This window comes from Saccopteryx leptura, chromosome 1 (genome assembly GCF_036850995.1).
Source record: "Saccopteryx leptura isolate mSacLep1 chromosome 1, mSacLep1_pri_phased_curated, whole genome shotgun sequence".
In the NCBI taxonomy this organism is placed as follows: Eukaryota; Metazoa; Chordata; class Mammalia; order Chiroptera; family Emballonuridae; genus Saccopteryx; species Saccopteryx leptura.
The window spans coordinates 102,844,660-102,988,838 of NC_089503.1; the positions used below are offsets into that span (position 1 = coordinate 102,844,660).

Below are 144,179 nucleotides of genomic sequence, written 5' to 3' on the forward strand. Positions count from 1 at the left end.
GAGAAAGGAAGAAACTAATATAGAGGGATAAAAGAAAGAGAGAGAGAGAAATAAAGAGGGAACCACTAATAGAAGAAAAAAGAAAGGAGAGAGAGAGAGAGAGAGAGAGTTAAGGGTTTTGGAGTGCAACCCTCATAGAGAGAAAGGAAGAGAAGAGAAAAGATAATGGGAGATGTAACACTTATGGGTAGTGTAGTTCAAGGAGAGGAGAGAGTAAGATCGGCAGAGAGTTAATTGGCCAAATTGGAGGAGGAAAAAAAGTATCAAAAATGAAGATAAGAGAAACAAACGAACATATATAATAAAATGGGATAGGTTATAAAGTCTGCAGATTATTCTTGATCTTGAGAGGTTATCTTCTTGCTTTTTCTTTTCTCTCCCTCTTCCTGGTCGGTGACTCTGTACCCCGGGTTCTGCCCCTTTGGCACGCTCAGGTAGAGGTTTGCAGTTGATAAGTCTCTATGGCAATGTCATGTATTGTGCTTTAGTCTCGTTGGCAGTCGAGGCTCATTAGCATTTATAGGCTCCGACAGTGAGAGAGTCCGTGTTCCTGGAGCCTTTCTCCTAGTCTTTCCTTCCTCAATTAGTAGCCTGATAATCCAGCTATGGGGTTGCTGCTGCCTCTGCCTGGATAGTAAGAGGCTCAAAGAGCTGGCAACTCCCCACTCTATTTCCACTCAGCACAGGGCTCTGGGTAAGGCTCAGTCAGTCAGAGCTGCTAGCATAATCAGGCGGGCTTTCCGCCCACTCAAAGACCTCTGGCTCTGCCACTCTGTCCGGTAACACAGGCGGGCGCCCACTTCTGGGGCGCTTGGAGGAAACTCTCACTCACTGTCTGCGCGCGCAGACCAGGATATCCGGCCAGCAGTCTCACGCTCTGAGTGAAACCCCCAACCGCAGGGAAAAGTTGCAGCGTTGGAATTGAGTCTCGCTCCATCCCCGTGCGCGGCTTTTGCAAGGCGCTGGGGCGGCCCGAGATTCCGCTTTGGCCCACACAAAGGCCCCTGACTCTGCCCCTCTGTGCGATAACACGGGCACGCACTGCCGAGGCACTCGGAGGAATCTCTCATTCACTATCTGCGCGCGCAGACCAGGATATGAGGCCGGCCACGTTTCCCTCTGAGTGAAACCCCCTCCGGCACGGAAAATCTCCACCATTGGAATTAGTTCTCACTCCCTCCTGTGCGTGGCTTTCCCAGGGCACTGGGGCTGCCCAGAGACTCTGCCCTCGGCCCACAGAAAGGCCTCTGACCCTGCCTCTCCGTGGGGCAACACGGGCACCCACTCCCGGGGCCTAGGAAGAAATCTCTCGCCCACTAACTGCGCGCACACCGACCAGGAGACGGGTAAAATGGCCGCCCCGCTTGTCTTTCTTTGTTTGGGTTTGGCACGAGTGTTAGCTTTTATTGCCCGGGTTGCCACAGGATCAGTTTTTCCTCGGCTTGGATCTCCGTGCCACAGCCTAGTTCGGCCGTTTGTGCCTTGGCCTGGATCTATTCACCCCCTTTGCCCGCCTCAGTTTCTATATTCACAGTTACCAGAGAAAGCCACCCTGTTTAGGTTAGTGAGGAAGGTGGAGCATTTCTTACTCCTTATTTCCTTCGGGGTTTGGTTATATATTTAGCCAATTTTTCACTCGACCATACCTTTGGGTGTATTGCGAAGCATCTGGAGGCTCCAAGTATAGGTTTTTCTGTTTCTGGTTGAAGATCTTGTTGAGTTTTGGGGGAGATTTATCGGTATCGCTTCCTACCCCGCCATTACTCTGATGTCATCTCTTATTTTTCTTTAATATTTGACTTAATTATTATAACATTTCTCAGAAATTTGTATATAGTGTGCCTACAATTATTTGTAGGATTTTAAATGTGCCCCGACTTCAAAAAGTTTGAGAACCACTGGGTTAAGGTTTGAGGACCAAGGTTAAGGCAGGACAAGGGGATAAATAATGGATGGTTGGTTTTAATTTTGGCCCTTTTTCAATTGGAATTATTTAACTGTGAGTCTGAACAAAGGAAACCTTTGCTGGATAAATGAGAGCCTGAACGTGTTCAGCTCTGAAGATAAGAGACATTTTCTCCTTTCAGCCCAAATCTCGAGTATTCTTAGGTGACTAAGGATCTCTGTGGAAGTGTCAAGAGGGCATCCCTTGTTATGTGTAGGTCACCTGATAGAGACTTCCAAATTCAACTCTAATTTAAAATTGCTTCGTCTGGGGACATGCATCTAAAGGCTGGTTACCTAGGCTCCGAGTCCTCACGGCTGTATTAGGCAGCTAGGGAGAGAAACCAAGACATGTAAGAGGGTTTGAGATGACTTGGGAGGTAAAATTCCCTTGGAGCTCAACCCACAAGCAGCTCATTTGAACCCACTACACAATAGCCTTAGAAATTTGTTCAGACTCTGCAAATATACAAAGAAAACTAAAATTAACATGGGAAATCGTACCTTTAAGGCTGACAAGCCCCGAGGACACCAGCCCTCATTAATAATCCTGCAGGTAAACTTGCAAGTATCTACTGAAAAATTTCAGCTTGAAGTGGCCAAAAGTGGGGACCTTGTGATCCCTCCAAAGTGAGTTTTTTTCCTGCATGCTCAATTAGAAAATGCCAGCTCTAAAGTTAATATTAAATAAATGTAAAGCAGACATTGACTGGAAACAGAAACTTCTGGGAGAAGCACAGTAAATTCTTTGGGAAAAAAAAATATTAGAGACTGTCTCTGAAGTAATGGAGACCTTTGAAGTTAATGAATGCTAACTCCCATTCCTCTCAGTCTACAGTTTCTCCACTGTTTGCTATCTGAGATTCCTTGACCAGACTCCCCTCCTTCTTCCTTCTTCCTTTTTCTTCAATCTTTGCCACTTCTACTTCTACTATCACTCTCTACTGACCTAGGGGAAAATAAGAATAGGAATTCAAACAGGAATAATCCAGGAATTCTAGCAGTTCCCTTTGAAGAAAAGCTGGTGTCAGATAAAGAGGAACCAGCAATTGTGTATGTTACTTAGACTAGAATAGAATTAACCTGAATGAAAGATCTACCTGATTTTATCTAGGACCCTGATGCGTTCACAAAGAAATTGTTGGGGGTTTTTTGTTGTTGATTTTTTACAGAGACAGAGAGAGAGTCAGAGAGAGGGATAGATAGGGACAGACAGACAGGAACAGAGAGAGATGAGAAGCATCAATCATCAGTTTTTCGTAGCAACACCTTAGTTGTTCATTGATTGCTTTCTCATATGTGCCTTGACCGTGGGCCTTCAGCAGACCGAGTAACCCCTTGCTCAAGTGAGCGACCTTGGGTCCAAGCTTGTGAGCTTTTGCTCAAACCAGATGAGCCCACAGTCAAGCTGGCGACCTCGGGGTCTTGAACCTGGGTCCTCCGCATCCCAGTCCGATGCTCTATCCACTGTGCTACTGCCTGGTCAGGCAAGAAATTTAATATATTTACTGGTTTCTAGGAGCCAAACAACAGAATTTACTTAGCTCCAACTTCTGCAGCAATGATGACCGGGTCAAGCTGCTTTAACTATGAAGAGCCTAGACATATGGCTAAAGATTATAAAACACCCAAATAGAAGTATTTTTATTGTAAAAAGCCAAGTCACTTTAAAGTTATAAGAAACTGAAATGGAATTGAAAAAATATATATGTATGCATGATATTAAAAACAAAAGTAAGCATATAGTTGTCCCAAGGAGTATAGAAGAGCATTTCCCTTTCTCCTAGAAAAAATTTAAGTTACTATTACAAAGTGAAATTGCTAAGGCCCTTGTAAATACTGGGGACTACTTTTTCTGTTCTTAACCCTACCCAACTAAGTTACATCCTACTTCAAAATAAAGCTTATATACAAATGGTAGGAATATGTATCAACCAATAATTATTAAATCAAAATCTGTCCCTTTCCAACAAGGAAATATTGAGGGGCAATATATATTTTGTTAATCAAGTTTTCCCCAGTTAACTTAACAGGATAAAATTTTCTTAAAACCAAAAATTGCCCACATATCTCCCAAAAGGTTAAAATATATTTAAAAGTAAATCAAATCTTACACCAATTGGGAAAATAATAATTTTAAAGAAATTTCCATGAAAGGAAAATAACCTTGAGACTAAGTGTTTGTTGCAGGACATTCCAATACAACTTTAGGCCTTTCTCAGTACAGATCTTTTAAGATCTGATGCACTTGTAGCTGAAACTAAGACCATTATACTAGATTACTTAAAAAGGCATTTATAATTCTATGTACAAGTCCTTGTAATTTTAGCTTTCCAGTAAAATAGATTTATACAAAATCTCAAAGCCATAAATAAAATAATTATTCCCAGACATCCTGTGGTTCCAAATCCACATAATTTGTTACCAGCTATTCCTGTGAATTGCCAATATTTTTCAATAATAATAAAGTCATGTAATGCCTGTTTGAGCTTGTCTGTAAAATAAAAGGACAGGAATACCTCTTTGTTTTCACCTGGGAAGGTTACAACTTTAGTTACACAGTAATGCCCCAAGGATATATGGAGAGTTCCACCTATTGTCTTAGATACTAAAAGCTAATTTGAATAGTGCTGAATTTTTCAGAGATTTTACTTTTCCAATTCATAGATAAATACTTGATGCTCTATAACAAGCTCTGATTCTCTACGTTTAGTGAAATACTTGGGATATCCCACATTTAAAAATTTGCTTCTAATTAACCCTGAAAACTCAGAGGAATATCATCTTTCAAAAATAAAGAAGCTTAAAAGATTTCTAGGTTCAATTGGATATTGTCTTAGTTAGAGTCCAAGTTTTTATTACTAAAATAAAGTTAATATAAAATTTTAATTGAAGAGCGTGGAAATCATCATAGACCTATAAAATGTTATAGTCAGCAACTTGATTTCAGTAGCAAAGGGCTTCCTCCCTGAATAAGGGCTATCTCTACTATAGCCATGTAATGTAAACAAGCAAAAGAAATAGTTATGGACTCCTTTCTTTATTATATAGATTCCCATTCAGGCATAATCCATGCTACACCTGCTACCGGGGAAATACGTCATGCTATTTCTTGCCATGGACCAGCGCAGCTAGTAATTGTCCCGGTCCTGAGTAAGAACAGTGTAGAATGAAGAAATAGACTCAAAGAGAAAAAGGATGGGATCTGGAGGTCTCTGCATAGTGCATAGTTTGCAAGAGCCAAAGCAAAACCCCCAGTCTGCTTTATTATATAGTGCAGAGCCCTATGCAAATAAGGAAGTCTCTGATACAAAGTCACACATCTGAGGCATAAACGGGAATCCTCATAAGAGAGCACCCCACCCCCTCACCCCATGCAACAGTCAAGGGTGTGGGGAAGTCTTAGTCTTAAAAAGGTGTGGGGAACCTCATTTTTATGTCCCATCTATGTATGGATTTATATAGTTCTTAGTTTTTTCTGATTTACTTATTTCACTCCATATAATGTTATCAAGATCCATCCATGTTATTGTAAATGATCCGATGTCATCATTTCTTGTGGCTGAGTAGTATTCCATAGTATATATGTACCAAAGCTTTTTAATCCACTTGTCCACTGACGGACACTTGGGCTGTTTCCAGATCTTCGCTATTGTGAACAATGCTGCCATAAACATGGGGGTGATGGTAAGGGGGGGGGGCCGAGGAAAGAGGGGGGGGTGAGGGGAGGGGAGGGGCACAAAGAAAACCAGATAGAAGGTGATGGAAGACAATTTGACTTTGGGTGAGGGGTATGCAACATAATCAAATGTCAAAATAATCCGGAGATGTTTTCTCTGAACATATGTACCCTGATTTATCAATGTCACTGCATTGAAATTAATAATAAAAAATAAATAAAAACTGTTTGGTCAGATAAAAAAAAAGGTGTGGGGAAGAGTTTAGTCTTAAACTAAGCCCTACAAGTGGCCAGCAAACTCATTAGTCAACAGCGCCAAATATCAACAGTACAACGATTGAAATTTCTTTTGAGAGCCAAATTTTTTAAACTTCAACTATATAGGTGGGTACATTCTTTATCGAGGTAGCATCCCAATGTGGTATTTTGTGGAAGAGCCACACTCAAGGAAGAGTTTCAAAGATCTGCATGTGGCTCGCGAGCCACAGTTTGCCCACCAGGGCCCTAGGCTATTAGGACTTTGTCAGTTTACAGCCTGTCTCCCACAATTTCTCACCTCTTAGAATCCATCTCCTGAAATAATTAAAACAATGGCCCTTACTATTCTTCTAAGACATTCCAAATATAAATAGCTTTAGAAAACTGGAATATTAAAAATGTTACAGCTATCCCTTATAATTCAACAGGACAGTCCTGTATTAAATGTGCTCACCACACCTTAAAAACCTATCTTGGCCCTGGCCAGTTGGCTCAGTGGAAGAGCGTCGGCCTGGCATGCAGAAGTCCCGAGCCAGGGCACACAGGAGAAGCGCCCATCTGCTTCTCCACCCCTCCCCCTCTCCTTCCTCTCTGTCTCTCTCTTCCCCTCCCACAGCCAAGGCTCCATTGGAGCAAAGATGGCCTGGGCGCTGGGGATGGCTCCTTGGCCTCTGCCCCAGGCGCTAGAGTGGCTCTGGTCGCAACAGAGCAATGCCCCGGAGGGGCAGAGCATTGCCCCCTGGTGGGCAGAGCGTCACCCCTGGTGGACATGCCCGGTGGATCCTAGTCGGGCACATGCGGGAGTCTATCTGACTGTCTCTCCCCATTTCCAGCTTCAGAAAAAATACAAAAAAAAAACCCACCTATCTTAACAAAAGCAAAAGAGGGGGAGTCAGGAGGAGAGACTCACCCCACAAGAACAATTCTATAAGGCATTTTTGTTACTCCTAATTTTTTGAACATTTCCTCTGGGCTTACTGCAGCCGAGAGCCATTTCATAACAGCCAACAGGGGTCGTCAAACTTTTTTTTTTTTTTTTTCATTTTTCTAAAGCTGGAAACAGGGAGAGACAGTCAGACAGACTCCCGCATGCGCCCGACCGGGATCCACCCGGCACGCCCACCAGGGGCGACGCTCTGCCCACCAGGGGGCGATGCTCTGCCCATCCTGGGCGTCGCCATGTTGCGACCAGAGCCACTCCAGCGCCTGAGGCAGAGGCCACAGAGCCATCCCCAGCGCCCGGGCCATCTTTGCTCCAATGGAGCCTCGGCTGCGGGAGGGGAAGAGAGAGACAGGGAGGAAAGCGCGGCGGAGGGGTGGAGAAGCAAATGGGCGCTTCTCCTGTGTGCCCTGGCCGGGAATCGAACCCGGGTCCTCCGCACGCTAGGCCGACGCTCTACCGCTGAGCCAACCGGCCAGGGCGGGTCGTCAAACTTTTTATAAAAACCACCCACTTTTGCAGTGCTGGTCAACCTGGTCCCTACCGTGCACCAAACAGCGCCAGCAGTTGGCCCATCATGAAAGCTGGAAGGCCCACTAGTGGGTGGTAGGGACCAGGTCTACCAGCACTGCAAAAGTGGGCGGTTTTTATAAAAAGTTTGACGACCCCTGGAAGCCTTTCATGTTGTACCAGGATAGATTAACTGGCCCTGAGTGGCAGAATCCAATCAAATTACTAATTTGGGGGTGTGGGTATGTTCCAATTTTGTCATCAACAGGTACTCTTTGAATACCAGCAAGAAAAAAGAAACGTGAAGCTTTATCATGAATTGGCATCAGCCCCTAGAAAGCAACCTGGTTCCAGAGATCCAGATGCTGATAATGAATCCATCTCTGGAAATGAACCCAGAAAAAAGGACACCTAACTCACTCCCAAGCACTCAGTGAGCACCTGACATCACCTGGGACAGTCTGAAACATCTTACCATATGAACTAAAGAACTTTTACAAAATACAAACCTGCCTATAACCCCTGAAAACCTGTTTTTCTCTATGCTTGCTATTTACCTTCCACTATAACCACCAAACCATTTTCCTCTCTGTTAATCTTTACAAAAACAAAAAGGGGAACATGTAGAAGGATGGCTGGAGATTAGGATGCTGTCCTGACACAAGTCTTTGGTGCAGACTTTGAAATGCCAAGTCCTGCGGGGGCAGAACGCTGCCCCAACAAGCACTGAGAAGATTGTTCAATGGAAGCTTCTGAACCTGTTAGCCATTTCCTGCACACCTGCAAGGTTTTAGTTAATCATCCTTCTCTGTTACTGAGCCTATGCTCTGCTAACTTGCTTGCAGATTAAAGAAACAAATAAATACGATGAGGCTGCAGAGATCAGGGCTCAGTCCAAGAAGCTGGGATCCCCTGTACCCCATCTTTTCTTTATATGCGTCTTGTGTGTTTATTGTTAAGTCCTGCAGTACCTTCCTCTCGTGCACACCCATTGCAGAGCTGGTCTCTGCACCTATTTAGTCAGGGATAATGAACTCTTTTTCCTTAAATTGTCAAATTAAAATAATGAGAATATCCCACACAAAAATAGTAGTCTGGTGTGAATGGATCAAAATTATACCTACTTTTTTGGTCAGGTCAGCAAAAAATATATTTATCAGTGTGCCACAGAACTTTAGTAATTAGTTTATGTGTAATGTGAAATGAAAAAGGTTAAAAATCTCTGACCTAGAGGGTATTATGCAAAGTAAAATTAGTCAGACAGAGAAAGACAAATATCATATTATTTCACTAATATGTAAAATCTAAAGAGTACAATAAACAATGACAAAAAATCTAGAAAGAAACAATCTCGTAGATATAGACTCATAGATACAGAAATCAGGCTGATGGTTGCCAGAGGGTACTGAGTGAAAATGACAAAAGGATTAAGAAGTACAAATTGGTAGTTACAAAACAATCACAGCGATGAAAAGCCCAGCAAGAAAATAGAGTTGATAATATTGTAATAACTGTGAATGATGCCAGGTCAGTCTTTCAAATATCTGTAGAAACACTTTGTAAAGTACATGACTGTCTAACCACTATGCTGTACACCTGAAACTAATACAAAATAATATTAAATGTAAACTTATTTAAAAACTAAGTAACAAAAAAAAAAAAAAAAGAAATGGCTAAAAATATAAAATAAAAAAATAACACTTAGGCCATTTTGCATCTATCAAGATGGTAAAAAAATCCAAAGGTTTGAAAATATATAATATTGATGAGTATGTGGAGACTTAGATATTCTGAGACATTCCTGATGGGAATCCTAAATGCTATTATCCCCATGGAGGTAAATTTGACAATATTTAGAAAAATATTCATATGTACTTATTTTTGGACCCAGCATTCTCAAAGACACCAGCAAAACTTTGAGATGACTCTGCACAAGGTTATTCATTGAAGTCCTATTGATTCTCAATAGAGAATCAATAAAATCAATTATGATCCATTTTCTCAAGAAAATACAAAGCTTTAAAAAGGAATAGAAGGAGACCTCTGAACTGTGGTGCTGTGGTCTCCAGGGCATACTGTTAAAGGAGAAAAGCAAGGGGCATCATATAGTATAGAAGCCCTTAGGTAATAAACAGTGAAGGAGACATATTAATATATTGCTTATATTTGCAACAACTACAATAAAAAGAACCACTGAAATATAAATTTAGAAACTAATAATGTTATCCGCAAAGCCATGTAAAATTCAGAGTAGGAGCGGAAAGGATAGAAGACTTCTTTCAATATACTGTGTTACATAGTTTTGATTTTGGAACATACATGATTTACATATTAAAAAATTAAATAAAAAAAAGAAAGTAATTCCTAAAAATGAAAGAAAAAACACAAATAAACCTAACTATAAATCAAGTTGGTGACATAAAACAATGTTTTTCTCTCTGTGCTTCAGAGAGTTAAAACATGGCATTTTGACATAATTCCATGGTGTAATATATTCTAAGGATAGAGTGGAGGGAAAAAAATCTCAAGTTTCAAACCATCATCTTTTTATTAAAACTAATATTGGTATTATTTTGCAACTGTGTTTTACATTTTACCAGATGAGGCAAACGATTATATTAGTGATATTAGGAAATGAGATTTTTTAGTGGAAAAGATACAACTGAAAGAATTAGAGAAGTAGTAAACACTGTGCTTGTCTCCTCTCTTCCCACAACCACATAACAATTACAACTAAATTATAGATCAGGCACCCTTGAAAATTACCCAAAGGCCAGCTGAACAGAGCTCCTACAGCTCAGGCTATAACAGAAAGCCAAGTCAAAACAAGGTTGGAGGCTGAAGGTGCAAACAGGCTGGTCCCACTCAAGTTTGGCAGCAAAACATTGGGAGCAAGGTCTCAGCTGTGGAGGTTGCCCCCTCAGAGGAGAAGTGGGTCCCAGCTCCACAGTAGCACTGGGGAGAGGAGTGTCCACAACAGCCAGCTCTGAAAATCATTAGGGACTCAGTCTCGGTAACATGGAGGCCATTGTAGACCCAGGAGTCCTCTTAAAAGATCCCAGCACAGACTCACACCCTCACAAGCACTTGCCCTAAGCTCCAGAGAAAAGACAGCTATTTAAAAAGCATCAGGGACATATGAGGAAGACTTGAGTTGTCCGGCTCCAAAGCACAGACTGGAGGGGAAGCTCTCTTCAGGACTGAAGTCCCAGTGGGCGCCATTGCTCCTTTTTAAGCCCTCCCCACACAGAGCATGCAGGCACAAGCTGGCACCAAATCCGAGTATCCCTGAACCTGGCTAATGTTGTTATGACCCCACCCTGGTGATTCCCAGAAAGCCTGCCCACCCAATTCATATGCCCAGTCCCAAACCTTTTTCAGAGGCTCACACACACAAGTGGACAGCCTGAACCCATATTGTAAACATTCCTAAAACATCTCAAAGGTCCACAAACCCCAAACAAATAGAGCTGACCTCACCATGCCCACACCTCTTGCTAAGCGGACCAGACCAGCATGAATGGCAGCTGACCCCAGTTCCACAGTAGAACAACTCCCAGGTGCCTTGAAGCCCAGCAGAGGAAACTACCAACCCAGATCACTTTGTATTATAGATCCCATTGCATGGCCCCAAGTTGGACACAAGCCTGCATCAGAGCCCCTCCAAAGAAGCCCCAAATCCACATACCTTGTGGCCAGCTTCAGACCAAACCAGAGCACCACCCAGTTAGTGCCACAAAAGACACACCCAAAACATAGACTTAGCAGGACCAGAACCCCACTAAAGTGAATCAGCCACCACACAACAACTTTGTGGTCATAGTCAGTCCTCACAGCCAGTCAGTTTGAGGGTCAGTCCCATCCACTCAGGGGCCAACTGCAATCAAAGTTCAACTACAACAGGAGAGTACACACAACCCACACAAGGGACACCCCTGGAGCATGTGGCTCAGGAGAACAAGGAGACTGTTACACAGGGCCCAGTTACACAGACCTGATCTCAACCTTCATCAGAGCCTTGGCCAAGGGGGCTCAAAACCAACACAACCAGCTATAGGCTTCAAACCAGATGCAGAGTTAAAAATGATAGTTATAAGGGTGCTCAAGAACCTTAGGAAAAAAATGAATAATCTCAGTGATAACTTAAACAAAGAGATAGTAAGCATTAAAAAGGACATAGAGGCCTGACCTGTGGTGGCACAGTAGATAAAGCGTCGACCTGGAAATGCTGAGGTCACCGGTTCGAAACCCTGGGCTTGCCTGGTCAAGGCACATATGGGAGTTGATGCTTCCAGCTCCTCCCCCTTCTCTCTCTTTGTCTCTCCTCTCTCTTTCTCTCTCTCTCTCTCTCTCTCTCTCTCTCTCTCTCTCTCCCTGTCCTCACTAAAATGAATAAATAAATAAATAAATAAAGTGTCCTCCTACATGTCCTCCTTTTTAAAAAAAAAAAAAAGACATAGAAACCATAAAAAAGAACCAGACAAGAAGGAAGAATATATTATCTGAAATGAAGGATACACTAGAAGGAATCAACAGCAGGTTAGATGAAGCAGAGAATTGAATCAATGACTTAGAAGACAAGATAACAATGAGCAACCAAGCAGAGCATCAAAAAGAAAGAAAAATTTTAAAAATGAGGAAAGTCTAAGGGATCTCTGGGACAACATTAAGTGCATCAATATCTACATCATGGGGGTATCAGAAGGAGAAGAGAATAAGCAAGAAATAAAGAGCTTATTTGGAGAAATAATAGCTAAAAGACTCCCTAACCTGGTGAAGGAAAAAGTCACACAGATTCAGGAAGCACAGAAAGTTCCAATCAAGATAGACCCAAAGAGGCCCACACCAAAGCAGAGCATAATTAAAATGGCAAAATTTAAAGACAAAGAGACAATTTTAAAAGCAGCAAGGGAGAGACAGTTACTGACAAGGGAGCTCCAATAAGACTGTCAGCTGATTTCTCAACAGAAATTATTCAGGCCAGAAGGAATTAGCACAAAATATTCAAAGTAAATAAAAGCAATCACCTACAACCAAGATTTCTATTCATCAAGGCTATCATTGAGAATCAAAGGACAGATAAAGAGCTGATCAGACAAGAAAAAAAGAGGGGGAGGAGGATTTATCATCACTAAGCCAGTATTACAAGAAATGTTAAAAAGACTTATTTAAGAATAAGAAAAATAAAATTTAAAAATATAGACAAGAAGATAACTAACAAAGAAAAATAACTTTCGAAAACAAACACATAATAAGAACAGTAGAGCAACCAACACTGAAGCTAGTACAAAGGTTAAAAGGAATAGGAAGTCCGTGTGTAATCATAACAGTAATTAAGAGATGCACACACAAAAAAAGAAGTTAAAAATAATGACAAAAACATAAACACAAAGGGGGTGAGTAAAAACAGTAGTGATTCTAGAATGTGCTCAAACTTCAGCAATGTAAAATAGACGGCTATAAACACAGTTTAGTATGCATGAAGCACACGGTAACCACAAACAAGAAAATCTACAAGAGCTCTATGAGAAATAAAGAGAAAGAAATCCAAACGCAACTCGGCAGAAAGTCATCAGCATACAAGAGAAGAGTGCAAGAGAATAAGAAAGGAACAGAGAAGAATACAAAAACAATCAGAAAAACAATTAGTAAAATGAACTAAAAAGCCAAATAGAGACAGACTCATAGATAGAACGCAAGCAGACAAGCTGTCTGAGGGAGAGCTGGGACAGGGGGATAGAGTGATTGAGAAAAAAATGAAAAAAGACAGAAAAAACTCATGGACACAGACAACTGTGTGATTGCCAGGGAGAGGGGGCTAGGGGTGAATCGCAGAGGGTCAAAGGGGGGGTCAGTGGTGATGGACTGAGACTGGACTTGGGGTGGTGAACACACAGTACTATAAATATATACAGATGATGTGTTGTGGGCCTGTATAAGTTTATCAACCAGTGTCACCCCAGTAAATTCAATAAAAAGGAAAAAATTGCAAGCCAGAAAAAAAGCTAAAAAAATGGCAATAAATACCTAGCAATGATTACTTTAAATGTAAATAGATTAAACTCTCCCATCTAAAGCTGAATGGATAAATAAGATGTGATTACATGTATACAATGGAATATTAGCCAGCCATAAAAAAAAATGAAATCTTATCATTTGCAACAACATGGGTGAACCTAGAGGGTATGATGCTGTGTGAAATAAGTCAGACAGAGAAAGACAAGTACTGTATGATTTCACTTATATGTGAAGTCTTAAAAATCAAAACAAAACAGAAACAAATTCATAGATGCAAAGAACAGACTGATGGCTGCCAGATTGGAGGGGGTTAATAAGGTGAAAGGATTAAGAAGTTCAAGTTGACAGTTACAAAATAATCATAAGAAGGTAAAGTACAACTTAGGGTAGATAATAATATTGTAATAACTATAGATGGTGTCAGGTGGGTGCAGGATTTATTAGGGAATCATTTTACATAATATAACTATGTAAGTTATATAACTGTCTAATCATTATGCTGTACATTTGTGACTAATGTAATATTAAATGTCAGATGTTATTGCCTGGTGGTGGCACAGTGGATGGAGCATCGGACTGGATCCAGGTTCAAAACCTGAGGTCGCCATCTTGAGCGCAGGCTTATCTGATTTGAGCAAGGCTCACCAGCTTGAGCCCAAGGCCGCTGGCTTGAGCAAGGGGTCACTCAGTCTGCTGTAGCCTACCCGCCCCATCAAGGCACATATGAAAAAGCAATCAATGAACAACTAAGGTGCTGCAACGAAGAATTGATGCTTCTCATCTCTCTCCCTTTCTGTCTGTCTGTCCCTATCTGTCCCTCTTTCTGTCTCTCTCTGTCACACACACAAAAACAAATGTCAACTGTTATTTAAAATTTTTTAAATAGAAAAAGAAATAAAAGAAATGATACATTAGTATTCAAAAAGAAATATTTTTAAGTTCAAAAAATTTAAAATGAAACTACCTTTTGACCCAGCAATCCCATTTCTGGGAATATATCCAAAGAAACACAAAACACTGATTCAAAAGAATATATACTCTCCTATGTTCATTGCAGCATTATTTACATTACAAGATTTCAAAAACAATCCAAGTGCCCATTAGTAAATAAGTGAATAAAAACACTGTGGTACATTTACACAATAGAACACTACTTAGCCGTGAAAAAGAAGGAAATCTTACATTTTGCAACAGCATGGATGAACCTGGAGATTATAATGTTAAGTGAACTAAGACAGCCAGAGAAAGACAAGTACCATATGATCTCACTTATATGTGGAACCTAATGAACACAATAAACTGACAGAATAGAAACAGAGGCACAGACACATGGACAGACTGATAGCTGTCAGAGGGAGGGGTTTCGGAGGACTGGGTGAAAAAGGTGAAGGGATTAAGCAAAGATACACACACACACACACACACACACACACATACACACAGACACAGGACAGCAGCATGGTGAAAGCTGGAAGGAAAGGGGTTGCAGTTTAGGTGAAGGTGAGCAAAAGGGAGGAGAGTGAGGACAGAAAGAGACTCGCTTGGACCAATAGGTGCTGATGCGGTGCACAGATGATGTTATAATGAGTTGTAATAAATTCAGTACATTTTAAAAATAATAGTAAATAAAGAAATAAAATAAATCGGAGGCTCCCTGGCCAGGTAGCTCAGTTGGTTAGAATGTCTTCCCATTATGCAGATTCGATCCTCAGTCAGAGCACATGCAAGAATCAACCAATGAATGCATAAATAAGTGGAACAACAAGATGATCTCTCCTCACCCCCTCCCTCCTTCTCTAAAATCAACAAATAAAATTTTTAAATAAAAGTAAATTAGAGGCAGTACATTGAGCTCCATAGAGACAGCACAAAACAAGTATGAGCCAGACAAGAACTGGGCGACTCTGATCATTGAAGAAAATAATTAATCATGGGTATAGGAGCCCTTCAAGAAGCCATGAGGCACCTGACCTGTGGAGGCACTGTGGATAAAGTGTCAACCTGGAATACTGAGGTTGTGGGTTCAAAACCCTGGGCTTGCCCGTTCAAGGCATAGAAGAAGCAACAACTATGAGTTTATGCTTCCTGTTTCTCCCCTCTTTCTCTCTCTCTATTCTCTCTCTAAAAAAAAAAAGAAGAAAAAAAAAAAAAAGGAAGGCAAGAAGCAAAATGTCATCAAATGCTTTATTTGTGCAAACTAGTCGGGACAACCATTAAAAGAAGCACCCAGATGCTTCAATCAACTTTAAAAAAGAAGAGAAAAGAAATATCTATACAAATGTATGATTCTTTTTATTTTAAAATTTACATATTTCCCAGCCCTATCTATTGAAAAGACATAGAAACAATAATAACCCATTAGCAGTAATCACTCCTAGCACCCAGACTTTGGTCTCTAAGAACTCTTCCTCTCTGAAAGGAACCAAGGATGCTTGGAGAAAAGGCTGATTACAGGACTAGGGCAGGAGAGAGTTGTAATGAGCCTGGACATCTTGGTATGCCATCAATCAAGTTATCAATGACAAATAGAGTCATGTCACAGGACACAAGAACTAACACAAAAAACTCTCCTCATTGGCCATAGATGGTACCATTTCAGCATTGAAAAGAATAATGACTGCAGTTATTTGAAATACACAGAATATATAAAATCCATGTGTTCATAATAATACTAAAAAAAGACATGCAAAACAAAAACCTCATGAGTCATTAAATGAAGGTAACTAGGATCCTAACTCCTTTTTCTGGAACTGGGCAATTAAAGAGAAATATATAAATGTTTATCCTCTTTGCTGTTAAACTATATTTCATGGAAACAAATAACCTTAATAGATGAAAGAAAGTTCTTCTTTGAATGATAATTATATAGTTAATGAATGTAAAGGAATAATGAAATTAGAAAAATCACTATTTTAAATTTTTAATTATATAAATAATTAAGGCAGAGATCATCAGTGAATGAAAACTTGATTTGGAACTTTACTATGGATGTAGTAGGCTGTCACAGCTGAATCCACTGATAAAGCTAAGCTTTGCTAATAGCAGATCAGCCTGTCATTAGGCGCCACATGAGTGACACAATGTAAAGTGCACATCACCATTTATGATGCATTTTTGCAATACTCTTCCCCTAGATAATCTTAAACAATGACTCCCACATCTGTACTTCAGATCTCCAGCCTCATACCAGCTTATGACAGACATTTCCACTTAGACATGACAGACCTCAAATACAGTACATTAGAAAGTCAAAATAACACTTCTTCCAATTTTTTCCTTTTTCAGTATTCCATTTCTTGATCAGTGACAATAGCATCTGCACACTATCAAAGCTTAAAAAATGTATTTATATAAATATTTTGTTTAAATAAAGTTACTGAGCATCTACTCTGTGCCAGACACTATGTTAGCCAACTCTGATACAAATGAACAAGGTAAAGACTATATCCTCAGTCTAATGGAGAAGACCAAACAGGGAGGGTTAATGAAATGTAGTAAGAGGTATACTGGGAAGTGTGTGCAAGAAGTTATGAAAACAAAGAAAAGCTAACTCTGACTGCAGTAGAGAGATACTGTGAAAAGTTTCATAGAGGAAGTATTCCCTGGGCTCCCTTGCGGAGAATGACTAAGTCAGGTTGACAAGAAGGAAAGAGAAAGAGGAGGAACAGAACAAACTGGGTAAGAAGTCTCATTCAGGAAATAACAAGAATTGAAAACCTTTAGAGACAGGAAACACACAGAGTTGATGAGAGAACAGTAGGAAGGAAGGCAGAGCTTAAATGGCAAAAGGATTTATATGCCATGCTAAGAAATTTGAACTTTATCTTCAAAGCAACGGGCAGTGATTAAATACTGTAAGAGAAGATATGATTAGATCTGGCTTTTAGGAAGAGAAATGTGTCAAGGTACTTAGGAACCTTGGTCAATGTGATATATCAGAAATAGTGTGGAGATTGAAGTCAGACCACTTTGCAAAGTCTAGCTTCTTCATTTCCTAGCTCAGCGGATCTGAGGATTTAATTTCTGAACTTCAATTTCCTCAATGTTAAATTCAGAGCATGAAATGGGATGACATGTAGTTCTAGTGCACTATTACATTCAATAATTTCCCCCCGAGGCAGCTCAATTAGAAACTCGCAATGATACCTGTGAATTGAGCACTTATTAATATAACTGAAAGGAGAATCTTAAGGGCCTTGAAGAGAAGGAAGAAATTGGGGGAGAAAAGTGAGACAATGAATTCAGGTTATAATTGTAATGAGGTGGAAGTTCCTGTACAAATATCAATACGGAGGGATCCTGGAGATGGAGTAGGAGTTCGGAGTTCAGGAGTGAGGTCTGGAAAGAGTATGTTCACTTTGGAGGTCATTGGTTTATAGATGGTGGCAAAAGATGAGGGGACAGAATTTCCCCACACACGATTCAAATCCGTCACAGCCCTGCATGCCTCTGTGACTCTCTATGTGCTGTTCCCTTGAACTAGAAGGTGCTTCTGCCCCTCCTCCCAGATGTCAAACTCCTATTCACCATTCAAAACACAGTTTGTATTTCATTTTTTCTGTGACGCTTTCCCTGACTATCCTGGGAACAATGCTATTTTCATAGTATTTTTATATTTAATCTATAATAAAAACAAAAACATATATTTAAAAAACATCTACCACTTTTGATAGACTGCGAACATCTTGAGGAAAGAGACTAGTTTTTATTTGTTCGTTTGTTTCCAAGGAGAATTTATATTAAAACATTTATGGGTCAAAGTTTTACAGTCTCCTGGGAAAATTCTAGAATCTACTACCAGATTAAGTGAAAAACAGCTAAGAACCAAAGACAGGATAATATATGATGCTGAAATGTACTTTATACTAAATACTAATTCATCAGGCTCATTGAATTAACTGTTTCACTTGGGAAAAAGATTCTTTGTAAACTATTTTCATAAAACCATGTATACTTTGAAAAATAGGAATCAAATTTAGCATTTGTCATATAAAAGACTCATAAAATCTGTGTAGCTATGCTTGTCAAGGTTGTTAGATCGTTTCTGTCACCTTGTCTGTACCTTTGGTCACCTTACGCCTAGATGTCCTGGTTTCGTTCTTGAGGTCCTTGCTGACCGCACTGGTCTGACATGAGAAGGTGAGCTGAACACCATCTCTGTAGTCGGTACACATTCCATTACTAATAGAAGAGTGATTTATTCACATGCTAAATTAAAGACCATCACAGTGTATGAAATAATCATTTAGAACATAAATATTGAAAATTTCATAGTAACTTCAAGAAATTAATTCTAAAAGCCCTGGCGAGATAGCTCAGTTGGTTAGAGAATCGTCCGGAAGTGCAGAGTTACTGGTTTGATCCCCGGTCAGGGCACATACAGAAACAACTCGGTGTTCCTATCTCTCTATCTCTCTCCCTGGTTCTCTTGCTCTCTCTCGCTCTCAAAAAAAAATAGTTCTAGTTCTTTCACATTATTTCCAGTATTAGTGAAAATTAATATATTTGACCTATAGGGCTAAAGTAAGTAAATTTTCAAACACTGTTATAAGGTTTACTTTATCTTTATTCCCCAAAATATTCCCCTTAATTCCAGGCTTTCTCCTGGATGAGTCATTGATACAGAACAAAAGAGAAAATGGTATCTCAGAATAAGGGAAGAGTCTTCCTCGTCCTCAGTGTCTTTCTGTCCTTGTCTCTCTGTCTCTCTCTCTCTTCCAGGAATTAAGAATTTAATATCAAAATGTACCCATAAGATCTTCACAGAAAACATATAAAAATCCATTCACCAAAAAAAACCCCAACTTTTATGTGCAGTAAAAGCATCCCTTCTTTGTTGAGGCTGATTCTTCCCATCTTCATCTGAGGCTGGCAGCTGGCAGCATCTTCTTTAAAGATAGGAGTTTTCTTCATTGAAATAACCCATGTGGCTCTGTGGCTATCTAGGCATGTTTTACAGCCTAAATGTATAAAGCTTAGTGGAAGGGTTCCACTTTGGTCGGGCTGCATGTGCTGATCCAGTCCTGAAGTTTTCCATACCTGCACAGACCCTGCAGGGGCAAGGCTGATGCTATAGCATAGAGCCATTCTTGCCATTGCTCCTGGTCTCCAAGTCTCGGTGGGTTGATTGCAGCACCTGGTAAAGGAAGAGGTGCGAATGTGAAGAGGAACACCAAGTAGCTGAGAGCCACCTTCAACCCAAAGGTGTGAAACTGGAGTGTAGAAATGCCTGGGTTCCATCACCATGTATGAACAGAGTCTATTAGGCCTCACAGGAGGTCTAATGCATTACACCTTGTAAACCTTGCCCTTAATATTTCTAAGGATCACTCCCTACTCCACAGCCTGTGCCTCTTCCTGGCATCTATGTGGCTACAACAAAAAAGAGGACAAGCAGAGACAAGCTGCGGAAGTAGAGCCACCAGGCATGCAGCTGAGACTTCTGTCAAGGCTTGGTGCTCAAAGTCCCCTATGTGGCCCCGTATGCTGATTTGGTGCCAACTCCTTTTTTGTCCAAGACTACTTCTCCCCAGCCCTGGTTTCTCTGCTCTCCTCTTTCCCTCCATAGTGAAGTAGGTGTGCTTCACAGAGACACACAGCCATGACCCCAGCACCATCCTTGAAACCATCTTATCCATCCCTAGTTTCTTAAACAAGGCCAGGCAAACAGTAGCAGTCAACAAATATTTGCCAAATGAACAATGCTGCATCTCTATACATCCAGAACACGTCATAAAATTGAACAGAAGAGATAATGTACAGAGAAAAGGGACATAACACGTTTTAAAAATTAATCAACAAGTTAATAAATTTCTGTAAAGCCAAGAGGAGGAAGAAACAAGATAAACAGAGGAAGCACCATGAGCATCTATGAAGGAGAGGGTGATAGGGCAAAATTCTGTGTTTATAATGAGAGTAATTGCTGACACCTCTTTACATCTACTGCTTTTGGGATGGGGGGGGAGGCACGTGGAGCTGACTTCATAAGGCAAAGAATAGAGAAATAACATAAGAACGAGGAAGCCTAGGTCTTCCAAAATGTTTACATACCCCCACTGTCCCCTTGTTCTTTGATTTCACTCCTTTTCCATTATGGGAGTGATACATACTGAAAATCTCAAAGATCCTGCAGAAAAAATACTAAAGCAATCATAGAAAGAAGGAGGGCCCTGGCCAGTTGGCTCAGCGGTAGAGCGTCGGCCTGGCATGCGAGGGACCCGGGTTCGATTCCCAGCCAGGGCACATAGGAGAAGCGCCCATTTGCTTCTCCACCCCCCTCCCCTCCTTCCTCTCTGTCTCTCTCTTCCCCTCCCGCAGCCAAGGCTCCATTGGAGCAAAGATGGCCCGGGCGCTGGGGATGGCTCCTTGGCCTCTGCCCCAGGCACTAGAGTGGCTCTGGTGGCGGCAGAGTGACGCCCCGGAGGGGCAGAGCATCGCCCCTGGTGGGCGTGCCGGGTGGATCCTGGTCGGGCGCATGCGGGAGTCTGTCTGACTGTCTCTCCCCGTTTCCAGCTTCAGAAAAATACAAAAAAAAAAAGAAAGAAAGAAAGAAGGAGGTTCTGTTCCAAGATTGTTCACTCAGTGAGCACTTACTTACTCAACAGTTACAAAATGTCAGACCCTGAGATGAGGATACAATGTTAAACAAGGCAGCTGGGGTCCCTGTCCTCGAATAAGGAGTATTCTCTCTAGAATACCGGCAAGTGTCAGGCTACCGCAATACTGTCTGGTACCTGCTACAAAACAGCGCTGAGGGGAGACAGAGTTACACTCCTCAGGGTTGAGAGTTGGGAGAAAGCTTCCGGAAGGAAGTGATATATAGAAAGAGACTAGAAAAATGGCTAATATACAATGACATTAATGAGATACAATAAAACTGTTAAAAAAAAAAAAAAAAAAGGGAGAGGTACGGGGAGCAACCCAGAAGGAAAATGTTCCAGAAAGATGTGCAAAAGGGCTCACCTTTCACAACCTGGTATGCAGTCCCTTGCTTGTCTGCTTTCATTTTCAAATAAGTAGAAACTTATTTGAAACTGCAAGCATTTATGTCAGGGCTAAATGTATGGATCGGATCATTTTTATAATGGAAGAGTTCCACAAAGATTTGAGAGAAACCATTCAGTTTCTCCACTTATTCAATAAAACCCTTCTCAGGCCTGGCCTGTGGTGGCGCAGCAGATAGAGCGTCCACCTGGAAAGCTAAGGTCACCAGTTCAAAATCCTAGGCCTGCTTGGTTGAGGCACATGCGACACGCAATGAATGAATAACTAAAGTGAAGCAGCTATGAGTTGATACATCTCGCTTCCACATCTCCTCTCTCAGTAAAATCAACAAATAAAATCTTTTTTAAAAAGTACTAAATGAAGCCCTTCTCACAATTCAATGTATCCCAGGTAGACCAAGCATTAAATTGCCTGGTAATATACAGTAGGTGGGAAAGTTTTTCTAAATTGAGAAATATCTAATATTTCTTCGGTTTACCCATACACAGCCTGGTAACCTGAGAGACCAACGTAAATGAGAGAGTAGAGTGAAACCTACTTTACATTAACTTGTTTCCCCAACAAAATTTTAAATTTCTCTTGATTAGAGATCTTGCCTCAAAGGTCCCTTACAGCAGTGGTCCCCAACCTTTTTTGGGCCATGGACCGGTTTAATGTCAGAAAATATTTTCATGGACCGGCCTTTAGGGTGGGACAGATAAATGTATCACGTGACCGAGACAAGCGTCAAGAATGAGTCTTAGACGGATATAACAGAGGGAATCTGGTCATTTTTTAAAAATAAAACATCATTCAGACTTAAATATAAATAAAATGGAAATAATGTAAGTTATTTATTCTTTCTCTGCGGACCGGTACCAAATGGCCCAAGGACCGGTACCGGTCCATGGCCTGGAGGTTGGGGACTACTGCCTTACTGTGTCTAGTACAAGACAGATTCTAAAATGTTTGTTAAACAAATGGATAAATTATTCAGTACATTTTAAGAAAAATATATGGTTTCTGAAATGCCTAAGAGGTGTTTCTTTTTAATGTCAGTCTCCTCCCCTTGTGACCCAGCTCAGTCTTGGAGATGAGAGTGACTACAGAATGTGGAAGTTTCGTTCTAAATGATGTATTCAAAATAAACCAAGAGCTCTCTGAGCTGGCCCATAGTACAGCTCTAGTTGATGCCGCAAAACCTAGGAGCTTCATGCTCAGCTTTGATCTGCAGCCCTAGACTTGTATTCACATTAAACACCAGCCCCACCACATAATCACCTCATAATCACCGCGCATGCACATACACACAAACTTGGAGGTGGGGCTGCAGAATCAGAATCATTAGATCACAGTCTTGTGAGTCGGATTGCCTGGATCTGAATCTTTTTCCTTTTTTTTTTTTTGTGACAGAGACAGAGAGAGAGACAGAGCTGCCTTGACCAGGGGCTGCAGCAGAGGGACTGATCCCTTGCTCAAGCCAGCAACCTTGGGCTCAAGCCAGCAACCATGAGGTCATGTCTATGATCCTACACTCAAGCCAGTGACCCTGGGCTCAAGCTAGAGAGCCCACGCTCAAGCCAGATGAGCCCCAGCTCAAGCCAGTGACCTCAAGCTTTCAAACATGGGTCCTCTGTGTCCCACTCTGACACTCTATCCACTGCGTCACTGCCTGGTCAGGCTGGATCTGAATCTTAACTCTGGCAATTATGTATTAATGTTGTGGCCATATGCAACTTTTTTAACATCTTCCTGCTTCTTTTTTTTTTTTTTTTTTTTTTTTTACAGAGACAGAGAGAGAGTCAGAGAGAGGGATAGATAGGGACAGACAGACAGGAATGAAGAGAGATGAGAAGCATCAGTTATCAGTTTTTCGTTGTGGCACTTTACTTGTTCATTGATTGCTTTCTCATATGTACCTTGACCGTGGGGCTACAGCAGACCGAGTAACCCCTTGCTCAAGCCAGAGACCTTGAGTTCAAGCTGGTGAGCTTTGCTCAAACCAGATGAGCCTGCGCTCAAGCTGGCAACCTCGGGTCTCAAACCTGGGTCCTCTGCATCCCAGTCTGACGCTCTATCCACTGTGCCACCGCCTGGTCAGGCCATTTCTTTTTTTTTTTCTTTTATTTATTTATTTTCTTTCATTTTTTCTTTTCTTTTCTTTTATTTTTTTTGTATTTTTCTGAAGCTGGAAACTGGGAGAGACAGTCAGACAAACTCCCGCATGCGCCCAACCGGGATCCACCCTGCACGCCCACCAGGGGGCGACGCTCTGCCCACCAGGGGGCGAAGCTCTGCCCTTCCGGGGCGTCGCTCTGTGGCGACCAGAGCCACTCCAGCACCTGGGGCAGAGGCCAAGGAGCCATTCCCAGCGCCCGGGCCATCTTTGCTCCAATGGAGCCTTGCTGCGGGAGGGGAAGAGAGACAGAGAGGAAGGAAAGGGGGAGGGGTGGAGAAGCAGACGGGCGCTTCTCCTGTGTGCCCTGGCCGGGAATCGAACCCGGGACTTCCGCACACCAGGCCAACGCTCTACCACTGAGCCAACCGGCCAGGACATCAGGCCATTTCTTAATCTGTAAAACAAGTAGATTAGACCTACCTCATAGAGCTGATTGTTTCCCTGCATTCATTGAATAATTAAGTAGGTAAATCTTCATCTTCTCCCAAAATTCTTCCATTGCCCTGAAAGAATTTAGCTCCCATATTCACATGGATTCAAATTTCCAATCTGCTGGTGAGTTTTCTAAGTATCAGTGAGTTTCAGACCTAAGGTATTCTAACAACCCACTTTGAGGGCCATATCTTGAACCTTTTATCACCTAAGTGACATCTCACACTGTCTAACTGCAGCCTCTCTATCTTCTTATACCTCACTCTCATTGCACCACCCAGAAACCTTGATTTCCCTCACTAATTCAGGACATAAAAATGTCCGGAATGCCTTTTTTGTCCCAAACACTGTTTCCTTGATTCTTCCTTTTTCGTTCAATAATAGGACACCCTCCAGCCCCAGTTTCCTTTTATTTCTGTAGTTAATTACTTGAACTTTTTCCTCCCTATACCCTCAAAATCATGAAATGCATAATTTTTTAATGTTTGAAGTCTCTGTTTCCTCAAAGGAAAGAGAATATTAATTCTCATTTTGTCCTTAGACAGTTTCATCGTTCTGAAGGTTAAAGAAGTAATAAGCAAAATTGTTTTACTAGATATCATATATTACTGAAGGTTACAAGTTAATTTGTATTCTCATCTCATACCACATATCAAATAAACCTCTGAGTATTTATAGATTCAACCATTTAAAAACATATATCTAACTATTACAACAAACTCAGAGAATATAGTCCCAATGAGCCTTTCTTTTAAAAATGTAAAAGACCAACTTCAGCTAAACACAGATAAATAGTAAAAATTTTTAAGACAGAATGATGACTATTACTGGATGCACTTAGCTATATGAGAATTAGTAAGCACAGACCTGCCTTGACCAAGACCTGAAGTTTGTGTTTGTGTGTATGTGTATGTGTGTGTGACAGAGACAGAGAGAGACAGAGAGAGGGACAGATAGGAACAGATAAGAAGGGAGAGATGAGAAGCATCAATCCTTCTTTGCTGCACCTGAGTTGTTCATTGATTGCTTTCTTGTATTTCCTTGACCAGGAGGCTACAGCAGGCCAAGTAATCCCTTGCTCAAGCCAGAGAACTTGAGATCAAACTGGTGAACCTTGCTCAAATCTGATGAGCTCATGCCCAAGCTGGCGACCTCTGGGTTTGGAACCTGGGTCCTCTGCATCCCAGTCCGACACTCTATCCACTACGCCACTGCCTGGTCAGGGAAGACCTAAAGTTCTAATCTATGTTACCTGTTCAGTTCAGGAAAATCCAATTCAGTAACTAAAGAAATAAATAAGAAAGAAGCTGGGGGTGGAGGGCGGGGTGGGAGGCAACTCCCTGGGAGAATTTAACAGAAACAAATGCAAACCATTTCTGAATTCACACATTCTAACCAACTCACAGAGGATTCCCACAGATAAATCCACCAATTATAAAAGCACATCCCAGAATTACACAGAATATGAAAAACATCTAACATAAACAAGGATAAAAAATATTATGGAATTAGACCCCCAAGAACTTAGGAAGAGTTATCATTAAAAACTATAAGCATTTAAAATTATTAAAGGTATACAAAGTAGAATCAAAAACATGAAATGATATCTGATTAAAAAGATAACATAGGTTTGTAAAAGAACTAAACACTGTGTCCAGATATGAAAAGTATATTCATTAAAATTGAAAACTCTGTGAATGATTTAAACAGCAGATTAGACGGAATACATTCCAAGAACCCCTTGGAGACCTAAAACCACAGATAGCTTCCCTGTACATACATACCTATGATAGGCTCTGGCCAGTTGGCTCAGCGGTAGAGCGTTGGCTTGGCATGCGGGGGACCCGGGTTCGGTTCCCGGCCAGGGCACATAGGAGAAGCGCCCATTTGCTTCTCCACCCTCCCCCCTCCTTCCTCTCTGTCTCTATCTTCCCCTCCCGCAACCAAGGCTCCATTGGAGCAAAGATGGCCCGGGCGCTGGGGATGGCTCCTTGGCCTCTGCCCCAGGCGCTAGAGCGGCTCTGGTCGCGGCAGAGCGACGCCCCGGAGGGGCAGAACATCGCCCCCTGGTGGGCAGAGCGTCGCCCCTGGTGGGCGTGCCAGGAGGATCCCGGTCGGGCGCATGCGGGAGTCTGTCTGACTGTCTCTCCCCGTTTCCAGCTTCAGAAAAATAAAAAAAAATAAAAATAAAAAAAAATAGTAAATAGCAAATTAGACAGAATACATTCCAAGAACCCCTTGGAGACCTAAAACCACAGATAGCTTCCCTGTACATACATACCTATGATAAATTTTAATTTATAAATGGACAACAGTAAGAGATTAATGACATTAATTAAAAGAATAGAATTATTATACCTATACTATAATACAAGTTGTGTGAGTGTGGTCTTTCTCTCAAAGTATCTTACTGTACTGTACTCCCCCTTCTTTTTCTTGTGATGTGATAATAAAATACCTGATAAAGTCAAGAACTTGCACCATTTCCCTTAAAGGAAGCCCTTTATGGCTTCACTTAGGCATATCCCAATTGCCAACATCACCCCTTTTGAGTTCTGGGGCCATGAGTAAGTTAAATAAGGGTGACTTGAACACCAGCACTGCTGCTCCTCAAGTGATCTTTTAACTGAGACGGCTATTAAGGCGATGGCATAACACAGCACAGAGACACTGGGCAGAGGAACAATTCACATCCTGGGTGGGATGGGGCAGGGCTGCGGAAGATATCATGCTACTCAAAATAGTGTGCAATGAAAACATTATGAATTGTCTATTTTTAGAATTTTTCGTTTAATATTTTCGGACTGCAGTTGACCACAGGTAGCTGAAACAGCAGAAAGCAAGACCATCGATACAGATGGGGCTACTGAGGTAAAATGGAAGATAGATCTGAAGAAATTACACAGAACATAGTGCAAAGAGGGATAAATCTAAGGGTTAGATGTTTAGAGAAATGAAATCTATAATAAGAAAGTATGATATAAATCAGTGGTCCCCAACCCCCGGGCCGCGGATATTGGTCTGTGGGCCATTTGGTACTTGTTCACAGAGAAAGAATAAATAACTTACATTATTTCCATTTTATTTATATTTAAGTCTGAACGATGTTTTTTTAAAAAAAAAAATGACCAGATTCCCTCTGTTACATCCATCTAAGACCCACTCTTAATGCTTGTCTTGGTCACGTGATACATTTATCCGTCCTGCCCTAAAGGCCAATCTGTGAAAATATTTTCTGATATTAAACCTGTTCATGGCCCAAAAAAGGTTGGGGACACTGGTATAAATGGAGTTTTATAAGGGGAAGATTTTGAAAAGATAATGGCTAAGAATTTTCTAGAAAAAAATAAAAGATGAATGCTCAGATTAAGATGCCCAATGATTCCCAAGCTGTAGGAAAAAAACTAAATTTACACTTAGTACAGAGCACCACCAGCTCCCCTCCCCTCCCGCAACTATCGGCCTATTATCCAGATCTGTGAGTTTGTTTCTGTTTAACTTTTTTTTGTTCATTTGTTTGTTTGTTTAGATTCCACATATAAGTGAGCTCACATAGTATTTCTCTTTTCTGTCTGACTTATTTCACTTAGCATAATAATACTTTCTATGTCCATCTCTGTTGTCACAAATGGTAAGATTTCATTCTTTTTATGGCTGAGTAATATTCCATTGTATATGTTTGCCACATCTTCATCTGATCTATCCCGTATCGGACTACTCTAACAATGCTGCAATGATCAAAATTGGCCACGTAGCTTTTCGAATTACAGTACTGTTTTGTTTTCTTTAGACAAATACCAAAAGTTTTAGTTGTACAATAATTCTATTCTGTACTCCATTACTGTTTTCCATTGTGGCTGCACTAATTTATAATGCCACCAACCGTGCACCCAGTTTCCCTTTGCTCCATGGCAGCAGTGCTGTGGGCAGAAGTAACCTAGAGGGAGAGAACGGTTTTTCAGGGCAGGGTGGTCTCAGCCCCAGCTCGGTGTGCAAGCCCTCCCAGAGCAAGGGCCTGCGAGAAATGCTCCAGCAGCCTGCTTTCACCACTGGTAAACACCTTTTATATGAATTCACCACCTTTACACACACACACACACACACACACACACACACACACACACTTTTTTGAGAGAGAGAGAGGCAAGGAGAGAGACTGGAACCTTGAGCTGTTCCTATATGTGCTCTGACCACCTTTCAATCTGGCTGGTGATTGGTTCTATTGGAGAAATAAAATTGAAAACAGAATCTCCTGCCAACCTGGAAAATCTCTCCATAAGTGTAGAGGACGAAACAGTTTTATTACTGAATAAGCATTTAGTGAGAATGTGATGTGCCTCACAGGGAATCAGCTAAAGAGAATGTAAAGACAGAACGAAATCTCACCCTTTAATAGAACCAGGCAGCTACAACCCATTACATCCACGTTGTCAAGATTCTGGTCGTCAGGTAAGAGACAGCAGCATTTGTCTCACACGGTTCATCCTAGATGCACTTGGTAATTGGGGCGACCATCTGTGTTTGCTAATTACAATTATCTAGAAGAATAATAAAATTTTTCAAATATCCATGACAGGTTGATTGGAGCCAGATGCCCAAGTTAAACTCTCGTAGAGGCGGGAGAGAGGGGTGTTATCTTCCTTGATGTTTGCATTTTGGAGATGTCTCCTAGGTCTTAGGGAAAGACATTCCTGGGTTATAAAACTGACAGCAGGCTTATTTAGCTTTTTAAAATATTTACATACATCTCAAAAAGACAAAAATAGAATTCACAAGTGTCCGAGAGGAAATGCTCTAAGGAAAGGGATGTGTGTGGAGGAGGGTCTCTTTCCCCTTTTACACCAGAGAAAATTCAACCTTTTAAAATAGATTTGTATTTACCCTTATACTTGTTATGATGAAAGAAACCTTTCTGAATATAGTCCAAAGCTTATTTCTGTTCATTTGATCTCACTGGAGACAGAAGAGATGGTTATCAACCTCCAAAAAATTACTTTGATTTTGAAGATTACATTTTCTCCATAGGCTGCTAATTAATTACTTCAGTCATTGATATCTGAGCCCTCCTCCCTTATTTTGCCTTGAGATGTAACCATACTGTGGAGAAAGTCCTTTACTTTAAATTGTCTTTGATTCTGAATGGCGATGAATATCAGATAATGATGTTGTGCCCCGTTGTCCTGGGCACTAGGGATAAACAGGCTGGCATGGTGCTTCCCTTCTGGAGCTAAGGAAATGGACATTTAGCTCACAATAGCCAATGCCTCACAAGCATTCCTCACCGGGAGGAATAGAGGGTGCTTTGGGACAGCATCATGGATAAAGTGCCCTACCCTAGTCTGGGACCGCAAGAGGTCAGATTATGGAGGACCTGTAAACCACAGCGAGGATTAGGGATTAAAGATTCAGTGTCTTGAGTTTATCCCTAGAGGTTTTGGTGCAACTCAAGAGCCAAATATTTTAACAAGCTCCTCTATAGAACCCTGTGTAATTAGTCTCAACACATCCCTTCAGGACACTCGGGCTTTATAGTCTTTGAAGGTTTTAAAGGCCAAAATTGTTATAACTGGATTTGAAAGGGTTGGAGGAGAGAGTAGGCAAGAATTGTCAGAAAGTCATTAGGTTGCTATTGTAGTAGTTATGGAGAGAATTGATGGTAGCTTGGGCATATAGGGAAATGGACATTTTTGAGATATTTAGGAGAGAGAATAGGATTCTGTGATCATTTAAATGTGAAAGGATATGCTGAAGAAGAAGGAGATATTTATGGTTGACTCCCAGGTTTCAAACTTTAGTAACGAGTATATTGGGGTTGAGGGGTTTTTGGACACAGAGACAGCCATGTGGAGATGTTTCAGAGGCAGTGAGATGCAGCAGTTTGAGGCTTAGGAGCTCTGACCGGGTCTGTGCTGGAGATATGGATTTGAGAGCAGTCAGCTGATAGATGGTAATTGAATAGGAATGGATGAGATCACCCAGAGGAAGGCTGTCGATGAGGAGGGAAGGTCTGGAAAAAAATATGGGCAATGTGGGACTATATTTCGGTATGAAGAGGAGCCCGCAGTAAGTATTGAAGAGGAATGGCTAGAGAAATGGAAGGACACCTGAAAGCATGTGGTATCCATGGGCATGTCTGTGGACAGTGGCCCATGTGATTTTCTGTATTTTTTTTTCTTTTTTCCAAGGAGGAGAGATAGAATGACAGACTCTCACATGTGCCCTAACCAGGATCCATCTGGCAACCCCCATCAGGGGCCGATGCTCTGCCTATCTGGAGGCATCCTTAGTGCCTGAGGTGGAGGCTCCATGGAGCCATCCTCAGTGCCCGGGCCATACACTCAAGCCAATTGAGCCATGATTGCAGGAACAGAGAGAGAGAGAGAAAAGAGGAAGGGGGAGGGTGGAGAAGCAGATGGGTGCTTCGCCTGTGTGCCCTAACCGGTAATCAAAGCCAGGACTTCCACATGCCAGGCCTACGCTCTGCCACTGAGCCAACCAGTCAGGGCAATTTTCTGTATTTGTAATTTAGTAAAAACCAGTTAAAAACATTTCAATCTAATTTCCAATCTCATAATCTGGAGGGTGGCTGTTCTTAGCGTCGCATGCAATGAATGACTTTATCCAAGGCATCAATCACTCTCACATTGAGATCTTAAAACTTCTCCTTCAGGATAAGCCAGTTCATAGAGCCAGGAAAGACACTGAGTCTTCCTCCTTCCTTATGCACTTTGTGAGTGTTTTCGTCTCACCTCAATGTCTGGACTTCTCAAAAGCAGACATTTGTAGCTTTTGACACTGTGAATAAAAACACCGATAGGGAAGTTTCTGAAGTGCAGGCCAAGGGTGATGATGATGACTGCATTGTTCACTGCTACTGGGTCGTATATTGTCTCAGGTGATATATTTATCTTTTGCTGGGAAAGGCTTTGAAGTAAGAAATGGGAGTCCCTGCTCATCCCACTGAATGTGAATGCTTTTTCTGCATGTAGAAGTATATGTCCTTTTTCTTTTCTTTTCTTTTTTATAAGTCTGCTGGACCCAAAACTCTTGACAAGGGGTCAACAAATGCAGCCTGTCCCCTGCTTCTGTCCAGCCTGCTAGCCAGGAATGGTTTTTACATTTTTAAATAGTTGCATTTTAAGGGATTAAAGAAATTCCAACATAATCTTGGTTTTGCCTCTTGGCTCATAAAGCCTGTGATGTTTACTGTGTAGCCTTTTGTGGAAAAATTTTGCAATCCCTGCTCTAGGCTATTGCTCCTTAGCTACTTAAGACTGAAAAGAAATCTTTTAACTCAAATGGGAAATTCAGCCAGGACAGTGGTTGTCAGACTGTAGCATGGTCAGAATCACCCGGCAGGCTTGCTCCAGTGTATGTGGTGGACCCCTGTCCGTCTGCCAAGGGACCAGAGAAGTGGCATTTCTTTTTTTATAAATTTCTTTTGAGGTATATTTGACATAGAACTTGTGTCATCATATTACATTATTACAGGTGTACAATGTAGTGATTCAATATTTGTATATATTGTGAAATAATCACTACAATAATTCTAGTTAACATTTGTCCCCACACATAGTTACAAAATTTTTTTCTTATGATCAGGATTTTTAGGCTCTACTTTCTTAACGACTTTGAATCTGCAACATAGTATTGTAACTGTAGTCACCATGCATTACATCCCAATGACTTACTCATTTTATAATTGGAAGTTTGTACCTTTTGACCCCCTTCATTCATTCTACTGTGGTAAACAGCAATCTGTTCTCTGTATCTGTGACCTTTTTTTTTTGTTGTTCTGAATATAAATGATACCACATGGTATTTGTTTTTCTCTCTGTGACTATTTCACATAGCATAATGCCCTCAAGTTCCACCTCTGTTGTCACAAATGGCAAGATTTCACTCTTTTTTTATGGCTGAATAGTACTCCAGTGTGTGTGTGTGTGTGTGTGTGTGTGTGTGTGTGTGTGTGTCTCACATATTCTTTAACCACTCATCCACTGAAAGAAACTTAGGCTGTTTCCATATCCTGGCTATTTTAAATAATATGTTTTCCAGTCCTGTGCCCATTTTTTAATCAGGTGCTTGCTTTTTTGATATTGAGTTGTATGAGCACTTTATACAGATGCTTTTTCACATTAATCCCTCATTAGAACTATGTGTTTCTTAACACACTGCAGACCAGTAGTTTCATTGCTAGCTTTACCCAGTGGTCAGATAAGTTTCTATTGAACAAGTACAAAAAACTATTTACATAAATGTTAAAGGCATGCTTTAAAATTAAATACCCATTGGATTTTGAAGTTATTTATTACATGTTATTACAAACTAATATCTTTTTAAAGTATGATACTTTGTAAAACAAGCCTTAGAACCAAATCTGTAAATAATCCAGTTCTAGGACAATAAAAAAACAAATAAACCACAGAGCTGTTGCTTATGGTAAAAGTTTGACTGTAGTGGCCATATATCTGCTCAGTCTGTCCCTTTTAGGGAAACAGCCTCCTCTCATCCTACCAGGTGAAGTGTCAGGCTATCTGTCAGGACTGGTGGCCTGCCTCTTCACCACGAAGGTTTGTAAGTACACAACTCATTCCCCTCTGGGCCAAGTGACTGATTTAGGGATGGGCACATGGGCAACACAGATTACCTTTTGGGATGGGTACATGGATGTTAGGGGATTGTTTCACTGTTGTGGTTGCTGCGCTGGAAGGGTATGACTCCGGGTCCACAGGCCCTTTCCTGCTGCAGGGAGAGGGTTTCTCTGAAGAAGGCAGCCGTCCCACAGCAGAAGGTGAAGCTGAGAGACGGGAGATGAGCTGCAGCAACACTTCGTGAGTGGTGTGTCCAGCTCTCGTTCTGATCCCTGTATTTACCAGTTATATAATATTAACCCTTCTTACTTAAGTCGATTGGAGGTGGACTTTTCTCATTAGCAACGGAAGGAGTCCTAAGTAAGCCAGTGACTCGGTGGTTAAAGAATGCACTCTAATGTTCCAGGAGACAGTTATTAAACATCCTGGCCCTGGCCGGTTGGCTCAGCGGTAGAGCGTCGGCCTGGCGTGCGGAGGACCCGGGTTCGATTCCTGGCCAGGACACATAGGAGAAGTGTCCATTTGCTTCTCCACCCCCCCTTCTTCCTCTCTGTCTCTCTCTTCCCCTCCTGCAGCCAAGGCTCCATTGGAGCAAAGATGGCCCGGGCGCTGGGGATGGCTCCTTGGCCTCTGCCCCAGGGCTAGAGTGGCTCAGGTCGCGGCAGAGCGATGCCCCGGAGGGGCAGAGCATCGCCCCCTGGTGGGCAGAGCGTCGCCCCTGGTGGGCGTGCCGGGTGGATCCCGGTCGGGCGCATGCGGGAGTCTGTCTGACTGTCTCTCCCCGTTTCCAGCTTCAGAAAGAAAAAAGAAGAAAAGAAAAAAATAAAATCCTTTCTGGGCCTAATGCCTACCACTCTCTCTCCTTAGACTTACCATGACAAAGAAAGGATCATCAAAGTGTGCCATTTGATGCTGTTTTTAAGAGACAGTATGCTCCCTTTGAGGAAAATAAATGATATTTAGAAAAATGGTGAAGAATTAACAATGTTTGCTCTAGATTCCTTTAGGAAATCTCTTTCTGGAAATAATGCTTACTGTTTTAATGTTCAATTAGAGAACAGAGAAGGACTCTGCCCAACGAACTTGCTTCAAACAAGATTCTAGAGTTTTGATTGGATTCACCAAGGACCATTTATTTCTATGCCAGGGGGTGAGCAAATGAAATCAGAACTCACACTCTGTTGTGAAGTCGGGTGTCTAACCCTCGACAGCAAGTGAGTTCCTAGCTTCGTGTGGAGTTGGGGTGAAGGTATCACTGTGGCAGAAGGCTGAAAACTGTGACGCAGTATTTGAATATTGCTTACTATTGCCTTGGACAAGAGTAAACAGAGACTTTTGGTTGGTATCTGTCGCTGCAGCAATGAACTCCCAGAGGCAGATGCTCCGAGGGGCTGAGAGGAGGCAACAGCCCGGTCCTCAGACCGAAGGACTGAAGCCCCGCCCCATCCTTACTCAGATATTTATTAGCCAATACAAATAACTCAAGGAAGCAGACAAGAAGTTTTCAGGGAGTGAAGCAAAGGACAAGGAACATGTTGACTTGTAATAACCTAAACATTTTCTTGTTGCTGAATCTTATTCTGCTGTTTCGGTGTTTCCAGCACAGGGTCAGAGAAGCCTCTGGAAGCTTGTCTACTTAGGGCTTCCGCCCTAGGGCGGCCTCTACACCTCTAATTAATTACCCTAACTCTGCGAGTTTTCACAGCATATTCCTACAGGTGTCCTAAAATTTCCTTCTTATTACTTAACAAATTTTAAAGTAAGCCCAGCACAGGAAAGGGACTCGCTCCAGTTTGTATCATAGAAACCAATACAATTTAATTAACCAATGTCCTGCAATAAACTTAATTAAAAAATAAGTAATTTGTTTTGAAAAAAAACCACATACTCATAAGACAATCAAATTTAATTTTTATTTTTAATGTGAGAGGAGGGGAGATAGAGAGACAGACTCCTGCATGAGCCCCAACTGGGATCCACTTGGCAACCCCAGTCTGGGGCCAATGCTCGGATCAACCAAAGTATCCTCAGTGCCTGAGGCCAACACTCTAACCAATCGAGCCACTGGCTACAAGAGGAGAAGAGAGAGAGAGAAGGGGGAGAGGGAGGGGAAGAGAAGCAGATGGTCACTTCTCATGTGTGCTCTGAGCAGGGATCAAAACCAGGATGTTTGCATGCTCTACCAATGCTCTATCCACTGAACCAACTGGCTAGAACAAGACAATCAAATTTAGAGCATTGTTGACTAAAAGGGAAAGAACACTACCTCAGATGACTTAAAGCTGAGCTGCAATGACAGAACTTTCTACTTGAACACATGAAGAGGACAGCTATTTTTAATGGTAAAGAGGATGGATATTTTAAATATTTCTTGTGACAGGAGAAGTAAAATTTTAAAAATAAAAACTCACAAGTCAAAAAGGTAAATAAACCCAAATAAGACAAAGGGCACAGAAAGATCTCACTCAAAGAACTTTAGGAAAACCAAGTAGAATTCTAAAATTAAGATAGAAGAAATATACTTTTAAAAAAACTTTTTTTTTCTGGGACAGTTATGATTTTATTTTATTTTTTGATTACTTTTAATGGGGTGACATTGATAAATCAGGGTACATATGTTCAGAGGAAACAGCTCTTTTGAGCCTGACCAGGCGGTGGCACAGTTAGAGCGTCGAACTGGGATGCGGAGGACCCAGGTTCGAGACCCCGAGCTCGCCAGCTTGAGCGTGGGCTCATCTGGTTTGAGCAAAGCTCACCAGCTTGGACCCAAGGTCACTGGCTCGAGCAAGGGGTTACTCGGTTTGTTGTAGCCAAGGCACATATGAGAAAGCAATCAATGAATAACTAAGGTGTCGCAACGAAAAACTGATGATTGATGCTTCTCATCTCTCTCCATTCCTGTCTGTCCCTATCTATCCGTCTCTCTGACGCTCTCTGTCTCTGTATAAAAACAAACAAACAAAACAAAACAAAAACAACAACTTTTTGAGAGCAGTAATTCCATGGGTGTAGAATCTCCCAGGGGGGATAAATAGGTTTTTCTTTCAAGTGATCCTTGATGGCACTTAGTTCAGCCTGTTTGCAGACTTGTGAAATCTATCTCGGCTCCAAACTACTGGGTACCAAGGACTCATCTCAGCCTTGCATTTTTCTTTCTTCAGTCTGTGCTGGTGAAACAACCCTCATCAGCAATATTCAGCACCACCATTTTTGTTAGGGCCCTTTCTGTGCACTTGCCAGCATCAAAGAGAATCAGCCCTGTCTCCTTTCTGCCGCCATATGATGTAGAGGAACGCAGCACGAGCACTGTGTTACATTCCTTACTCAGTTTTAATGTCCATCTACACAACAGCATATTCTAAGTGCCCGTGGTTATGTTCATTCCATCCACAGGTGAGAAAAATTGCAAGTGAGGACACCAATCAAGAAGCAATATGGAAATATCTTCAATAGCAGTTTTATTGTTTTTTGTCAGTTATTATTTAATATTTTTTTCATTAATATCTTAAAACTCTTATAACATAATCTAGTTTTGTGTATCTCTTTTATTATTCTTATTTAAGTATTAAATGCATAAAATAATAAACTACCTCTCAGTATATAATTTTTTTTATACTTAAAATGGTCCATAAGGGCAGAGAACTGGTTGTTAAATTATTTGAATCCCGCCACAGAATCTACTGGTGATGCTTTTGTGGTTGGGGGAGCTTGTGGCGTGTTTTCCAGTTAAAGGAGATTCAAGATGGTTTCTCTCAGAAAAGTTCTCCCTCGGGTCACTCTGATGGCTGAGCTCCACTTGATGCTTACAGTTGTGGAGGACCGTATGTAACCCAGCAGCATTGCTACCCGCGTTATTGCCCTGTCCCTGGATGTTGTTGACCTGTGTCAATGTTTTCGTTCTACTGTCTATTGTCAGAGTGGACCTGCAAGCCATCCTTTTATCAAAGTTCCAAATACTGTAGAGTGAGATGTGAGTCCTCACTTTGGCTTGTGGCATGCCCTCAAACTATCTGAGGTATTTTTATTGCGCCTTGCCCACTTTTCCCTTTTTTCTGCTTTAGGTTGTGGGAATGCCGGATCTTCTTTCTCGTGCGCTCTGTGGATTTTGTAAGATTCTGATCCAGTTGGCCATACCCGACTGTTCTGATAGATGAAGGGTATTTAAATACCTTTTTGAGAGTAGTCCCATCAAAAAACAAACAACCAAACCTAGCTCTTCTGTTTCTGTGTGCTACAATTCTGGTTTGAGGAGCAAAACTGAGAAGTCTTATTTTTTCTCCCCAAAATGATGAATACTGTTGATTAGGCAGGATAACATAACATATGAGCAATAAAATTTACATCAGTTTATTTCAAAAATATCCTTTTCATTTCTATTTGTTATAGAAAGAAATCATCACAAAGAAGAAAAGTAATCATTTGTAATTCCATCTCCAGAAAATAGTCATTGTTAATAAGAGATTGTTTTCCAGCCGGGTGCTGTTTGGGTGACTTGGTGCAAGTTACTTGACTATGTGACCCTCAGTCTCCTCCTCTGTTAAATGGAAATAGCCCCTCCTCTGTTCACAAAGGGCTGATTTCATTTAAGATGCACTTTTATCATAAAGGAAGTGATTATATATAATTGGTTCTGAGCCTTTCTGTCTATTCCTGTTGTAGTACTCTATTATTTGAATATATGTATCTTTATAGCACATTTTAATATTTTATAACAAATATTATACATCTTTTATTATTTTATTATACATCTTAAAGTGATTTCTGCCAGTTATAAATTGTTTTTTCAAATGAACATTGAAATTATTGTATTAACTTCTTAAACATTTCATTGGTATTTTTATTAAGGTTGTCTTAATTTTTATGACATCAAACATTCTAATAAACATATTTTTTTTCTGGGCCTCAGTAACTTTTGGCAAGTTTCATCAAATAAGGTGTTTCACATTTCTTATAATATGTTTCCTAGGCATTTTATGATTTGGGTGCTGTATAAAATGAAGATTTTTTCCTGTTAAATTTCTGACCTGATCACTGGTGGTATATAGGAAAAAAATAGTTGTCTTTTATATATTTTTAAACTAGTTTCCTTACTGACTTCTACTAGTGAATTTTCAATTGATTTACTTAAGTTTTCTATTTAGAAAAGCATCATCTGAAAATAGAAATTAATTTGTCCCCATGTTTCTAAAATTTATCAATTAAAAAAAATTATTTGTCCTTTATTGCATTTGTTAGAACTTCCAGAAAAGTGCTAAATAATAATGAGCACACTGCTCTTGTTTCTGAATTTAATAGGAAAGAGCTCTATCATCATTAACCATAATATTGGCAATTTATATGCAATAACTATTTTCTAACAGATTAAGGAGTTTTTCTTCTGGTATCAGAAAGCTTTTGTATTTTTTAAATAGTGCATTTATTTTAATTATTTTTAATTTTTGCATTTGTTAAAATAATTATTTTTTAATCTTCTGAGGTATTGAAGTGACTAATTAATTGACTGGTATATTTAACATGCTACTGGATTAGCATGTTATTTATATTAATGGGGAGATTAGTTTGTGATTTCCTTTTTGTGCTCCATTTGTTAGACTTTGGAATTGGAGTACTGCTGGTTTGAGAAAATGAATTGGGAACTATGCCATCTTTCTCTATGCTCTTGAACAATTTAAATTATATGTAAAGTGTCTTTCCTTAGAGCTCTGCTAGAACTCACTAGTAAAATTGTCTAGACAGGGTACAGCATTTGGAGCTATTACCTAGGTAGAAATTTCCATTTCTTCCATGGTTATTGTTATCCAGATGAACTACTTCCTCGAGTCATTTCTGGAAGTTTATGTGTTTTCAGAAAGACAAGTGTTTCATCCTTGTTCTCAAAATTTTTAACTTAGAGTGGTACATTTAAATTTCTTATGCCATTATAAAGTGCTCCTATATCTGTGAATAAAGCCTAATTCTCACTTTTAATGATTTCAATGTGTTTTCTGTTGTTTTAAAGCTACAAGGTGTCAGCCCATTACTATGAATATTTCCAAAGAAATTAGCTCTAGGATTTATCAAATCTATAGATTTTATTTTCTAGTCATTTCTATGCTTATATTATTATTAATTTATTTCTCATCCCTTAGACATCTTTCCTTTTGTGCCACTTTTTCAAATTTATTTTCATTTTCTATTTTTAAATATATATATACTTAAGGCTATGGGATTTCTTCTGAAAGTAATATTTCCTATCTAATGATTTGTAAATTTTGTTTTCATAGGCTTAAAAACTGTTCTGTTATAGCATTTTAAACTTTTGTAAAAATTAAGTATTATTACAAACAATAAAATGCAGTATCTGAAGTGTACAATTTGATTAAGTTTTTAAAGTAAAATTTACATATCTTATATTTACAATTCAATGACAACCCTTCCTCAAACAATCCAATTAGAAATGGGCAGAAGCCATATATTCAAAGACCCACAGATGGCTAACAGACACATGAAAGATACTCAACATCACTAATAATCAGGGAAATGCAAATCTAAAGCACAATGAGATTCACCTCACACCTGTCAGAATGGCTATTATCAAAATGAAAACAAATAACAAGAGTTGGTGAGGATACGGAGACTCCCTGACTTCTCCCTCCAGGTCTCAGCATTTCTCTAAAATCTCTGGCATATTAGCAATAGAAAGCTCTGGTAGGGCACTCTCAGACCCAGAACCACAGAGGGGCATTCAAGCAGCCTGAGGAACTCATGAAGGTGAATTTTATTATTATTATTATTATTATTATTATTATTATTAAATGAAAGGCAGGGAGGCAGAGACAGGCTCCTCCATGTGCCCCAACCAGGACCCAGCCAGCAAGCCCCCTATGGAGTGATGCTCTGCCCATCTGGGGCTGCTGCTCCATTGCTTGGCAATCGAGCTATTTCAGCACCTGAAACAGAGTCCATGGAGCTATTCTCAGTGCCCAGGGCCAACTTGCTCAAACTGTTTGAGCCAAAGAAGAAGAAGAGAGAGAGAGAAGGAGGCAGGATAGAGAAGCAGATGGTCACTTCTCCTGTGTACCCTGACTGGGAATCAAACTGGTGAATTTATTTTTTATTTTTCTTTTCTTACTTTTTATTTTATTACAGTGCTACCTTGAGATATGAGTTTAATTCGTTCTGTATCCGAGCTTGTAAGTCAGTCAACTCGTATATCAAACAAATTTCTCCCATTTAAAATAACTGAAATAGATTTAATCCATTTCAGCCCTGTGAAACATCCCAAACCATCCTAAATTATGGAAAAAGACATGTTTTTAATTAAGAAACACATGTATACTTTACCAATGCATAACAAAATATATGAAATAAAAGAAAAAAAGTGTTATTTAGTACTGTATTCTTACCTTGGAGACAGACAAGTGCGGCTAATGGAGGTGAATGGAGGAGGAGGAGGGAGGGAGGGAGGAAGGGATGCAGGCACTGTAGACACGTAAACTAAAACTGCACTTTCTTAACACTAAATGTAAAGTAAAACTGCATTTTCTTTACTTTAAACAAAACTAAAACTGCACTTTCTTTACTTAAAATGAAACCACAAAAACTTAATTGTAAAAAATGCACTTTCGCCTGACCAGGTGGTGGCGCAGTAGATATAGAGCGTTGGACTGGGATGCGAAGGACCCAGGTTCTAGACCCCAAGGTTGCCAGCTTGAGTGCAGGCTTATCTGGTTTGAGCAAAAGCTCATCAGCTTGGATCCAAGGTCACTGGCTAGAGCAAGGGGTTACTCGGCCTGTTGAAGGACCACGGTCAAGGCACATATGAGAAAGCAATCAATGAACAACAACTAAGGTCTCGCAACGAAAAACTGATGATTGATTCTTCTCATCTTTCTTCGTTCCTGTCTCTCTGCCCCTATCTGTCCCTCTCTCTGACTCTCTCTCTGTCCCTGTAAAAAAAAAAAAAAAAAAAAAAAAAAAAGCACTTTCTTAACTTTGAACTTAACCTAAGCTTAACATTATGTATTTGCCATTTAATCATCACCTGTTTTTGCCTTTTTGGCTGCACTTTCGGAACTTTTGAATAAAAATTTATCCAAAGAGGTTTGCTTTTGCCTGTCTTTTAAAATGTTACAGAAATGTGACAAACAAGTGTCATTAAAAAGTGCTGAAGCACGAACAGTTGAAACTTTTTCTGGGTGTTTTTTTTCAATGAAACTTGAAAGCTTCACCCACATTGCCAGCATGTCTTTAATTTCACTTGTAGAAATCACTTCCTTTGACTCTACCTCCTCCTCACTGCTAATCTCTTGCAGAAGCTCCATATGTTGCATCATCTGTAGCTCCTTCAACTCCTCAGTTGAGAGTTTCTCCTCATGTTCCTCGACGAGCTCGTTTAGGACACTCTCATCTACCTCCAGACGCATTGACTTTCCAAGGGACACAATTTCCTCCAATGTTTCTATCTCGCTCTCGGTCACTGGTTTGAATCCTTCAAAGTCCCTATCTGCAACAACATCAAGCTATAACTTTTTCCGTGCCGAGTTAAAATTCTCATAACCTCTTGCCATGCCAAGTCAATAATGAGTAAACATATCATGATGTAGTGATCTTTCCAAAACTCTCGAAGGGTTAGATTTGTATTCTCAGTCACCTCAACGCAGCGGCAAAAAAGTGCTTTGTGTAAAGCTTTTCAAAGCTGGAAATGACCTGCTGATCCATAGGTTACAAGATTGAAGTCATGTTGGGTGGGAGGTAGAGGACTTTCATAAATTTGAACTCATCGAGAATGTCATCTTCAAGACCAGGTGGATGAGCCGGAGCATTATCAAGGATTAGTAATGCTTTCATCAGGAGTTTATTTTCTTGAAGATATTTCTTCACTGGAGGACCAAAGACAAGATTTACCCATTCAATAAAAAACTGCCATGTAACCCATGCCCTAGCATTGGCACGCCACATAACCTGCAGTTTTTCTTTAAGAATCTTGTGAATCTTAAAGGCTCAAGAATTTTCGGAATGATACACTAGCAGTGGCTTTACTTTACAGTCACCGCTAATATTTGCACATAATGCAAGAGTCAGATGGTCCTTCATGGGTTTATGGCCTGGCAGCTTCTTCTCCTCTGCGGTGATGAAGTCCTCTGGGGCATTTTTTCCCCAAAACAATCCTGTTTCATCACAGTTGAACACTTGTTGGGGGATGTAGCCTTCCTTTCCAATAAGCGCAGCAAAATGTGTGATGTACTCCTCAGCTGCCTTAATTAACATCAGCACTTGCAGCTTCACCATGCCTCACCATCGAGTGGATGCCAGATCTCTTGAAATTTTCAAACCCACCGTGACTTGCCTTAAATGTATCTTCTGCTGCTTCTTTTGAGGTTGATAGTTCTTTCTTCTTCAAGTTGCCGTAAATAATACGTGCCTATTCATATATTACAGTCTCCGTCACTGTATCTCCTGCCAGCTCTTTCTCTTTTACTCACACTAGCAGAAGCTTCTTCATTTCTTCATGGATATTTATCCTTAATTGGGACAGAATTGTAGTTCCTTTCAATGGACTTGTGCTTTTGATGGCATTGTTTTGTTTAAGGATGGTACAAATTATAGATGTATTGCGGTCGTACAGCCTTGCCAGTTCAATCACTCATACACCACACTCACGTTTTTCTATTATTTCTTGCCTTACTTCTATCGACATCATTCTCTTCTTCTTCTTACCACTGTCCATTACACTCACTTTCTTCAGCCCCATGATAGCACACAAAAAAAGTTAGTAAAAAATGCAAAAATGATGCAAGAATGAGTACAGTACATGAGATTCAACTTGATTCTGCAGGTAACACATGAAAAGAACGAGATGCTGATGTTGTGCTGCTGATACTGGACCCCTGTGTCAACGTGCCAACTAGCGGCAGCTTCCCGAATCACAACTTATATCTCGGAATTTTGCTCAACTCTTGAATGAAAATATGGACCAAGTCGCAGCTCGTAAAAAAAAAAAAAAAAAAAAGGTATGTTGGTCTGCTCGTATCTCAAGGTACCAATGTATTTATAAATTTATTTTTAGGTGAGAGGAGGGGAGATAGTGAGGCAAACTCCCACATGCACCCTGACTGGGATTCATCTGGCAAGACCATCTTGGGTCAATGCTCAAGTACTGAGCTATTTTTAGCACCTGAGGCCAACATGCTTGGACCAATCAAGCTATCCTCAGCACCTAGGGCCACACTCGAACCAACTAAGCCACTGGCTGTGGGAGAGAAAGAGGGAGATAAGGGAGAGAATGAGGAGGAAAGAAGCAAATGGTTGCTTCTCATGTGTGCCCTGACCAGGAATTGAACATAGGACATACACATGCCGAGCTGATGCTCTACCACTGAGCCAACCAGCCAGGGTCAGTATATTTGATAACATGAAGTTTCTTAGTACTATATCCATAATATTACATAATAGACTATGATTTTGAGTTTAAATGTGAATCGTTCATGTCCTTTACTAATTTTGTATTGTTGTAGCAATTTTTTTAAATTAATATTTAAAACCTATTTATATATTTAAGATAACATCATCCCTTACTGTGATGTTTTTCTTCCAATTTGTTATTTGCTTTTGATTTCAACTTACTCTTTTCACCTTACTCTTTTCTTCTTCTTTGGTAACAAATATACCCACCTTTTCCCTCTTATTTCATGTTGAGCAGTTTAGTCTTCTTTTATTGCTGAGAAGTTAATCCTTTGGCAGAGATAATGTTGACCAGAGGAAGAACTGAGTTGCAGGTCAAAGTATATGAGCTTCAATCCTTTCCAATTCCATAAGTCAATGAATACTGCATCTAATCAGACAGATTCCTAATGACAGATAACTCTGAAATATAATCATTCTTATGATACAATAGTGACCCCAAATCTGAGCATATCAAGAAAATATAACCTTCTGATTCTCTGATAAAATTTTATTTCAAATGACTTTGTAATATACTTTATTAAGCCATCCAAGGGGTATGTTTCTATCTATAGTAAAAAAATAACATTTACTTTAGCCAAAGGTCAGAGCTTCAGTTAACTTACTTATTGCTAGTATTTCTATGTTGTGGTGGTAAAAAAAAAAAATACTGAAGGTTTATTTTTTAAACATGTCTTAGTTTCAACAAGAGTTTTTTAGCACATTGTTTTCTACTAAAATCCAATTTGTTCCTGTTTTGACTGATAAAAGCTAAATTTTTTTCTTTGTGGAAAAAAAAATCATTAGGAGCTTTATGTAGAATAGAGGTCTAGGAATTATGTTAGCCTCACCCTGGCCGCATAGTCACCAGGTTTGAGCGTTGTCCTAATTCGCAGAGTGGTGGGTTTGATCCCATCAGGGTCATACAGGAACAGATCAATGTTTCTGTCTCTGTCTCCCTTCCTCTCTCTCTAAAATTGATCAATAATTTCTTTTAAAAAAATGTGTAAGGCTCAACACAGGCTTCCCCACATTGTCCAAACTGACTTAAGATGACCCCCAAATAGGACAAGTTTTAAATGGGCCCTGCAAATAGTGAAATAAACTTTCAACATGCCACAATACACAAGAGATTATTTACTAAATGTAATATAGGAGGAGCTATGTTGAAAAAAGATGTTAGAACTGGCCTGTAATATTGCTTTTTTAAAAAAAAGCATCAGAATCATAGTAAATGAATACAGGAAATGATGGGAGAACCCCAGCACTAGCCCTTAAGGTAGAGAGAGCTAGAGGTGAGGGTGGGCAGTGGGCAGGACAGCCTGCTGTGGTATGAGTCAGTGACCGGCACTGCACAAGCACAGTTGTGGCGGCCCTATGCAGCCTTCTCCCAAAGACGAGGCTCTACTTTAAATGTTCTGGACCTTCTAAATAGAGATGGCACTAGAGATAGTAGTGCCCCTTATCCGTGGTTTTGTTTTCTGCAGTTTCCGTTACCCATGGTTAACTGCAGTTTGAAAATATTAAATGGAAAATTCCAGAAATCAGCAACTCACAAGTTTAAAATTGCATACTGTCTTGAAAAGTGTGATGAAATCTTGAGAGTCCTGCTCTGTCCCACTGGACACCTTGTGTATCCACACTGTAGATGCTCCCTGCCCATTAGTGACTTAGTAGCCAACATCTGGGATCTGGGTTATCAGATCAACTGGTATCACAGTGCTTGTGTTTAGGTAACCCTTATTTTACTTATATATGGTTTCAAAATGTAAGAATAGTGATGTAAGTCGGATATGCCAAAGAGAAGTCGTAAAGTGCTTCCTTTACATAAAAAGGTGAAAATTCTCAAATTGAGAGAAAAAATAAATCCTATGCTGAGATTGCTAAAATGTATGGTAAGAACGAATCTTCTATCCATTAAGTTTGTGAAGGAAAAAGAAATTTGTGCTAGTTTTACAGTTATACCTCAAACCACAGTGTGGGACATACTTGAAAAAGGCATTAAATCTTTGGGTAGAAGATAAGTGGAAAATGTGTTCTGATTGACAGCCATGTGTTGGGCCAAAAAACATTAAGCCAAGTAAGGGATCCCTTAAAATGAGTGACACATCATTGACTGCAAGCGAGTTGGGGGGAGGGGGGATGACACAGATTCAGAACTAGGTGATGTGTTTTATCATCTCCCATCATCACAAGAAGGCTGAGTAGAGTACAGTAGGATATTTTGAGAAAGACCACATTCGCATAACTTTTATTACAGTATATTATAATTGTTTTGTTGTTGTTAATAGTTTGTGCTTAATTTGTAAACTTTACCATTGCTGGGTATATATATATATACAGGGGTCTGTATGATCCCTGGTTTCAGGCCTCCACTGGGGGGTCTTAGGACATATCCTGTGCAGATGAGGAGGGATATCTGTACAGAGGAACTGGCTAGCAGCAAATCTCAAGAGGCAGGCCATTGTTTCAAGGGGAGCAAGTAGAGACTGTGTATTCTCATGATGGAACATAATGAGTCACCCTATCATAAGTGACTTGTTCAGGAAATGAGGGGCAAGTTGTTGTTGTTGTTTAATCTGTTTTCTAATAAAAACGTCAGTACAGTCTTCAAAGAGGTTTTTGAATTAGCGATTGTTTTCAAAATAAGTTTAATATAAAGATTCAAAGCCCTGGCTGGTTAGCTCAGTGGTAGAGTGTTGGCCCGGCATATGAAAGTCTCCTGTTTAATTCCCAGTCAGGGCACACAGGAGAAGCACCCATCTGCTTCTCCACCGCTTCCCCTCCTCCTTCTCTCTTTCTCACTCTATCTTCCCTTCCTGCAGCCAAGGCTCAAATGGTTTGAGCAAGTTGACCCCGGGCACTGAGGTTGGCTCCATGGCCTCGCCTCAGGCGCTAAAATAGTTTGGGTGCTGAGTGTTGGAGCAGCAGCCCCAGATGGGCAGAGCATCACCCCCTAGTGGGCGTGCAGGGTGGATCTTGGTCCGGGCGCATGCGGGAGTCTGTCTCTGTTTCTCTGCCTCTCACTTAAAAAAAAAAAAAAAAAAAAAAAAAGATTCAAATAGCCTTCTCTTGATGAGTTCAACTTCTGCATTTTTTTTTTTCTATTTAACTTATCCTGCCATCTCCCCCACCCCTCCCCAGGCCTTTCTATTACTCCCTTCTCCTTTTTCCCGTCTATGGTTACATTGACAGATTCTCTCCCTCATAAGTTAGAATCATCATTAAAAATTTTAATACACCCTTTAACTTTACCATCATCTAGGAAACATTTCTAATCTTCCTTTCTCCTTATCCCCAAGTGGTTTATTTTTCAATTTTCCTTTTTGATTTTTGGTGTGGGAACAAAATATATATTGTATGTTTATACTCACCCTGGATTGCTAAATTACATCCTCTAGTAATTCTTTCAAAGAGGGTATGCAAGAAATAAACTTTCTGTATTTTTAAATGATTTTATTTTATTATTGATTTTAGTGAGAGAGAAAAAGAAAGAGAGAGAGAGAGACAGGAACATTGATCTGCTCCTGTATGTGCCCTGACTGAGGATCAAACCGGCAACCTCTGTGCCTCTAGACAATGCTCTAACCAACCAAGCTATCCAGCCAGGGCCTCGGAATTCTTTGATATCAAAAATTATCTTTGTTTTACCCTCATAATCAAGTGCCAGTTTGACAAGATGTAGGATTCTAGGTTAAAAGATATCTGCCAGCAGAACTTTTGATATTGCCCGTTGACTGGTATCTAACAACACGTCTGCTGTCAATCCAATTCTTATTCCTCTGGAGGCTATCTCCTTTTTTCTCTCTGGAAGCATTTATGAGTTTTTCTTTACCATTGCAATTCCTAGATTCCACCAAGATATGTCTAGGAGTGGGTCTTTTTCATCAGTTTTACTTGGTACTCACTAGGCACTGACAATCTCAAGATTTGAATCTTTCTTTAGCTTTGCAAAGTTTTCTCCAATTATTTCCTCTGCTTTTTTTTTAGTTATTTTTTTTTTATTATCTCTGCACCCAACGGTGCAGACTTTCTTCGAAGGCTCATGAGGAGGTATAGACAGAATCGAGGAGAAACTGACTTGTGTGGCTCTAAGATGGGGGCCATTTTCCCCTCACATCCCTGACTGTAGCCACCATTCCTGTGCAGAGACCTCTCTTCAGAGTCAAGTCTTGGTCTGTTTGGACTTGATACTCTGCCGGCCTCACCGTAATGGACTCCCTGAAACCTAGCCCCAGCACAGCAGCCTGCGGGCACCCAGCAGGTCATGGCTGGCCTTTGTGTACCCTGCGACTTTTACTAAATGGCCTCAGACCCAGCACTGTGCTGACTTTGCGTCTGTAACAGGCTGGTGAACACCACTGGCTCCCACTTGGTGACTCACTGAGAGTCTACTTCATGCAACTCATGTACCACCAGAGGCTCTCTCAGTGACTGAGCCTAACAGACAGACAACAGGCAGAGACAGATCTCGGGGTGTCCAGAACCTTTTGCTGCCCTGCCCCCAGGCTTGGTGCTAATAAAAGCCAACCTCGGTGTACAGCTTGGCAGCTTGGCCCCTTCCATGCACATACAAACACCGTAGAGACATCCAAAAACTGGAGCCCTTTGTAGCTCCAAACAAATAGCCCAAGGCCAGTAACATGCAGTGCCTGCACTGGAGTCCCTCCCAAAAAGCCCCGGGACAAACAAACCCAGTGGCAAACTTCAGACCACGTCAGAGCATAACCCAGTTAATGACATAAGAGACCAACCAAAGCACCACCAAACCCTGCTGGGTTGAATTATGCTTCGTGGGGTTGCCCTGCACAGCATTCCATGCTCATGGACAGTCAGCAGGAGAGTCAACTTCATCTATAGAAGAGCCAACAGCAATTAAGACTTAACTATAATAGGAGGGCTCACATAACCCTCACATTCTTAGAAAAGGGTCATTCTTACAACAACTATTTTAAGTGATCAGGGAGATGGCACCACTAAACCCCATAAAACTAATACTACATAAGGCCACCATACCTAGATTGGGAGTTATAGCAGATCTACCTAATTCACAGAAACAAATACAGAAAGACATCCAAAATGGGCAAAGAAATATGCCCCAAACGAAAAAACAGAACTCCCCAGGAAAAAGAAAAAGAAAACCTAAATGAAATGGAGGTGAGCAACTGACACCACAGAAATACAAAAAATTATACAAAAGTATCATGAACTATATATATGCCAAACCTGACCAAGTGGTGGTGCAGTGGATAGAGCATTGAACTGGGCCACAGAGGTCCCAGGTTTGAAACTCCAAGGTCACCGGTTTGAGCAGGGGCTCATCCAGCTTGAGCAGGGTCTCACCAGCTTGAGCATGGGGTCACTGGCTTGAGCTTGGGAACATAGACATGACCCCACAGTCACTGGCTTGAGCCGAAAGGTCAGTGGCTTGAGCCTAAAGGTCACTGGCTTGAGCCCAAAGGTCACTGGCTTGAAGCCCAAAGGTCACTGGCTTGAAGCCCAAGGTCGCTGGCTTGAGCCCAAGCTCACTGGCTTGAGCAAGGGGTCACTCGCTCTGCTGTAGCCCCTCAGTCAAGGCACCTATCAGAAAGCAAACAATAAACAACTAAAGAGACAAAGGAGCCGCAACAATGAATTGATGCTTCTCATCTCTCTCCCTTCCTGTCTGTCCCTATCTGTTCCTCTCTCTGTCACAAAACAAAAAAACTATATGCCAAAATTTGGACTATGTGAAATAAATGGATAAATTCCTAGAAACATACCGTCTTTCAAAACTATACTACTCAAAAATATTAGTGGATATTTCAAAATAAATATGAAGCAATAAAAAAAGGCATTTGATGTTTTATTATTACTAAACAAAAACATCAGAAAAGCAAACGACAAGTCAAAGAAAGTTGTTTGAGTATGCAAATGAGATGCAAAACCAACTTTTATTTCATTGGTGAAAATACACTATACAAAAGGCTGAAAGTACTGGAGTATCTGCATGTGCCCTGATCTTGGAAGTGCACATCCTGCAATTTCCCAGCCCTTGCAATGCCCCTGTGACACAGTGCCCGAATGCAAAGCTTGGAGAGCCATAGGACATCTTGAATCTGGTCAAACACAAGACAACAGTGGCAACAGCACTTAGAACATCCCAAAGATAATTAGCAGACTGTGGAATTGCTTTCAAGAGACTGGCACAGAACGAAGAAGATGAGGGCTGGCTTGCCATCTGCCACAACAGCAAGAGATGACCACTACTTTACCTTATTGGCAAGAAGGAACAGGCACAGCAATGCAACAAAGCTGCTGGAACAGTTTCTTGCTGCCACTAGATGACAGATATGCACCCAGACCATAGGAAATCAGCTCCATCATGTTTGACTGCATACTTGGCGACCAATAGTATGCATTTCATTATCTGCTGAACATGGTAGAACCCATAGAAGGTGGGCTGATGAATATCATCATTGGACCTGTGATGAATGGTCAACTGTCTTCTCTGATGAGTCACAGCTCAGTCTGCAGCCTGACAATCATGTCCTGATCTGGCATGAAAAAGGAACATGGAATAATTCATGTTTTATGTGAGAAAGGGACTCCTTCAGTGGTGGTGGAATAATGGTGTAGGCTAGCATCAGCGTTGGTGGTCGTACTGACCTCCACGTCATCAGAAACGGATCACTGACTGCTGTCAGATATCGAGATGAGGTCCTGCACCCTATAGTGGTACCCTATGCTGGAGCAGTTGGAAACAACTCTCTTTTCATGGATGATAATGTAAGGCCCCACTGTGTGCATGTCATCAACAACATGTTTCAGAAGGCAAGCATCGAACGCATGGACTGGCCTTTACGTTCTCCAAACCTGAGTCCATTGAACATACTTGGGATGCACTGGGAAGACGTCTGGCAAACCGTCCCATGCCTCCCACAACACTTCTTGAGCTGGAAGTTGCCCTGGAGCAAGAGTGGCAGAGGATCCCACAAGAACTGCTGGACACTCTGATCCTGTCCATGCCCCATCGCTGTCAGTGTGTTTTGACAGGTGACCATACACCTACTGAACAGTCAATGTGTGGCACTCTCGTCCAGTTTGACATGCTTCTGTTCACCCCCACCAATATCACTTACTACTCAAACACAATAATTGAGTTTGCATCTCATTTGCATAATCAAACAACTATTTTTTTACTTGTAGTTTGCTTTCCTGATGTTCTTGTTTAATAAAAAAATCAAATGCTTCTTTTTTTATTGCTTCATATTCATTTTGAAATATCCCCTAATTTTTTTGAGCAGTGTACATCTGAGCAGACAAATTATTATACAATGAAATCAAAGCAGTCAAAAAAATCCCAACAAATAAAAGTACTGAAACGGATGGCTTTACAGGTAAATTATACCAAACACTAAAAGAAGAATAACATCTATACTTCTCAAACTATTCCAAAAAAATTCAAGAGGAGGGAACACTCCAACATTCATTTTATGAAGCCAGTAGTAGCCTAATTTCAAAAGCAGATGAAGATACTACAAGAAAATGATAGGCCTATATCCCTGATGAACATAAGTGCAAAAATCCTCAACAATAATTAGCAAATCAAACTCAGCAATATATTTAAAAGATCATACACTATTATTAAGTGGAATTTATTACTGGGATGCAATGTTGGTATCAGATCTGCAAATCAATTAATGTGATACACTACACAAACAAAATGGACAAAAATTATATGATCATATCAATAGATACAGGAAAAGCAGCTGACAAAATCCAGCATCCATTTATGATTAAAAAATAAGACACTTTCAGCAAAGTGAGAATAGAAGGTAGATATCTCAATGTAATAAAGGTCATATATGACAAACCCACAGCCAACATCATACACAACAGGGGGAAAACTAGAAGTATTTCCCTCAAAATAAAAAACAAGACAGTGATGTTTACTTTCACTATTCTTTTTTTTTTTTTTTTTTACAGAGACAGAGCGAGAGTCAGAGAGAGGGATAGATAGGGACAAACAGGGACGGAGAGAGATGAGAAGCGTCAATCATCAGTTTTTCGTTGCAACACCTTAGTTGTTCATTGATTGCTATCACATATGTGCCTTGACCGTGGGCCTTCAGCAGACCAATAACCCCTTGCTTGAGCCAGCAACCTTGGGTCCAAGCTGGTGAGCTTTGCTCAAACCAGATGAGCCCACGCTCAAGCTGGCGACCTCAGGGTCTTGAACCTGGGTCCTCAGCATCCCAGTCCGATGCTCTATCTACTGTGCCACCGCCTGGTCAGGCACTTTCACTATTCTTATTCAACATAGTAGTCTATAAGCAGTAAGACAAGAAGAAGAAATTAAATGCATCCAAATTGGATAGGAAAAAGTAAAGCTGTCATTATTTGCAGATAAAACAATACGGTATATAGAGAACTCTAAAGATTCCACCAAAAACAAAAAACAAAAAAATAATGGAACTGATAAAACAATTCAGTGAAGTAGCTGGATACAAATTTAATATCCAGAAAACAGTATTATTTCTATACACCAATAATGAACTATCAGAAAGGGAAACTGAGAAAACAATCCCATTTACAATTACATCAACAAATAAAAGACCTATGAATAAATTTAACCAAGGATATAAAAGACCTGTACTTAGAAAATTATAAGATACTGTAGAAAGAAACTGAAGAAGATACAAATTAAAATAAAAGCATATACCATGTTCATGGATTGGAAGAATTAACATCATTTAAATACTTATACCACCTAAAGCAATCTTAGATTCAACACAATTCCTAGCATAGTACCAATTATGTATTACACAGAAGTAGAACAAACAACCCCCAAAATAATATGGAACCACAAAAGCAATCTTGAGAAAAAAACAAAGTTGGAGGTATCACACCACCTCATTTCAAACTATACTATAAGGCTATAGTAATCAAAGCAGCATACTGGCATTAAAACAGACTTACATTGTCTAGCCTGTGGTAGTGCAGTGGATAAAGCATCAACCTAAAGTACGGAGGTCACCAGTTTGAAACCCTGGGCTTGCCCAGTCAAAGCACATATGACAAGCAATCAATGAATAATTAAAGTAAAGCAACTATGAGTTGATACTTCTCGCTACCCCCACCACCTCCTCTCTCTGTAAAACCAATAAATAAAATTTAAAAAGAAAAGTTTGAAAAAAAGACTTGTATAGATCAATGGAACAGAATAGAGAATCCAGAAATAAACCCATGTCTATATGGTCAATTAATATTTGAAAAAAGAGGCAAGAATGTAGGATGGGGTAAAGACAGTCTATTCAATAAATGGTGGGGAAACTGGACACATGCAAAAAAAAATGAAACTAGATCACCTTGTTACACCATATACAAAAATAAACTCAAAATGGATTAAAGACAAATATAAGATTCAAAACCATAAAACTCATAGTAAAATCTCTGACATTTCTCTTAGCAACATTTCTTCTGATATATCTCCTGAGGGAAGGGAAACAAAAGAAAACAAACAAATGGGACAACATAAAATTAAAAAGTTCTTGCACATCAAAGGAACCATTAACAATACAAAATGACAACCTACCAAATGGGGGAACATATTCACCAACAATACATCTAACAAGGTATTAATATCCAAAATATATAAAGAACCCATACAACTCAACACCAAAAATCAAACAATCCAATTTTAAAATGGGCAGAATCTAAATGGATACTTTTCCATTCAGATAGCCAATAGCCATATGATAAGATGTTCAATGTCAGTAATCATCAGAGAAATGCAAATTAAAATCAAAATGATATATCATCCAATGCCTGTCAGCATGGCTATCATCAATAAATCAACAAACAAGAGTTGGGCAAATGTGTAGAAATGTGTAGAAATATAAATATAATCCCTACTGTTGATTGGAATGCAGACTGTTGCAGTCATGATGAAAAACAGCATGAAGTTTCCTCAAAAAATGTTAACTAAAACTGCCCCATGACCCAGTGATTCCACTTCTGGGGACTTATCCAAAGAAACTCAAAACACTAATTAAAAAGAATGCAAGCACCCCTCTGCTCATTGTAGCATTATTTACAATAGCCCAAGATACGGAAGCAGCCCAAGTGCCCATCAGTAGATGAGTAGATAAAAAGCTGAGGTGCCTATATATTTTTACAATGGAATATTACTCAGCCACACACAGACAAAAGAAATGAATTATCATTTGTAACGGCATAGATGGACCTAAAGGGTATTATGCTCAATGAAATAAGTCAGAGAAGACAAGCACCATATGATTTTACTTATATGTGGAATCTAAAAAACAGTATAAACAAACAAAATAGAAACAGACTTAGATACAGAGAATAGACTAATGATTGCCAGAGGGGAGGGGGGCTGGGGAACAGGTTGAAAATCGTGAAGAAGGAATTTAAAAGTACAAACTGGTAGTTACAAAAGAGTCATAGAGATGTAAATTACAGCATAGGGAATATAGTCAATAACACTGTAAAAACTATGTATGATGCCAGGGTGGCCACCGGAAATATTGGAGAGAACAGTTTGAAAAGTACATGAGCGTCTAACCACTATCTTATATACCTGATACTAATACAAAATAATATTAAATATAAACTGTAATTAAAAAATAAAATTTAAATATATATATATAATTGTAAGCCTTCCCCAAATGAAAATCAAAAAACAAACAAACAACAACAATAACAACAACAAAAAAAAATGGTGGCAAAGGACCAAAGACCAGTGGAATAGAAAGCCCAAAGACAACCCAGTCTATATATGAAAACTTGGTATGCAATAGAGATGGTTGGTATCACAAGTCAGTAGGAAAGGGTGGATTATTTAGTAAACAAAAACTGAAAACTGCACATTCTAAGAAAAAAATAAAGTTGGATCCTTACCTCACATAATCTCCAGATGGTGGACTCCAGATATATTAAAAACCAAAACATGAGAGCAAGATTTAAATATAAAGTTAATAAAAGGTTAGACAGGAAAATATCTTCATGATCTTGAGGTAGAGAACGTTCTCTTATACAATATTCTCAAAGAACAAACCTTAAGGAGGAAAACTGATAAATGGTTACAATAATGAAATTAAAGGCCTCTGGGTCCTGGCTGGTTGGCTCAGTGGTAGAGCGTCGGCCTGGCGTGCAGAAGTCCCGGGTTGGATTCCCAGCCAGGGCACACAGGAGAAGCGCCCATCTGCTCCTCCACTCCTCCCCCTCTCCTTCCTCTCTGTCTCTCTCTTCCCCTCCTGTAGCTGAGGCTCCATTGGAGCAAAGATGGCCCGGGCGCTGGGGATGGCTCCTTGGCCTCTGCCCCAGGCGCTAGAGTGGCTCTGGTCGCAAAAGAGCGATGCCCCGGAGGGGCAGAGCATCGCCCCCTGGTGGGCAGAGCGTCGCCCCCTGGTGGGCGTGCTGGGACGCATGCGGGAGTCTGTCTGACTGTCTCTCCCCGTTTCCAGCTTCAGGAAAATGCAAAAAAAAAAAAAAAATTAAAGGCCTCTGTATAAAGAAGGTCACCACAACAAAAGAAAGTCGGCAGATGGGTAACAAACCTGGTCTAAATACTTAAAATAAAAACCATTAGGAAAAAGACAAGTCCCATAGAAAAAAGGACAAAGGATACAAATAAAAAATTTATGAAAGAAGAAACAAAATTGTAATACATGTCAAGACATGCTAAAAGTCACATATTCAGTGGATGGAAATTTAATTTAAAAATACTGCTTTCTGCATATAAAAATGGCAAAATCCTTTAAGTTCTTAGAATTTCAAACACCTACATGGATCTAAAAAATGGTACTACTATATTTCTGGTTATAATGTAATCTGTCACAGTCATTATAGAGAGCATGTCAGTGCTGGAGGAAGTGCAGGGATAGGCAAGGACCTGGAAACTCTACTCCCAGCTACATAACTCAGAGATCATGCTTGCGCATGCCCAGAAGGGCACATGTACACATATATTCAGGGCAATACTGGTTGTGGCACCAATAAGTAAAATGAGAAATGTGCAGGTAAGTACTTTAAAGAAGTGAGATTTGATAAGCTGCATGCCTACTTTAGTAAAATATACAGCTTAGTAAACAAAGTATGGTATTAAAAATAGCTTAACCAGGCAGTGGCGCAGTGGATAGAGCGTCGGACTGGGATGCGGAGGACCCAGGTTCGAGACCCCAAGGTTGCCAGCTTGAGCGCAGGCTTAGCTGGTTTGAGCAAAGCTCACAAGTTTGGAACCAAGGTCACTGGCTCGAGCAAGGGGTTACTCGGTCTGCTGTAGCCCCACGGTCTAGGCACATATGAGAAAGCAATCAATGAACAACTAAGGTGTTGCAACGAAAAACTAATGATTGATGCTTCTCATCTCTCTCCATTCCTGTCTGTCTGTCCCTATCTATTACTCTCTCTGACTCTCTGTCTCTGTTAAAAAAAAAATAGAAAATGAGATTTATATCATAATACAATATATATCAATTTAACACATACCACATATACATTAAGAATACAAAAGGTAGAATGAAGGAACATATATTCAATAAAACAGGAACTGGGTTGGGAACAGAATCGAAATGGGGACTGAAATAATATAAAAAAGCAGGCTTTTGCATTGATCCATAATAAAGTGTCATGAATTCATTCAATTCATTAAATGTGGAAACCAAAAAAGTAAAAATATTTTATAAAATCTGAAAAAAATAAAATGAACCTCATAAGCCTTTAAGTATAAACACACTAATGAGCTTTTAAAAATTCTATTACGAGATGACGTCAGAGTAATGGCGGGGTAGGAAGCGATACCGATAAATCTCCCCCAAAACTCAACAAGATCTTCAACCAGAAACAGAAAAACCTATACTTGGAGCTTCCAGATGCTTCGCAATACACCCAAAGGTATGATTGAGTGAAAAATTGGCTAAATATATAACCAAACCCCGAAGGAAATAGGGAGTAAGAAATGCTCCGCCTTCCTCACTAACCTAAACAGGGCGGCTTTCTCTGGTAACTGTGAATATAGAAACTGAGGTGGGCAAAGGGGGTGAATACATCCAGGCCGCGACACAAACGGCCGAACCAGGCTGTGGCACGGAGATCCAAGCCAAGGAAAATCTGATCCTGTGGCAACCCGGGCAATACAAGCTAACACTCGCGCCAAACCCAAACAAAGAAAGACAAGCGGGGCGGCCATTTTACCCGGTCTCCTGGTTGGTGCGCAGTTAGTGGGCGAGAGATTTCTTCCTAAGCCCCGGAAGTGGGTGCCCGTGTTGCCCCACGGAGAGGTAGGGTCAGAGGCCTTTCTGTGGGCCGAGGGCAGAGTCTCTGGGCAGCCCCAGCACCCTGGGAAAGCCACGCACGGGAGGGAGTGAGAACTAATTCCAACGGTGGAGATTATCCGTACTGGAGGGTGTTTCACTCAGAGGGAAACGCGGCCGGCCTCATATCCTGGTTTGCGCGCGCAGATAAGGAGTGAGCGATTCCTCCGAGTGCCTCGGCAGTGCGCGCCCGTGTTATCGCACAGAGGGGCAGAGTCAGGGGCCGTTGTGTGGGCCAAAGCGGAATCTCGGGCCGCCCCAGCGCCTTGCAAAAGCCGCGCACGGGGATGGAGCGAGACTCAATTCCAACGCTGCAACTTTTCCCTGCGGTTGGGGGTTTCACTCAGAGCATGAGACTGCTGGCCGGATATCCTGGTCTGCGCGCGCAGCCAGTGAGTGAGAGTTTCCTCCAAGCGCCCCGGAAGTGGGCGCCCGCTTGTGTTACCGGACAGAGTGGCAGAGCCAGAAGTCTTTGAATGGCCGGAAAGCCCGCCTGATTATGCTAGCAGCTCTGACTGACTGAGCCTTACCCAGAGCCCTGTGCTGAGTGGAAATAGAGTGGGGAGTTGCCAGCTCTTTGAGCCTCTTACTATCCAGGCAGAGGCAGCAGCAACACCATAGCTGGATTATCAGGCTACTAATTGAGGAAAGAAAGACTAGGAGAAAGGCTCCAGGAACACGGACTCTCTCACTGTCGGAGCCTATAAATGCCAATAGCCTCGACTGCCAACGAGACTAAAGCACAATACATGACATTGCCATAGAGACTTATAAACTGCAAACCTCCACCTGAGCGTGGCAAAGGGGCAAAACCCGGGGTACAGAGTCACCGACCAGGAAGAGGGAGAGAAAAGAAAAAGCAAGAAGATAACCTCTCAAAATCAAGAATAATCTGCAGACTTTATAACCTATCCCATTTTATTATATTTGTTCGTTTGTTTCTCTTATCTTCATTCTTGATACTTTTTTTTTCCTCCTCCAATTTGGCCGATTAACTCTCTACCGGTCTTACTCTCTCCTCTCCTTGAACTACACTACCCATAAGTGTTACATCTCCCATTATCTTTTCTCTTCTCTTCCTTTCTCTCTATGAGGGTTGCACTCCAAAACCCTTAACTCTCTCTCTCTCTCTCTCCTTTCTTTTTTCTTCTTTTAGTGGTTCCCTCTTTTTTTTTCTCTCTCTCTCTTTCTTTTCTCCCTCTATATTAGTTTCTTCCTTTCTCCTTTACATCTCCTCTCATTCAAACCTCAATAACAAACAAATTATCTTATCTGGGACTCAAACTTATGTTTGTGGCATTTTGGGGGGGTTTTACTTCACCTTTTTAACTCACTAGCAGTGCTCCCATCCCTGGCTCTCCATTTTATCTAGTTCTTGTTCCACTAAATACAATAGTAATTTTTTAATTTGTCCCCCCATTTTTCCGTTTTCCTCTTAATCCTCTCATCATAACTCTTAGACAACCAACACCTAAAAGCAAATCATTTTATTCTTGACCCAAATTTTTTCCTTATTTGCTTTTTGTGGGTCCATATGCTCTTTCTTTTTTTTTTTTTTTTGCCCCTTTATTACTTTTCCCCAATTCAGGCCCTACATCACAGGCATTGTTTGTTATAATTCACAGTCCACCGCAAGATTTTATCAAGAAAGAGGGGAGAGGAGAGGAGAGGAAAAAAGGAGGGGGGGAATAATTTCCTTTTTTTTATTTTTTTTTTATTTTTTTTAAATTTTTATTTTATTTTATTTTTCTTTATTTCATTATTATTTTTTTTAAAAAAAAACAACTCTTTTCGATTTTTTTTTATTATTTTTTTAAACTTTTTATTCTTTATTAAATCTCATTAATACTATCAACAAAACCACCCTCAGATGCCATTAAGGAAGAGAAAATCGAATATCATGGATACAAAAGAAAGAGAGGTAACACAGCTAGATGAGGAAAAATCTATGGAGAAAAAATTTAATATATTGGAAACCTTGGAGCTAAATGACAGAGAATTCAAGATAGAAATCCTAAAAATCCTCCGAGATATACAAGAAAACACAGAAAGACAATTTAGGGAGCTCAGAAAACAACTCAATGAACACAAAGAATATATGTCCAAGGAAATTGAAACTATAAAAACAAATCAAACAGAGATGAAAAACTCAATTCACGAGCTGAAAAACGAAGTAACAAGCTTAGCTAATAGAACAGGTCAGATAGAAGAGAGGATTAGTGAAATAGAAGACAAGCAACTTGAGGCACAACAGAGAGAAGAAGAAAGAGACTCAAAAATTAAAAAAAATGAGATAGCCCTACAAGAATTATCTGACTCCATCAAAAAGAATAACATAAGAATACTAGGTATATCAGAGGGAGAAGAGAGAGAAAATGGAATGGAGAACATACTCAAACAAATAATAGATGAGAACTTCCCAAGCCTGTGGAAAGAACTAAAGCCTCAAGTTCAAGAAGCAAACAGAACTCCAAGTTTTCTTAACCCCAACAAACCTACTCCAAGGCATATCATAATGAAATTGACACAAACCAACAGCAAAGAAAAAATTCTCAAGGCAGCCAGGGAAAAGAAGAATACAACATATAAAGGAAGGCCCATTAGATTATCATCAGATTTCTCAGCAGAAACCCTACAAGCTAGAAGAGAGTGGACCCCAATATTTAAAGTCCTGAAAGAGAGGAACTTTCAGCCACGAATACTATACCCATCAAAGCTATCCTTCAAATATGAAGGAGAAATAAAAACATTCACAGATACAGAAAAGATGAGGGAATTTATCATCAGAAAACCCCCACTCCAGGAATTACTAAAGGGGGTTCTCCAATCAGATACAAAGAACAAAAAAAAACAGAGCCACAAGTAAAAGCTCCAAGAAGAACACAATAAAACCAAATTTAAACTGTGACAACAAAAAGAAAGAGGGGGAGAAGATGGAGATTAACAGTAGCAAAGGACGATGGAGTGCAAAAGTACTCACAAAATAGTTCGCTACAATGAACAGGGTAGGGACCCTTTTCATTATTCAAAGGTAACCACCATTGAAAAAACCACCACAGAAGCACATGAGATAAAAAAGATAGCAACAGTGGAAAGATGTATGGAATACAACCAAATAAAAACAAAAGATAGAAAAACAAAAGAGAAGGATCAAACAAGACACAAAACTAACAGAAAGCAAGATATAAAATGGCAATAGGGAACTCACAAGTATCAATAATTACACTAAATGTAAACGGATTAAACTCACCAATAAAAAGGCACAGAGTAGCAGAATGGATTAAAAAAGAAAATCCAACTGTATGCTGCCTACAGGAAACTCATCTAAGTAACAAGGATAAAAACAAATTCAAAGTGAAAGGCTGGAAAACAATACTCCAAGCAAATAACATCCAAAAAAAAGCAGGTGTAGCAATACTCATATCGGATAATGCTGACTACAAGACAGGAAAAGTACTCAGAGACAAAAATGGCCATTTCATACTGGCTAAGGGGACACTGAATCAAGAAGACATAACAATTCTTAATATATAGGCACCAAACCAAGGAGCACCAAAATATGTAAGACAGCTACTTATTGATCTTAAAACAAAAACTGACAAAAACACAATCATACTTGGAGACCTCAATACACCGCTGACGGCTCTAGATCGGTCATCCAAACAGAGAATCAACAAAGACATAGTGGCCTTAAACAAAACACTAGAGCACCTGGATATGATAGACATCTACAGGACATTTCATCCCAAAGTGACTGAGTATACATTTTTCTCCAGTGTACATGGATCATTCTCAAGAATTGACCATATGTTGGGCCACAAAAACAACATCAGCAAATTCAGAAAAATTGAAGTTGTACCAAGCATATTTTCTGATCATAAAGCCTTGAAACTAGAATTCAACTGCAAAAAAGAGGAAAAAAATCCCACAAAAATGTGGAAACTAAACAACATACTTTTAAAAAATGAATGGGTCAAAGAAGAAATAAGTGCAGAGATCAAAAGATATATACAGACTAATGAAAATGACAATATGACATATCAGAATCTATGGGATGCAGCAAAAGCAGTGATAAGAGGGAAGTTCATATCACTTCAGGCATATATGAACAAACAAGAGAGAGCCCAAGTGAACCACTTAACTTCCCACCTTAAGGAACTAGAAAAAGAAGAACAAAGACAACCCAAAACCAGCCGAAGAAAGGAGATAATTAAAATCAGAGCAGAAATAAATGAATTAGAGAACAGAAAAACTATAGAAAAAATTAATAGAACAAGGAGCTGGTTCTTTGAAAAGATCAACAAAATTGACAAACCCTTGGCAAGACTTACCAAGGAAAAAAGAGAAAGAACTCATATAAACAAAATCCAAAATGAAAGAGGAGAAATCACCACGGACACCGTAGATATACAAAGAATTATTGTAGAATACTATGAAAAACTTTATGCCACTAAATTCAACAAGCTAGAAGAAACGGATAAATTCCTAGAAAAATACAACCTTCCTAGACTGAGTCAAGAAGAAGCAGAAAGCCTAAACAGACCTATCAGTAGAGAAGAAATAGAAAAAACCATTAAAAACCTCCCCAAAAATAAAAGTCCAGGCCCTGACGGCTATACCAGCGAATTTTATCAAACATTCAAAGAAGACTTGGTTCCTATTCTACTCAAAGTCTTCCAAAAAATTGAAGAAGAAGCAATACTTCCAAACACATTTTATGAGGCCAACATAACCCTCATACCAAAACCAGGCAAGGATGGCACAAAAAAAGAAAACTACAGACCAATATCTCTAATGAATACAGATGCTAAAATACTAAACAAAATACTAGCAAATCGAATACAACAACATATTAAAAAAATAATACATCATGATCAAGTGGGATTCATCCCAGAATCTCAAAGATGGTTCAACATACGTAAAACGGTTAACATAATACACCATATCAACAAAACAAAGAACAAAAACCACATGATCTTATCAATAGACGCAGAAAAGGCTTTCGATAAAATACAACACAATTTTATGTTTAAGACTCTCAACAAAATGGGTATAGAAGGAAAATATCTCAACATGATAAAGGCCATATATGATAAACCATCAGCTAACATCATATTAAATGGCACTAAACTGAAGGCTTTCCCCCTTAAATCAGGAACAAGACAGGGTTGTCCACTCTCTCCACTCTTATTTAATGTGGTACTAGAGGTTCTAGCCAGAGCAATCAGACAAGACAAAGAAATAAAAGGCATCCATATCGGAAAAGAAGAAGTAAAGGTATCACTTTTTGCAGATGATATGATCCTATACATCGAAAACCCCAAAGAATCCACAAAAAGACTACTAGAAACAATAAGCCAATACAGTAAGGTCGCAGGATACAAAATTAACATACAGAAGTCAATAGCCTTTCTATATGCCAACAATGAAACAACTGAGAAGGAACTCAAAAGAATAATCCCCTTCACGATTGCAACAAAAAAAATAAAATACTTAGGAATAAACATAACAAAGAATGTAAAGGACTTATATAATGAAAACTATAAACCATTGTTAAGGGAAATCGAAAAAGATATAATGAGATGGAAGAATATACCTTGTTCTTGGCTAGGAAGAATAAATATAATCAAGATGGCTATATTACCCAAAGCAATATACAAATTTAATGCAATTCCCATCAAACTTCCAATGACATTTTTTAAAGAAATAGAGCAAAAAATCATCAGATTTATATGGAACTATAAAAAACCCCGAATAGCCAAAGCAATCCTAAAGAAAAAGAATGAAGCTGGGGGCATTTCAATACCTGACTTCAAACTCTATTATAGGGCCACGACAATCAAAACAGCATGGTATTGGCAGAAAAATAGACACTCAGACCAATGGAACAGAATAGAAAGTCCAGAAATAAAACCACATATATATAGTCAAATAATTTTTGATAAAGGGGCCAACAACACACAATGGAGAAAAGAAAGCCTCTTCAATAAATGGTGCTGGGAAAACTGGAAAGCCACATGCAAAAGAATGAAACTGGACTACAGTCTCTCCCCCTGTACAAAAATTAACTCAAAATGGATCAAAGATCTAAACATAAGACCTGAAACAATTAAGTACATAGAAGAAGACATAGGTACTCAACTCAGGGACCTGGGTTTTAAAGAGCATTTTATGAATTTGACTCCAATGGCAAGAGAAGTGAAGGCAAAAATTAATGAATGGGACTACATCAGACTAAGAAGTTTTTGCTCAGCAAGAGAAACTGATAACAAAATAAACAGAAAGCCAACTAAATGGGAAATGATTTTTTCAAACGACAGCCCAGATAAGGGCCTAATATCCAAAATATACAAAGAACTCATAAAACTCAACAACAAACAAACAAACAATCCAATAAAAAAATGGGAAGAGGATATGAATAGACGCTTCTCCCAGGAAGAAATACAAATGGCCAACAGATATATGAAAAGATGCTCATCTTCTTTAGCTATTAGAGAAATGCAAATCAAAACGGCAATGAGATACCACCTCACACCTGTTCGATTAGCTGTTATTAGCAAGTCAGGTAACAGCAAATGTTGGAGAGGCTGTGGAGAAAAAGGAACCCTCATACACTGTTGGTGGGAATGTAAAGTAGTACAACCATTATGGAAGAAAATATGGTGGTTCCTCAAAAAACTGAAAATAGAACTACCTTATGACCCAGCAATCCCTCTACTGGGTATATATCCCAAAAACTCAGAAACATTGATACGTAAAGACACATGCAGCCCCATGTTTATTGCAGCATTGTTCACAGTGGCCAGGACATGGAAACAACCAAAAAGCCCATCAATAGATGACTGGATAAAGAAGATGTGGCACATATACACTATGGAATACTACTCAGCCATAAGAAATGATGACATCAGAACATTTACAGCAAAATGGTGGGATCTTGATAACATGATACGAAGCGAAATAAGTAAATCAGAAAAAAACAGGAACTGTATTATTCCATACGTAGGTGGGACATAATAGTGAAACTAAGAGACATTGATAAGAGTGTGGTGGTTACGGGCGGGAGGGGGGAATGGGAGAGGGATAGGGGGTGGGGAGGGGCACAAAGAAAACAAGATAGAAGGTGACAGAGGACAATCTGACTTTGGGTGGTGGGTATGCAACATAATTGAACGACAAGATAACCTGGACTTGTTATCTTTGAATATATGTATCCTGATTTATTGATGTCACCCCATTAAAAAAATAAAATTATATTTAAAAAAAAAAAAAAAAAAATTCTATTACTGCCTGACCTGTGGTGGCACAGTGGATAAAGCATCGACCTGGAAATGCTGAGGTTGCCGGTTCGAAACCCTGGGCTTGCCTGGTCAAGGCACATATGGGAGTTGATGCTTCCAGCTCCTCCCCACCTTCTCTCTCTCTCTCTCTCCCTCTCTGTCTTTCTCTCTCTCTTCTCTAAAAATGAATAAATAAAATTAAAAAAAAATTCTATTACTGTTGGCCTTGAAGTAGCAATTTTGGTAGCAATGCAGTACCACAAAAAGCAAACAAAAGAACAATTAAAATTTAAATTTAAAAACTTAAGTGGCCAGCCACTGAAATACAGAGTGATGTGTTCCTCTGAATTACTCATGACAGCTATTTCCTCATTGGGCTCTATCCCTATCTATTTTCTCATTTGGTTGTATCCAAAACATTATCACTTTATAACAAATGAAGGTCCACGTAATAAAACTTGTTTCACATTGTGATTCCTGATTGATTCATCATGTAATACTCATTTCACTTTATGAAAATGTGAATTCCAGCCTTCTGGAGTTATCATTTTCCTAAAGATCTAATAGGGAGAAAAGAAAGAAAAACTTCTTTTTTTACTATAGGACATTCAAGTCCCGCCTGAACAGGGATTCCTGCGAGGGCCTTATGTGTCTTGGTTGTCCTGTCACCTTTCATTGATGACTACTGTTCTACAGCTGGTCTGTTTCCTCATCTAAAATGCAATGCAAAAAATGAGCACACGATCAGATTTTTCACAAAACTAAATGTAATAAACCTGTCCTGTATTCTGAAATTACATCCCTTTATATTTTAAAATGTCTTTTCTTGAATGACATTGTATCATTACAATGATAAGAGATGGTAATTTTTTTTAACATTCTTACTTGGCAAAATAGAAGTTGGCAACATCTATGGAGTTTCCAAATAATCTAAACATTTTACTATTTATAAAATCCAAAGCTACTTAAAACAAATACTGATAGTCTGAGGAGAAACCAAGGCTTTCTGGTGAGAGCTGGCCCTGGGGGATGGAATGCCAATCTCCACATTCTGGAAGCTTAGATTTTACATAAATAGTTCAAACAGAATAGGAGCAACTGTGCTCCTATTCCCCTCTAGGGATGAGTAGACCATTCTTCATAGTGTCTCTAACATCTGTCCTACTTCTTAGTTTTTCTAAAATTGCTTTCTGCTAGTTGTTAAAGATAAACAGAAAATGATTGGGCTATCATATCAGCCTATTTCACAAAAGACTCAAAAAGACAAAATGAGACAGAGGGCTATAATGAGGCACTCTAGAACCCCTAGAATGGTAGAGAATATGTAAAAACATTTTTTTTTTTCTGAAGCTGGAAACGGGGAGAGACAGTCAGACAGACTCCCGCATGTGCCCGACCGGGATCCACCCAGCACGCCCACCAGGGGGCGACGCTCTGCCCACCAGGGGGCGATGCTCTGACCCTCCGGGGCGTCGCTCTGTTGCGACCAGAGCCACTCTAGCGCCTGAGGCAGAGGCCAAGGAGCCATCCCCAGTGCCCGGGCCATCTTTGCTCCAATGGAGCCTCGCTGCAGGAGGGGAAGAGAGAGACAGAGAGGAAGGAGAGGGGGAGGAGTGGAGAAGCAAATGGGCACTTCTCCTGTGTGCCCTGGCCGGGAATCGAACCCGGGACCTCTGCACGCCAGGCCAACACTCCACCACTGAGCCAACCAGCCAGGGCCTAAAAACATTTTTTTAATAAAAATAAATAAATAAAACAAGTGAACGATTTGAACAAAGAGAAAACAAGATGAGTATCCAGTCTCCAGTTCAAGAATGAATTCTATTGCTCAGTGTAAGTTGTGAGCTGGTGAGGTAGAATGCAGAAGGTAAAAGTTCTTTCACAGGAACAAAATAGAACTGGTTTCCAAGGCAGTAGTCTACATGAGCCTGTTAATCTATATTATCCCACAAGTAGCCCTAACTCAGAATTCAAAAACATCTCTGCCTCAGCTCATGTGGCTAAATTTGAGAACAAGGAGGTTATTAACAAGGTTAATATGCTCCCAAAGCATATTAACTTCCTCTGTAAACAAAACCAGGAATTTCTTATATCACTTTGACACTGACATAGCAGAAAGGACTGCCCTAAACTGTCCACTTCCTGTTCTAACAAATTGGGAACCAAAGGGAAGTTCCTCCTCTCAGGACACTGAGGGTCCCAGAGTTCAGCTGCCCAAGCCGAGTTCCCATTACACACTGGTCCTACAACTGGGTCATTCTGAAAAGGCGTCATGGCAGGTCATGTATATTTTTTTGTGGCAAAATATACATTGCACTGACCAATGTTTTTCAATCACTGGTCCACAGACCAGGTCCGCCAGAAATTTCAAGCTGGTCTGCAAAAGAGCCACCTTATGTATGAAGATTGTAGACCCAATGACCTTAGTAGAATTCAGTTACGCTCAGGATGATTTCTGCCTTGGTGGTGCCCGACATAATTCTATTTCCAATGGTCCCCAGGTGTAAAAGGCTGAAAACTGGCATAGAAGGAATCATTTTTGCGATTTTTTAGTGTACAGTTCAGTAGCAGCAAGTACATTCACACTGCTGCGCAACCCAAATTATGCCATTTATTCTGCAGGCTGTTCATGGTATGTTTTCATTTGCACAAGAACATATTTTTGCTCCCCACTTCCCAACTTTCCCGGTCTAGAACTTATTCCTAATGAGAGACTTCTGTTTTTGTACCATAGAATATTAGTGGCATTATCACCCAGGTGTAAAATAAATTGATTAAAATATCCTGTTGACCAAGTCAAGTCTCAGGTCCTATGCATTTAACTTGACAGGTCAATTATGAAAGCAACTACAGTGTGTCCCTAAAGTAATGGTGCACTTTTGACTGGTCACAGGAAAGCAACAAAAGACGATAGAAATGTGAAATCTGCACCAAATAAAAGGAAAATTCTCTCAGTTTCATACCTATTCAGTGCAGTTCGATGTGGGCTCACACACAGATTTTTTAGGGCTCCTCCTCAGGTAGCTATCCCGTATAGCCTCTACAGACTCGTCACTGACTGATGCCTACCAGAACGGGGTTTCTCCACCAAACTGCCGGTTTTCTTCAACTGCTTATCCCACCGAGTAATGTTATTCCTATGTGGTGGTGCTTCATTATAAACGCGCCGATATTCACGTTGCACTTTGGTCACAGATTCAAATTTAACGAGCCACAGAACACACTGAACTTTCCTCTGTACTGTCCACATCTTGACTGGCATGGCCGTGGGCTGCTCCGCTGTATACAAGGTGTTATGTCATCATCTGCTCATGCGCACATGCTGCCACATCATCCTACAGAAACTGGGAGGATTTTCCTTTTATTTGGTGCAGATTTCACATTTCTATCTTTTGTTGCTTTCCTGTGACCGGTCAAAAGTGCACCATGACTTTACGGACACACTGTATTATAGCTGCCAGCAGTCTAGTACAATAAAGACTTCTAATTCCATCTGTTAAACATGTTAACTTTATTGATATATTTCATACACAGAAATATATCTAAAGTGTACAACTTCATTTTATATAAATGTATATACACTGTGAAAAAATTCACCATAGGCCAAATAACTTAGCCATCATTTCTGTAGTTACCCTTATGTGTGAATGTGTGGGTTATGACTGATCTTCATAGAAAATTCTATTCAATAAAAAATATTCAACTAGGAAGGGATTCTTCATTTATATTACCAGCATGGCTATCATTTGGTCAGGAGATACCAAAGGATGAAGAAAAAGGGTTTATAAAAAAAAGAAAAGCCTGACCAGGCGGTTGCACAGTGGATAGAGCATCGGACTGGGATGCAGAGGACCCAGGTTCGAGACCCCGAGGTCGCCAGCTTGAGCGCGGGCTCATCTGGTTTGAGCAAAATCCCACCAGCTTGAACACCAGGTCGCTGGGTCCAACAACGGGTTACTCGGTCTGCTGAAGGCCCGCAGTCAAGGCACATATAAGAAAGCCATCAATGAACAACTAAGGTGTTGCAACACGCAATGAAAAACTAATGATTGATGCTTCTCATCTCTCTCCGTTCCTGTCTGTCTGTCCCTGTCTATCCCTCTCTCTGACTGACTCTCTGTCTCTGTAAAAAAAATAAAAAATAAATAAGACAAAATTAAAACCTTTCATCAAATAACTAAAATCAATTAATTTTCACAATAGAAACACAATATCAATAGCCAGATAGTTTTATTCAGATTAATCTGCTACAGATTGCACTTTGGTCATGGATTCAAATTTAGCAAGCCACAGAACACACTGAACTTTCCTCTGTACCATCCACATCTCGACTGGCATGGCCGTGGGCTGCTCCACTGTATACACAGTGTTACATCATCATCCGTGCCATTATCCTACTATTTTCTACTGTCCTTGCTGCTTATTAATTTTTCAAGATCTTGGGGCACTGGAGTGTACCTAGGACTTACATGCACCATTACAAGGTAATCAATATGCCAAACTTTTTTTAATGACAAAATTGAACTTGAACATTACAAGCTATTCTTTAGTTTCTCAGGCTTACACATATTGGAAGACCAGTTCTGCCAAAGGAAACTATCAATTTCTCCATGAATTTGGATATTTGGTTTGGTAAAAGAAAAAACACAGGTGTCTCAGGTTCCATTCCTATCTCCTATGGCTATGCAGCTGAAAAGAGGGGTGTCCTTCTTGCCCACACCCACCGTACAACGGCTGGATAATCATGGGCATCAAGGACAACTGAGACTCTCATCCCAGTAGGTGCATTCACCTCATAAGTTAATGCAGGGGACATACATATACCTGGATGGTCCTAAGCTTGCACGATGCTCACAGCACAGACAGAAGGGACCACCAGATGAAAAGCACCTAGGAGCCCTGGAGTGGCAAGCCCCACTAAACAAACACACTGATCATGTTTAAGGCTGGAGTTACATTTAAACTAATTTGCATTGCAGCTCATTTCACAGAAATTACTTCATAGCTTCAAGAATCCCCTGTGAAATCATTGTTACCAGCACTAAGAATTTCTATTTCTTGTTTGTACGCAGACTAATAAATAATGAACTAATCACTGAACCACATACAGTGGCTCATACAGACTTGGCATCAGAGCAGATCTGCTTATCTCACAGGCTGCCAGTGATTTTACTAAAAATGAACACACGAAGAGGGGTGGAAGAGGATAAAGGGGGATAAATAGTGATGAAAGGAGTCTTAATTTGTGGGGGGTGAGCACACAATCCAGTATACAGATGATGTATTATAGAATTGTACACTCAAAACCTATATAATCTTATTAGCCAATGTCACCACAATAAAGTCAATAAAAAATAAAAAAAAGTAAAAAATAACATGCTTCATTAGGGGTAACAAAGAATTGTTAAGTAATGAAGACACAGAACAAAACATTAAAATCAGTAAGCTGGCCATTCCTGTGACAGATTTAAAATAACACCAGGAGTTAAAATTCTTAAGAAAACAGAATGGCAAGGCTCAGCTGCCCAGTGAACAAATAGGCCAGCTGTGTGGGCGCACCCCATAGCCCTGAAGGCCCCATCTGCTTCCTACGAACCTCTTTCGCAAGCCCAGTGTTTTCATCTCTTCTTGCATTAGAATTTTTAACATTCCTGACAGACGACTAAGGACAGAGACTATCTTGCCAAATTTGAGTAAGAAGCACTAAGCCAATCAAGGCCACACTGTGAGTGAAGTTTATAACAGCCTCAGCATCATAGTCACAGGCATTAGGTGAACACTGACTTACGATCTCAACCCAGCCAGCACAGCTCACCCGTCATGTGCCCTTCCCAGAGGTCCTCAACTGCGTCAGCCCATTATCCATGTGCATCAGCTGTCAAGACGGTGCTCACCGTACCAAGCAGAGCTCAGAGCTATACTACCACGAGTAGAATTTAATTTACTTCTAACAATTCTCCGAGTGAAGTACCATCATTCCCATTGTACAGATAAGAAAACTGAGGCTTACAAAAGTGAACTTGCCAAAGTGACTCAGTATGCCATGGAGCTCAGATGTGAACCCAGAGCTTAACTAAGAACCTGTTTTATTACCCAATCCTGTCTTCCAAGACACTGGCTTTGGTACAGATGCTAAAACCCACGCCATTTCAAATGGTCAGAAAAGTCAGGAGACATACGTTTTCATCAATTCACACATAGTACACTTGTGAATTTGGGCCTTAAGTTACACATTTGACAAAAAGTTACACTAAAGTCTTCTCTCCACTCATAAGGCTGCTATATAAGTAAAACAACTTAGTAAATGAAATTACGCAAAAATTCTACCTGCAGTCTAGTGATTCCTGTACCTGTAATTTACACATCAGGGTCACACTGCGATGTTCACACACTGGTCATGCTCGAGGCAGGAGTGTAATCTGGGATAACTACAGAAGCCTTTCAGTCCAGTGGTTCTTTGGGAAAGACGGGTCACCTATGGGCTTTTCCCAATTCTGATTTCTTTCCCCCATCTCCCAGTTCTTATTTCCTAAAGAGGTATCAGTCAGAATAAAAAGTTTTCTACAGACACGATTATAATGTACCCTCTGCCTGAGGGATCGCCTTAGTGCTGTGCTCTAACACGAACTTAGGAGTTCAGATACTCAAGCAAAAATCCTTTCTCAAAATTTCCTGACCACCAGACCTAGGGCAACCACCTATTTATGCTCTGTAAGCCTGGCTCAGTGACAGCCTTGCACACGCCCTCAGCATTCAGTTATCAGCTCCAGTTATCACCTGCACAATCCCTTCAGATGGCTTACTTGGATTTCCCAAATGTAGTGAAGAGTAGCTATTCCAAGCCTCCATTAATTTGGGGAACTATAACAATGAACCCAAATTTGCTTCTCTGAATCAATCTCAAATTATTCTGTTCTTGATATTCTATTCTTGACTTAGAAAGCATCACAGAACAGGTTCCCTTCCTATATCACATAAGACACTTTATCCATTCCTAATGGTATCATGAGAATTAAAAACATTAGCTGTATCAGTTAAAAAACAAACAAACAAAACAAAACAGGAAAAGCCATCATTTTGCAAGGATGAAACTACTAAAGAACAGATGGCACAAAAAGGTTTGCATTTCAATAGAACTAGCTTTATTATTAGAAAAAAAAAAAAAAAAGAAAAGAAATCATCTAAAAGCAAATGCAGATTTATACCAAAGGAAGGGACCTGGTCCTCACAAAGGAACCACTGTGTCATAAGTGAAACCAGCATGTCATGAGAAAAATATTTGGGTGCTGTCTGCTTGAGTATCTGGAGATGCAAATCAATGGAGAGCAGGTGTTCCAGCTAGCCGTTCCTGTGAGCAGCAGCCGCTCGCTGCCTCAGCCACCACAGAGCGCCAAATAGCAACAGCGGCGTGAGGGTGCCATCAACTCACGGTCTTCTCACTCTCCCCATTTTCCATAATTTTCCTCTTCTTCTCATCGGATTTTTTCTTGAAGATGTTATTTCGGTAAAACTGAAGTTCTTTGATGCTTTCACTGATGTCATCAAGCGCCCTGCAAGCAAACACACAGAGGTGAGCTGACATGCCCACAGCAGGGGACGGTGTCACTTTACAGAGCAGACTTCTCATAACTGACTTCAGAACCACAGGTCCTGATTTAAGCGCTACCATCTGACATCAAGAGCTGGAACATTTCAGTAGAGTGAACCCACGTATTTAAGTGCTTTTTAAAAAACTGATTTAAAAAAAAAAAAAAGAAAGAAAATGTTGTTCTACGTAACAAAGTTCTCAAAACAGTTTCATAAGATAGTGAGGTTTCTCACAGAAAAAAAGGAATTCCAGAGTCAAGTAAGTTTAGGAAAACCTAGATTAAACATTTTCTTTTTGAAGTTCTTTGCAAAGCATTTTAACACATTAAAGTGGATTGTGAATTGCCAAGAGGAGGTTACAGAATCTACACAGTATTTCAAAACTGAATCAGCCACACATCTATGGAAAAATTAACAGCTTGTGGCACAAAATCCTGGAAACACTGCACAGTATCAATGACATCCCTGCACAACATATACTGTCATACTGGAACAGAGCTTGTAACTCCATCCTCACAAATAAACATACATTTTCAGAAGACACCTAAGCATAAAAGGCTCCACCTCCTCTCTTGTGATGACATGTACTGTAATCAGTGGCAGCCTCCCTCTAACAGGTTTTCTTCTCCAACATGCTGTTTCTCATCCACTGTAGTCTGAGATTGGGTAACCCAAGTTATCGGAGCAGTGCAAAAGTAAATCAATGCGCCTGAGTGACGGGCCAAGGGCCTCTTTCTTCTACAGAATGAGCTGCACAAACTTTAGGGTGAGAGTTCTACAACAGTTATCTCTGTAGTTATGGCAACAATTTTGCTTTCCTCCCAGGTCCTGGATGTGTGATGGAGAGCTGAAACCATCAAAAAAAAAATCTACAGCCTCTGGCTAAATTCAAGGCACACATCCTATCCATAATACTGAAGTCCCAAACAGATCTGAAAATCCAAAATACTTTTTTTATGATCAATAATATGGTAGAACCTGACCAATCTTGATGTGAAGCTCAGTACGGCTGTTAATAATGCCATTCTGTGACTGTGTGTATATTTTACCATAGAAATATCAATGTTTTCAATTATGGGGTGCTTCCTCAGACCTTGTTAGGTATTACATAATAATCTCCCTGAGAGTGCCTCTGGGAAACCTGAAAAAATTCTGAAATCCAAAATATATCAAGCCCCAATTATTTCAGATAAGATAGTCTACCCATGTACTAGTAGGCTGTAGTCCATGCAAGCCCAATTTTAAAAACCTAAGAATGCCAGGCTCTTCAGAGCAGGGGCCTGGTCTTTCTGTGTTTGCCAAAAACTGTTCTGGTACAGGGCAGAAGCACAGTAAATGAATGAACCAAATGCTGTCCCAAGAAGCCAGCAGCTGAACCCCCATCAAATTTTACGTTCCTCCTGAAAGACAACAAAAATCAAAAAGTAAAAAGAGGACACTAAATACAGAGATCTTTAAATCTCTTCTGCATTTGTTCCTTAAGTTGCAAACATAAAAGAAACAATCTGAGGAACCAAAAAGTGTCCAAGATAAACTGTACATATGACTGCACACTGTTCTAATTTTAAAGGCTATGAGTTTCTATTTTTGCTGGGAAGAAAATTAATACTGCTCATTACTGGAAAAAGTAGTTTCACAATCCTACAAACTAAGTTATCTAAAAATTCTTGGAATGCTAAAAAAAATCCTGACCAGAATTCCCGACAGTCTTAGTAAAAGAAAGTTATCTTTACGCTTCCCATCTCCCTGCCCCCCACCAAGGAAACAGAATGGAGAAGATGCATTACTTTCAGTCCCAGCCAGGAATCTGGCACGGAAGGACCCAAACTTACCTGTGAGAAGCAGCCTTCTTTGGTGCAAATTCATAATCTTCCGGATACCAGCGTCTATACACAGCAAAAACGGAACTCTCAAAGGCAAGTGTCTCAAATACACTGAATAACTTTTTTAAGCAACTTACTAACTGAAAAAGGCATTTGGGTCACGATTATTAGGCTGCCTTCTTGCCTGGGCATCTATCTTCCGCCCTCTCCTCTCGTGGTGCTATACGTTCCTTGGATGACATCAAAGCACAAGATCCCTAAATCTGTTGCCTCTGGCCAGCCCTCTCCTCAGCTGCTGTCTTAGGGAGATGCAACTGACTGCTGAAGGAACTCCCAGAAGTCCACTGACACTTCTAATTCAACTACTGTACATAGAACCATACTCATCCCCCTCAACACCTCCCTTCCCCCATCTACTAAATCTACTTTCTTTCATTTTCCTCTTTATCTTTGAACAGTTGCATCATCCAAGTGCCCAAACTAGGAACACGAGAATCTCTTTATATCTCTTCCTTTGCTTCATTCCCTCATTCAAGCTATCAATGCCAGGCAAATGACTTTCTCAAATATTTTACCCCACACCCTCTTACCACCCAATTGCCAGTTCCCTGGCTCAATCTTCTCTCCAAATACAACAGTCTCCTCTCTTATCTCCCTACCTCTTTCCCTGCCACCTTCTAATCAGCATGACCTAAACATATCACCCATTCCTCTATTTTCCAAAGGAACCCCGTCCTTTACAAGACAGAACTTCAGCCTCCTTAGCACAGCACACGAGCCCTTCATACTTGGGCCCCATCTCCCATGTTCTCCAACCACATGCTCTGCACTCCAGCATTAACAAACTATGTGTTAACACCCAGAATGTGTCTGTCCTTCCTGCTTCCTCATCTCTGTATACCTCTCCCCATTCTCTAGAATGCACTCTCCCCACTTAAATACTGGGAATGTTTCCACTCCTCTTTAAATCTCAAACGCTATTATTAGCACGTCAAGTTTCACATCCCCATACCCAGCAGCCAGGTGCTCCTTCCCTTGTGCCTTCAGTATTCTGTATGCACATTTCCATCACAGACGTCAGCAACAGTGTGTGTTTAGGCTGTGTTTGTTACACACCTGTCAAACCATTACATTCTAGGCTACCTAACGGCTTTTCATCTGTATGTTCCCAGCACGTAGGATAATATGTGCCACAGGATGGGTGTTCAATACATCTTCTGGACTGAAGAAATGTATATGGAAGACTTTGACATTGTTTCCAATACTAACCGGTCCAGAATAAATGAAGGTCCTGTCCAAGCGAGTATGGAATGAGGAAGTTATACGTCCACTTTGCACCCCCAGTTCTAGAGCTCTACTCAATTACTTTCCACAAACTTTCAATTAAACCACACCAAATGAGACAATTAATGATTTCTAAATACAGCCTTTACCTGCACAGCTCCTTAACAGTGCTCACGTCAATTATTCTATAATGAAGATGTTTCATGAACTGGGGCATGTATTTGTCAAGAAACTTCTTATCTGCATGAACTGAATTTCCTGGAAAGACACAAAATATACCACATCTGTGTATTTCCAGTAATATACAACAAGTTATAAAAATTCATAAACTCTATTTGGAGATAATTTTTTTTTAATTCAAACAAAGTCCTAAAAGCATCTCCAATTTGAGTGCATCTGATTAGACTACAAGTGCAGATTCTGAGTCGTCTATCTCATAAATAAATTTGTAAATGATCTCTCTTGGGACAAAAGGATAAATCTATCATTCCACATACTTAACATAATGTTACTTTTTATATTAACCAGATGTGCAAATTTTCTGCCAATGTCACAAAATCTACACCACTAACAATAAAAATTAACTTTTAATGAATCACGTAAGTTGATAAACCTTTATTTCCATTCCAATTTTAATAAATGATTTCCACGTTCAGGTTTCTGTACAGTAACTTATATTAAAAACACTAAATTTGCCTGACCAGGTGGTGGCGCAGTGGATAGAGCGTCGGACTGGGATGCTGAGGACCCAGGTTCGAGACCCCAAGGTCGCCAGCTTGAGTGCCGGCTCATCTGGTTTGAGCAAAAAGCTCACCAGCTTGGACCCAAGGTCTCTGGCTCGAGCAAGGGGTTGCTCGGTCTGCTGAAGGCCCGCGGTCAAGGCACATGTGAGAAGGCAATCAATGAATGGCTGAGGTGTCGCAATGCGCAACAAAAAACTAGTGATTGATGCTTCTCATCTCTCTGTTCCTGTCTGTCCCTGTCTGTCACTCACTCTGACTCTCTGTCTCTGTTAAAAAAAAAAAAAAAAAAACACTAAATTTTAAATGAGAACTGTAAATAGACACCAGCTACATTGGCAAGGGGAAAATTTTATACAATATATGCTCTAGTACTTAAGGTCAAAACTTTTTCATAAATGTCTAAGGAAATTAGTCACTGTATCAATTTACACATATACAAATACATCTCCATAGAACATGAACTTCCCTGACAAGGTAATGCTTTCTAAAACCTAGAAGAACTTGCTTGATTTCATTAAAAAGTCAATGTCACAAGGAACACAAAAACAACACAGGTGGACATTTTAGAGTAAGAGAATAAAGAGATATATTAACCAAATCAAATGCATAAGCCTTGATTAAATCCTCATTTTAAAACAATCAGATATTTTAGATGTGTATTAGGTATAAGTTGATGTTACTGAATATTTTTGTTTATTTTTATTTTTTTGTATTTTTCTGAAATTAGAAGCAGGGAGGCAGTCACACAGACTCCTGCAGCGTCCAACCAGGATCCACCCGGCATCCCACCAGGGGACGATGCTCAGCCCATCTGCGGCGTTGCTCTGTTGTGGCCGCAGCCATTCTAGCGCCTGAGGCAGAGGCCATGGAGCCGTCCTCAGTGCCTGGGCCAACTTTGCTCCAAAGGAGCCTTGACTGCAGGAGAGGAAGAGAGAGACAGAGAGGAAGGAGAGGGGGAAGGGTAGAGAGGCAGATAGGCCCTGTGTGCCCTGACTGGGAATCGAATCCAGGACTTCCACATGCTGGGCCAACAGTCTACCTCTGAGCCAACCAACCCAGACTTATTTTTAATTAACTTAAATGTGATAATGATATTGTGGTTGCATAGGACAATGTCCTCACTTTTTGGAAATGATGAAATATTTAGAAATAAAGCATCACGGTGCCTGTGATCTACTTTTAAATGTCCAACAGAAAATAGATAAAACAAGTATAGAACAAGATTAACAATTACTAAATCCAACTTTTCTGTACATCTGAAAATTCTTCATAATAAAAATACGAGAAAAAATTTTACTGAGTTAGTCCGAGCACCTCGGACTTAATGTCAAGTTGTCCAGGGCATTTATTTCTCTGATATTCATGTATAAATTATACAAGGGCATTAAAACACAAAAGTAAGATGTATAATCCAAATCAGGCTAAGTGGAAGACATGATGGGCTCAGCGGATCTTTCTGTAATGGCAGTCCTGAACCTCGGCAATGGCAGGCTATCTACAAGGTACACACAGGATTGGCCTTTACCTGCAAGTGGGCAGAGCCCCGGAGGAGTCTGCTGTCGAACAAAGGACAGAAATTCATACTCTGCCTGCTGCAATGTCATCGTACTCTCCTTCACTGCTTTGGTCAGACCAGACTGCAAGAGAGAATGCCCAGCCCCCACCAGAAACACATGAAGTCAGTTTTCAAAGACATCAGAAATGAAACTTCACTTCTAAAATCAGCAAAAATAACCATAAATGGACCATTTATAGAACCCAAGTTCAAACTGAAACTGCCATCTTTGCCTAGACCAGCGGTTCTCAACCTGTGGGTCGCGACCCCGGAGGGGGTCGAACGACCAAAACACAGGGGTCGCCTAAAGCCGTCGGAAATACATATTTTATTTAAAAATGTATTGTATAATAAATATGTATTTTCCGACGGCTTTAGGCGACCCCTGTGTTTTGGTCGTTCGACCCCCGCTGGGGTCGCGACCCACAGGTTGAGAACCACTGGCCTAGACTGTTTTCTTAAGAATCCAAGTCAGATAAGCTATGTTCCCGACTGTTAAGAGCATTTCCACACACTTGAAAGAGGTAGTACCCAAAGTCCAAGGGTGTAATCTCTGGGGAGAATCAACTATAAGCAGGAGAGCACATTTCTCCTTCTCTGAAAGCTGATGTCTAACCTTATCCAGACTGATTTGAGTGATATTTGACAATCTACAACGCAGTCTCAACAGACTGAATGTAGGAAAGAAAAAAGAGGACATTCAGGAGAAGGTGATCTCGAGAGGTCCCAGAGACAAAAATAAACAAAAAAGAAGTTTCTCCAAGGCTGGCCAAGCAATCGTCCTCTAACCCTTTTTAAAATACCATCCAACCTTGGTACAGGATTCTGATGTTGTTACTAGTCCCCAGAGCAGGAATCCTGTTATTTGGCAATGTTACCTTCCCGTGATGCTCCTTACACCAATCTGACATGCTGTCCAGTAACTCATCTGGCTGTTTTATAATCAGGTTAGGACCCTGTGGATGGGAAAAGCCATTAGTCATCCAGGAATCAACAGGGGTCACTCTGGTTTTCTGAGGTGAAGTTTAAGCTACTTTAAGAATTAAATAGAGAAAGTAAGAGATAAGGGTACTTTTTTAACTCTATAAGTGGTCCTCATTCATGCTAGCACTGCTTATCTTAACAAAAAGGAGTAAATGAGCACATGCGTGTGCACTTACACACACACAAACTGAAAACGGAAATGCTTATTAACAGAAGAAACAGACATCAAAGGTCAACAAACTGTAGCCCAGTCTGTTGCTTTTCCTATATTATTGCCAGCAGGCTAAGAATAACTTTCACATTTGTAAAGATTTGTTTGTAACAAAGACATGTGACAAAGGTACATGGCACTCTAAGCCTAAAATACTTAACAGTTGGGTCTTTTTTAGAAGAGCTTGCCAACCCCGGATTATGAGCTCATTTTGAAGCATCTGTATTGCCAAGTGAAGAAAGTAAATTGCAGAATATATACACTCGTATGATTTCACTTAATTTGTTTTTTAAAAAAAAAACTGGTTACCAGAACACATACATTTATACATGCATACAAAATACTAAGAAAATACAACATAAACTTTGGGGAGTATCATGGGGCAGAAGAACAGGGTAAAAAAAACTAAAAGCTTATTATATATACATTTTGGATAAAGTTATACTATTTAATTTTAACCATATTTTCATATTAAAAAAATCAAAAAAGATAATTGGAGACAACTGAAAAATAAAAATGTCCTTCGACTGCTCGGCCACACTGAATAGAACATTCAACGGTAGAGCTCTGGGATGGAGTCCCAGCAGGGACAGAAGCCCGCTGTGTGGCACCAAAGCAGGTGGCCATTTCTCCTTCTGTATGATGGAGATAAACAGAACCCCTGCCTTCAAAGGGGTGTTACTGTGACAAAAAAAATTATAGATATGAAAGTTCTTTGACCTCCCTAGAAAAAAAGTACTATAAAATCCAAGGCATTATTACTATTAAGGTAACAATAATTTGCCATCACTGAAAGGAATGGCTAAAATTTTACTAAAATATGTGTGACATCCTACAACAGGAGTTTTAACCAAAAAAAGAAGACTGGCAATGGCAATCTCCGTGAAGCAGCAAAAAATCTGCTCCAGTAACATATTTAAAAAAAACACACAAAAAAAAACCTCACATGGTAAAAAAACAGTTCTAGCAAGCTAAAATGGAAAAAGTTAACTACTATCAATCTAAAGCTATACAACTTATTATAGATCCTAGCAAGTCACCCACAGAAAAATTTTCAGAGCAAGATGTTCGTTCTTCTTCCAGCGTAAAACATTTTCCCTCAGACTCATGCACAAAAATAAAACTTATTTTTCCACAGAACTGACACTTAAGTGCCAAACAGCCCCTAAGCATTTTTTTTTTTAACAACCTTATCCTCATCTGACTGAGTCTATTTACAAATGTCGCACTCATCTGCAGCTGGTGAATAGAGACCCAAATTTCCTCCAGCGGACATATCAACTAACTGGTCCATTAAACTGTCAGTATTCCAAATATATCAACAATCTAAGGGAAAAACTCTTCTTCAGCCAAGGCCACGTAGGGCTGGTAAAATACAGACACGTCTTTTCACTATTCATCTCTAGAAAATTCCAAATGACAGGACAAAACAACCACACCTAAAATGCAGGGGTTTATTTATTTATATAAATTAATTTATTCATTTTAAATGGTTTTTAAAAAGCTAGCTGTTACTTATGAGAAATACAAAGCCTAACAATGATCCCCTTCCAGCTGGAGATTATCAGGAGGGACTCCAGGGTATGTATATCTGGTACTCCAAGAAAGTAGTGATTCATCTATAAATGCCATCTCCCCTCTTTTACCTTTCCAAGAAAATACATCTTAACTATAGATTTATGAAATTTATCCAGTGCCAGTAACACATCAATCCTCTGCTCCAGGAACTTATTTTAGCAAGACTGTGTTTCCCACAGACATACCTCCTGTGTTCCTTATCTAGTTCCTCACTGTCTCTGGATACTGCTGACAACAGGGAACACAGATTCAAAGCCAGGGCATACCCGGTCTACCTATCCAATGCCGTCACACTTATTAAATGTTTCATGAGTGGCCAAAAAGAAAACAGGTGTGTTTTATTTGTTTCAGTTAATGTTTCAGTCAAAAGCAGCATGTTAAACCTTTCAGCACACCCAGTATTTTCAACAAGGGTAAATACTTCATAATTCTGCATCAACATATTTTCTAACATCTTCATACAGATCTAGAAGAATCTTATTCTAGCTGAAAAGGCAAAACCTGGATATATGTTGGCAAGTTAAAGTTAAGGTTATGATAAAAAGATATCACTTCATTCAACATGAGTCACTCATCTTTTTTTTTTTTTTTTACAGAGACAGTGAGTCAGAGGGATAGACAGGGACAGACAGGAAGAGAGAGATGAGAAGCATCAATCATCAGTTTTTCGTTGGACACCTTAGTTGTTCATTGATTGCTTTCTCATATGTGCCTTGACCGCGGGCCTTCAGCAGACCGAGTAACCCTTTGCTCGAGCCAGCGACCTTGGGTCCAAGCTGGTGAGCTTTGCTCAAACCAGATGAGCCCGCACTCAAGCTGGCAACCTCGGGGTCTAGAACCTGGGTCCTCCACATCCTAGTCCAACGCTCTATCCACTGCGACAGTGCCTAGTCAGGCTTGAGTCACTCATCTTGATAGGATTATATAGTAGTTGGTTAGGGGCACGTCACTCAGACTGCCTGGGCTGGGTTAAACTCCTGGCTCCTACAACAACTAGTCAGACAGCCTTGGGCAAATTACCCAACATCTCTGTGCCAGTTTGTCCTCCTCAATAAAATGAGTAGAGGACTCATTTTACTCATTACCTACCTTGTAGTCATTGTTAGGATTCAGAGTGGATATGTGTGAAGCACTTATAGCTGTGCCTGGCACACAGCAAGCACTTAGTAAATGATAGCATTGATGTTTCTGTAATTCTTGGCATGGTTTATTGTAAAAGAAGTGGGCTCTGAGATGAATTACTTTGGTTCTAGTACCAATAATACCATGCATGACCTAGCATATTACTTTGTACCTTAACCTTATTTTTAACTAAAGGGACAGGGAAAAACAATCTTTAAACTTCCAACACACTCTAAACAGTATGGGTGTATTACAGGGCATTGCCTACTTCAGCCAAAATGTTGAGATCAGAGTCGGTTATCAGACAGGCCATCTCAATAATCTGGTCCTTCTCGATGTCCAATCCTGTCATCTGTAATAAAAAATAAATATATAACACACACATCTTTCAGACCTATTTTACCCGTTTATTTAACACAAAATCCCTTGAGCAGATTCAATTCACACCCCACAGCCAAGGCAAAAGAAACAATAATGTCCTGTGAGCAAGCCCTCCCCACACTACACGTGAGTCATTTATTCAATTAACGTTTACCAAAATCCTGCTGTATGCCAGGCACCCTGGTTATACTAGAGGGCAGATGCAAAATAAGCCAAACTGAGTGTTGACAAACAGCATTCAGTTTTGGAAGAGTTAGATAACTAACCCCACTCCACTTCTGCAAAGCACACAAAGTTTTCCTACTGATTACACCACTTGATCTTCATCTCAATCAAATGCAGAAAAGTCCTGTCATTATCCTTGTTTCATCTATGAGAAAACTAAAGCTTCAAGGGAGAGGGGAGTCCTTGGCATGAGCACGGAAAACCCTTAAAGGGAACAAAGCTGGAATCTGATCTCAACTCAGATCTTCACTTAACAGCACGGCCTTGAAAAGAGCTGAATGCTCTTTCAGGGCCTATTTCCTCGTTTGCGGAATAAAAAGGGTAAGGCTGAGTCATGTTCGGGGTCCGAGCTGGCTCCAATGACCCAGGTGCTGCAAGGCCGGGGACGTGGGGTCTGGTAGAGCCGCTGTCTCCGTCCCTGCCCCCACCCCGGGGACCCGAAGTTCAAAGTTACCAGAGCGTGAGGAAGGTCCCCACCCAGGCTGAGCTGGGGCACAGGAGTGGACAGCGGCCATATGGATGGCTCCTCCCTTCCAAAAAGAGACCCTAGAACCCAGCACGGCTCCCAACACCCGCAGGACTCCTGCCCCGCCGCGCCCCGCACCGCCCACACCCGGGAGGCACTTACCTGCCACGTCTGAGACCCACACAGCCGCCGCTCTCCCCAGACACGCTCAGCTACCTGGTCCCACGCGCGCAATTCCCTCCACCACCCCCACCACCGACCTCACTCACCTCCAGGTCCACCCAGACCATCCGCTGGGCCATACTTTCCCCTGCCGCCATGGCCGCGCCACCTTCACGGACTCCCCGCGCCCCGAACCGCCAGCGACTCCCACGCACACCTCGCAACAGCCTGGAACGCAAAGAGCCGCCTAGCATCACCCGGCACGAGCGGCCACAGCCCCGGCCGCTGAGCCGGCGCCGGCGCAGGCGCGGTAGTCGCTATACGTCGCAAACCCGCAGGGAGGCGCAGGAGCGAAGACCACAAGTCCCAGCATGCAGTGCCCCAACTCTCCCTTAGCAGCCCAGCTTAAATGCCGAATGGGATGATGGGACTTAGAGTCCCTCCTGTTACCGCGGCCAATGCCCCACCCCCGCCACGTGTTTTCGGATGTTATTGGACGCGCTTGTTTTTCAGAAGTTAAGTTTATTCGTTTCAAAGAGTCATTTCCTGAGTTTGGATTAGTTGTAAACCGCCTAGTTGTTAACTTGCTAAAGAATTTCCTTGCTTTGTTGGGTTGAAAAAGACCTGGTTCTCTATTTTGAGTTTGTTTATTTTTCCAAATATATCTATCTACTTTTTTGCTTCTACCCTTACTCTCCAACCTCGACCCTCTTTTTATTCACCTGCCCCACCACTCCACACATGGGTATTTTCCTCATGAGAAAAATGGTACGTTTTAGGTGTTCAAGTTTTTTTCTTTTACTGGCCAAGTGCTATTTCTTAGGGAGGGATGTTAGCAGTGGTAATGACTCCTCCACCCTTACAAATTCTCAGTCAAATCTAGTCCTTGGATAGCGAATCCAGGCGACAAATTAAATTAAAATTAACTAAAAACAGCTCTGTTCTGTATAATCTGCTTTGGTTTTAATGAAACTATCTTTAATCCATCATTTCCACCAATGGGACCTTTCAAGTGTCTTTAAATCTTGGCTATTCACTGGTAAATTTTTGTGCAGAGTGGAACTTGGCCACAAGCATTGGTTTCAGCCTGGAACTACATAAGTTTTCTGAAGGTCGTATTGCCAGTAATTACAGAGCTTGTGATCCGTGGCATGCATGGTCTTTCCTACCTGGTGAACTGGTTTTGTGAGGGAAAAACTTGGTTGTCTAATTAGACTGGAAGAAGACCACGGTGTTCCGGATTTCACCTTCAACTCCTTTGTTTTACCCAACCCAGCACCAGCCCAGGCGCAGAGAAACTCTCTTTGAAGGGCCAAGTTGTGTCTACACAATAGAGTATAAGGACTTTTCATATGCAGGACGTTTATTATTACTGCCTTGCCTAATGAGTCACACTTTTTTGCTATAGCTTTTTAATTCACTTGTAGCCTACTTCATAAGAAAAACTCTACATTTCTTAGTTTTACACTTCATTCATAGAAAGTAGTTTCAGTTGAAGTGTACTGCTCACAAAAATTAGAGAATATTTAAAAAATGAATATGAAGAAATAAAATTTTTCCTAATTTTTGTGAGCAGTATATATAACCTTTTATCAATTGGGCTTTTCATTCTCCTCCTAAAGTATTATTTCTTCAAATTTTCAAAGAACCTTTGTCTTCAAAGTTATTACTGAAATATTGGTCAGTTTTATTAAAAATTACAATTTTCAAAATGCTATTTACTTTTAAGAATTTATATCCTGAAATTTTATTATTATAATTTTAAAATATTGAATAGCCAAAATTAAGTGTGAACGTTTTTGAAACTTTAGTTTTCAAAATAAGGTATTTTCATCATAAAAATAAAGACACATTTTAGATGAATGGAGTTATAATGAAAGATTTACAGTTTATTGTTTTGTGTATATCATTAGATTAGTAATCTTAAATATTAATGTCCCAAAGCAGAGCAATACATGCACCAAATTAACGAATCCAAACCATATGAGAGGACAGACTCAAGAAAATGGACCGCTAGAATCTAAAGCAGCTTTGTTCCAGAGTAGGCTCAATCATTTCTTTCCCTTTTCCTGTTTTAACATAACTTATCTCAGCCCTGGCTGGATAGCTTGGTTGGTTAGAGTGTCATTCTTGTGGCAGAGAGGTTGCCAGTTTGATTCCCAGTCAGGCCACATACAGGAAAATGTTTCTATCTCTCTCATGCTTTCTCTCTTCCTCCCTCTAAAATCAATTAACAAAAAAATTCATCTCAAATCTACATCACTCTAAGAGACTTTGTTTTATCAAATATGTTGTGAACCTACAAAACCTTTTGTTAATTAACATTAAGAATGTAGGACCAAGAAATCTTGCTCTATAAAATCAGGCAATTAGACATTACTATATTTGATGTTATTTCAAAGAGAATAGAACATCTCTTAAAGATTAAAATCCTAGCCATGTAGGACAGTTTGACACAGAGAAGCTGCTTCAATTGCCAAACCCAAGGGCAGAGATTTAGATAAAAGATCTTCCGACAGCATTCCACATTTATCTTAACTTTGTATTTTCTAAGGAAACAAGACCCTGATTCAGCTTCTCAACACGGCTGGTAGTCAGACTATAATGTTTCTAACAGAATTTGTGACAATGTTTCTAACAGGGCATAGCCAAGGACACAAAAACCCTCCTTTATGATAAGAAGTTGCTATATTTTTTTTAATTTCATTTTTTAATTGTGAAATATGCATAATATAAAATTTCCAATTTTAACCATTTTTCAGTGTGCAGTTTAGTGGCACTAAACACATTCATATTGCTGTGCAACTATCTCCATTACCCATCTCTAGAACTTTTTCATCTTCCCAAATGGAAACTCCATATCCATTAAAAACTAACTCACCATTTCCACCGAGCCATTAGCCACCAACATTCTTTTTGTCCCTATTAATTTGACTACATGAAGTGAAATCATACAGTATTGGTCCTTTTGTGTCGCTTATTTCACTTATCACAATGTCCTCAAATTCATCCAAGATGTGACATATATATATCAGAATTTCCTTCCTTTCCAAGGCTGAATGATATTTCAAATACCACACCTTGTTTATCCATTCATCAGTTGATGGATACTTGGATTTCTTCTATCCTTTTTGTTTGTTTGCTGTTAGTTTATTTTGTTCATTAGACTCCACATGTATCTACCCTTTGGCTATGGTGAGTCTTTACATGGATTTTAATTTTATTTTTGTATTTTTGTATTGCTGTTTTCTTACTGGGATTCCCCAGCCCTGCTTTGTTCTTCTCACCTCCTGAAGAAAGAGGACTGTACTCAATCCTTAGGTGATTCTAACCTGATAAGCTTTATCCCATTCCTAGTATACTAGGCTTTAATTTCCAGAATACATATTTTTTAATACTTTTATAGCACTAGCACAGAGACATACTGTAAAGCCAGAAGCCAGGGCTGCCACTATCAAAGCAGCCTCCTGGCCCATGCAGATTCGCATTGGATAGGACAGTCGGTAAAGAAACAGCGGAGCCAAAAGCTGATGTGCCGTCATCTTTAATTCTAGCTTGCACCCCGCGGGCAAGTAAAGATACACACTGGGCTCCAAAACCCACTCACATTCAGTGCTCACAAAGCCACTGACTTATCCGAGTTTCCTAGAACCAAAGGTTTCTAGCTCACCAGCCTTATTCTCCTCAATTCCCCATCTCCTTCCTTATCCCAGATACAAACTCTGCACAAATTGGCATCTCACTCAGTACTCCGCTGTTGGGCAGATAAAATGTATTAGGCTCACTTTACTAAAGAGGCCATCACCCAGGTGATATTAATGTGTGTTGGAGATCGTTGTAACCTGGGGCTTGGTTTTGGGATTAAGCCTTTCCCACCCTTTTTGCTGTAGGGCGGTACAATCCTATCATGCCTCAGAGAAGTGACTTTGTATTAGAGACTACCCTATTTTGTATATTGGATTAAAGGTTGTGAAGCTACACTATAAAATGGGGGCAGAACGGGACTTGACTCTTGGTTCCTGAGGTTAGCATGAGAGAGCGGAGAGAGTAGAGCCAGCAGCTAAAGGAGGCCACGTGGAGGAGGCCAGGAGAAGCAGCCAAGATGGCGGAGTGCTGAGTGAGATGCCAGTTTGTGTAGAGTTTGTATCTGGGATAAGGAAGGAGATGGGGAACTGAGGAGAAGAAGGCTGGTGAGCTAGAAACCTTTGATTCTAGGAAACTCGGATAAGTCAGTGGCTTTGTGAGCATTGAGTGTGACTGGGTTTTGGAGCCCAGTGTGTATTTTTACTTGCCCGCCGGGTGCAAGGTAGGATTAAAGGCTATGGCCCATCAGTTTTTGGCTCCGCTGTTTCTTTACCGACTGTCCGAATCCAATGCGAACCTGCATGGGCCGGGCTGCTGTGATAGTGGCCCCGGCCCTGCCTGCTGGCTTTACATCCGCCATCTTGGCTGCTTCTCCTGACCTACTCCACGTGGCCTCCTTCTGCTCTCTTCTCTGCTCTCTCCTCTAATCATCCCAGGAACCAAGAGAACAAGCTCCCGCTCCGTCCCCATTTTATAGTGTAGAAATCCAAACCCTTAATCCAATATACAAAATAGGGAAGTCTCTAATACAAAGTCACTTCTCTGAGGCATGATTGGATTGTACCACCCCACATCAAAAAGGGTGGGAAAGGCTTAATCCCAAAACCAAGCCCCAGGCTACAAGGATTCTGCCTGGCTTTAGCCCACCCCAACACACATCAATATCACCTGGGCAACGGCCTCCTCGTGTTATCTTTAACAAAGTGAGCATAATACATTTTATCTGCCCAACACAGTACTAGTTAGTCACCAAAGTGATAAAACAATCTCAACTTTCAAACAGGCAGTTTGAAAATACTGAAGATTTACTTGTTGGTGATAATATCTCTTCTTTTCTCTTTGTGGAACTTTCTCTTGAGAAATGTTGACATCAAGTTTACTGCCAATACCTGATAACTGTTGTTTACTTTCTTTTAGGTGTCTGGGAAGGAATAAAGGAGAAATCTTTAGCCTTTATGCTATGTTACTGTATAAAAAAAAAAAGATAAAAATGCCAACTAAACATCTTCAAGATGCATCTTTATAACAAAATGGACACCCTAAAGTTTTCCATGAAATTTGAATTGTATTTTAATCTGAGTTCAGTTCGACAAACATTTGCTGAATACTTAGTGTGTGTTAAACACTTTGCTAGAACGCCAAAGAAAAATACATTTATTAAGCTGATACTTATTTTACCATACCACTATAAGTATTCAAGATATTAATGGTTCATTTTGGATTTAGAGATAAATTGTATATAAGAAAATTGCTTTAATTTTTCCATCTGTGAAATGGGTTGTGTGATGATTAAATAAAAATATATAGAACATCTAATATATTATACAGTAGGTGCTCATGTATCTGTAAGCAGTTCAGGAGATACAAAATTTAATACAAAGGAGATTATGCCAATGCTTTAAAGAATTATAAAGTATGATGGGTGAGAATAGAGCAGAAAGAGATTTATTTTGACTAAAGAGATACAGGAGAATGGAAATTGGATTAAATCCTGAAAGGAGATGACTTTGATAACAGATACTGTGGATAAGACTATCCCAGGTAGATAGGATACCTTGGACCTAAGCAACTGGGATGATTAGCCTTTAAAATAAAAGAGAAGTCCAATGGAGAGAACAGAGTGCAGGGAGAACAGGTAAGAGTTGATGAGTTCAGTTTGGGGAAGGTTGAAGTTGTACATTAGGAGGAACAACTACACAGAGACATACAGCAGGCACTAGGAACAGGGCAGGGACAGAGACATTCATTTGGAAGTCTGTACATAGAGAAGGCAGCTGAAGTCATGGGAGAGAATGGGGTTGCAAGTTGTCTTAAAAAATTATATAACTGTAGGCCCATGCCAAACTTGAGAATTTTATTTTTTGCAAATTTTAAACCTAGGAAGCACATAAAAACAATTGTTGTCTTGATTTGTACATGTTGGCTCATGTTGAACAACTGGTAAAGCATACCAGAAGGCTACTTCTTGGAAGAATAAGGAGTATCCTGAGAAAAAACTCAGCTAAAAGAAGCAGCAGCCAGAAACAGAGTACAGTCAACACAGAAGCTGACTGAGGCAGAGGGAGAAGAAGAAAAAAATCTGAGACCACAGCAACTATCACATAGAGTTGTCTCCTGATTTAGTCCCTTCTGCACTCCTAAGTCCTATGGAGAAGAGAGAGGCTGAAGGTATTCTAAAGGAGCTTTTAAAATTAAAATGTGTGATAATGTGTATGGCCAGAGGCCACCATCGTGGCCATTCACATGCATGTTCTCATTGAATTCGGGCAGACCATAAAGAAACAGTGGAGTCGGAGGATGAGGTACCAATACCATTCTGTTTATTGGTATCTCACTAAGACAAGCAAGCCACAAGAAAAGCCAAGGAAAAAGCAGAAAACCTGCTTTTCCTATGGAGGGCAAGGGATCAGGGAGGCCTCTGCAATGCTGATGGCAGGAACCGAGAAAGAAAGCCCTCAGTCTGCTTTATTTTATAGTGTAGAAAATGAAAGCCTTTAAGCCAATACACAAATAAGGAAATCTCTGATACAAAGCCACTTATCTGAGGTATAAATGGGATTCCTCATAAGAGTGCACCACCCCCCATCATGCAACAGTCAAGGGTAGGAGGAAAAGATTAGTTTTGAGAAGATCTTAGTATTAGAAGGATGTTGAAAAGATCTTAGTATTAAAGGGATGGGAAAGGCTTAGTCTTAAAACTAAGCCTTAGGCCAGGGGTCCCCAAACTTTTTACACAGGGGGCCAGTTCACTGTCCCTCAGACCGTTGGAGGGCCGGACTATAAAAAAACTATGAACAAATCCCTAGCACACTACACATATCTTATTTTAAAGTAAAAAAAACAAAATGGGAACGAATACAATATTTAAAATAGAGAACAAGTAAATTTAAATCAACAAACTGACCAGTATTTCTATTTTTTTTTCTGAAGCTGGAAACGGGGAGAGACAGTCAGACAGACTCCCGCATGTGCCCAACCGGGATCCACCCGGCACGCCCACCAGGGGCGACGCTCTGCCCACCAGGGGGCGATGCTCTGCCCCTCCGGGGCGTCACTCGGTTGTGACCAGAGCCACTCTAGCGCCTGTGGAAGAGGCCAAGGAGCCATCCCCAGCGCCCGGGCCATCTTTGCTCCAATGGAGCCTTGGCTGCAGGAGGGGAAGAGAGAGACAGAGAGGAAGGAGAGGGTGGGGGGGGTGAAGAAGCAAATGGGCACTTCTTCTATGTGCCCTGGCCGGGAATCGAACCCAGGTCCCCCGCACTCCAGGCCGACGCACTACTGCTGAGCCAACCGGCCAGGGCAACAAACTGACCAGTATTTCAATGGGAACTATGCTCCTCTCACTGACCACCAATGAAAGAGGTGCCCCTTCCGGGTGTGCGGTGGGGGCCGGATAAATGGCCTCAGGGGGCCGCATGTGGCCCGCGGGCCGTAGTTTGGGGACCCCTGCCTTAGGCTATAATGACTTTGCCAGTTTATAGCCTGTCTCCCACACCCAATGCAAACTATAAGCGAACAAACATATACATCATATTTACAAACTTATTTGACCAATATAATGGTATCACACAACACTGCTTAAGTTCTCCACTAGTACAACCAAATTATAAAAAGACAAAACCTAAGCAAGGTAGTAGCAGGGATGGGAAGCAGCAAGCAATTTTCTCACCCAAGATTTCTCATTCCATGCAGAGGAAGTGCCACTGGCAAAACAGCACTGACCTCCACTGACCTCCTGTGCCTGAGCACCTTATTTTGCCATAAGAAAGTAGAGTAATATTTCAAGATTTGGGATGATAAAGATATGGGCAATTCCTAAAATCCTACAAACACTGGGACAGGAGGCTTTGCAGAGAGCTGAGATCCTGTGTTATTTATGAGGAGTGCCTTACAGAGTTAAGTTTGTGTTCTGTCACTGTGACCTCATTTGCACCCAGACCATGATGAGACTCAACCACCTCTCTGTGTTACCAGTTGACCTGGTGATCTCTAAGTGTCTTGATAACAAGCTTGAATCAATCAGTAATTGTCACTGCAAAATTTGAAAAGTTCTATAATTCTGAATACTCCAAAATAAATGCCACTGGAAATTAGGACATTGAGCTACAGCAGTCTAAACGATTATTAGACACAAAAATATGGGCAGGAATAAAGTATGGCCCATGTGTAATGAAAAAGACAGTAGGCTTTAGAGATAAGATAAACTAGCATGTCTGCTGTCATTAGTCACTGCTTTTTCCTTCCTTTAATCTAAAAAAAACCAAACCTGAACTTTGGGCTCAAGGAAGATGGATTTGAAGAATCTCTAGGACCCCCAACATCTGGATCAATCACCTTTTCAATCAATAAACCCTTCCTTCCTCTAGGCTCAGATGCTTTGAATACTGGTCTTCTGAAGCATTGGCACATGAACTTTGAACAATAACAAGAGGTGATATGCCCTACAAGCCAAAGCAGTAATGACCCAGCCCCACATGGGAGAACCACTAGCTCCATCCTCCTGATTCCCAGAGGCCTGCCCTGAAGAGCTTGCACTCTGTAATACTGTCAGCTGGCTGTGTCCATCCTGGTCCCACAATGCAGATTTTTTTTTTTTTTTTTAAACAGACAGTGGTGTTATCTACAAATAAGGATGGTTTTGCTTTTTCCTTTTTAATCTGTATGCTTTGTTGAGGTTTTTTTTTTGTTGTTTGTTTTTTGTATTTTTCCGAAGCTGGAAAGGGGGAGAGACAGTCAGACTCCCACATGCGCCCGACCGGGATCCACCCAGCACGCCCACCAGGGGGCGACGCTCTGCCCCTCCGGGGCGTCGCTCTGTTGCGACCAGAGCCACTCTAGCGCCTGGGGCAGAGGCCAAGGAGCCATCCCCAGCGCCCGGGGCCATCTTTGCTCCAATGGAGCCTCGTCTCCTGTGTGCCCTGGCCGGGAATCGAACCCGGGACCCCTTGCATGCCAGGCCAACGCTATACCACTGAGCCAACCGGCCAAGGCCCACAATGCAGAATTTTGGGGAAGACTCTCAAGAAAGTTCAGAGATTGGTCAAAACAGAGTTGTATGTCTTTTGAAAGGCGGTGTGGAGGGGGTAATTTTCCCTTGCACACCTAACCCACACCACTGTTCCTAGAAGAGCCCTCCCTTCACAGAACCAAATCTGGGTCTGTTTGGGGCTAATGAACACTGCTGGCCCCACCCTGACAACTCCCTGACACCCAACCCCACAACAAAGATCTGTGGGCTCCCACCAGATGCCGCACGGTGCTGGATTGGAATGTGTATCAATCTGATAAACACTATTCACCCCCTACCTAGTGACTCGCTGAGAACCTACATCATGCAACATGCATATCACCAGAGGCTTTTTCAAGTAGCTAGCCTGACAGGTAGCTTCAGGTGGAAGCAGATCTTGGGGACCTGTGATGCTCTGGCTGATGTTCCCCAAAATTGGTGTTTGTGGAAACCAGCGTTGATATGAAGTTTGGTCACTCCCACACTACCCAGGCCTGGCAACTACAGCCACAAACAGTGCATCACTTCATAGCACTAAAAAAATAGCCCAGAGCCAGTCACAGCACCTGACACTGACCTGCACCAGAGTCCCTTGTAAGAGGACCCGGAACCAAAATGCAAGGTGGCAGTACTGAGACCACATTAGACCATGACTCAAGGAGTTTCACCAAGAGGGAGAGCTGAGCAGACACACCAGACCCTAAGGAAGGCAACTTCTGCTTCATGGACTCAGCCCCAATGTAGCAGCTCATACATTGTGGTCAGGGTCAACCTTCACAGTCAGTCAGGCAAGAAACAGCCCCACCTATGGATAGGCCAACAATAATTATGATTCAACTACGGGAGGGTTCAGCCCCAAACAGACCCAGATTTGGTTCTGTGAAGGGAGGGCTCTTCTCAGGAATGGTGGTGTGGGTTAGGTGTGTGAGGGAAAATTACACCCCCCACCGCCTTTCAAAAGCCAAAAAAGACATTACTTGAGCACACAGTTCAAGTGATCAAGGTACCACTGAATCCCACAGAACACCTAAAACCACCATTTCAAGACTGGAAGACATAGCAGGTTGTTTGTGTTTTTTTTTTTGTTGTTGTTGTTGTTTTTGTATTTTTATATAGTTGGAAACTGGGAGGCAGTGAGACAGACTCCCACATGAGCCCGACTGGGATCCACCCGGCACACCCACCAGGGGGCAATGCTCTGCCCATCTGGGGTGCTGCTCTGTTGCATCCAGAGCCATTCTAGCGCCTGAGGCAGAGGCCATAGAGCCATCCTCAGCGCCTGGGCCAACTTTGCTCCAATGGAGCCTTGGCTGTGGAGGGGAAGAGAGAGAGAGGAAGGAGAGGGGTCAGGAGAGGGGTGGAAAAGCAGATGGGCGCTTCTCCTGTGTGCCCTGGCCAGGAATCGAACCCAGAACTCCTGCACGCCAGGCTGATGCTCTACCACTGAGCCAACCAGCCAGGGCCGACATAGCAGTTTTTTAACACATAAAAATACAGAGGATCTAGCTGGTTGGCTCAGGGTAGAGCATTGGCCCAGTGTGTGGATGTCCCTGGTTCTATTCCCAGTCAGGGCACACATAAGAAGCAACGATCTGCTTCTCCACCCTTCCCCCTCTCCTTCCTCTCTCTTTATTCCTCTCCCACAGCCAAGGCTCCATTGGAGCTAGTTGGCCTGGGCGCTGAGGATGGCACTGAGGCTTCATCTCAGGCTCTAAAATGGCTCCAGTTGCAACGGAGCAACACCCCAGATGGGCAATGCATCGCCCCCTGGTGGGCTTGCTGGGTGGATCCAGGTCGGGCGCATGCAGGAGTCTGTCTCTCTGCCTCCCCGCTTCTCACTTAAGAAATATAGAAATAACAACAAAAAACACAGAAACAGAAGGCAGTCACAATGGGGAGACAAATATTCCCCAAATGAATAAGAGAAATCCCCAGAAATAGAACTAAATAAAATGGAGGCAAGCAAGCTACCACATACAGACTTCAAAATAATAGTTATGCCTGATCGATGGTGGCACAGTGGATAGAGCATCAACCAAGGACACTGAGGTCCCAGGTTTGAAACCCTGATGTTGCCAACTTGAGTACAGGCTCATCTGGCTTGAGTACAGCTTCATCCAGCTTGAACACAGGGTTTCCAGCTTGAGCTTGAGTGTGGGATCCTAGACATGACCCCATGGTACCTGGCTTGAGCCCAAAGGTTGCTGGCTTGAGCAAGGAGTCACTGGCTCAGCTAAAGCTCCCGTGGTCAAAGCATATATGAGAAGCAATCAGTGAACAACTAAAGTACCAGAACTATGAGTTGACACATCTCATCTCTCTGCCTTCCTGTCTCTCTCTCAAAAAACAAACAAACAAACAAACAGCCTGACCAGGCATTGGCGCAGTGAATCAATGTTAGCCTGGGACACTGAGGACCCAAGTTTGAAACCCCAAGGTCACCAGCTTGAGCACAGACTTAACAGCTTGAGGGTGGGGTTGCCAATGTGAGGGATCATAGACATGACCCCAAGGCATCTGGCTTGAGGTCCAAGGTTGCTAGCTTAAGCAAGGGGTTACTGGCTTGGCTAGAGCCCCTTGGTCAAGGCACATATGAGAAGCAATCATTGAACTAAGGTGCCGCCAACTATGAGTTGATGCTTTTTATATCTTTCCCTTCCTGTCTATCCCTCTCTTAAAAAAAAAAAAAAAGTTTTCTATGTTGAAACCTCTTTTTTTTTTTGCATTTTTCTGAAGCTAGAAACAGGGAGAGACAGTCAGACAGACTCCCACATGCGCCCGACAGGGATCCACCCGGCACGCCCACCATGGGGCGATGCTCGCCCATCCTGGGTGTCACCATGTTGCGACCAGAGCCACTCTAGCGCCTGAGGCAGAGGCCACAGAGCCATCCCCAGCGTCCGGGCCATCTTTGCTCCAATGGAGCCTTGGCTGTGGGAGGGGAAGAGAGAGACAGAGAGGAAGGAGCGGCAGAGGGGTGGAGAAGCAAATAGGTGCTTCTCCTGTGTGCCCTGGCCGGGAATTGAACCCGGGTCCTCCGCACGCTAGGCCGACGCTCTACCGCTGAGCCAACCGGCCAGGGCCGAAACCTCCTTTTTAAAACCATCCATCATTCAATAAATCTTCCTTCATCTATTCATCAAAAATTTACCAAGTAGGATATCTATGCCAGGCACTGGACACTCAAATTCAGTAGTGAATGATGTAGTCTCTGCCTTCATGGAGCTGTCTAGAGATACAAATAAAATTAAAATACAGTATAAAGGGTATGGCCAGGGAAATACAGGGTGTCACAGGAATACATAAACTCGTACTTAAAAACATTAAGGTGTTGTTAGAATAATCCTGTTGTGATGACTGCTCATTCTAGGACAGTGGCCTGTGATACAGGGAGAATGAGCCTGTACAATGTAATTAGAAAGGGGCATAAAGAATTCATGGCTGACTGGCTGGAGAAGGGTAGAATCAAAGACTCTTTAGGTGGGTCTTAATATGTGTTACATATAAAAGGGTAAAATAAGGGTCAAGTAGGTTTGGGAAATATGACACTGTCTAAACAAATTTCTTTATGATTGTACTTGTCAGCAGCCTCAGTGCTGTTCTTTACCATTCTTTAAAAGGTTAGTGTTGGGCCCTGGCCGGTTGGCTCAGTGGTAGAGCGTCAGCCTGGCGTGCAGGAGTCCCGGGTTCAATTCTCAGCCAGGGCACACAAGAGAAGCACCCATCGGCTTCTCCACCCCTACCCCTCTCCTTCCTCTCTCTCTCTCTCTTCCCCTCCCGCAGCCAAGGCTCCATTGGAGCAAAGTTGGCCTGGGCGTTGAGGATGGCTCTATGGCCTCTGCCTCAGGCACTAGAATGGCTCTGGTTGCAAAAGAGCAACACCCCAGATGGGCAGAGCATCGCCCCCTGATGGGCGTGCCAGGTGGATCCTGGTCGGGCGCATGCGGGAGTCTGACTGCTTCCCCATTTCCAACTACAGAAAAATACAAAAAAGAAAAAAAAACAAGGAAAACAAAAAGTTAGTGTTGGTACGCTGTGTTTAGTAAACATCTGATTACAGAACCCTTACTTTACAGAACATTATTTAAGACTAGTGTTTCATGGAATATACTTTTGAAGAAACTGCTCTCCTATAATCTCCTACTCCTACAGCTAGATAAACTGTCTCACCAACTAGTCAACTTTTTTTTTTTCCTGAAGTTGTAAACAGGGAGGCAGTCAGAAAGACTCCCGCATGCGCCTGACGGGGATCCACCCGGCACACCCACCAGGGGGCGATGCTCTGCCCATCTGGGGCGTTGCTCTGTTGCAACCAGAGCCATTCTAGCGCCTGAGGCAGAGGCCATGGAGCCATCCTCAGCGCCCGGGCCAACTTTGCTCTAATGGAGCCTTGGCTGCGGGAGGGGAAGAGAGAGAGAGAGGAAGGAGAGGAGGAGGGGTGGAGAAGCAGATGGGCACTTCTCCTGTGTGCCCTGGCCGGGAATCGAACCCGGGACTCCTGCACGCCAGGCCAACGCTCTACCACTGAGCCAACCGGCCAGGGCCAACTAGTCAACTCTTTGAGGATATCCTGTTCTAACCCTTTACACAGTACAGTTAGTTGGTTATTTTCAACTAGGTGAGACTCAAGTGAAAAGAATCCATTGGGCCTAACCAGGCGGTGGTGCAGTGGATAAAGCATCGGACTGGGATGCGGAAGACCCAGGTTTGAGACCCCGAGGTCGTCAGCTTGAGCGGAGGCTCATCTGGTTTGAGAAAAATTCACCAGCTTGGACCCGAGGTCGCTGGCTCAAGCAAGGGGTTACTCGGTCTGCTGAAGGCCCACGGTCAAGGCACATATGAGAAAGCAATCAATGAACAACTAAGGTGTCGCAATGCGCAATGAAAAACTAATGATTGATGCTTCTCATCTCTCTCTGTTCCTGTCTGTCTGTTCCTATCTATCCTTCTCTCTGTCTCTGTAAAAAAAAAAAAAAAAAAAAAAAGAATCCATTGAAACCTTACAAGGGTGCCCCAAAAGCCATTAAGATTATTCTGAACCAGGACACCTGTGAATCAACATGAAAGGTTCTAACCCACATATAAGTGACAATAAAGCAGTATCAACCTTTGTTAATATCCACAAATGCTACTGAAAATTTCACATAACATACTTGAAAATAACAGGCTCATTGGAAATCTTCTGTTAAGCCACTTAAGAAAACAAACTTTTGATCTTAATTCTCTCCATGCTGTAGAGTTGGATAGCTCCAGTTACCTAGACACAGAAAAAGGGCATGCATTTAGGAACAAACCTTGAATGTACATTAACTCCTTGAGATCAGGGGGATTAGTTTACGGTGCTTGAAACTAGAATCCATGTGTCAGTGAAAATCTGACACTAAAACATTAAGTTCAATTATGGTACAAAAGGTGTATTTTAAGCCCTGCCCTGTGACATAGTGGATGGAGAGTGGTGTGCCAGAGCACCAAGGTCTCTAGTTCAAGATCCTGAGGGCACCAGCTAGACCTGAAGGTTGCCAGTTCAAGCCTGGGTCAGGGCACATAGGAGAAGCAATCAACAGATGCACAACTGCGTAGAACAATTACTTTATGCTTCTTCTTCTTTCTCTCTCTCTCTTTCTTCCCCTCACCCTTCCTCTCTCAAAAGAAATGTATTTTAAGATGCTCTAAAAAACTGAGTCTTAATACCAGGCAATCACTGAATAAAAGTATGTTGCTAACTTTTTCTGTAAAATGTCTCTAGTTTCATAAAAAAAATAAGACACAAAAAAGACACACCCTCTTTTATGGTTTCAACATATTAAAAACTCACATAGTACCAAATGCTATAGTTATTAAAAAGGATCCAAATATTTCAAGGAATAAATTTTTATAAACAAGTTCTATGATGAAAGAGGAACATTATCTTGATACATAAAACTTTTTTTAAACAAGATTTAAGTATTTTTAAATCAGAATGTTTTTAAGACTAAACTCTTTCAAATGTTCAAACAAAAAGATATTTAACTACTTGAATGAATTCAGACATATATGGTCAAACATGATTTAGTGAGGAAATTCTTAAAATTTTAGAACAAAATAGCCTGTGCAGATTTACATTTGTATGTCCAATTAGGGCAAAACTCACAAAGCATGTTGCAAGACTTATGCTTACAATCTCTATGAATAGGATAGACAATAGGATTTATCCCCAAACTTCACCAATAAACTTTCTCAACGTGTTAGTAAAATGAATCACTGAAATTATATTTTCATATTTATTAACAAAATATTATTGCATTTTAGACTATGAACTTGAATGTTTTCTGTTATATACACAAAAATGTAATTCACTAACAAGCAGGTTCTTGCAACACAATGTATCACATATAATTAAAATATCTGCTTTATAATACAACCACTCCACATAATACAGTCCTTCCTCAACTATCTAAAACGATTAGGGATTCTGGCACTTTCTTTTGCATAAAACCCTTTTCTTTTCATGAAACCCTGAGGTGAAAGGTTATTCATGTAAAATTTGGAACCTTAATTCTCATTTCTGTATTATACTGTGGCTATAGGTTTTAAAATCTTTATAAAGAAATGTGGCAACTGTAAAGCTGCTCTGTACAGTTTTAACAAAACAGTCCCTTTGATACTTGTCCTTTGATACTTGTTAGTTCCGAGATGAATGCCACTTTCCAGCTCTACTACTGTCTCTTCTGTTATCATGGTCATGGCTCCAGCCCTCGTGATTCCTGTCTTCATGGAAGAAATCATCTCTGTTTCCCCTGTAATGATGGTCAGACCCGTGGTCGGAGTAGCGCTGCTCACGGGTGTAATGTCTGTCTGCCATATAGGGATGAGATGCCTGTCTGGCTTTGCGCTGTGATGCTGGTGTATCTTGACGCCACTGGGAACTTGAAGACTGGTTAAAAGTATGACTGTGTGATTGAACGGATGGGGAAAATCCTGACTGATCAAGATGTGGTGAGCCAAACTTCCCACTATATGACATCTGTCTCAAAACACTGTTCATCTGAGGGAAGAGGAAAAGAAGGAAATGTTAACTGTAAATATTTCTAGATAATGGCAAGAAAGCAAAACTACTCTTGCCTAGATGGATCTTAAATTAAACATAATTAAAAGTAGTACAATATAACAGTTTCATTCATTCCAATGTACATCTATAAGATTCTTATATATAACCACTACGCCTTGCATTCAAGAATACAACTTAGAAAAGAGAAATCATACAAAAGACTATAATGTGATTCACTGTGTGATGAACATATAAAGAGCATAAGCTCAGTATCTTAGGAAAGACTTTATGAAAGTGGCATGTTATTTGAGTACCAAAACTATGAAGGGAGGTCCTGGCCAGGTGATTCAGTGCTAAAGCATCGTTCCAGCATGCCAAGGGCACAGGTTCAATCCCCAAAGAAGGCACATACAAGAATCAACCAATGCGTGTACAACTAAATGGAACAAGTTGATGCTTCTCTCTCTTTAGCCTCATTCCCTTCTCTCTCTTTCTCAAATCAATGAAAAAAAGTTTTTAAAGTATGAAAGAAAAATATGTAAGGAAAGGAAGGCCCTGGCTAGTTGGCTCAGTGGTAGAGCATTGACCAGGCATGTGGAAAGTCCTGGGTTTGATTCCCAGTCAGGACACACAGGAGAAGCATCCATTTACTTTTCCATCCTTTCTCCTCTCCTTTCTCTCTCTCTCTTCCCCTCTTGCAGCCAAAGCTCCACTGGAGCAAAGTTGGCTTGGGCGCTGAGGATAGCTCCATGGCCTCCGCCTCAGATGCTAGAATGGCTCCAGTTACAATGGGGTATCGCCCCCTAATGGGCTTTCCGGGTGGGTCCCAGTCAGGCACGTGTGGGAGTCTGTCTCTCAGCCTCCCCACTTCTCACTTCAGAAAAATACAAAATATACAAAAAAAAAAAAAAAGGGAAGGAAGGAAGTAGGCCAGGAAAGAAATTGCACAAACAAAAATAACAGGAAAACACTGAATGAGTTCATAGAATAGCAAGTAAATTCCAGCTGAAATAGGTTATAGCTCTCATAAACAGTGTATGTACAGTAAGGCTAGAAAGATTTATTTGAATTAGACAATCGAAGTACCTAAAAAGTAAGCTAGAGAATTCAAACTTTATAAACATTGAAAAGATAAATTGCCAGGAAGATCAGCAAAACATGGTTATTTTTAACTGCTGTGGTTCCTACATGGGGATTTTAATTTTTATTTCTCACTTACAGTATGGTTATAGTGAATAGATGCGCATTCTTTTAAACACACATACCTTCTAATTTTTAAGAGCATTTTGTTTCAATATTGCCTAACCTGTAAAAGTGTTTAATGTAAAAATGTATAACTTTTGGGGTAAAATGGCGTTCCAACGTTTACATTGTTTTCCATGGAACTTTTGGTTATAATTTTTTGGGGGTTTTTTTTTGGCAGGTTTGTGTGTGAGACTGTTAACACATCCCTTTAGTTGACAGCACAATAATATTTAAGTCCATATAATACCTATTATAAAAGGTAAACTATAAAATATGCGGTTCCCCCTTTGGGGCCCATGAAATGTTCTATGTTTAAAATGACAATATTTAGGTACTTGAGTAATTTATAGTTGGTTTTTTTTTGCTTCCACAGTTTTCAGGGCAGTATGGCTGCTAGAGAATTTCTTAGTGTTAGAGATATAGAACTACTCGGAAATGACAAACTTTTTGACAAAGTAGAACAAGAAGCCATCGAATTAGTTGAACTGCCTCCCAATAAAGTGGATGCAGTATCAGATTGTGAAGAACTTGATGAAAATATATTAGAAGACACTCTCTCAGTATTTTCCTGGTCACTTAGAAGTACATTCTAGTGCCTTAGAAGACATTCCATCATCTATACAAAAAACAAAACGTAGTGTTGCCAAAAAGTAGCTGGAAAAAGTAGGACAAAAAGTTTTGCAGCAGTATATTACAGAAAGATAATGTATCTGCCTTGAAATAAAAAATGACTCAACATTTGAAAACTAAATCACCTGTTGACATATTTGAAGAATTTTCTGATGAAGATTTGCTAAGCTACATAGTAACCCAAAGTATAATGTATGCGAAACAAAACAACAGACATAATTTCGACCTTTCAACAAACTGCCTTAGAAAGTTTGTTGGAATATTTTTGTTATCTGGATACCATTTCTTACCACAGGAACAATTATACTGGTGTGAGGATGACGATATGAATCTTACCTGTGTTAGAAACTGTATGCCAAAGCATAGGTTTTTATAAATAAAAAGAAACTTGCATTTCAACAACAATAGTTCCATAGTTGCCATGGAAAAGAAAGATAAACTTTAAAATTCGGCCTCTGATTGACAAATTGAATTCAAATTTTAAAGAGTTCGGAATATTTGCTCAAAAGCTTTCAGTCGATGAGCAAATGGTAAGATATTATGGACAGCACTTCTTGAAACAATTTATAAGAGGAAAGCCAATCAGGTTTGGTTTCAAACAGTGGGCCATGTGCTGCTCTGAATCGGGTATTGTTTTCAAATGGATATTTGTGAAGGAAACTGTGAAGAACAACAAGTTGTGAGTGGTGTGGGAGCCTCTGTAATAATGAAGATGACTTCTTTTCTGCAGTATCCATCAGAATATGAAGGATTTTTCGATAACTTCTTTACCAGCTTTGAATTATTATTGAGATCGAAAGAATGTAATATAAAGGCAAAAGGAACAGCATGGTATAATAGAATGAGTAAGTGTCCCTTGAAATCTGATAGCATTATGAAAAAAAACCAATGTGGATCATATGATTACTGTTATAAAAATAATGACACTTGTGCATTGATTTGGAAAGACAATAACTGTGTCAAAGTTATGTCAAATTATTTAGGAGTACTATGTTTAGAAAAAGTGAAAAAATATTCTAAGAAAGAAAAGAAAGAATGTCGAGTGGATAGACCACACATTGTGGGGCAATATAACAAATATATGGGTGGTGTTGACAAATTGGACTGGAATGTCAAAATGTATCGCATCAAATTTAGAGGTGAGAAGTGTTATTTTCCTCTTTTTACACATGCCATTGATGTTGCTGTTGTTAACGCCCATGCTCTCTATAATGCTTCAAATGAAAGCATCTCATTATTAGACTTCAGACGCAACACTGCAAAAACATATATGAAGAAAGACTCATTATCCAATTCTAAAGTCACCGGAAGACCCAGTTCAAGCGTGACAAGGAGAAGCCGTGTACCTGAAGGTGTTAGATTTGATCCAAGTGGACATGCATTGGAAAGGAGCTGTGAAGGAAAGCAAAGGAAATGTGCTGTATGTGGCACAAATGTGCACAAGCAGTGTAGAGAATGTAATGTTGGAGTACATGTCGAATGCTCTTCTGTTTGGCATAGAACCTGAGTTTGTCTTGTGTGTGTAATACTGGCTGTGCTGTCAAAATTTTTGAGACAGAACCTTCCATGAGCCCCAAATGGGTATCAATAAAAATTTATAAAAATTAACTGATATATTTTCAAATATAGACCCATAAATTCCATTTCCTACTTCCATTTTCAAACAAAACACACCAAAAAAAATCATAAATACAAACTTGGCAGCTATTAAAGTAGAAATGGTGTGTGAGATGAATTAGGATAAAATGGGAACAAATACTGATTAGATCAGTGGTTCCCAAATTCTACTTGTGGACAGACATTAGGCAATGATAATTTTTTAAATCACCTACAGCAAAATGAAACAAATAAATAATATGTATATAAAAGTTGATATCCCTTTATACAGTCTACCAGTTTTACTTCTTTCACTGTTATATTTTGCAGACCTGTGAAATTCAGAAGTCTAGGGACAACAAACTAAGATTGTGATTTGGGCAAATATAAAGAAATGAATGTAAGGATAAAAGAATGAAGGATTGATAACTGAGAGAAAAGAGATGAACTAGTAAAATATGCCTATGATGGTAAGCCTACTCCTACGGAATGTTATTATAGGAAAAAATGGGACGTTCAAGAGACAACTAGTTTAGAAGACTTCAGTATATTACAGTTTTAACATTATGTACTAAAGAGAGTATATAATAAAAAAAAATCACCTAGCATAGGGTTGCAAGAATAGAGAACAGATTTCTGGTATTTGAAACAAGACAGACAGACACATATACACAAAAACAACTGTTGAAAAAAATTACAAGTGTGAAATGCAGTTCTATCAATGAAGGATACTACAAAATGATAAGGGGAGCAATCCAACAGCAGGAGATAATCCTGGTAAACACTTATGCACCCAACATAGGGGCATCTAAATGTATAAAGCAAAAGTTTATGGACATAAAGGGAGAGACCGACAGTAGTAAAGTAATAGTAGGGGATTTTAACACCCCATTGACATCCACGGACAGATCTTCCAGACAGAAAATCAATAAGGAAATAGTAGCCTTAAAAGACACACAAGATCAGACGAATTTAATGAGTATCTTCAGAGCATTTCACCCCAAACAACAGAATATACATTCTTTTCAAGAGTACATGGGCCTGACCTGTGGTGGCGCAGTGCATAAAGCGTCGACCTGGAAATGCTGAGGTCGCCAGTTCGAAACCCTGGGCTTGCCTGGTCAAGGCACATATGGGAGTTGATGCTTCCAGCTCCTCCCCCCTGTCTCTCTCTCTCTCTCTCTCTCTCTCTCTCTCTCTCTCTCTCCATCTCTGACTCCCTCTCTCTCCTCTCTAAAATGAATAAAAATAAAAAATTAAAAAAAAAGAGTACATGGAACATTTTCTAGGACAGATCACATGTTAGGCCAATAAACAAGTCTTGATAAATTTAAAAAGACTGAAATCATATTAAGCATCTTCTCTGACCACAATGGTATGAAAGTAGAAATCAATCACAAGGAAAGAAAAAAAGGACAAAACAAAGAAAAACACACAAAGACATGAAGGCTAAATAACATGTTACTAAACAATGAATGGACTCCCTTGAAGATCAAGGAAGAAATCAAAAGATACCCTGCAACAAACGGAAATCAGCATACCACAACCCAAAATCTATGGGACACAGCAAAAGCAGTCATAAGAGGGAAATTTATAGCATTACAGGCCTACATCAAAAAGCAAGAAAACTTTAGCCCTGGCCAGGTAGCTCAGTTCGTTCAACTATAAGATGGTCCCCATATGCCAAGATTGTGGATTTGATCCCCAGTTAGATCACATACAAGATTCAACCAATACATGCATAAGTAAGTGGAACAACAAATCAATGTCTCTCTTCTTCTCTTTAAAATAAAAAAAAATAAGTTTAAACAAAATAGGAAAACTCTCAAGTAAAAAAACCTTACTTTATACTTAACCAGAAAGAGAACAAACAAAACCTCAAGTGAGCAGAAGAAAGGAAATAATAAAGATCAGAGAGGAAATAAATGACATAAAGGCTGAAAAAAACAATATAAAATATCAGTGAAACCAAGAGCTGGTTCTTTGAAAAGATAAACAAGATTGATAAACCTTTAACCAGACTCATCAAGAAACAGAGAGGATTCACATAAATAAAGTCAGAAGTGAAAGAAAAGTAAAGCATTGGAAGAAAATATTATGAACTACATGCCAAAAAATTGGACAGTCTGGACAAAATGGATAAATTCACAGAAATATACAATCTCCAAAACTGAATCAGGGAGAATCAGAGAATCTGGAGATAGGTCACAACTAGTGAAATTGAAGATGTAATCAAAAAACTCCCAACAAACAAAAGTCTTAGACTGGATGGCTTCACAGGTGCGTCTTACCAAACATTCACAGAACAAACACCTATCCTTCTCAAACTATTCCAAAAAGTTCAAGAGAAGTAAAGACTCCCCAACTCATTCACAAGGCCAATGGCATTATCCTAATTCCTAAAACAGATGACAGTACAAAGAAAGAAAATTATAAGCCACCTGACCAGGTGGTGGCGCAGTGGATAGAAATTCGACCAGGGACACTAAGGACCAAGGTTCAAAACCTCAAGGTCGCTGGCTTGAGGGCAGGCTCACCAGCTTGAGCCAGGGGTCACCGGTTTGAGCGTGGGATCACAGACATGACTCCATGGTTGCAGGCTTGAGTCCAAAGATGGCTGGTTTGAGCAAGGGGTCACTGGCTTGGTTGGCTAGAGCCCCGCAGTCAAGGCACACATGAGAAGCAATCAATGAACAACTAAGGTGCCACAACTTTGAGCTGATCCTTCTCATCTCTCTCCCTTCTTATCTGTCCCCATCTATCCCTCCCTTTCCCTCTCTAAAAAATAAAAAAGAAAATTATAAGTCAATATCCCTGATGATCAAAATGCAAAAATTCTCAGCAGAATTTTAGCAAAACATACATTTAAAAAATCATACAGGCCCTGGCCGGTTGGCTCAATGGATAGAGTGTCAGCCCAGCATATGGATATCCTGGGTTCAACTCCCAGTCAGGGCACACATGAGAAGTGACCATCTGCTTCTCTCCCCCCTCCACCTCCTCCTCCTTTCCCTCTTCCCCTCCCACAGCCAGCGGCTCAACGGAATCAAGCTGCAACCCCAGGGGGTTAAGGATAACTCAGGTGGTCCGAGCACTGGCCCCAGACAGGGGTTGCCAGGGAGATCCCAGTTGAAGTGCATGTGGGAGTGTGCTTCACTATTTCCCCTCCTCTCACTTAAAAAAATCATACAAATCAAGTAAGATCGACTCCAGGAATGGAAGGTTGGTACAGTATTCGCAAATCAACATGATCTACCACTCAAACAAAATGAAGGATAAAAACCAGATGACCGGCCCTGGCTGGTTGGCTCAGTGGTAGAGCTTTGGCCCAGCGTGTGGAAGTCCTGGGTTTGATTCCTGGTCAGGGCATCCAGAAGAAGTGTCCATCTGCTTCTCTACCCTTCCCCCTCTCCTTCCTTTCTGTCTGTCTCTTTCCCTCCCGCTGCCAAGGCTCCAATGGAGCAAAGTGGCCCAGGCGCTGAGTACGGCTCCATGGCCTCTGCCTCAGGCGCTAGCATGGCTCTGGCCGCAACAGAGCAACACCCCAGATGGGCACCGCCTCCCTGGTGTGCATGCCAGGTGGATCCCAGTCGGACACATGCAGGAGTCTGCCTCCCGCTTCTAACTTTGGAAAAATACAAAACACAAACAAACCAAAAATCGTATGATCATATCGCTAGTTGCAGAAAAGGCATTTGACAAAACCTAACACCATTTATGATAAAAAAAAACAACTCTCAGTAATAGGGGAATGGAGAGAACATATCTCAACATAATAAAGGCCATATACCATACACAGAAAAAACTAAAAGCTTTCCCTGAAAATCATGAACAAGACAGGGATGTCTACTTTCACCACTCTTATGCAACACAGTACTGGAAGTCCTAGCCTAGACTAGTGCAGGCTTGTGGAAAACAGTATAGTTTCCTCAGAAAATTAAAAATGAGCATGACCAGGTGATGGTGCAGTGGACAGAGTATAGACCTGGGAAACTGAGGACCCAGGTTTGAAACTCAAGGTCGCCAAGCACTGGCTCATTCAGCTTGAGTACAGGTTGCCACCTTAAGTGTGGGATTGTAGACATGATCCTATGGTCGCTGGCTTGAGGTCTAAGATAACTGTCTGGAGCTCAAGGTCACTAGTTTGAGCAAGGGGTCACTAGCTCGGCTGGAGCCTCCTGGTCAAGGCACGTATGAGAAGCAACTATGAGTTGATGCTACTCATTGCTCTCCCTTCTTGTCTGTCTCTATCTCACTAAAAAAAAAAAAAAAAAATTAAATGGAACTGCCTTATGATCCAGCAGCAATTTCACTTCTGGGAATAGATCCAAAGAAACCTGAAACACTGATTTGAAAGAACACATGCACCCCTGTGTTCACTGAGTTATTCACAATAGCCCAGATTTGGAAGCTGCCCAAGTGCCCATCAGTAAATGAGTGGATTAAAAGGTTATGGTATATTTATATAATGGAACATTACTCAGCTATAAAAAAGGAAATCTTACATTTTGTAACAGCATAGATGGACCTAGAGAGTATTATGCTAAGTGAAACAAGCCAGTCATAAAAAGAAAAATACCATATGATTTCACTTATATGTGAAATCTAATGAACAAAATAAACAAACAAAATAGAAATAGACTCATAGATACAGAGAACAGACTGACAGTGGTCAGAAGGGAGAGGGGTTGGCGGACTGGGTAAAAAAAGGGGTTAAACTAAGATAAAGAGGATATAAAGGGGATAAATGGTGATGGAAGGAGATTTGAGTTGGGGTGGTGAACACACAATACAATATACAGACACAGACAATATGTTACAGAACTGTATACCTGGAACTTATATAGTTTTATTAACCAGTGTCACCCCAATAAATTAAATTAAAAAAAATTATCTGAACGCTTGGTATGATCTCTTTTTTTTCCAGCAACTCAAAGTGAATCAACCTACCACTGCTTGTCTCTGAAAATTTTCTGGAGAAGAGAAAGATCTCTGAATTATCTGTGCTGATGGAGTCATGTTATCCACTGTCCTTTCATACCTGCAAAAAAAAAAAAAAGAAAACCAACATATAATTATTCAACAAGAATTTACTAAATACTAATGAGGCAAACAGAGCTCCCAAAGGTAGGGACAAATAAGGTTATCTGCTCTCAGGGAGCTGGGGTAAAGATTTAGACAGTAAGACAGCTTCACACAGTTCTAAGTGATACATTGAATGATCCAAGAGTAAGCAGAGGTGAGAGAGACAGGGGTTCCTACTTCTGCTTGGCTGGTCAGGTACAGCCTTTCTAAACAGACAAGTGAAATAAGAGCTGAATAACAAGGTTACCTAGAAGAACATACCAGCTGAGGAAATGACTAGTAGAGGTGTGAGCAAACTATACCCTGTGGGTCAAATAACTTTTTGTAAACAAAGTTTTATTGGAACACTGCACACTCTTCTGCTTCTGTTTATCTATGTAGCACTACAACAGCAGAGTAAGAAACTATATGACATGCTAAAAAAAACAAGAGAAAAACAAGCCCTGTCTGGTTGGCTCAGTGGTAGAGCGTCGGCCTGGCGTGCAGGAGTCCCGGGTTCGATTCCCAGCCAGGGCACACAGGAGAAGCGCCCATCTGCTTCTCCACCCCTCCCCCTCTCCTTCCTCTCTGTCTCTCTCTTCCCCTCCCGCAGCCGAGGCTCCATTGGAGCAAAGATGGCCCGGGTGCTGAGGATGGCTCTGTGGCCTCTGCCTCAGGCGCTAGGATGGCTCTGGATGCAACAGAGCGATGCCCCAGATGGGCAGAGCATCGCCCCCTGGTGGGCATGCCGGGTGGATCCCGGTCGGGCACATGCGGGAGTCTGTCTGACTGACTCCCCGTTTCCAGCTTCAAAAAAATGCAAAAAAAAAAAAAAAATGTATGGTAGTTCCTCAAAAAGTTAAAGTTAAGAATAGAATTACTATAGGACCCAGCAATCCCTATACTGAGTATCACCCAAAAAACTCAAAAACATTGGAACACAAAGACACATGCACCCCCCATGTTCTTCGTAGCATTATTCATGGTAGCCAAGACATGGGAACAACCAGAGTGTCCCTCAACAGAGGATTGGATAAAAATGTGGTGTGTGTATATATATATTATTGTGGTGTGCATATATATATATATATATATATTGTGGTATATATATATAATATATATAATAATAATATATACATACAATGGAAACTACTCGGCCATAAGAAATGATAATATAGTGCCATTTACGACAACATGGCTGGACCTTGAGAACATTATACTAAGTGAAATAAGTAAATCAGAAAAAGCTAAGAACAGTATGATTTCACACATAGGTGGAATATAAAAATGGCTCATGGACATAGACAAAAGTGAAGTGGTTACCAAGGAGAAGGTGTAGGGGGAAGGAGAGTAAAGAGAGACAAATATATTATATATCCCACATAGATGGGATATAAAACTGAGACTCATGAACATAGATAAAAAGTGAAGTGGTTACCTGGGGGAGGGAAGTAAATAGAGACAAAGAGATGGTGACAGAAAATGTTCTGACTTTGGATAATAATGGGCACACAATGCAATCAACAGTTCAAATGCTATAGAGATGTTCACCTGAAACCTATCTACTCTTATTGACCAATGTAATCCATTAAATTTAATTTCAAAAAATGGATAGATGGGGGAGGGGCATAAAGAGAAACAAATATAAGGTGATGGAGGATAATTTGACTTTGGGTGATGGGCACACAACATAATCGACTGTCCAAATGATGTAAAGATGTTTTCTCTAAATCTATGTACTCTAGTTGACTAATGTCACCCTGTTAAATTTAATTATCTAAATAAAACTACCATAAATAAATTAAAATTAAAACAAAAATAAGGATAGATAAATAAATAATAACTTGTCAATCCCTGGTCCAGTGCAAAAGGCCTAGATGGCAAACTAAAATTAAAAAAAAACCCCAAATAAAATGAAAAGGATCTGATCAATCAGATATGACAGACGAGGGAAACAGAATAGACTTTTTTAAAAATGTAGACACTTAGCCTGAACAATTAAGTAGACATATGCTGAGACAGGACAGAGAAACAGGTTTTGGGGAGTAAGGAATAAAGAGTTCTATAACATAGAGTTTTAGCATAAATAGAGTTTTAAGGACTTGTATTTTATTCTTCACTTTCTGAAGAGATAACCTGCTCTACAGAAAAACTCACTTAGAAAACATTATAAATTACAGTAACAGTATTTTAAAACATGCCTTTAAAATCAAGTCACCAACTGATTTGTCTTACAGTTTAGATCTTTTTGAGTTTCCTTAAATCAGTTACATATTTGTACAAGGGGGTAAAAAAATATAATTTTACTTATAACAAGAGTATAAAAATAACATACACTCTAGTCTTTGATTAAATCTAAAGTACTTAATATCTTTTTCCCAAGAAATTCTAAGGGTGATTTAGCTGGTGTTTCCTCCACCTAAAATACCTTTGAAGTTTCTATAAAAGTGGGTACAGATAATTTGAATTCCAACTGAGTTGAGGAGTATCTAAACACAATTTTAGAGGGCAAGAAAAGGGTGCTAAGAGGGTACCTTTTTCACACTACTGCATCCTTACAGTGTTCCATTCCAGTATCTTCTTATCCACCCACTTCTCTGCAGCTCCTGGCACCACCCTAACCCTAACCATCAACCTCATCCCAATAACTTCCCTATCTTGTTACTAATACCAATACCTTGTTATCAATAGCTTCCTAATTGGTCTATTTTCACTTTTGCTCCTCCAATCCATTCTCCCATTGCAACCAAACAACTCTAAAATACAAACTGTTCCTCTTATTACCCTACAGAAAACAGTTCAATATTCCCCTACAGTTGAGAAGGTAAAATCCCAAAATCCAAATCACAGACTATAAAAAAGGCCCTGTGACACCTAGCTTCTGTCTACTTGGGCAGTGTCATCTACTACTCTCCATTTCTCATTCATTATGACTCAGGTGAATAGTTCTCTTTCAGGTCCTCTTCCATTTATATCCTCTCGCCTTGTTACAAACTTCTCCAAGCACTTTCTATTCCTTTAATAGAGAACTAACAATATAAATTAAACAAGTAATACAGAATACATATGTGTCTTCACCTAGACATTAAGTTCCACTAGGCAGCACATCACAGTGGCTGAGCTTAATTACACTGCCTGGGTTTGAACCTGCCTGCAACTTCAGGATAGAGAAACTTAACCTCCCATTCTCATTTTCTTCACATACAAAGGAGAGACAATAACACTCGCTACCTCACAAGACTGCTATGAGGAACAAACGACATCATAAATGCAAAGAACTTAGTAAATGTGACACGTGACAGGTATTTGTAACTTTCTTGAATGAAACCCACTATGACGGATAAACACTTCTATGGATATACCAGGAAAAAAAACTGCTCCTGGTAAAATGTCAGCCTCCCAAAAGCAAATAAAATTATTTAAGTAAAAATAAATATGGCACATTTTCCAACCCTCAGAAGCTGGAAGAGCTTTTAGAAATAATTTAATTCACTTTTTTCTTACAAGGAAGGACCAGAGAAATGAGACTTGTCAAGATTACACAACTAGTACAGGCAGATCCAGAATCAAATTCTACGAACCCTTAGTCCAGTAGCATGTTTACTACCACATATTTTTAAATTGCAAGTAGCCATTAGTGGTCATAAACAAATTTAATTTTAAAAGATGAAAAGAAAACGGAAATTGAATAATTGCAATAAGGATAAGTAATGTTTTGTGAAATTGTTTCAGTTATATACATGTATATGTGGGTGTGGGTATCTCTTCATAAATGAACATAAATAGTTACATATGTATCTATTTTAAGGATGCTAAATACAAACATTTATTTTCATGTATTTAGGCATAGTTGTAATACATACCTCTACAGTCCCTGTAGAATAGATATGTAAATAACTGTAATTCAATTTAGCAAATAACATTTCAGAAGAATAAAAAGGTAGGAGCATTAAAAAAAGAACAAACACTCACTGTGTATTCTGAGATCACTACTTAAGAAAATTCCTGATAAATGACTTTAACAATAGGTGAGAAATATTACCTGCTAGGAGATGTGGAGGTAGGGCTTGCATTTCCAACATGATGCTGGGAATATGACAAACTACCATCCTGTGAGGCATGGCTACTCCCTAAAATAAAATAATTTGAGAAATTCTTGACAGAAAATTTAATTTGAAATTTTATCTCCCCCACCCCAAATAATTCCAGAAAGGTAGACATAGGTGACAGGAGAAAACCTCAGATTTTAGTACACTGCTTTACAGTTTCATCAGAGTGAAAATTCTAAGTGTCTATCTAACAACAGACATAGCTGAAACAAACAATCCCAAATAAGGTAATATGTACAGATATCCACTCTATTCACAATATACTGATACACTAAATTATAAGACTGGACGCATGCCAAGTTTCATCCTCACAAAATCAAGAATCAAAACTTACTAAAGTAAATTACAAAGCAGCCAGGAAAAGTATTCTTGCTCCTTTCAGAGCTTGGACCCAAACCCAAGTCTTTCTAACAATAAAGTTTCTGTTCTTTTCACTAACCCAAAATGAAATTTCAAATTCAGTTTTAAAATGACAACTTTTGATATCCATGTTGTCAATGTTACCCATTTTCAGGGATACTATTCACTATTCACAATGCTAAAAGTATTTTCATCCAAGAAAGGTTCTTTAATACTGAATAAAATTAAAAACAAAAAACAAAGCAGCAAATAATCCCTCTCCCCAAATAACACCACTGAATAGTGAGTTACCTGATCTAAACTGAATTTTAATGGGCTTTCCAAAAAGTTTGATTCCATTAAGCAGATTCATTGCATAAGGAACAGATACTTCATGTTTGAAATTCACAAATGCAAACTGCTTTGGTTTACCATCCTTATCTTTTGGAATTTTCACTTTTATTACTGGCCCAGCCTAAAAATAAAAAAGAAAAGTTTACAATTTAAATAAGGCAAATTCAGAAAAAGACTCAAATTTTACAAAGTTTAAAATCAAACAAACAAAAAATGTAATTAGGCAATCTAACAAACAGATACACAAGGATTTTCATCTAGATTAGAATAAAGATCCTACAGATATAACTGAAGATCAGATTAATTTACTTGGGGGAAGGAAGCCCATAAGGAACTAGAACGAAATCATTGAATTTACATTTCTCAGCACTTTATGACCTTAATGAGGTGACCAACACCCATTATTTTCCCCCTCCACAGAAATTAATGTTTATCAAGAATGGTTTTCTTGGACCAAAAATTCACTAAGGTATGGATTAATTAAATTTACCAGCCATTGGAGGACGGAATTGGAGGAAACAAGATACTGGTAATTTTTAACTCACTTTAATAGATTCACTACAGAAACACCACAATGTTACTTTTCTACTGAGTGTGAGTCTATTTTAAATATCTTATTTATTTAAAGTGAGAGGAAAGGAGACAGTGAGACAGACTCCTGTGTGTATCAGACCAGGATCCACCAGGCAACCCTATCTGGGGCCGATGCTCAATCAATCAAGCTGTTTTTAGTGCCTGAAGCCCATGCTCAGACCAACCCATCAACACAGGGCTGAAGCTGAGCCCTAGGTGGCTGAGGGGAATAGAGAGCAAAGGGGGAGAGGAAGGGGGGAGAGAAGCAGATGTTCAAGGGAAGAGAAGCAGATGTTCGCTTCTCTTGTGTGCCCTCATAGGAAGTGAACACAGGACGCTGCATGGTGAGTGAGGCTCTATCCACTGAGCAAACCGGTTAGGGCCTATATTAAATACCTTAACACTGTAATTTAATAAGAAACTTAAGTGGAAAATACTGACAAGGGAACTGAAACATAACTTGTCAGACAAACCAAAGACAAAGTATCCAAGGGGGAGACAGGGAGAAACAGGAAAAAAAAAAACAACATTGCTTGCCTGACCAAGTGATGGTACATGGATAGAGCATCTGCCTAGGACGCTGAGGACCCATGTTCGAAACCCTGAGGCCACAGACTTGAGTGTGGGATCAGAGACATGGCCCCAAAGTCACTGGCTTGAAGCCCAAGGTCGCCAGCTTGAGCAAGGGGTTACTGGCTAGGCTGGAGGGCCCCCCTACCCCACCCTCAGGCACCTCTGAGAAGCAATCAATGAACAACTCAAGTGCCACAACTATGAGTTGATGTTTCTCTCTCTCGCTGTCTTATTTCTATCTCCCCCCAAAAAAACAGAAAAACTGCTCTATATAAATGTGTGATCACTATGTTGTACACCTGTGACTAATACATTACGTACTGGATGTCAACTTTAATTTAAAAATTAATTAAAAAAAAATTACAGGCCCTGCCTGGGTAGCTCAGCTAGTTAGAGCCTCCCAATAGGTCAAGGTTGAGGGATGTGTCCTGGGTCACATACAAGAATCAACCAATGAATGCATGAATAAGTGGAACAACAAATCACTATCTCTCTCAAATCAAGAGAAAGAAAAGAAGTGAAAGGAAAACAAAGAAAGAAAAGAACTGCTCAAGAGAGAACCCACATGTATTCTATCCTTTAAGACCCCCACATCTTTATCTGGGAATGAGGACCGCCCATCTTAGCCCTCCAAGCCCGAAGGCCCACCTGTAGGGCGCCCGGAAGGACAACCACGCTTGCACGCGGGTACAGCCATTGGGCCAGGCCCTGCGCAAGTGGAGCATGAAAGGGAAAGGAAGGACGCAGCCGCTTACCTGGTGGAAAAGCTCGAAAAGAAGCTCCTCTGTCACTTTAGTTTCCAGGTTGCCCACAAACAGAGTTCGATCTGCTTCCGCCACCGCCGCCCCCATCGCAGCGTCGCCCCCTCCCTTAAAAGGCCGAAGGGTCGTCGTCGACGCACCCACTGCGCAGTCTCAGAAATTGACGTCCTTACGTTCCCGGGCGTCAGTGACGTAAACGTCAAACACGCTCGGCCTCGGTCGGCGTCAGCTGCGCATGCTCGCGAGGAGAATGCTGCTTAAATGCTGAGGCCCCTCTCATGGCTTGTGTTGTAGTCGTTGTCGGTGTCCGAAGCGGGCTAGACTGACCCGTGGAGCCGCGGGGGCGGGGCTACTTTGACCGAAGGACGTAGGACAACCAGCGCGGCCGGTGTTTGAAGATGGCTCTCAACTATGTGCGCCTGTGCGCCGGCGATCAAGGCGGCGGGGTGACCTGCCGCCCTTTCCACAGCGCCCGGATCCCGCCAGTCGCAGCGTTGGCGATGGTGTCTGGGGACAGCTTCCTCGTGGCCAGGTCGGAGGGCTGCCGGGCAGCAGGTGTCGGCTGGAGCCCAGCGCGCGGTGTGGACGGGAGAGGCCATGGCGGGCGGAGGCGGAGCCGGCCCCCGAGATTCTCGCCGTACCGGAGGCCCGCGTGTACGATCCGCACCTGAGAGGCGTGCTGGCCTCCTGGGAGAACCCGCGCCCTCCCCTTGTGAACAAGGCCTTTCTAAAATGCATTCTCGCTGTAGTCCGTCTGACTTTATTTAGTTTTCATTCATGGATTTTTTTTTTTTTCCTGAGAGAGAGAGATGTGTTGTTGTTTCCCTCATTTATGAATTCTCCCATCCAAGTACTAACCAGGCCCGACCCTGCTTAGCTTCCGAGATCAGACCAGATCCGGTGCTCTTCAGGGTGGTTTGGCCATAGACTCCCTTATTTATGCATTAAATTGGTTGGTTTCTTGTATGTGCCCCAACGGGAACCGCAACCTTGGCAAATGGGGAGGAACCTTGGCGAACCGCAACCATAGCTCCAACAACTGAGCTATGTGCAGTGCACAGCAGTGTTTATTTATCTTTATTTCTTACTTCTTTCCGTTTTGGGTGAATGCTTTGTAATGGAGCTATTTTTAGCACCTGAGAAGCTCCAGGGAGTGGTCCTCAGCACAATCCAATGTGCTTGAATCAATCAAAAAACCTAATGTGCTTGAACCAATCTACCTATGGCTCTGGGAGAAGAAAGAAAGAGAAAAGAGGTGAGGGGTTTAGAAGCAGATGGTTGCTTTTCCTGTGTACCTTGGTGGAAATTGAGCCCAGGATGCCCATAAGCTGGTGGAGGCTCTACTATTGAGCCAACAGGCCAGGGCCTGCAATCTTATTTTCAAAGGGATATGTTTTTATTTCGCAGTGGAGTCCTGTTAACTATAGCCCAGCACAAAGGGAAATTTTACTATTGCTGAATTAGGATGGTTCTAAGAGGCCAAAATCATTAGTTCAGGAAGGAGGTAGATTTTATTTTTCTTAAGTCTCAAAGCAGAGGTAATGGGACCACCCTTCCTTGAGATCAACAGTCCTTTTATAAACCCTTTGTGTGCTTTATTCCAACAATGGATCCAAATTTTTCTGCTTTCTGCAAGTCTTACCTTCCTTTCCAGGCAGACTCTCCTACTTTGAGACTTGTAACTGAACTTTCTAATTACCTACTTTTCTGACTCCCATTATTTCCTTTACCTTTACTTCTGTCAGTAAAAAGGAAATGCTTCAATTTATTCCTCTGGTTTATCTCCCCCCTTTTGGCCCAGTGATTCTAAGAATACCTAAAAAATTTCATCTCAAAAAGCAAAACCTAAACCTTGCTACTCTTGCAAATCATTAAATCAGCTTACATTTCTTTCTTTGCCAAAAGCTCCAAATGAATTTTTGCACTTAACGTTTCTCATTTTATTGTTCACATTCAGCCCCTTCCTTAATCAGAATCTGTTGTCCCAAAATTAGAAATTGGTCTTACAGTTTTGTATTAGGAAGCTGTTCACCTATTTACTCTAGCATCTTCCTTGTATGGGAAAATTTAGTGAGTTTTCAGAATGTTATTAAGTAGGCAAATTTGTTGGTTTCCTCACTCATGGTTTGATAGACTTCAACTCCATTTTTATTCAGCAAGATGACTGGTACCCATCAGTGTCTTTGGCAAGTGGGTGGGAGGAGGGAGTGAGCATGCAGCCACATATCCCTAATCACTGGGTCAAGACTGGCATTGTTACTAATGAAAGGCATTAGGAACATCCCCTGATGAATACAGGTAGGTGTGATTATTAAGTACACAAGTAATGTTAAAAAAATAAAAAGGTAATGCTGTATTATTGCACTGTACTAGGTGAAGGCAGACCTACTTCATAATACATGTCTATGTCAGAGGAGAAAAAAGCATTGTCTTCAGTTTTCCAAAGACCTGAGAGTAACTGAAGCAATGCAACCCTAAAATATTGCACATTTCATAAACAGATCTTAAAGACTTTCCATAATCTGACCAAAGGACACACCTATTTTAATCAGATAAAAAAAAAAAGGTTATCTTGACTCAGACCTGGAAAAGTGTGGTGAGTACCTGTTATCTGTCTACCTCAGGACTACCTTTCATCTATAACAACACCTCAGTATTTCCTCTCATTAGAGCCTCCTCACTCATGTATGTGGGGTGAGACTACATACCTCGCTCAAGGGATGGAGGTATAATCTAGTTCTTGTCTTTCCTACTACGCTGAAACTCCCTGAGGGAAAAATGACATGTCTAAATTTACCTTTATAGCCCTGGTCGGTACCTTAGTTGCTTGGAGTGTCCTCCTGATAATGACAAGATTGATTGCTTTGATCCCCCATCCCCGGTTGTGGCTTATACAGGTGTCAACCAATAAATGCATAAGTAAGTGGAACAACAAATCAATGTTTCTTATTCTCCCTTTCTCTAAAAGAAATCAATAAATAAATTTTTACTATCTTAAAAAAATAAATTATATTAATGTATACCTATTAAGTATCCAAAGAATATATATTAATGAATGCCTGTTAAATGAATGAATATACTTCACAGATAGGCTGTCTCTCCTTGGAATTGAAATCCAAAAATGGAACGTTCTAGTAAGGCAAAGGCAGAAATTGTAGTCTCTTTAAGAGTCTAAAATTATCTAGTTGTCTATGGTAAGGTGTGCTGGCCAGTGGCATAGTGGATAAACTGTCCTCCATGAGCACCAAGGTTGCAGATTTGAGCTCAGATTTGCTAGCTCAATTCTGAGGGCCCCAGTTCAACCACAAGGTCACTGGTTCGAGCCCCTTTCAAAGCACACATAAGCAATCAATGGGCCCTGGCTGGTTGGCTCAGTAGACAGAGTGTTGGCCTGACGTGCAGATATCCCAGGTTCAATTCCAGGTCAGGGCACACAAGAGAAGCAACCATCTACTTTTTTTCCCTTTCTCCCTTCTCTTCCTCTTCACTTGCATCCAGTAGCTCAATTGGCTCCAGTGTCAGCCCCGGGCCCTGAGGATACATTGGTTGATTTGAGCATTGGCCCCAGACAGGTTGCGAGTAGATCCAAGACGGGGTGCATGCAGGAGTCTTATCTCCCTTCCTCTAACTTAAAAAAATAAGCAATAGGTGCACAACTACATGGAACAATGAGTTGATGCTTCTCTATCTCTTTCTCCCTTTCCCCCGAGCCCAGTCTCACCCTTCCTCTCTCTCTCAAAAATAAAAAAAGTAAATATGGTAAGGCAAAATAAGTTCTGTTTAAAGGTTTACTTCAGACCCTGGCCAGGTTGCAGGTTCGAACCCTGGTCAGGACACATACAAGAATCAACTAGTGAATACATAAATAAATGGAACAATAAATCAGTGTTTCTCTCTCCCTCTCTCAAATTTAAAAATAAAAATTAAATCTAAAATATTTCAATAAGGTTGTTTCTCTTTTATTCTTTAATCATACTAGGTTATGTTGATATTTTAAACTACTTAAATCAACTAATTTTTCCTTTGTTCTCCTAGTAAGTCAACATACAGTCATGGCACTGCTTAACAATGGGGATATACAGTGTGTCCGTAAAGTCATGGTGCACTTTTGACTGGTCACAGGAAAGCAACAAAAGATGATAGAAATGTGAAATCTGCACCAAATAAAAGGAAAACTTCCAGTTTCATACCTATTCAGTGCAGTTCAATGTGGGCTCCCGCACAAATTTTTTAGGGCTCCTTAGGTAGCCTCTACAGACTCATCACTGACTGATGGCCCACCAGAACAGGGTTTCTCCACCAAACTGCTGGTTTCCTTCAACTGCTTATCCCACCGAGTAATGTTATTCCTGTGTGGTGGCGCTTTGTTATTCACGTTGCACTTTGGTCACGGATTCGAATTTAGCGAGTCACAGAACACATTGAACTTTCCTCTGTACCGTCCACATCTCGACTGGCATGGCCATGGGCTGCTCCGCTGTATACACGGTGTAATATCTGTGCATGTGCACATGCTGCCACATCATCCTACAGAAACTGGGAGGGTTTTCCTTTTATTTGGTGCAGATTTCACATTTCTATCATCTTTTGTTGCTTTCCTGTGACTGGTCAAAAGTGCACCATGACTTTATGGACACACTGTATTCTGAGAAATTCATTGTTGGCAATTTCATCATTGTGTGAACATCAAAGACCTAGATGATGTACTACACACATAGGCTGTATGGCATAGCCAGTTGCCCTTAGGCTACAGCCCTGCACTGCATGTTACTGTACAAAATAATGAGATTAAATCAAACATGAGAGAAAATGATGCAATCAAGTATAAACACAAGATGGATGAGGCTGCTGCTGGCCTATGGTTGTTTCACAGAAAAAACAAAAAACAAACTTTTAGGTTAAAAAAGTAAAATATAGTATAGTAAATACATAAATCAGTAACATAGTTGTTATCATTATGAATTATTAGGTGCTATATATGATTGAGTGTGCTTTCATAAGACTGGCAGTTCAGTATCACAGCATTACCACAATCACGAAGATAGAATGGCTACGGCATTACTAGGTGACAGGAGTTTTTCAACTCCAATACAATCTTACAGGCCACTCACATGCATGCGGTCTGTTACGCAAAACGTCATTAAGCGTACTGCAATCATAGAGGAGACATAGGGTAATAGCCAGGCACTAGGTATTGTGTAGATTAAAGAACAACTGTATTAGCTCCGCTGAGTTATTTGTTCTAAACGCTATCAAACATTGTGTTCACAGAAAGTATAGTGTAGGTGGTATTTCTAAAAATGCCAGTCCAATGGGAAAGAATTTGCCAAGTTTTCTCCTTTGAAGGAAGGGTGTGCCCCCGTGTAAGGACACGAATTGGTAGGTAATCAGGTGAAACTGCCAAGTGAGATCCATCTTACTGTGGCTCCAAGCTGACCAAGAAAACATTAAGCTAGTATGTCTTAAGGAAAAGAGTGCTTTCCTGAGCATTCTAGGTCCCATAGTGACTGGCATTCTGCTTCATGTATTAGCTTATTGTGTTTGATTAGCAGGAAACAGTCCCAGGGAATCTGGTCACATTCGGGGGCCTTTACATCTGAGCTCCTTGGCATCTGAAGAGCAGATCCTGGAACATGGTGTTCCGTATCAATGCACTGCTATTCTAAGAAGTCTTACCCAGACAACCCTCTGATTTAGCAGCTCTTAGATCATGTTCCCGTTGCAGCTCCCGTGCTTCCTGTGCAGTGACGACATCTCAATTCCACTTCAGTTTTTCGACTTATTAGCAAACCTGTATGGCCAAAGTGAAGACTCGACGATCACACGGGCCAAGAACTTTTCAATAAAATCCTCTCTTTCTCCCTATTAACTGGGTATCTGAACATAATGGGGTTTGTTTTTGTTTTTGTTTGCTTGAGCTACATGGTTATATCTGGACTCTGACAATATTTCACATATAAATTATTTGATTTCTGGCAAAGGATATTGCCATCCCACAGAGAGTATCAAGACTGTTGTGGGGGAATTCTGCAAAACTTGCCAAATTGGGACATATCAGAAATTTTGAAAATAATCCGGTATGTTGATGTGGGAAGGCTGTGCATATAAATTCTTTAATTATCTCTCCTTTTGGCTACATTTTAGCTTTGTGGCGTGCAAGTGGATCCGCACTTGTGCTGCTGCCATGGCATTTGATGAGAGTCTCACTTGGCTCCTTCCTGGACCTGAGCATAGAGCAATATGGCAGTTCTGTGATGTGGACACAGTTTCTACGCTAAAGCCATACATTTTAATAAAGTAGAGGTCTGGCCCATTGAGCCTAGTTGAATACAGCTGTTGCATTGATCTCTTCTGACGCTCCCACCATCGAGTTATTTCCTTAATCACATTTTCCATATGGGTAAAAGCATGAAGCTGCTTGGTAGCTCCGAGAGTGCATGCATTCTAATTTCAGAATTTAATCAAATGGAACTGGCTTCCTGACAGAGTAAACAGAGCAAAATACTGTATCCAGACCAGCTGCCAAACTAGCAGCCTGAATTTTATTTTTCCTTGCTTTGCTAAATACATCTTGAGTTTTTTGAAAACATAGTCCAGGTTAAGGAAGTTTAGCATTTTGAACTAAGACCAGTCACTTCTAATATTCTTCCATAAATATATCCATTAAATTTCAAAAGTTAGGTGGCTGAGTTAATCCTTTTTCACACGTCTATGGCCAGAGATGAAAACATAATCCTCTTTTCTACTGAACACAGGGATTGTGTACACAGACCCTTGCCATTTGGGCTAATCTAATAGAAGAGAGTACCTGGAAATATCTATACATGTGGTTTTTCTGATTACTACCGCTGTTTTTCTTATTTGATTCTTACAATCTAACTCATATCTGAAATCTTTCCAGGTATTTTCTATGCCACTTTTTATGTATCATTCCCTATATAAATATCAAAGCTTTATTTGTAATAAAGATACAGTGGCATAACCAGGACACACAGCGAGAACTGAAAGAGTCAGCTGGGAAGACTACCTATTTCTCAAACCACCTGGCTTGTGAAAGAAGGCTTGAGGAGGCACAGAATATATAACCAATTCCTTTGTTTTGCTCATTTTAATTTTTCACCTGAAAAACAGGCTCTTTGTTGCATGTGTGTCTTTTATTAACCAGAAATATTTTGCTTACATTTATGTTGCAATTTCATACTAAGGTTGGCCTTTGAAAGGGGAATATGTATGTACTGAGAACTCTGTTGTTCTAAGTGTCTAAGTGGAGACACTTAGAAATGCAATAGCCTTAAATGAATACCACAATCCACAAGTAGTTTATTTATACACTAATTTCTTGAAGGCCCTGGAGCTACCCCCCCCCACACACACACAGTTTATACCCCAGCTCTTTTTCTAGGTCAATCCCTAGTTATATAACATTTCGCTCTGCAATCACTTCTTCCCAGAAACTTCTCTTGCTCTCTTCTTGTCTGTGTCTTCACACTCTTTCTTGGTCTTAAATACCACCCATATGCTAAGGACTCTCAGATTTAAATTCTTCATTCTGCTTTCTTCTGAGCATCAGACTTTTATGTATAACTGTTCACTCACCATCTCCACTTAGATGGCATCTTAAACTAAACATGCCCAAACCAAACTCTTCACTCCTTCAAAAAAACCAAAACTGGCATTAATATTGAATTAGTTATCTAAAGCTGTGAAACAAATTGCCAAAAAATCTGGTGGCTTAAAGCTAGAATAAACATGTGTTGCCTCACAGTTCCTGTGAGTTGGGAATTGGGGATTAGTTTAGCTGGGTGAGGCTGGCTGAAAGTCTCATGAATTTGCAGTCAAGAAGTTGGCCAGGTTAGCAGTCATCTGAGGCTCAAATGGAGATGGAAGATCTCCTTCTAATATAGCTGACTCATATGGCTGGCAAGTGGTAGGGCTCTTCAGTTTCCCCACACATGAATTTCTCAATAAGACTTTTCAGAGCTGCTTGAGTGTCCTCACAATATAGTGCCTGACTTCCTCCAGAGCAAGTGTTCCAAAAGAGAGCAAAGAGAAAGTCTTGTAATATCTTTCATGACTCAGCCTCATAAGGTACATCTTTGGCAGTATATTATTTACACAAGCTACTCATGATTCAGTGTGGAGAGTTACTACACAATAGTGTAAATACCACAAGACAAGGGTCATTGGGGCCATCTCTGAGGCTGGTTTTCCCTTCATCTATTCAGTTGCTAATATCAGAAACTTGAAAGTCATTTTTTACCCCTCTCTCTCTGCCCTCTTCAGTCAATATCAAGTCTAGTCTACTTCATCTATACTTTGACTCTATCTACTGTCTTGCTCAACTCCAAGCCATATCACCCCTTGTATATAGTACTGCAATAAGTTCTAAACCTTTCTCTCCAGTCTTACTCTTGTGCTAATTCAACCCATTTTCCACATAGATATTAGCCATCTTTAAAACTGCAACTCTCATTATATTATCATTTAATGTAAATATTCTTCAAACATTTCCTTTGAATTAACCAGATGTGTAAATCTGCGCAAGTTAACACCTATTTGCAATAGTTGCTTTCTCTATAATTGGTAGCAAAAACAGCTACCCATGGAGTTATAGTGGGTATCAAATTAAAGTGTTTAATCTCAAGAAAGTGCTTGGGGGGACCTGAAGATGGCAGCAGAATAGGCAGATGCACAGACTCCCAGCTCACACCACCGAACTGGATTACAAACTAATTTATGAACAATAAGCATGAAAAACAAACTCTGGACTACAAGAACAGCTCTCAAAAACCAAGGAGCAAAGAAAAAGCCACAACAAACCTGGTAGGAAGCACCTGAATCTCCCCTGCTTACACAAAAAGAGCAGAAAATACTGCTCACAGCCACTTGCCTGGCGACCAGGGAACGAGGTGTGTTGAAAGGGCCTGCTTGTCTTCCAAAAAGAGGGGAAGAGAGAGAGAGACATACAGTGAGGGGCAGAGGAAGGCAGGGGACAACCTGAGAAGCTGACTCATCCAGTGCTGGAGGCGGCCATAGCTGGAGGAGGGGCTGATCCTTCCACAAAACAAAAGACTGAAGTGCTTCCAGGTCACAGATCACCAGACATCTCTCCAGCTCCAATCAGTGCAACAAGACACAGCTGAAAACAAGAAGTGGGGAGGAGGGGCAGTTACTCAGGTCTCCATGAAGATCTAAGATACACATCCCCCTACTGAAGCTGAGAAAACACCCTGCCCCAAGAGAGAGTAACTAGCAAAAGAGGCCTTCACAGTCTCAGGTTACAGCCACTGCATTCCTGGATACAGTTTCAAAAAAGCCTGGAGATCAGTAAACAAGACTATCACCTGTTAAGAAAACAAACAGCCTGACCTGTGGTGGTACAGGGGATAAAGCGTCGACCCGAAAATGCTGAGGTCACCAGTTCGAAACCATGGGCTTGCCTGGTCAAGGCACATATGGGAGTTGATGCTTCCAGCTCCTCTCCCCTTCTCTTTCTCTATCTCTCTTCCTCTCTCTTTCCTCTCTAAAAATGAATAAATAAAATAAAAAAAAGAAAACAAACAAATCAAGACTTCAAAGTGGCCCAAATCCAAAAGTACATTACAAATAATAACTGATGCCAACCCAAGAAGACTTAGAAATAACACAATTGAAAACTGGAGGCAGACAACACCAAGCCTAGACTCAACTAGCTCTACAAACAAAACATCCAATCACTCAGACATATTGAGAAGACAGAGAAGTGCAATCCAAATGAAACCACAAGAGAAACATCCAGGAAATGAACTGAGTGATATGAAAATAACCAAACTTCTGGATGCGGAGTTCAAAATAATGATCGTAAAGATGCTTAGGGATCTTAGAACAACAATGGATGGTCATTACAAACACCTAAACAAAGAAATACCAAGTATAAAAAAGGATATTAAAATATTTAAAAAGAATCAGTCAGGGCCCTGGTCAGTTGGCTCAGTGGTAGAGCATCAGCCTGGCGTGCAGAAGTCCTGGGTTCGATTCCTGGCCAGGGCACACAAGAGAAGCGCTCATCTGCTTCTCCACCCCCCTCCTTCCTCTCTATCTCTCTCTTCCCCTCCCGCAGCTGAGGCTCCATTGGAGCAAAAAGATGGCCCAGGCACTGGGGATGGCTCCTTGGCCTCTGCCCCAGGCGCTAGAGTGGCTCTGGTCACGACAGAGCGACGCCCCGGATGGGCAGAGCATCACCCCCTGGTGGGCGTGCTGGGTGGATCCCGGTCGGGCGCATGCGGGAGTCTGTCTGACTGCCTCCCCATTTCCAGCTTCGGAAAACTAAAAACAAAACAAAACAAAAAGAATCAGTCAGAGATGACAAATGCAATATCAGAAATGAAGACCACAATGGAAGGAATTAAAAACAGGATGGATGGAGCTGAGGATCGAATCAGTGAGTTGGAAGACAAGTGCAATGAAGGCATGAAAGCAGAGCAGAAAAAAGAAAAGAGACTCAAAAAGTCTGAGAAAACTCTTAGAGAGCTCTGTGATAACATGAAGAGAAATAACATCTGTATCATAGGGGTTCCTGAAGAAGAAGAGAAAGAACAAGGGATACAAAATTTGTTCAATCATATCATAGCTGAAAACTTCCCTAAATTAATGCAGGAGAAACTCTCACAAGTTCAAGAAGCACAGAGAACTCCATTAAAGAGAAACCCAAAGAAACCTATACCAAGACACATCATAATTAAAATACCAAAGCTAAGTGATAAAGAGAAAACACTAAAAGCTGCTAGAGAAAAAAAGGCTATCACCTACAAAGGCGCCCCCATAAGGATGATATCAGACTTCTCAACAGAAACACTCGAGGCCAGAAGGAATGGCAAGAAATATTCAAAGTAATGCAGAACAAGAACCTACAACCAAGACTACTTTATCCAGCAAGGCTATCATTTAAAATTGAAGGAGAAATAAAAAGCTTCCCAGACGAAAAAATCCTCAAGGAATTCTTTACAACCAAAACAATGCTGCAGGAAATGTTAAGGGGCCTGTTGTAAACAGATCAAAGTGAGAAAAGAATATGGCAAAGAGGAATACAGCTTTAAAGAATAAAATGGCGCCTGACCTGTGGTGGCACAGTGGATAAAGTGTCGACCTGGAAATGCTGAGGTCACCAGTTCGAAACCCTGGGCTTGCCTGGTCAAGGCACATATGGGAGTTGATGCTTCCAGCTCCTCCTCCCTTCTCTCTGTCTGTATCTCTCTCCTCTCTCTTCTTTTCTGTCTCTCTCTCTCCTCTCTAAAAAATGAATAAATAAAATAAAAAAATAAAAAAGAATAAAATGGCAATAAACAACTACATATCAATAATAACCTTAAATGTAAATGGATTAAATAATCCAATCAAAAAACATAGGGTAGCTACATAGATAAGAAAACAGGACCCATACATATGCTGTCTACAAGAGACACACCTTAAAACAAAAGATGCACATAGACTGAAAGTAAAAGGATGGAAAAAAACATTTCAGGAAAATGGAAATGAAAAAAAAGCTGGGGTAGCAATACTTATATCAGAAAAAATGGACTTTAAAACAAAGGATATAGTAAGAGATAAAGAAGGTCACTACATAATGATAAAGGGAGCAATCCAACAGGAAGATATAACCATTATAAATATCTATGCACCTAATATAGGAGCACCTAAATATATAAAGCAGACTTTGATGGATATAAAGGACAAGAACAACAGCAATACTATAATAGTAAGGGATATCAATACCCCACTAACATCACTAGATAGATTCTCAAGAAAGAAAATTAACAAAGAAACAGCAGACTTAAAGAACACACTAGATCAACTCAATTTAATAGATATCTTCAGAACCTTTCACCCTAAAGCAGCAGAATATACATTCTTTTCAAGTGCTCATGGTACGTTCTCTAGGATAGACCACATGATAGGGCACAAAAGTGGTCTCAACAAATTTAAGAAGATTGAAATCATATCAAGCACTTTCTCTGAACACAATGACATGAAACTAGAAATCAACCACAACAGAAAAACTCAAAAATTCTCAAACACATGGAAACTAAGTAGCAGGTTGTTAAATAACGAATAAATTAACAATGAGATCAAAGAAGAAATAAAAAAATTCCTAGAAACGAATGATAATGAACATACAACAACTCAAAATTTATGGGACACAGCAAAAGCAGTACTGAGAGGGAAGTTCATAGCACTACAGGCACACTTTAAGAAGCTAGAAAAAGCTCAAATAAACAACTTAACCCTGCATCTAAAAGATCTAGAAAAAGAACAGCAAGTAAAGCCCAAATGTAGTAGAAGGAAGGAAATAATAAAGATCAGAGCAGAAATAAATGACATAGAGGCTAAAGAAACAATACTGAGGATCAATGAAACTAAGAGCTGGTTCTTTGAAAAGGTAAACAAGATCGATAAACCTTTAACTAGACTCACCAAGAAAAAAAGAGAGAAGACTCAAATAAATAAAATTAGAAATGAGAGTGGAGAAATAACAACTGACACAACAGAAATACAAAATATTGTAAGAAAATACTATGAAGAACTGTATGCCAAAAAACTAGACAACCTAGATGAAATGGACAAATTCCTTGAAACATACAATCTTGCAAAAATCAATCTGGAAGAATCAGAAAACCTAAACAGATTGATTATATCAAATAAGTTCAAAACAGTTATCAAAAAACTCCCAACAAAGAAAAGTCCTGGACCTGATGGCTTCACAAGTGAATTCTACCAAATATTTAAAGAAGAACTAACTCCTATCCTTCTCAAGCTATTTCAAAAAATTCAAAAGGAAGGAAGACTTCCAAGGTCCTTTTATGAGGCGAGCGCAATTCTGATTCCAAAACCAGGCAAAGACAACACAAAGAAAGAAAATTATAGGCCAATACCCCTGATGAATACAGATGCTAAAATCCTCAACAAAATATTAACAAACCAGCTCCAACAATATACGGAAAAAATCATACACCATGATCAAGTGGGATTTATTCTGGGGAGGCAAGGCTGGTACAATATTCATAAATCAATCAATGTGATTCATCACATAAACAAAAAGAAGGAGAAAAACCATATGATAATTTCAATAGATGCAGAAAAAGCATTTGATAAAATCCAGCACCCATTCATGAGCAAAACTCTCAGCAAAGTGGGAATACAGGGAACATACCTCAACATGATAAAAGCCATCTATGAGAAGCCAACATCATACTCAATGAGCAAAAATTAAAAGCAATACCCTTAAGTTCAGGAACAAGGCAGGGGTGCCCCCTTTCAGCACTCTTATTTAACATAGTCCTGGAAGTCCTAGCCACAGCAATCAGACAAGAAGAAGAAATAAAAGGCATTCAAGTTGGAAAAGAAGAAGTAAAACTATCATTATTTGCAGATGATATGATATTGTATATAGAAAACCCTAAAGTCTCAGTCAAAAAACTACTGGACCTGATAAATGAATTCAGCAAAGTGGCAGGATATAAAATCAATACTCAGAAATCAGAGGCATTTTTATATGCCAACAATGAACAGTCAGAAAAAGAAATTAAGGAAACAATCCCCTTCACTATTACAACCAAAAAAATAAAGTACCTAGGAGTCAACTTAACCAAGGATTTTAAAGATTTGTACTCGGAAAATTACAAAACATTGATAAAAGAAATTAAAGAAGATACAAACAAGTGGAAGCATATACCGTGCTCATGGTTAGGAAGAATATACATCATTAAAATGTCTATATTACCCAAAGCAATCTATAAATTCAATGCAATACCAATTAAAATACCAATGACATACTTTAAAGATATAGATCACATATTCCAAAAATTTATATGGAACCAAAAAAAACCACGAATAGCCTCAGCAATCTTAAAAAAGAAGAATAAAGTGGGAGGTATCATGCTTCCTGATATCACGTCATACTACAAGGCCATTGTACTCAAAACAGCCTGGTACTGGCATAAGAACAGGCATATAGATCAATGGAACAGACAGAGAACCCAGAAATAAACCCACAACTCTGGACAACTGATATTTGACAAAGGAGGTAAGGGCATACAATGGAGTAAAGACAGCCTCTTTAATAAATGGTGTTGGGAAAATTGGACAGCTACCTGCAAAAAAATAAAACTAGACCACCAACTTACACCATTCACAAAAATAAACTCAAAATGGATAAAAGACTTAAATGTAAGCCGTGAAACCATAAGCATCTTAGAAGAAAACATAGGCAGTAAGCTCTTTGACATCTCTTGCAGCGATATATTTGCTGATTTATCTCCACGGGGAAGTGAAATAAAAGACAGGATAAACAAATGGGACTTTATCAAACTAAAAAGCTTCTGCACAGCTAAAGACAACAAGAACAGAATAAAAAGACAAACTACACAATGGGAGAACATATTTGACAATACATCTGATAAGGGGTTAATAACCAAAATTTATAAAAAACTTGTAAACCTCAACACCAAGAGGACAAACAATCCAATCAAAAATGGGCAAAAGAAATGAATAGACACTTCTCCAAAGAGGACATACAGATGGCCAATAGGCATATGAAAAAATGCTCAACATCACTAATCATTAGAGAAATGCAAATTAAAACCACAATGAGATATCAACTCACACCAGTCAGAATGGCGCTCATCAACAAAACACCACAGAATAAGTGCTGGCGAGGATGTGGAGAAAAGGAAACCCTCCTGCACTGCTGGTGGGAATGCAGACTGGTGCAACCACTGTGGAAAACAGTATGGAGATTCCTCAAAAAATTAGAAATCGAACTACCTTTTGACCCAGCTATCCCACTTTTAGGAATATACCCTAAGAATACCATAGAACTGTTCCAAAAGGAGAAATGCACCCTCATGTTTATGGCAGCATTGTTCACAATAGCAAAAATCTGGAAACAGCCCAAGTGTCCGTCAGTGGACAAGTGGATTAAAAAGCTTTGGTACATATATACTATGGAATACTACTCAGCCATAAGAAATGATGACACCGGATCATTTACAACAACATGGATGGACCTTGATAACATTATGCGGAGTGAAATAAGTAAATCAGAAAAAACTAAGAACTATAAGAAGCCATACATAGATGGGACATAAAAATGAGATTCAGAGACATGGACAAGAATGTGATGGTAACGGAGGTGGGGTCAGGGGAGGGGAGGGGCACAAAGAAAACCAGATAGAAGGTGATAGAAGACAATTTGACTTTGGGCGAGGGGTATGCAACATAATCAAATGTCAAAATAATCTGGAGATGTTTTCTCTGAACATATGTACCCTGATTTATCAATGTTACTGCATTAAAATTAATAAAATAAGATAAAAAAAGAAAGTGCTTGGAACAATGTCTGTTGATGAATGCAAGGCAGAATTCTAGCTGACACCTATTATTTTCTTTTGATGGCCTCTAAAGGAGAGGTCTTTCTGAGGGAAAGGGATTAGCCTGATGGATTGGGGAGGTTTGGTGCTCTGTACCTTCTGTGATAAAATAGAGAAGAAAAGCAATCAGACTCTCAGTTATCATGTCCTGGGGCCTTGCAGTAAGGAAGAAAATACAGTGTGATGGTGGGAGAGGGTGGAGTTGATGGCCTGCCTAGACGTAATAATAAGACATGTTAAAAATAGGTTTTATTTCTTGCCTGACTGCTGGTGGTGCAGTGGATAAAGCATCAACCTAGAATGCTTGAGGTTGCCAGTCTGAAGCCTCAAGGTTGCTGGCTCTGAGCAAAAACTCATCAGCACAGGTCACTGGCTTAAACAGGGAATTGTCCACATGATTCTAAAACTCACCAGCTTGAGCCAAAAGGTCAGTGGCATGAAAAGCCCAAGGTCGCTAGCTTGAGCAAGGGATCACTGGCTTGGCCCTGGTCAAGGCATGTATGAGAAGCTCAATGTATTGATACAACTAAAGTAAAAGCAACTACAAGAGATGCTTCTCATCCTCTCTCTCTCTCTCTTCCAGTCTATTTTTCTCTCTCTAAAAAATAAAATAAATTGATTATTTCTTGGCACTGCACAGTTTCCAAATCAGAGGCTTTTAAAATTTCTGGAATAAAGAATCTTTTCAGGCCTGACCAGGTGGTGGCTTAGTGGATAGAGTGTCAGACTGGGATGCAGAGGACCCAGGTTTGAGACCCCGAGGTCATCAGCTTGAGTGCAGGCTCATCTGATTTGAGCAAAAAAGCCCACCAGCTTGAACCCAAGGTCACTGGCTCCAGCAAGGGGCTACTCGGTCTGCTGAAGGCCTGCGGTTAAGGCACATATGAGAAAGCAATCAATGAACAACTAAGGTGTTGCAATGCACAATGAAAAACTAATGATTGATGCTTCTCATCTCTCTCCGTTCCTGTCTGTCTGTCCCTGTCTATCCCTCTCTCTGACTCACTCTCAGTCTCTGTAAAAAAATTAAAAAATTAAAATAAAAAAAAAGAATCAAGAATCTGCTGAAAGAGCCTGACCAGGCAGTGCCACAGTGCATGCAGGCGTCCCCAAACTACGGCCTGCGGGCCGCATGTAGCCGCCTGAGGCCATTTATCCGGCCCCCTGCAGCACTTCCGGAGGAAGCACCTCTTTCATTGGTGGTCAGTGAGAGGAGCACTGTATGTGGTGGCCCTCCAACGGTCTGAGGGACAGTGAACTGGACCCCTGTGTAAAAAGTTTGGGGACCCCTGGTAGAGTTTCAGACTGGGATGCAGAGGACCCAGATTTGAAACCTCGAGGTCCCTGACTTAAGCGCGGGCTCATCTGGTTTGAGCAAAGCTCACCAGTTTGAGCCCAAGGTCACTGTCTTAAGCAAGGGGACACTCAGTCTGCTGTAGTCCCCTCCCCACCCCCGTCAAGGCACATATGAGAAAGCAGTCAATGAATAACTAAGGGGACAAAGGAGCTGTAATGAAGAATTGATGCTTCTCATCTTTCTCTCTTCCTGTCTGTCCCTATCTATCCCTCTCTTTGACTCTCTCTCTGTCTCTGTAAAAAAAGAAAAAAAAAAAGAATCTACTGAAAGAGATTGACTCTCTACTTGGGGTGGGGGTGGGGGATAAAAACACACACACATACGCACACACACATACATAGTCATTTGCATGCAAAATGTGGCCAGTAATTTCAGGGAGTCTGGAAGTCATGTGAGAGTTCCTGCTCCAAACACAGAGCCCCTGCCCTACAGAGCAAATTCAAAGGCTACTTCGTAACAAGCAAATGTTGAAAGGGGAATTACCAGAAGCACAGCATGCATATGACTACTTCAGGCTTTCCTCTACAGATCATGTATTAAAACTTTCTTTTTTAAAAGATTATATTTCATATTTTGAAGTTAGAGTTGAAAGACTGAGACATTTCCAGTCTCTTCCTACCTTTCACATATAGTCCTCTACATATCTTGGCCCATCTTTAGACATTGATATCTTCTTTATTAAAATATATATAATCATTTGTATTTATATATTTTATTTATCTATATATTAAAGTGGCCAAAGGCAAGACCCACATGAAAATTCAAGTGCACTTTGATTTAGGAAAGTTCAAATACACTTATTCAAAAAGATTAAAAAAACAAGTAAATGACCCCATTCCATTCTCTTCTCTGAGTGGATGTGTTATAGTCTATGGTTATTTGAACAGCTGCGGAAGTAACTTCGTTAAGGAAAGGCTGCCATGCTGTTGTTTCCATGTGGTGAAGTTTACAGTATCTCATGGCAAGAGAACAAAGAGCTGCAGGCACACATCCGACCTCTTTCGTAATGCTACTTTGTGTTTTACAATGCAGCAGTCCTGGACCCCACCTCAAGAAACTATAGCGCTGCCCTGGTCGGTAGTTCAGCTGGTGAAAGCATCGTCCAGGTACACCAAGGTTGTGGGTTCAGTCCCTAGTCAGGCCGCATACAAGAATCAACCAATGAATGCACATTTAAGTGGAACAACAAGTTGATGTTTCTCTCTGTCCCCCTTTCTGTCTCTCAAATCAATAAATAAAAATTTAAAAAGAAGGAAACCACAGTGCTGTTTGTCTGAATGCTATTACTCGAACCCCCAATTCTTTATCCACAGGATGTTAGAAAATGATGGACACTAAAATGTAAATATTATGTAAAATATTCATATGCCAGGTACTTACCATGTGCTATATCTTTAATATAGGGTGGCTCGTCTTTAATTAATACAGGAAGCCCATGAGAAAGGGGTTCTAAACCAGTGGTGGGATTCAGCCGATTCGCTCCAGTTCTGCAGAACCAATACCTAATTTTTTATTGAATTCAGCGAGCAGGTTGTTAGAATGGCACTTGTAATCAGGGTTCTCTCTATGGTGGGCACCTGGGCAGTAGTCCAATGTGGAAATCACACATTTACATTTCTTACTCTTTTTTAATGTTTATCTGTGCAAGAGCATATTCTAAGTGCCTGTAGTAATGTTCATTCCATCCATAGGTGAAAAAAAATTGCAAGTGAGGATGTCAATCACGAAGCAATATGGAAATGTCTTAAATAACAGTTTTGTTTTTTGTCAGGTATTATTTAATATTTTTTATTAATATTTTAAAACTCTTATAATCTAGTTTTGTGTACCTCTTTTATTGTTCTTAAGTATTAAATTCACAAAGTAATAAACTACCTTTTGGTATATCATATTTTTATACTTAAAATGGTCATTAGGGCAGAGAACTGGTTGTTAAATTATTTGAATCCCACTGCTGGTTTTAACCCTTCATTTTACAGAGCAGGACACTAAGCACTAATAACTGTAGCCTGTGCTGTCACAGGTAGAAAGTAGCCCAACTAGATGTGGGCCCAGGTCTAACTACTGCAGAGCTCACTTCAGATTCTGCCTTCTCAGCATTCCGCCTTCAGGACGCCCACCCACAGTCAGGGCGGCAGCCTGCCTGGTTATCAGGGTGGCACTCTGATGAGGAACTTTCTATCCTGGTACAGAATGACGTGAAAGTATGCACGAGAAACATGCTTTTTGTTCTTCTTTCTCCCTCTGAAGAAGGAAATGACGTTTGCCTCCAAGAAAGGTCAAGTGGTCTCAGGCTGGAGGAAAGCTCGTCTCTAGGAGAATCAAGGGCTAAGGCAGGGGAGATGTTAAAGATCCGAGTCCTACATAAGGACTTACTTATTTTTTCAAGTAGAAAGTTGAAGGGAAAAGAAAAGATTTCTGTTTCCCCAAACCGGTCTAAAGCATCATCAGACTGTGCCTTGTTTAGTACAAACTTGTCAGTAGGTGGGCTGCGTGTGAATCAAAGGGAAAGTCTGTATACAAACAACTCTTTGGAGGGAGCAGCAAATTCGATGCCCCATCAGAAGCACGTTTGTCTCGTGCCACATTGGAGGTCTGCATTCCTTTTTGCCTTTAAGTGCTTCACCGTTGCTGCGGTTACTGAGAAGGAGTCCATTTGTTATTCACACTGCTCAAGGACAAAGAGGAAGTCCTGATGAGGGGACAATAAAGAGAGGAAAAACAAGAGTTGGCTGAGAAGCACCTGCAGCAAAAACCTGTTTCTCAGGAGGTTAAGTTGCAGTCCAACAAGGGGATTTCAGAAATTGAATCTAATTAGTGTTCTGACTTGTGTGTCCTCCTCAGCTCTGGGGACCAAGGGTGGTAAAAAGGAAAGGCCACGCCCTAGGGCGGGAGGGCTCCCCTCCCAGGCCTGTCACTAGCAGTCAGGTGTTTTGTGCACCCCTCCACCTAGGGCTCTCCACCCCCCTGCTCCCACGGCCTCCAGGTGACTCCGCAGCTTAGGTAACAATGTAACACATGTGAGCCCCGTCCCTAGGGCTTTCTGTATTGTAAAAAAAGAATGAGAATAATTCCTGGAATAGACAAAGGAATGAGCCTCTCATCTCTGAAGGCAGACATGCCAAGTACCCTAGACACCAGGGAGCAAAAAGGACACTCTTTTTAGATAGAAGTGGGGGCCCAGGGCAGCTGTGCGGGGTTCTGCTCCGCTCACAAACAGCTGCTTGCTGTCAGGTTAGGAAAGCTACCCTGCTTTCCATTCTCTCAAAGATGGTGATGGCTGTAAGGAAGGGAAGGAGCTGGGAGGGTCTCAAGACAGATACAGTTTAATGGCTTAAATTACACCTGTGAGTAAGCTTGCAGGTGGGGAGTTGACATTCGCCTGGCGCATCAGCCAACAGGCTCTTGGCAGCAGAGTGCGGGCCCTGGTCAATGTCCTGCTGCTTCAGCTGCTCTGCGACGTGATGGACATGAATGAACTCCAGCCATCCTGACTTAAGCTGGTGATGTGTGGAAGTGGGCAGAGTAGATGTGACTCTTCAGACTTTGTGGCCACTGCCTCCCACGTCTCCCCAAAGAGGAGAAGGTGTTTGAACAGCAGGGCAATGATGGTTAATCAAACACCCAGACAGCCATGTGTGCCTGTTACTCTTGTTTTAATTCGTTCAGTAGAGTAAGTTTGGCAGTTGGGTGTTTTTAGTTTTTCTGAATTGTTGCTCCCATCGATGGTTCTTTCAATGATGTGGCAGCCATTATCTGTAAAACACTGAAGTTTATACAGAGATGTCACACTCTGTATTTTGCTTTCCTTCAAGTGCTTGGTTCTACAGTTCTAATAGTATCCAACTTGGATAAGGTTAAACTATAGGGAACCCCCTACAATGCAATACCCCGAACAAGATACAGAGGATCCTCGGGTTATGATACAGTTTCATTCCTAAGACAGTGATGAAACCTGAATTTTGGCATAAGTCGAAATACACCCTACCCAGAGGCAGATTTAAAGGCGGGTGCACTGGGTGCGCACCCTGGGCCCTGACTTCAGAAGAGCCCCACAAAACCCCAACTTTACACTTTTTTCTAACAACACCAAGTTTGGTTTCATATGTACAATTTTAACATTAATGGTATGTAATATTTTTTATTTATTTAAATATTGGGTTAAATTGTATTTTTATTTTCCCTGTCTCTCTCTCTTTTTTTTAAGGGGCCCAATATTTTCTTCTGCACCTGGGGCCTCAACTGACCTTAATCCACCTCTGACCCTAACCTAACACAAATGGAACAATTGCGCTTTTAACAATACAAAACGGTGTAGGTAGGCTACTGGGGGACGCCAACTCCCTCAATCATATTCCACGTTACTGCATATTCTTCTGCCGTGCGCAACCAAACTAGTTCACGCATGTAGTCTGTAAGTAGGACGCTAAGGGCTGTGTAAGCCAAGACACTCTCGTCTCAATTTTTTAAAGTTTTTATAGGAGTGAGTGTCATAAACTTGAAACGTCATATGTCAGACTGTCATAACCTGAGGACCCCCTCAACTTCATTTCTTCCTCATGTAAACAGTCTGGCGAGCAGGCCATTCTCCTCCCTACAATTACTCATGGGCCAAGTTCTTTCCATCTTGTTTCTTTGTCTAGTTTTGAGTGGGCAGGTCATCTGCGTTGTAGCCAGTGGAAAGAGGAAGCGTATGACCTCTCCTGATCTGGTCTCAAGTCACCAGGCTAGAATGGGACAGGTCACTTCACTGGAAAGAGCTTTGTCACACAGTCTGCACAGGAGGTGGTGAAAGGTAGTATAGTTGGTCAGCCCTGTGCCTCACTACGTTTCTGTTCCATGGGAGAAAGGAAGAATGGAAGCCAGCCGTGTCAGTTCCACAGGTTGGTAATCATTCCTATTTCCACAAAGAAACAGATTGGGAGAGATAAATGGACTTACTCGAAGACACACGGCTAGTTAAGGGATAGCACTGGAGCCGGAGCATCGACCATTTGGAACGTCAGGTCTTCCCTTTATCCTGACCATTCTCCTGGGACAGTGAGGCAGATCTTCTGAAAGTGCTGCCCTGGGAAAGCTAGGATGAACCATTAACATCAATATATGGAGCCAGTGCTAAGTGCTAGATAGGGACGTACCTGTCCAGCGCCTCTGCCTTTCTCCCTACTCCCAAGCACCAAGACTGGGATGATAACTGCTCTGCCTGCTGGGGTCCCAGTCAGTGGACAGTGGATGTGTGCAGCACACAGCATCAGACAGAGCTAGTGTTAACAGTCTCTTTACCATCTTTTTTAGGTCATCTATTTCTGCCACAAATGTTTTTCTGTGACCATCCCAGTTCCCATAGGCTTCTATTATTCTAGAATTCCTTAAACTCTAGGCTACTTGCTTCTCCAGTACAATCAGTCTATAAAGGGCAGGAGACCCAGGTTGAAACAAGGATGTTGGGTCACCTCCCGCATTGGCATGTACAACCAGCACCACATGGCCATCTCCCTACCACTGGGACTTCTGCAGAACATCAATGATGAGACTCAGATCACATCATTGAGCTCATACTTGGGGTTCCTTAAGAGTCATGCTTAAATCTTATTATTTCTTAGCTTTGATGACTCCTAAAAGAAATCCTGGTTCCTTGTAAAATCTCAGCTCCCGAGCTAGTCTGGGAAGCTGGGGTGGAGGTAATCTTACATATTTCATGTTTGAGGACCACCCTCTCTGGCCTCTGTTGCTCTGACACGTACCTCCTCTGTGGGCCTCTGCCCTGCCCAAGCACAGATACTCAGCCCTGTGCTCTAGTCTTCTGTGCCTCAAACCCTCTGATCTGCTTAGAGCTGGACCAGAGAAAACACTTCCTTTACCTGTTTCTCTCACTTGGGGGACAACCACAGCAGGCGTTGCTTGAGCCCTGAGGGTGCTGTCTCTTTTAGTTATATACACTTTCCAGGGTACCCACGTGACCCCAGGATGACGGGGCCTGGGTAAGTCCAAGAACCAAGCGCTCACATGTCTGCCCACGCATTGTCGGAGGGCACTGATATTCATTCCGTATGTTCTTTCACACTATGATGAGTTTTGGGCCCTCCCCGCTCTGTAAGTTGACTCCCTCACAGTGTCCTTTCAGCCCTAGTTTGTCAGACAATTCAGTATGTGCCTGACCCCCGGTGCTGACAAGATATATGCTACTCTTTCCCAGGAGGAACCTATCTCATAGAGCCCGGGGAAGTTATAAAACCTTATTCAAAGCTCTGTCCAAATCTCAACTCCAGTCTGTCACATAATCTGTGCCACCCCACAGGTTGCTTAGATGAATGGCTTCCTTTGTTAACCTAACAATAAAAGGCCAAGATGAGAGACCACAAAAATTTATTCAAAATCCAGAAGAATAGCTTATTCAGGAAGAACTGATTCAGGTAGAAGTCCAAATAGTGTTCTGATTAGGAGGCAAAGGTAAGGGCTTTTTTTCTGAAAAAGGGAAAAGAATAATTGTATCAATGAAAGGAACTGATTCTATCAATGGAGGAAGGCATTATTACTATAGGTGAAGATAAACTACCATAGTGATGCTAATTCTAAAGATTTAATCTTCAGTCATAATATCTGCTGTCCTGTTATCTTTGCAAACATTTGTTTGAGATACAATGTTGCTTTAAGCCCAGTCCAAAGTTTATTTTGCCCAGTTCTGGCATTCCAGAGATTTGAGGCATAAAACATGCAAGGTGGTTCCTCAGGGATGGCAGCCCTGACTCCTTTTGAAATTTTCACCATTTATATTATTTTTCGTACCTTTCTTTTTTTTATTATTATTATTTATTTATTTATTTTTTACAGAGTCAGAGAGTGAGTCAGAGAGAGGGATAGATAGGGATAGACAGACAGGAACGAAGAGAGATGAGAAGCATCAATCATTAGTTCTTCGTTGCGACACCTTAGTTGTTCATTGATTGCTTTCTCATATGTGCCTTGACCACGGGCCTTCAGCAGACCGAGTAACCCCTTGCTGGCGCCAGTGACCTTGGGCCCAAGCTGGTGGGCTTTTGCTCAAATCAGATAAGCCCACAATCAAGCTGGCGACCTTGGGGTCTCAAACCTGGGTCCTCCGCATCCCAGTCTGACACTTTATCCACTGCGCCACTGCCTGGTCAGGCTTTATACCTTTCATCCAATGATTTATTAGTGTTTTAGATAATGACTTTTTAGTCTCAGCTGTTGCTTTATTTCTCAGCCCCATTCCTACTACATTAAGAGATAAAGGAAGTGTTTATGCATAAACTGTATGGCTACAGCCTTGGCTGTGTAGCTCAATTGGTTAGAGCAGGGGTCGGGAACCTATGGCTCGTGAGCCAGATGTGGCTCTTTGATGGCTGCGTCTGGTTCACAGACAAATCTTTAATAAAAAAAAATAATAACATTAAAAATATAAAACATTCTCATGTATTACAATCCCTTCATTTCCTACTGTTCATGTTCATGATTGTGGGTGGCTGGAGCCAATCACAGCTGTCCTCCAGGACAACACCAAATTTTTACTGGATAATGCATAACATACACGGGTCGTTGTATGGCTCTCATGAAATTACATTTTAAAATATGTGGCGTTCATAGCTCTCTCAGCCAAAAAGTTTCCCGACCCCTGGATTAGAGTATCATTCCAATATTCTAAGGTTGCAGGTTCGTTCCCCTGTTAAAGCACATACAAGAATCAACCAATGGCCCTGGTTGGGTGGCTCGGTTGGCTAGAGCATCCTCCAGGAGCTCAGAGGTTGTGAGTTCGATCTCCAGCCAGAGCACATACAGAAACAGATAGATGTTCCTGTCTTTCTCTCTTTAAAAAAAAAAAAAAAATCAATCAATGAATACATAAATAAGTAGAACAACAAGTTGATGTTTCTGTCTCTCTCAAATCATAAATAAATAATTTTTTTTTTTTTTGTATTTTTCTGAAGCTGGAAACGGGGAGAGACAGTCAGACAGACTCCCGCATGCGCCCGACCGGGATCCACCCAGCACGCCCACCAGGGGCGACACTCTGCCCACCAGGGGGCGATGCTCTGCCCCTCTGGGGCGTCGCTCTGCCGCGACCAGAGCCACTCTAGCGCCTGGGGCAGAGGCCAAGGAGCCATCCCCAGCGCCTGGGCCATCTTTGCTCCAATGGAGCCTTGGCTGCGGGAGGGGAAGAGAGAGACAGAGAGGAAGGGGGGGGGGTGGAGAAGCAAATGGGCGCTTCTCCTATGTGCCCTGGCCGGGAATCGAACCCGGGTCCCCCGCACGCCAGGCCGACGCTCTACCGCTGAGCCAACCAGCCAGGGCCAATAAATAAAATTTTTTAAAAAGCTATATGGTTACTGTGGACCATACAAATGCCATTATGTTTTCCCCTTTGATTCTGATGTATAAAATAAATGGTGAAACCTCCATTTTCCAGAGCACTTTCTCAATCTGTTGAGACGTTGCTTCCTGGCAATTGTCAGTTTGGCTCAAATTCATAAAAAATTCTTAAAGGTTTGGAAATTTCTTATGTTGATCCTACAGAAATTACCAGGTAGCCCAATGGGTGGCCAGTGACTGCTGCCATTTTGGCCATGCAGATTCTCATTGGATTTGGCAGACAGATGGTAAAGAAATAGTGGAGCCAAACAATGGTGGGCCATTCAATTTAATAAAGTATCATATCGGCGGACAAGCAAACAGGCAGGGAAGACCGCTTCCCTCTCATTCAGAGCTCCCAAAGCCCTGACGTATTCTCCAGTTCTACAACCCAGAATGTCTTCTCCAGTTCCTTCTGGAATAAAAGGCTCCCACCAGCCTTAGCAGAGTTCCCAAAGCCCCTCAGCTCCAGTTCCACATCTGCACTCCTCTTTCTGCAAAACCCAGGCTGGGGAAAAAAAATTCCTTCTCCAGCCTGACCAGGTGGTAGCGCAGTGGATAGAGCATCAGACTAGGATGCTGAGAACCCAGGTTCAAGACCCCGAGGTCGCCAGTTTGAGTGTGGGCTCATCTGGTTTGAGCAAAAGCTCACTAGCTTGGACCCAAGGTTGCTGGCTTGAGCAAGGGGTTACTACTCAGTCCGCTGAAGGCCCACAGTCAAGGCACATATGAGAAAGCAATCAATGAACAACTAAGGTGTCGCAACGAAAAACTGATGATTGATGCTTCTCATCTCTCTCCGTTCCTGTCTGTCCCTATCTATCCCTCTCTCTGACTCTGTCTCTGTAAAAAACAACAACAAAAAAAAACACACAAAAACCTTCTCCAGCAAACATTAGCAATACAATGACCCCTCATAACCTCATAAACAGGAAGGTAATCTGCAATTTGCAATCTGCTGCCCTGAGGCAAGCACTGCAGCCTTTCACAGACTATATATACAGGGTGCTGCCCAGGCCAATGCAAAAAAATATCAGTGAGCAAACCTAAAACACATTTGTTAAAACCTATTTGCCCAACACCCAAACATCTGTCTTTATGGAAAGTTATTGAATTATTCATTCAATCTCCAAAGACCACCAGAAAAAAAACTTTTGATCAAGCAAAGCAAGATGTATTAAACTCACAGCAATAAAGGAGGCACAGTTTAGGCAAATTTAGTATCTCAGAGGAGGAAAGTCAGAGAAAGGTATTTTTTAGTATTTTAGGGACAGGTCTAGGTGATTCAAAGTAGGTCTTTGTTGGGCAGATAAAATGTATTATGCTCACTTTGTTAAAGATGACACGAGGCCGTGGCCCAGGTGATATTAATGTGTGTTGGGGGTGGGCTAAAGGCAGGCAGAATCCTTGTAGCCTGGGGCTTGGTTTTGGGATTAAGCCTTTCCTACCCTTTTTGATGTAGGGCGGTACAATCCAATCATGCCTCAGAGAAGTGACTTTGTATTAGAGACTTCCCTATTTTGTATATTGGATTAAGGGTTTGGATTTCTACACTATAAAATGGGGACGGAGCGGAGCTCTTGGTTCCTGGGATGATTAGCATGAGAGAGCAGAGGGAGCAGAGCAGAGAGCAGAAAGAGGCCATGTGGCCAGGAGAAGCAGCCAAGATGGCGGAGTATTGAGTGAGAGGCCAGTTTGTGCAGTTTGACACTGGAGAAGGAAGGAGATGGGGAACTGTTGGGCAGATAAAATGTATTATGCTCACTTTGTTAAAGATAACACGAGGAGGCAGTCGCCCAGGTGATATTAATGTGTGTTGGAGATCGTTGAACCTGGGGCTTGGTTTTGGGATTAAGCCTTTCCCACCCTTTTTGCTGTAGGGCGGTACAATCCAATCATGCCTCAGAGAAGTGACTTTGTATTAGAGACTACCCTATTTTGTATATTGGATTAAGCTACACTATAAAATGGGGGCAGAACGGGACTTGATTCTTGGTTCCTGAGGTTAGCATGAGAGAGCGGAGAGAGTAGAGCCAGCAGCTAAAGGAGGCCACGTGGAGGAGGCCAGGAGAAGCAGCCAAGATGGCGGAGTGCTGAGTGAGATGCCAGTTTGTACAGAGTTTGTATCTGGGATAAGGAAGATGGGGAACTGAGGGAAATAAGGCTGGTGAGCTAGAAACCTTTGATTCTAGGAAACTCGGATAAATCAGTAGCTTTGTGAGCACTGAGTGTGACTGGGTTTTGGAGCCCAGTGTGTGTTTTTACTTGCCCGCCGGGTGCAAGCTAGAATTAAAAGATAGTGGCCCCGTCCCTGATTACTGGCTTTACATTTGGCGTAGTCTGTGGCAGGATTCGATACAGATCGGCAAGGAGCCTTTGAGCGGTGGAGTAGAGGACTGGCTAGTGTTAGGGTTCCCCATGGCTGTCCTCTTGGGGATCGTAGGCTGGCTGACTTTTACAGCCATGCATGAGGAAACCAAGAGCTCTGTGGAAGAGGTTGCCTGGGACCTGCAAACCGAGCAGCGGAAGGAGATGGAGCAAATGCAGAAGAAACCGATGCTGACCCTGGAGCTGGAGGAAATGCTGGAGGAGGAAGCCAACCAGGTGTTCGAGATTCGCCTGGAAATGGAGCAAACGCTGGAGGAGGATTCAGAGGTTCGTGAGTTGCAGCTTGCCCTGGATGTTGCAGAGAGCCAGCAGCGGCAGGAGGCCGGGGCTGAGGCTGAGGCTGAGGCTGAAGCTGAAGCTGAAGCTGAGGCCGGGTCCAGAGCTGCAAGGTCTGCGGAGCAGAAGGCGGTGGCAGCCCGGGGCTTGAGCCTGGCAGCGGGAGCTGGTGTTTTCAGTTCCTCTTTGGAGGATGAGGAGAATCGGACTGGAGTTGTGATCTGCAGTCTCCAGAAGATGGAAGCCCAGCTGGAAGGAGCACCTACTGCGGCCCCGGTAGGTCTGCGATTTTGGGAAATAGGGCTGGACATGCTTTCCGGAGCAGAGATGGAAATGCTGACTGCCATTGCCACGTGCCCCTCTTTGGGACAGTGTAAGACCTGCCAGGATGGCAGGGATGAGGGGGGTGGCTGATGACCCACGTGCGTGGACTGATTTCCTGGACTACGACCAGAGTGGGCATTGGCTCCTTTGTTGGATGGATTTACGGATTATGGATTTTGGACAATGTGAAATACCCTGATGGGGGTAGAGGGTAGCTTTGCTGGAAGCACTCCCCTACCCCGGGAAGCTTTTCCCGTGGCTAGAAAGAAGACCGAGGACATTTTGCGCTTTGGGCAAAGTGCTCAGAGACTGGTGAAGTGTACCTTTGTAATTGTTGAAACTGTATGATTTTTGCTATTGTAATCTGTGTAATGTTCTAATTTCCTTGCACAGGAATGCTGGTGATGTAAATTGTGGGTAGTAAAGTGAGCATAGGGGTGGATTGTTGGGCAGATAAAATGTATTATGCTCACTTTGTTAAAGATAACACGAGGAGGCAGTCGCCCAGGTGATATTAATGTGTGTTGGAGATCGTTGAACCTGGGGCTTGGTTTTGGGATTAAGCCTTTCCCACCCTTTTTGCTGTAGGGCGGTACAATCCAATCATGCCTCAGAGAAGTGACTTTGTATTAGAGACTACCCTATTTTGTATATTGGATTAAGCTACACTATAAAATGGGGGCAGAACGGGACTTGATTCTTGGTTCCTGAGGTTAGCATGAGAGAGCGGAGAGAGTAGAGCCAGCAGCTAAAGGAGGCCACGTGGAGGAGGCCAGGAGAAGCAGCCAAGATGGCGGAGTGCTGAGTGAGATGCCAGTTTGTACAGAGTTTGTATCTGGGATAAGGAAGATGGGGAACTGAGGGAAATAAGTCTGGTGAGCTAGAAACCTTTGATTCTAGGAAACTCGGATAAATCAGTAGCTTTGTGAGCACTGAGTGTGACTAGGTTTTGGAGCCCAGTGTGTATTTTTACTCGCCCGCCGGGTGCAAGGTAGGATTAAAGGCTATGGCCCACCAGTTTTTGGCTCCATGGTTTCTTTACCGACTGTCCGAATCCAATGCGAACCTGCAAGGGCTGGGCTGCTGTGATAGTGGCCCTGGCCCTGATTACTGGCTTTACATTCAGAGGTGAATAAGTCTGGTGAGCTAGAAACCTTTGATTCTAGGAAACTTGGATAAGTCAGTGGCTTTGTGAGCACTGAATGTGGGTGGGTTTTGGAGCCCAGTGTATATTTTTACTTGCCTGCCTGGTGCAAGCTAGGATTAAAGACTATGGCCCACCAGTTTTTGGCTCTATTGTTTCTTTTCCGACTGTCCGAATCCAGTGCGAACCTGCATAGGCCAGAAGGCTGCTGTGATAGTGGCCCTGGCCATGGCTTCTGGCTTTACAGTCTTAAAATAAAATAAAAAGATAAAGCAGGTCTTACAAGACAGAAAACTAGTTAGGATAGAGCAGAGTTAATGACCAGAGAGCTTTGGAGGGTGTTGGGCAGATAAAATATATTATGCTCACTTTGTTAAAGACGGTGCTTCCCACAAGGATGCCGTCACCCAGGTGATATTAATGTGTGTTGAGAATCCTTGTAGCCTGGGGCTTGGTTTTGGGATTAAGCCTTTCCTACCCTTTTTGATGTGAGGCGGTACAATCCAATCATGCCTCAGAGAAGTGTCTTTGTATTAGAGACTTCCCTATTTTGTATATTGGATTAAAGGTTTGGATTTCTACACTATAAAATGGGGGTGGAAGGAGAGCTTGCGCTCTTGGTTCTTGAGGTTAGCATGAGAGAGCAGAGAGAGTAGAGCCAGCAGCGGAAGGAGGCCATGTGGAGGAGGTCAGGAAAAGCAGCCAAGATGGCAGAGTGCTGAGTGAGATGACAGTTTGTACAGAGTTTGTATCTGGGATAAGGAAGGAGATGGGGAACTGAGGAGAATAAGGCTGATGAGCTAGAAACCTTTGATTCTAGGAAACTCGGATAAGTCAGTGGCTTTGTGAGCACTGAATGTGATGGGGTTTTGGAGCCCAGTGTGTGTTTTTTACTTGCCCGCCGGGTGCAAGCTAGAATTAAAGAAAATGGCCTATCAGTTTTTGGCTCCATTGTTTCTTTACCGACTGTCCGAATCCAATGTGAACCTGCATGGGCCAGGCTGCTGTGATGGTGGCCCTGGCCCTGGCTTCTGGCTCTACATTTGGCGTAGTCTGTGGCAGGATTCGATACAGATCGGCAAGGAGCCTTTGAGCGGTGGAGTAGAGGACTGGCTAGTGTTATGGCTCCCCATGGCTGTCCTTTTGGGGATTGTAGGCTGGCTGACTTTTACAGCTATGCGTAAGGAAACCCGAGAGCTCTGTGGAAGAGGCTGCCCGGGACCTGCAAACCGAGCAGTGGAAGGAGCTGGAGCAAACATCGGAGAAACAGATGCTGACCCTGGAGCTGGAGGAAGTGCTGGAGGAGGAGGTCGACCAGGTTTGCGAGATTCGCCTGGAAATGGAGCAGCTGCTGGAGGAGGATTCACAGGTTTGTGAGTTGCAGATTGCCCTGGATGTTGCGGAGAGCCAGCAGCAGCGGGAGGCCGGGGCTGAGGCCGGAGATGAGGCTGGAGCTGCAAGGTCTGCAGAGCTGAAGGCTGCGGCAGCCCGAGGCTCGAGCCCAGCAGTGGGAGCTGATGTTTCCAGTTCCTCTTTGGAAGTTGAGGAGAATCGGGTTGGAGTTGCAATCCGCAGTCTCCATAAGATGAGAGCGCAGCTGGAAGGAGCACCTACTACAGCCCTGGTAGGTCTGCGATTTTGGGGACATAGGATGGACGCTATCATGCTCTCCAGAGCCAAGATGGAAATGCTGACTGCCATTGCCACGTGCCCCTCTTTGGGACAGTGTAAGACCTGCCAGGACAGCAGGAATGAGAAAGGTTGCTGATGACCCATGTGTGTGGACTGATTTCCTGGACTACAACCAAGGTGGGCATTGGCTCTTTTGTTGGATGGACTTACGGATTACGGATTTTGGACAATGTGAAATACCCTGAT

The 144,179-nt window shown here is 41.1% G+C and overlaps 3 protein-coding genes across 4 annotated transcripts; 1 reads left to right on the top strand and 2 right to left on the bottom strand.

Moving 5' to 3' along the window:
• Positions 1-70,717: 70,717 nt before the first annotated feature.
• Positions 70,718-81,991, bottom strand: REXO2 (RNA exonuclease 2). 2 transcript variants are annotated; one of them, XM_066372767.1, is made up of 7 exons: positions 81,787-81,988; positions 80,714-80,797; positions 77,429-77,506; positions 76,521-76,632; positions 74,402-74,510; positions 72,978-73,031; positions 70,718-71,108 (listed from the first exon to the last, which is right to left on the bottom strand). In XM_066372767.1, the coding sequence occupies exons 1-7, from the start codon at positions 81,931-81,933 to the stop codon at positions 70,979-70,981; spliced, it is 714 nt and encodes a 237-aa protein (XP_066228864.1). In that variant the 5' UTR covers positions 81,934-81,988; the 3' UTR covers positions 70,718-70,978. The 2 variants fall into 2 exon arrangements, with proteins under 2 accessions (XP_066228864.1, XP_066228871.1); XM_066372774.1 differs by lacking the exon at positions 77,429-77,506 and having other exon boundaries at positions 81,787-81,991.
• Positions 81,992-96,804: 14,813 nt separating this feature from the next.
• RBM7 (RNA binding motif protein 7) lies at positions 96,805-113,444 on the bottom strand. The gene is made up of 5 exons (XM_066372784.1): positions 113,036-113,444; positions 111,093-111,255; positions 110,375-110,462; positions 106,219-106,309; positions 96,805-97,794 (listed from the first exon to the last, which is right to left on the bottom strand). Exons 1-5 carry the CDS (start codon positions 113,129-113,131, stop codon positions 97,432-97,434), a joined length of 801 nt encoding a protein of 266 aa, XP_066228881.1. The 5' UTR covers positions 113,132-113,444; the 3' UTR covers positions 96,805-97,431.
• C1H11orf71 (chromosome 1 C11orf71 homolog) lies at positions 113,440-113,712 on the top strand. The gene has a single exon (XM_066360112.1). It carries the CDS (start codon positions 113,440-113,442, stop codon positions 113,710-113,712), a length of 273 nt encoding a protein of 90 aa, XP_066216209.1.
• Positions 113,713-144,179: the final 30,467 nt, after the last annotated feature.

Bases quoted from the DNA above. Each gene is read 5' to 3' on its own strand.
- REXO2 (XM_066372767.1), bottom strand. From the start codon at position 81,933: ATGCTAGGCGGCTCTTTGCGTTCCAGGCTGTTGCGAGGTGTGCGTGGG. The intron at 74,511-76,520 runs GTAAAGGCCAAT...GTGTCTTTCCAG, and splicing joins GGGGCTCTGCCCACTTGCAG to GAAATTCAGTTCATGCAGAT. The intron at 73,032-74,401 runs GTAAAGGCTGTA...TGCTGTGTATAG, and splicing joins ACTGTTAAGGAGCTGTGCAG to ACGCTGGTATCCGGAAGATT.
- RBM7 (XM_066372784.1), bottom strand. From the start codon at position 113,131: ATGGGGGCGGCGGTGGCGGAAGCAGATCGAACTCTGTTTGTGGGCAAC. The intron at 111,256-113,035 runs GTAAGCGGCTGC...TTTTATTTTTAG, and splicing joins TTTTCGAGCTTTTCCACCAG to GCTGGGCCAGTAATAAAAGT. The intron at 110,463-111,092 runs GTAACTCACTAT...ATTTTATTTTAG, and splicing joins TAAAATTCAGTTTAGATCAG to GGAGTAGCCATGCCTCACAG.
- C1H11orf71 (XM_066360112.1), top strand. From the start codon at position 113,440: ATGGCTCTCAACTATGTGCGCCTGTGCGCCGGCGATCAAGGCGGCGGG.